The following is a 135981-nucleotide window of genomic DNA, read 5'->3' on the forward strand; positions in this document are numbered from 1 at the left end:
AGCAATGTCTCTCCAGTCTGCTGCCAGCGCCAGGCCCCGGAGGAAATTGCTCGTACCCTGGCCTCTCTCCAGTTCAATTTCTGAGGCCAATTTCTCCCTTTTGGCTGTTTTCCCTGTACGGACACCAGAGCCTTATCACCCCAGCGTCTACAGAGTATCCCCCTTAATCTGCTGGCCCCTTCAGGATCAACAGCATTCAAAAATGATAGTTAGAGGTTAGGAGAGCTCCCTTTCCTCCGCTCTAAGCACGATGACGTCACCACAGGAAGTCCTGCGTGCCATAATTTCTTATTCTGCCATTACCAAAGAGGTTCTAGTTCAAATGCTAAAGAAAATCTCTAATTGGAAAAGCTACCTAACATAAGTGAACAGCCATCCTTATTAAAGATCAGACAATTCATGACCCCTTGATTCATCCTTTCAGAGGTATTTCCTTACCTGATTCATCAATGCCTTCAGCAATTACAGCGCTTCCATAGTACTGCCTTCACTGAAAAAGTCAGGATATATTCAGAGATGCACTTGACTTGGAAATAGCTCAGGTTTAACTGTATTGCACAAATGTAAGCATAGAAAATGTCATAAACAATTTTCTGTTTATCTTTGATCCATGCTGAGCTTTATGAGTGAGTCAAATACCAGCACAGGAAATGTTTCACGACATTTTTATTATGTTATAAACTGCTTTATAATGTTTATGTCACATTTTATAAATTTTGCCAAATTTGCTTTCTATGGGAATTATGTATCCTGGATTTTGGACTCATTTGGTAAGTTAGCCCATCTGAGGTACCTTAGTTCAAAAAGGTATAGCCCTATGGTACACAGTATCACCCAGTTAAAGGAATCAATGTTCATAGAATATAAAGATTGTCAAGACAGATATTATAACTGGTATTAGAGCAGGAGTGTCAAACTCATGATGTATCAGGACTTTCCCCCCCTTTGCTAACCTGGATGTGGTCGTGGCCACTGCATGACCCATCCAGCCCACAGCCTTGTATTAGAGGATGGAAAGAAGATAGTAAGCAGAGTTCTGATCTGTCTGCATGATTGTATGTATGTATAATAATGGTTACCTATGATCATGAATCAATAACTTCTCATTGTATTTCGTATTATGTAATGTTTTCAAAGGCAGAATCGATATTATAGTAATGAAGGCTAGACATTTAAGGATTTTGAAGGCATAGGTATAGTTTCTTCTTTCTTTTCCATCATTCACAAGCGTTATAAGTTTCAGAAAGTTTCAATAAATAAACATGGATTTAAAACTCCACAGCTTTTTATAACTCAAGCCTCTATACATGTGATGGTGAAACTATAGCATGAGTGCCACAGGTGGCACACAGAGTCCTCTCTGCGAGCACGCCATTCATCACACCAGCCCACCTTCACCGCACATGCGTGTATGCCTCCACTAGCCACCTGGTCTTCAGGTCTTTACCGCATATGCACAAGGGGCAAGGCACATGTGGGGGGGCGTTCGCATTGCATTTTGGGGACTCATGCAGCACCCGATTTTGGCTTTTAGGTTGGTGCAGGAGGCCTTCCATGCCCAAAATGTGGTGCAGGTGTGCTGCACAAGGCCCCCTCCCCGCACCCTATTTTGGGCCTGAAAAGCTTCCTGTACCAATCTGAAAGCCAAAAATGGGTGATAGGGGGTGGGCCACATGCATGGGGGAGCGGGGGTGTGTGTCGCTTTCAGCACGTGATGACAAAAAGGTTAGCCATCACTGCTCTATACGCTACTTGATTTTATAAATACACACATATGCAATTAAAATTGCTAAAAATTGGCACATCACCAATGAACACCAACTAGACTAAACATGTCAGTGATTCAGATATTTAAAGAAATGTTTCCTATTGTGACACCTTTTCTAAATTAATAATTAGAAGATATTTAAGATCACAAAATTGCTGTTAAAATATGATCAAAATATAGCCAGCAAGGATAAAGTTTGCAGTCTTCGTGTGTGTGTGTGTGTGTGTGTGTGTGTGTGTGTGTGTGTGTGTAACAAGATACTTTACATAAATAAGCAAAACCATTGAAAAATTGAGCAAAAATTGTCAAAGGTAGAAACATACCGGTAATTATCCACCATTTTCAGGCAGGAAACGAACAAAAACTTTACTCTAAGTGACATAAACGTACAAATGTGATTTAACAAAGGAACAAATTCAACTCGATTCCCCACATTTGGAAAACAAAAAGAATCTTGGCTTTACTTCATACATGACTTCTATTTATCATGAATCAGTTAACCCTCTACAAAAACAATGTATCATTTCAGCTATCAAAGAGTACCCATTTCTATTCTATATTTCTAGTCGTTTGACACTCAAATACAAATAATTATTCTCCATTCTCACAATATAAAATACCGTAGTCACATTTATTCTGGTATTAAAGGAATTTACAACTGATTCAACATAGTCCTTCATCTTTTTCCCAAATGAGTAATAAGAGTAGGATAGCCTTGTTTATTCAAATGACCTTTATTCTAACTCTCTCATTTGTGGCTGAGCAATTCCGCCCATATCTACATTCCCAAAATTACATCAGAACATCCTGGCAGAAATTCTAAATTCTTGGTGGATGTCAATTATACATCAAGGACCCAAGAACAGAAGTAACTCAGCTGACAAAATGACAGTGTAAATTATAAATGAGATACCACAGTTGATCCTTATTTTTATAGTCTTCATTAGCAGCATTCAATAAAGTCATATAAACATACCTTTCTATGAGTTCCTCTTTCTACCACAAATTTCTTTAAAAATTATACTTGACAAAGTTCAGTTACTTTGAGTTTAGCTCAGATAAAAAACTGTTGTAATATCCCCTGCTGATGTAACCTTTTCAAATTTTTGTTGTAATCTCTCTGAAAGTCAAACTTGATTTAAACATAGCTGAGTTCCATTTAAGTGGATTGACAGAAAGCATACTTTTCCCCCAATACATACACTGGAAGAAACAAACTATTTCCATAATCCAAATAGATGTGTTATGTTTATATCAGTTATAAGGGGGAACAGTTTACCCCCAAACACTAACTATCTTCTTTAAAACCTCAGATAAGATTTGTCAATACTGTAGAATATTGCATTATTTGTTCAAAATATTATATAGATTCTAGTAAGCGTGTTTCAAAGTATAGTACAGTTGTGGTTTGTTCTGAAAAAAACACAATGTAATGATTAGTTTTTGGTAGGACTTGTCATTGGAAATATAAGCAGTGATTAGAATGTTAATAAGGATTGGGGAGATTAAGATTTAAATTTGCACAACAGATCTGAAAATCAGTTGCTGTCTTTGAATCCAATTTACAATGCAGAGTTTTTGTGAGGATAATATGGGGACACACGCTTTTGCTCCTGGAAAAAAGTAGGATATAAATATAATAAATATATGTTATTACACAGCTGCAATCTTTAATTCCTTTAAACTCTGTCTTCAGCATTATTTTTTTCAGTCAAATTCTGAGATAATTTCCTTGGAAATAAATGATTCCCTTTCCAAAAATGAAATATTTCTCAGAATCCCATCCTTAACTGTAGGCTCTAGTGTTATATATTTCTTAGGGAACATACTGAATTCTTAATAATGAACCAATAACTACAAACAATCTACAGCATCACAGATGAACATGTTATTTTATTATCTCCAACAAAATTTAAATAAAAGAAAAAGGGAAAATAGAGTCATTACAGTAAAGGGAATAGTGAATTTAATTCAGGTGACCATCAGGTATACTATTGCAGGCAAGAATCCCTCAGAAGAAATGGAGTAGCCTTCATAGTCAATAAAGTAGGAAAAGCAATATTGGGATACAATCCCCAAAATGACAGAATGTTCTCGATTGAAATCCAAGGTAAACCATTAAACATAATAGCAATCCACGTCTATGCCCCAACCACGGGTGCTGAAGAGGATGAAATTGACCGGTTCTATGAAGCCCTATAGTACTTTATAAAATTAATTCAAAAAAAGATGTCCTTATCATCATGGGGGGTTGGAATGCTAAAGTAGGACGCCAAAAGATAACCAGAATAACAGGCAAATTTGGTCTTGGAGTACAAAATGAAATAGGAAACAGGCTGATAGAATTTTGTCAAGAGAATACGATGATCAAAGCAAACACTCTTTTCCAATAACCCAAGAGACGACTCTACATATGGACATCACCAGACGGTCAACACAGAAATCAGATTGACTATGTGATCTGCAGCCAAAGATGGAGAAGCTCTATACAGTCAGTAAAAACAAGACCAGGAGCTGACTGTGGCTCAGATCATGAGCTTCTCGCTGCAAAATTTAGTCTTTAGTCTTGCAAAATTGAAGAAAGTAGGGGAAAGCACGAGGCCACTCAGGTACGAACTAAATCATATTCCTGGTGAATATATGGTAGAGATGACAAATATATTTAAGGAATTAGATCTGGTGGATTGCCTGAAGAACTATGGACAGAGGTTTGTAACATAGTACAACAGGTAGCAACTAAAACCATCCCAAAGAAAAAGAAATGTAAGAAAGCAAAATGGTTGTCTGAGGATGCTTTGCAAATAGCTGAGGAAAGAAAGGAAGCGAAAGACAAGGGAGAAAAAGAAAGATACACCCAACTGAACGCAGAATTCCAGAGAATAGCTAGAAGAGATAAGAATGCCTTCTTAAATGAACAGTGCAAAGAAATAGAAGAAAACAATAGAATAGGGAGGACCAGAGATCTCTTCAAGAAAATTGGAGATATGAAGGGACTGTTTCATGCAAAGATGGGCATGATAGAGGACAAAAATGGCAGGGATCTAACAGAGGGAGAAGAAATTAAGAAGAGGTGGCAAAATTACACAGAAGAACTATACAAGAAAAAGTTTGATGTCCCTGATAACCACGATGGGGTGATCAGTACCTTGAGTCAGACATTCTAGAATGTGAAGTCAAATGGGCCTTAGGAAATCTGAGCAACAACAAAGCTAGAGGAGGTGACAGTATTCCAGCTGAGCTATTCAAAATCTTAAAAGACAATGCAGGAAAAATACTCCACTCAATTTGCCAGCAAATTTGGGGAACTCAACAGTGGCCAACAGTGGCCTGCCATTCAAATAGATGTGTGATGTCTCTCTGCTAGATTTCAGTTTTTCATTTTTCTCATGTTTTTCAATACAGGAAGGCCTGGTTAAAGTAGGCTGGATGGACTGTGCCACCCAGGGTGAGCTTTGTGATAGTTTGGATATCTCATCTAGCACAACAGCGTATTTTCCACCTGGAGCCACCTTAACTAATAAAGAGAAAGGAGGTGTTTTGGTATGAGTTTTACCATTGGTTTGCCTTTGTCTACGCTGAGTAGTTGGTGGTGGTGGAGGTGATAAAGGAATAAATACCTTAGTATTTTTTTCTTCCTAGAAAAAAGTTTTACATTCCAATCCCAAAGAAAGGCAATGCCAAAGAATATTCAAACTATCGCATCACTGCACTCATTTCACATGCTAGTAAAGTTATGCTCAAAATCCTACAAATTAGGCTCCAGCAGTATGTGGATCGAGAACTACCAGAAGTACAGGCAAGATTTCAGAGGCAGAGGAACTAGAGATCAAATTGCCAACATACGCTGGATCATGGAGAAAGCTAGGGAGTTCCAGAAAAACATCTACTTCTGCTTCATTGACTATGCTAAGGCCTTTTGATTGTGTGGATCACAACAAATTATGGCAAGTTCTTAAAAATATGGGACTACCAGACCATCTTATTTGTCTCTTGAGGAACCTATATGCGAGTCAAGAAGCAACAGTGAGAACTGAGCACGGAATCACTGATTGGTTCAAAATTGGGAAAGGAGTCCGGCAAGGCTGTATACTTTCATCCTGCCTATTTAACTTATATGCAGAGCACATCATGAAAAAGGCAGTGCTAGATGAATCAAAAGTTGGAATTAAGATTGCCATGAGAAATATCAACAACCTCAGATATGCAGATGATACAACTCTAATGGCAGAAAGTGAAGAGGAACTAAAGAGCCTCTTGATGCGGGTGAAGAAGGAGAGTGCAAAAGTTGGCTTGAAACTGAACATTAAGAAAACTAAGAAAATGGCATCCAGTCCTCTCAATTCCTGCCAAATAGATGTGGAAGAAATGGAGGTAGTAACAGATTTTATTTTCCTGGGCTCCAAGATCACTGCAGATGGGAACTGCAGCCAAGAAATTAAGATGCCTGCTCCTGGGAAGGAAAGCTATGGCAAATCTAGACAGCATACTAAAAAGCAGAGACATCACCCTGCTAACAAAAGTGTGTGTAATCAAGGCTATGGTTTTTCCAATTGCAATGTATGACTGTGAAGCTTGGACTATAAGAAAGGCTGAGCATCAAAGAATTGAAGCCTTTGAACTATGGTGCTGGAGAAGACTCCTGCGAGTCCCTTGGACTGCAAGACGGATCAAACCGGTCAGTCCTAGAAGAGATCAACCCTGACTGCTCTTTAGAAGGCCAGATACTGAAGCGGAAACTCAAGTACTTTGGCCACCTTATGAGAAGGAAAGACTCACTGGAGAAGAGCCTAATGCTGGGAAAGATTGAGGGCAAAAGAAGGGGAGGATAGAGAATGAGGTGGCTGGATGGAGTCACTGAAGCAATAGGCGTGAGCTTAAATGGACTCCAGAGGATGGTAGAGGACAGGAAGGCCTGGAGGAACCTTGTCCATGGAGGTCGCGATCGGAGAGACTTCGCAACTAACAACACAGTAAAGGATAGGTCGAATCCTTACGAGCACTACAATTTGTGCAAGCAGAGTCGAGGAGTGCCCGTCTTCCAGCCAAGTTAAAAAGTGGGTAACGGGACATTTTAAAAATGTCTTCATTTACATGAAGGCTGTTAAGAAAACGCAAGAAGAGAGGACTAATTATACTCTGAAGAATCCCCAACCACGTTTTGTGCCACCATCCTTTAAGGGAGGTGGCAATTATTCCCGATCAGGTTACTGACGTTGAGGGGAAGCGACCACGGAGAAGAATGTGACCTCATGCGCAGAATACTGCATTTTGAGATGAATGAGCTATGACGCGCCTTTAGTAAAGGCAGCAGAGGACAGCGGTCGTATCTGAAGAGTATTTCGCTCAAGAGTACGTGACAGAACCTTCACGTATCCAGAATCCTCCACCAGCAAAACTACCCTCATCATTCCGCCCGCCCCCGTGAAAAGAGCCCGCAGCTCTGAGTCAGTTACTTTACTACCTGAGATATAAACTGATTGACTGGGTCAGTCCCGCCCTTGGGAATGACGCAGACAACTTCTGTTTGATAGGCAGGTACGCTCGGACGCGGCCATGTTGGGAGCGGAAGTGAAGTGAGTAATAGCCCCAGCCGCGGGAGAAGCGTTGAGATTAGATTTACCGAGCGGCGAAAGCTTCCAGTTGAACATCTGCTCCTACGCCGGCGTGGGTACACTTGCCTCATCCGGAGGGGTAGGAGCTGTATCTCCGGTAGTCTCCTCCCTTGCCGGGGAGGAAAATAACGAAGAGGGATCCTATGTCTTGGTGTTCCTGAGGGGTGGCAGGAGACAACGGCGGGAGCTTGAAGTTAAAGAAGAAAGATGCCGTTGGCACAGTTGGCGGACCCCTGGCAGAAAATGGCTGTGGAGAGTACGGCCGAGAGCGGCAGCAACGTCGAGGTAAGTGCGTGGGGCATTCCCGGATTTGCGGGGTTAGGCTGGGCAACCGCGTGGAATCCCGCCTACAGGACCAGGAGAAGGGCGGGAGAACCAGGAGGAAAAGCTCGGTCACCTCAGCAAAGGAGCGTCACTGCCCCGTTGCTGCCTCTTCGTCCGTCTTTCCCTGACAATGCTGGAGAGAGTCAGGCGCGCTCTTATTTCCTTGTTTTATTTCCTTTAGAGGCGCTGGGCGGAAACCAGGAAGTAAAACGCTTCCTGCTTGCCTTAAACTCCGGCTGCCTTAAGCCTGTGTCCTCGAAGTAAATTGTGCTGCAAATCTTATTACTCCCAACCAGGGTGGTGGAGTATAATGGAAGCTATTTATCTAGCAAAGCTGTTTGACATCAAGATTGTCTCATATCACTACCTCAAATCGATTTTTCAGTCTTTGTGACAATCTTTGTCTATCTTTACTTCCTCCATTTCACTGAGGAAATTAGTTGTTGAATCCCCCTTCCTATAACCCTAGAGTTTTGTATAGCAGACTTTTGGAATAAAACTTTATAATACACATCATTACTTTTCTTCCCTGCAGCAAACTAACATGATTTTGAAAGTGTTTACCTTATTATCTCTTTTCACTAATTTCCTTTGCAAACAAGTAAAACAGGGAGGGTTTTCCAAATAACCTTTTGTGTGTAGGTTATAGAATGCTATTCCTTCTAAATAAGAGAATATTGGGGGGACCCCAAAAACTTAACACTTTCGAATTACAAAAGTATGATTTGGATTGTAGGCCTTTTGTTTCCATTTCCCTTCACACAGAGACATTCTCATGTTCATTTATTAAGATACTTTCTGATTATTTAAAATGTTCCTGTTTTTCACAACAGTATCTTCTGTGATAAAGAGGCCTTTTGAAATGGGTATTTGTATTGTGTCTCTTTTATACAGATAGTGTTAAAACCTCTCTTTGTGGTTGTTACGGTTTATGGAGAGAAATATTACACCCACTGTTAAAACTACAGAAAGATACCTTTTCTTGTGAATTTTTCAATGATTGTTATATATGAATTTTCTAATGCAGAACAAGGGAGAGTATAAACATATCTTCCTTGTTTTTCCCTCTTGAAGGTAATATTGGGGTGGGGCTGCCAGATTGTCAGCCTTGGTAATACACAGTTGAAGGACTCCTGCTGCTTTTGTTCCCTTTGGTGGTGTCTGGTTACTTCACATTATTCTTCCCTTCACTTCCTCTCATTTTGCCCAGATGCTTAACTTCCTCCTAGTCTTAAGAAGAAAGAAAGAAGTTTGCAGGGCTACATTTTTTAAAATTCTTTTTTAAAAAGGAAACTGCATATCCTGCTTCTGCTATAAGGAAGACACCGGCAGAGTAACTGATGATCTGTTTACACATTTTTCTCACAGTTCATATGTTTTAAGAAGCAGTTTGCTAGTAATTCAAAATAGTTTATCCAAAACATTTTGGCTAAATTTAGATTGCCTGGCTTAATAAATCAACAAGTAAACCTGAAGAGAAGTTTTAGATTTTTAGATGCTTATAAGGTTCACTTTCTTATTTTGGGGGATAATGGTAATTATTGTGAGCATCTGCCTTATTTAAATGTATATAATTAGGTTTTAATTTGTTTCCCACTCAATCCATTTTATATCGTTTTATGTTTTACCTTTGAATGATTTTTTTAAAAAAATATATAGATGACAGCACGATTACCATTTTATGTTTGTGGGTGTTTGTCACTGGAGAGTACAATTCCATATTTTATATTTTTTTCACAAAAGTACTAAATGTACCAGTAATTAAATAAATAAAATGAGAAAGAGAACCTAGTGGGTAAAATATAACTCAAAATAATAAAATCAGATGAACTATTGCTAGATGTTAAATTGATAATTACATTTTAATGCAACATTTACACATATTTCTCAGTTGAAATTATAAGCATATATATATATCTTAATCAATTTTTAAAAACGGTGTCTGGGGATTAAATCTTTTGAAATTAAATTTGATCACTCATTTCTAACTCAGATGATAAGTTATTATGGATAAAGGATAACCACTGCTTTTATTCCAGCTGTCTTATTGATTACATGCCATCAGGTCAATGTCAAATTTTAGTGACTGCATCGATTTTTTCCCAGTGCACAGAAATCCCAAAGAACTATTTTGACATTAGACTGGAAAAATGGAAATGCCAACCAATTGCAGGCACATAGATTAGAAGCTGAAGTATATGATTTAGAAATATGCTTAAATAAGTTTAAGGTGAACTCAAACCTGTGGTCAAAAGTCTGCAAAGTAGAGCAGACCCATATCTTATATGCCAGATAATTTGTGTATGGTCATCTTGAAATATTTAAGGAAATACAACATCTTTTTTTTCTTAGACTCAGGCTGGAACCCAAACAGATAAGTTTCATGCAAGAATTAAGTACCACTGTAGAAGGGAATACACATTTTTACTGCTATCTGTTTGCCAAATTTATGATAATTTTAAAACAGTTGCTCCTGAATAAAGTATTCATTTCCCCCCCCAGGTGTTTGTGTGTGTGTGTGTGTGTGTGTGTATGTATGTATGTATGTGTGTGTGTATGTGTGTGTGTTTTATTTGTGCTGATAAATAAATAAAGGGAGACTAGTATAGATCTATTTCAAGTTATTTAGCTCTCATCAGCTAGCCATACCCTTACTGGGATTCGAACCTGTGCTGTATTGCATCTTAGGCAAACGTCTTAGCCATCAAGCCACAGGTCTCCTCCTTATCAGCTGAAGCCAGGGAAGAAGGTATATATTAGTGTCACAACCCCTGGTAAGCCCCAATTATGGGAGGAAGCTAACTGCTTCCAACATCTGTCAATCGGCTCGTCACAAGAGTCCATCAGGACAGAAACACTATATATATATATATATATATATATATATATATATATATATATATATATATATATATATATATATATATATATATATATATATATTTACTGTTGCCTTTTGTTATATTTGTGTTTTTTTATTTGTGCTGATAAATAAATAAAGGGAGACTAGTATAGATCTATTTCAAGCTATTTAGCTCTCATCAGCTAGCCATATCCTTACTGGGATTCGAACCTGTGCTGTATTGCATCTTAGGCAAACGTCTTAGCCATCAAGCCACAGGTCTCCTCCTTATCAGCTGAAGCCAGGGAAGAAGGTATATATTAGTGTCACAACCCCTGGTAGTTTCTTTGACTTGTTCCTCCTGAAGTTTCACCTTTAATAAGTAGCCATAGAGTTTTTTAATTACCTTTTCATTGGTACCTGTTAAGATTTTATCTAATTCAGTCATTTTATCGTAAAAACTCCTTTTTTTTTATCTTCATTGTATCTAGAATGTATTTGCACATATGAATACCAATTAACTTCAATACCTTCCTGTTTCAATCTTGTTTAGCTTCTCTAAAAGTAGCTTTGCTATTTTTTTATAATTATGTTTTACAAGACAATTGTTACTATGTTTTATCTTTTTTTTAATTAAAAAAGGGAAATTGTTTTTGATTAAACCTTGGAAAGATTAATGTAATCATTTATATGAATCAGGGACATGCAGGCAGGGGAAACCTCACCACTGTCATCGTGAAAAGAAAAAAAAATGTAAAAGGAAAAAGGCTGAGGTAGTTGCTGCCAGAGTCACAGTGGATGACTCTGCTTAGTGCTTAACAGTGTAAAAAAGCCTCTAAAAAGTGCCCTCTACAGGGGGCGGCAGGAGAACCAGGTGCCTCATTTAGTCTGACTTTATGATCACTCGAGCAGAACTAAGCAAGGGTTAAAAGCCGAAAAATTTCTTATGTAGATGAGGCACGTGGTTCTCTTGCCTCCTGTAGAGGGGGTTTTTAGAGGCTCTGGGAGCAACTAGCTCAGTCTGACCTCCGAGCTAATGCCTTTTTTTTAAACATTTTTTTCATGATGGCAGGCAAGAGCAGAATTGAAATCCTCTCTGAAACAGCTGGAAAAGGTGCATGTGTGGGGAGGGGGAAGGAATTGAAAAAGTTTGATTGCATGCAGAGCAACATTGCCTTTTCAGACACACACACACACACACCTGGATAAAAGTATATAAGCCCAGCTTCACTGATTACAAGTTTGAAAAGGCAACGTGGCTCCCTGCAATCAAAGGCTTGGATCGGAAGGCAGCAGGGGAATGGTGGGGGTATGGCAGAGGAGCTGCTTTCAAGCCATTGGAAAATATATCCAATCCAACTTCTGTGTTTGTGTTTGTTTGAGAGTGGGTGAGTGAGTGAGTGAAAGAGGGATCCAACTTTTCTGTGTGCGTGTGTCTGTTTGAGAGAGGGGGGGAGGGAGGGAGGAAGGAGGGGGAGGGAGAAGAAAAAGAATGAAGGAAAACTTATTTCGCAAAGGAGAAAAATGCTGTCGCTTTAAATCGGAACTGAGCATGCCTGGCTGTGGAATTCTGGGAGTTGAAGTCCACAAATCTAAAAAAAATTGAAACCCTTGTGTCAGTGCCTCACCAGCCATAAACCTCACCGCACGTCACTGATATGGATAGTCCTCGTTTATTGACTGCTTTGGACAGCGCCTGTTCATTTACAGCAGTAAAGTAAAAGTAACTTTGTGACCAATGCCCATATTTTTATCCTCGGCATCTCTCTTTCAATTATGTGTTTCCTATTACAGTCAGTTGGTACATGTTGCAGTGCCTGACCCATTTTTACATACACACACCCCAGAGTGGAGAGATTGCCTAAGCAACTTATCTCTTTTTCCAAAATGGTAGTATGTTCCTAAAAAGTGCTAACCATGTTAACAAGTTCACCTCAGTGACCTTAATTAGTTGATTAGAACCCTTTATGTGTCTGTGCTCCTGTCTGATACTAACAAGACATGAATGAATTTAACATTAAAGGTTTTTGTTTCCCTCCTTAAGGGCTTGCTGGTACACTTCCTTTTGAAGTGTACACCCAAAATGTACACCCCATTGTGTGCTTGCTTACTCTCTTGTAATTCCTTCCTCTGCAATGAATGTAAATAGAAACATCAATTATCTTCTTGCTAATTATCCCAGCACTGGGTAAGCATTCCAAAGGGTGGGAGAGTGAGGTTAAATGGCCATAAGAGTTGCCCTTTTACCTGACTTTCTCATGAATTAAGTTCTGGAAACCTTTCCCATTGTTTAGGCCAAAGGTATCAAACTCAAGGCCCGCAGGCTGGATCTGGCCCATGGGTTGCTTAAATATGGCCCATGGGGCTGCCCGGGAAACAGCAAAGGACTCTCCCCTCATGAGCTCCATTTTTGGCTGTGACGGCTTCCTGCAATCCTCTGCCAGCGAACCCAACCTCTATTTTCACCCTGGCAGAGTGCTTGGGCCACCACAAGCATCCCCGACACGAGTGGAGTTGAGCTGGCCAACACCCCCGAGGTCAAGCACAACCTGATGCAACCCTCAATTAAATCGAGTTTGACATCATATCCTTCTGACAAAGCAAAGGAAAGCTGAAGTGAAATTGAAAACACTTGTCATAATGTGATTTTCATTTAGCGACTGCTTTCTTTAATGATCAAGTCACTAGAACTATCTGCACTTCATTTGCTCTAATAAAGTTCCTCTAATAACTCTTCTTTAAATTATGATTTTTGTAGAATGGTCAACAAATTATGGATGAGCCTATGGGAGAAGAAGAATTAAATCCACAAACAGTAAGTAGAATATGAAGATTCACACCTTATTTGAGTTGTTTCAATCCATGACTGAGGACTTCTAAGATTTAAAAATAAAGACTTTTATATCAACTATTTACCATGTTTTTCAAGAGTATAAGATGCACCTAACTATAAGATGCACCTAAAAATAATTTGGGGGGGGGGCGGGGAATATTCTGAAACAAATTGTGTAGTAATACATTTAATAAAATATAGCAGAATATTTTTTACAACCATGTATAATTTTTACAACTATGTAAAGTCAACAGCTGTATTAAGAACCATCATCACTGCCATTACCAAATGAGGAGAGACTTTAAGGTTCAAGCACTCTTCTAATTTTCTGGAAACCCCAAGAACTCATCATTGTCGCTGGTGTCAGAATTTAGGAAGCTCATATTACAATCACTCATTATCACTTTCTTCACTACCTTCATAAATGGTATCATCTTCAATTCCATCTAAGGCACTGCCTCATTTTTTGAATGACCGTGTAACAGTTTCGTCCTTCACTGAGTGCCATGATGTTTTCTCCCATTCACAAACTTGAATGATAGTGTACGATCATGATTACCAGCAGCCATCCACTTTTCCCCCTCTTCTCACATGCACACTTTGAATGGTTTGTTGAAACGTCAAGAGATTGCAACTGACTGGTAAGACCCCCAGGAATTACAGCTAGATGAGTCTTCACTTCTTTGAATCTTTTCTTTGTAATTTCACTAATATGTGCTCTAAGCTTAGATTCATACTCTTGGCATTTTTTGCACAATTCTAGTTTTGGTGCACACGGCAAGGCCATATCTCCTCATAAATCTGAAACGATGGTGATCCAATAAAATCCTGAATGCCTTTCTGGGCAGCAATGCTTTTGGCTTCATATATCATCATTTGTGTGGAAACTGCAAAGCCACTGTTCCGGTGACGTGTGATCCAGTCTTTCATGTCCTCCTCTAACTGGCCACTTTGCAGGAAGCCCATGAAAGTTGTGCTTGCTTTTATCTTTTACTTTTTGTAGCTGATCCACCTGTTTCCTCCACTTTCTTATCATTTTTTCAGTTGCAAGTGGTCCAAAATGTTTCCTCACTGCTCTGTTTCCATGTTCCTCAGCATATTTCACAACTTCCAGCTTAAAAGAGATTTTATATGCTTCCTTTTTTGCTTTGACATTTTTCTGCAAGAAAGAACAATGTATCCTTTATAACAATGCAAAGCACTGTACCTGAAACAATGTACATACATTCATGCTTACACACTAGCTCATTACGTCCCCACCCTAAACTATGGTAACAATAGCAAGCTGAGAATTTTAGGATATTGGTGATACTTTTCCACACTAGCCGTAACCCTTTACAAAGACAAACAGGCACTAAGCCTAAGCCTTGCCTACCCTCTTTGGCACTGAAAGCCAAGCCATACTCCCTGTGTCTCTGAGCTCACAGTCCACTCAGTCAGGAGGTGCGGTAGGTCCGGTGGCAGGTCAGGCAGTGATTGGGTGGCAGATCCAGCACCAGGTCGGGCAGCGATGGGGCGGCAGGTCTGGTGGCAATGGTGCAGTGTGACAGGGCGTCCTCAGCTAACGGCTCGACTGGGTGGAATCAGCCGATTCTCTTAACAAACGATTCATCCAAACAATTTGAATCCCACCTCTCTGATTGGCAGTTGAATCAGCCTCCCAGAATACTGCCAATCAGCTGGCTGTTGTTGCTGCCGCACCAACTTCCTCCCCCCTCCCCCAGGTATGGCTGATGCAACATTTGGAGTATAAGATGCACCCATATTTTCACCCTCTTTGGGGAGGGATGTGTCTTATACTCTGAAAAAATACAGTAGTACCACTTGTGCAGAATTTTAGTAAAAAAAAAAATCAATTGTTAATAAGACAAATGCACTGATATACTAAGCCTGATGGTAAAATTTTCTATAATTGTTCCACATTTTTTATAGCAAGTGTGACAATAGTAGGACACTGATTGAAAGGCTTGTCAATATGATAAAGTAGAAAATAATAGGTTTAGGTTTACTGTTAAAAGATTTAATCTAAATATATTTTAATATACTGCTTTAACCAGAGAAGTAGTGGTAGATAAAATTAACAAGCATATAATCTCTAGTATATCAACCTTCAAAATATTCAAAATAATAATGGGATTAATATAACTAAAATATGATCACTGGGTTTGCATCTTATGATTTTTTTTTATGCAAATGTTTTATTTTCATTTTTTCATTTTCATTTCTTACAGTCACATATATACTGTGCATGATTGGGGCCACATAACATTAGGCAATAAACACAGCCATCCTTGTACTCCCCAAAATACAAAACCAATATACCACTTCAACCCTCCATACACCCTTTCTTACTCCCCCCTCCAACTTTCCTTTCTCCCCTCCAACATTCCCCTCTCCTACTTCCCCTCCCCCTCTGTCACTCCTTTCTCCCCCTCCCTTCCATCTCACCCTCCTTCCGATCCTCTCTCCCACCCTCTCTACCCCTCCCTCTTCTTTCCCTCTGCTCCTCGCTTCGGTGTATTTCTACTATCTATCGATATATTCAGCTTCTTATTTTTATACTAAAATTAAAAAAAGCAACAGTATACAAGTGCAATCATGTTACTTTAAAATCTGGCACATACTATATTTCCCCCCTCCCCCCTATGACCCCACCTCCCTTCCCCCCTCCCGACTTCCCAGAGCCCGTACACAGTATAGCTTTTTATCAAACACAGTCTAAAAAAAAGGGGGGGGGGAAGAAAAGAAAAAAGAAAGAGAAGAAAAAAAGTCAGTACAATCTCTGCGTTGAACTCAGCTTCTTACCATTACACAAACTTTAAGCAGTTTACATTGTTCCTAATCTTAATTGTTTGATTACCTGCAGGATTTCCCCAGAAATTATTTGTTGATTCAGCTTTTGCCTGTACTCTTCTCTAGCTAGGGGTCTTATCTCTTTATCTAAGTATCTATCTGTTTCTAAACCCTTAATTTTGTCCCCTTTATGCCACCTTCCTCTATAACACAATTTAGATACATTTCAAATTTTTCTTTTGGTATCCTCTTCCAACTCTTTTCGTTTTTACCCTTGTTTCTGTCTATATATATATTTTTGTATTCATCAGTACTCCTCTCATATATGCTTTACTTACATCTCCTACAAATTCCTTGAATATACCCTTATTCATATTCAGAACAAAGTAATCAGATAGCAATTTTTAACAATCATTAATATACTTTCCATATCAAAATAAACTCCCATTCGACCTCCAAGACCTTCTTGCCTGCACTACCCTTCCCAATTCCGTCCAGACTGAGTTATGATCCAAGAGAACCCTCGCCGCAATCTTTGTCTTCTTCACCCTAGAAGATAAATCATTAGTGATTTGTATAAAATTCAAAGTTGTCCATCAAGTCTTTTTCCCTTCTAGAATTAGGTCTAATGCGATATATCTTCCAAAGGGATCTGCTTCAGTTCACTCAGCCTTAATGTCTTTTCTTAAATATACAACTATACCATTTTTCTTTTGCGTAGCAGAGGTCACAAAATATTGACCAAGTTCGAGGTTGAACAGATATTTTGGATCAGTTAATTTAATATGAATTTCTTGCAGACAAGTTATATCGTTCTTGAACTGTTTGAAATAGTAAAATATTTTCTTTCTCTTCTGTAAAGAGTTCAGACATAACTCCTTGATCAATGGCCGATGATTATTGAGGTTGTTGCAATCTGCCTTGTTTTCCCATTCATCTGGTAGTCGAACGGCTAGGTCCTTGTTCTCTGGTCCCTTGCCCTTCCGGAAGGAAGAAATGGTGCTTTCTGTCTGGTAGTTGTATGATTTGCTGTTTATCTTGTCCTTCTCGTAATCTTTCTCCAGATCCAGATGATTCAGGGTGTCCCACCTTCAGGGTCTTGTGATAGAAATCTCGGGCTTCCCATACAGAGTTGAGACGATATATTTGCTTATCAAATGTAATTATAATACCAAATGGCACATCCCATCTATACTGTATCTGACGGTTTCTGAGTTCTTCCACTAGAAAAGCATAATCTCTCCTGGCTCTTAGCATTTGGGGTGGTATTTCTTTGAAGACAATCAAGTCCTGTCCGCCAATTTGTAGCCTGGTATTATAAGACTCTTGTAGTATCACGTTTCTAGACTCTCTTGTAGTAAAATATATAATTACATCTCGAGGAAGTTGTCGCTGTTTCGCCGCCCAAGAGTTAATGCGATAAATTTTTTCAATCTGCCAGTCAAAGTTGATCCCTGGTCTTCCCACCAGACGATTAAAGGCCTCTGAGAAAATCTGCTTCAAGTTCTCCTGTTCGTTTTCACGCAGCCCCCTGACTCTTAATGCAAGCTCCATCTGTTTGTAGTGTATCATAACAATTTGTTTTTCTGCACTTTCGACTTTTTGTTGCATCACTTCAATTTTGGATGTCAAGTTAGTGTTGGCTTCCTCAAGAACCTCTAGCTTATCTTCCATTCCAGCAACATATTCTGTCAATACAGTTACAAGTCCCACCATATCGTCCTTTGTTTTGGCAATCCTAGTATCAAGCTTATCACATAAGTCTGCATTGAGTTTCTTTATCTCCTCTCTAAATTCTCTAAGAGTCTCAAAAAAAAATTCTTGCGTTAGTAAATCTCCAGTAGGGGGCGTAGAGGGTGAAAGCTGCAACTTTGTGGCAAGTGCGTGAGGTGTATACCTAAAAGGACGTCTCCCCGACTTTGATTTTGGTGCCATTATTTCTTTTCTTCAAACACTTATTCAACAATTATTCAAACTCTGCTGGCCCATTGTGTAGCTTGCAAGGGAAGAAAGTATTAGGTCCCCCCTTTATTTGTTCTTAGAAGTTTTTCAAAAGATTTCAGAAAAGAGCATTGTAACAAAGCAAGTTTCAAAAGATTAGCATTGTTATGAAACAATTCATATTCATCTCTGTTTAGAATGTCTCTATATTAACAAGGAGGCTTTTACAGCTTTTAAAAGTTGATAAGAAAAAAAATCTTGGTAGATCTTCAAAGAAACAAAACTAATTAGTCAGAGAATGCCATCTGGATAAGAAGTGGAACTAATTAATTAGTGGGAGGCTATTCCTTTGATTCTTTGCCAAGGAAATAGGAATGTACCATTATTGCAAATGCAGAAGCTACAGAATCGCCATCTTGGGAGCAGTTGCACAAAGGAAGCTTTATAAAACTGAAGCTAGGATTTTTTCTAGAAAAAGCAAATAAAGTTCTCAGGTACGGGCTCTGCTTGTATTAGTTTCAAATAAATGTCTCAAAAGTTGTCCTAAGAGGGGTTTCTTTGCCTTGTGCTGTTGAAACAGCCGAGATTTCTGGCCGGAGATATGATTGGTTGTCAGCTTTGGTTGTCTCCCCCCTTCTGTTCGCAGCAAAAAAAAAAAAAGCTGCAAACTTCAAAGAAAGCTCTTACCAGCTGGGACTCTCTCTTCAACCTTCTTGCCTGAAGAATGAGATATCTGCTAGGTGTTTAAGCAGATAACGAACCAGAAATCTGGGGGCAGCTCAATTAAGCCGCTGCCAACAGCAAAGTCCCGCCCCGGAAGCCGCATCTTATGATTTTTGATGTTGCACTTCATGAATATGATCATGATTTATCACTTGTTGATTGTATGAGAGCTTATGCACCAGAGACAAATTCCTTGTATGTCCAATCACACTTGGGCAATACAACAGTATTCTATTCTAAACATATTGATATTTTTGGATGCATCAGGGAATATTTAGTAAGGATTGACTGTGGTCATCTTGCTCTTGGAGATGCAATTAAGAAATTTCAACCTCTCATTCAAGACAATGACAAATCTGCATACAGATGGGAGGTTGAACAACTAGCCTTGTGCAACTGGAACAATCTTGAATTGAACACACTCAAAACCATAGAATGATGGTAGACTTTAGGAGAAACCCTACCATACTACCATATCTTACAATACTAGACAACACAGTAGCAACAGTAGAGACTTTCAAGTTTCTAGGTTCTATCATATATCAAGATTTAAAATGGACACCTAATATCAAAAATGTCATCAAAAAAGCACAGCAAAGAATGTTCTTTCTGCACCAACTCAGAAAGCTCAAACTGCCCAAGGAGCTGCTGATTCAATTCTACAGAGGAATTATTGGGTCTATCATCTGCACCTCTATAACTGTCTGGTTTGGCTCTGTAACCAAACAAGACAGACACAGACTTCAAAGGATAACTGCAGAAAAAAACAATTGCTACCAACCTGCCTTCCATTGAGGACCTGTATACTGCATGAGTCAAAAAGAGGGATGTGAAAATATCTACAGACTCCTCACATCCTGGACATAAATTGTTTCAACTTCTAGCCTCAAAACGATGCTATGGGGCACTGCACACCAGAACAACTAGACACAAGGACAGTTTTCCCCCCATGCCATCACTATTAAACAACTAATTCCCACAACACTGTCAAACTATTTACTAAGACTGTATTACTATTATTCTTCTCATCCTTCCTATTATCTATCTCCTCCTACTTATGACTATATGATTTATATTGCGTTATTTGGTTTCCTAGTATGATTTGATTGCTTATTTAGTATCCTATGGCTATCATTAAGTGTTGTATCTTATGATTCTTGATGAATGTATTTTGTATGTACACTAAGAGCTTATGCACTGAAGACAAATTCCTTGTGTGTCCAATCACACTTGGCCAATAAAGAATTCTATTCCTACTCTACTCTACTCTACTCTACTCTACTCTACTCTACTCTACTCTATTCTACTCTACTCTATTCTACTCTCATATAACCTGGAGTTATCTTCTATTATCATGTTTTGGGCTGAAATCAACAGCATTGGTAGTATAATTTTGGATCAATTGTTGTGAATTTAACATACAAATGTTCTTGGCAGTATTCTTGGTGTTTAGAATTGTGGGCTTTTGAAGCAGTGGGACAATTTTCCAATAAATTATTACAATACTGAAAACTGTGTTGTTGATACATGTTATCTGTGAACATTCATTATTTTTGACCAAGGAACAAGAAGACCATGCTGCAACAGTCATAAGTGTGAAAAATGGACATAAGTTACTTTTTTCAGTGCTGTTGTAACTTTGAATGGTCACTAAATGAATGGTTGTAAGTTGAGGATTACCTATACTGAGCTTAGTATTTCTGATCTTCCTAGTACTTCTAATAAGACCCACTATGCTTCCACTTCTCCAGTATATAACATATCAATATAAACTTATCAATTCTCTGTTGAGTTGTTCCCAATTTTTGGTTAGTATAGTGTCTTTTCCTCAGTGATCAGCAAGTCATTTCTAGTCAGCTTACAAATTATATCAACCATTCTCTGAACATGAAAACTTCATTTATTAAATTTGTGTGCCAGTTCATTTGCATTTAATTGTAATAGAATTGATAGAATTAAAGCAATCTAAAATAGTGACTATTTTTTTAAAGTATAAGAACAATGATTTCTCTCGTTTTTCTTTCAAAAATGTATGTGCAGTCTCTTATATGAAAGATGTAGTCAAGACTGACTTGAATTCATGGTTAAAAAAGGTATTTTGCTCAGCACTTCATTGATAACAACAATAATTTTCTGCTCTTATATATGGATAAATTTGTAAGGGGTAGTTAGTATGGAAGATGTAAATTCAGTTTGATTTACTCATTATGGTAAATAGGCTTGAAGTGCGGTGTTTCCCCGAAACTAAGACATGAGTATATTTTGTTTTTGGACCTAAAGATTCATTAGGTCTTATCTTCAAGGGATGTCTTATTTTATGGTCAGCTGCCTGCTCCCTCACACCATCTGTTGGCTGTGGCTGCAGCGGCTTATAGGGATTTCCCAGGGCAGATACACTTTTCATTCGGACAGAAATGACGGAGACTGGAATCTTAGTCTATTAATTGCTCCGTTTCAAAGTGTCCATTTGCAAGCAGACAAAGTTTCACCTCCCTCTAGGCGAAAAGTGTTTGGGCCCCTATGGGGCAAATTGCTCTGTTCCCAAGCACCCCATATGCGCCCAAACACATTTCGCCTGGACGAAGAAAAGATAGAGACTGCAAGCAGATGAAGCTTTATCTCCCTGTGGGTAAAAAGTGCACAGCAGAGTTAGGCGGAGGCATGGGGGGGGGAGGTGATCCCAATGCGCCACCCACTCTGTCCCACTGTTTCTCAGCTTGCCCACAGCCGCACAAGGGCAGACACCTGCATAGGGCATCGGGATCGCCTTCTTCCCCCCTGTGCCTCTGCCTCCACCTGCTGCCGGAGTCTCCTGGAGCCAGGCAGCTGTGCAGTACACCCACATTGCCTGTCTCCCTCTGCATCCACGCTCTGATTTATCTGCATTGCGCCAAAGGAACGGTGGGCTGTGGCTGCTTCTGGATACCATCACCCCACCCCTGCTCTCTCCGCCTCTTGTGCTGGCCAGCCCCCTCAAGCTTATTTTTGGGATACTGCTGATAGGCCCGCCACAAAAAAATCAGGCTAGGGCTTATTTTCAGGGTGGATCTTATTTTCAGGGAAACACAGTATCTGACTATTACAGGTAGTCCTTGACTTACAACTACAACTGAGCCCAAAATATATGTTGCTAAGTGAGATATTTGTTAAGTGAGTTTTGCCCATTGGTTGTCAGAAGTTTTGCCCATTTTATGACTTTTCTTGCCACAGTTGTTTAGTGAATCATTGCAGTTGTTAAATTGGTAACATGGTTGTTAAGTGAATCTGGCTTTCCAATTGATTTTGGTTATCAGAAGTTTGCAAAGTTAATTACATGACCCAGGACATTGCAAGTGTCATAAATATGAGTCATTTGCTAAATGGCCAAATTTTGATCATATGACCACAGGAATGCTGCAATGGTCGTAAGTGCATAATGGTCATAAGTCACTTTTTTCAATGCCTTTGTAATTCTGAACAGTCACTAAACAAACTGTTGTAAGTCGAGAACTACCGGTATCTATATATGTTCCTTATATTTGTAATAAGTGTAATGGCTCCTCTCCTAACCTAAGAAAGTAAAGACTCTTGAAATAGATTATTTCAAAATGAAATCATTAGAGGCAAAGCAGCATCTGAAACCTTTTAGGCAATGCAAGCGGGATAAAACTGATAATAACCCCTCCCCTGTCCAAATGCAGATTTCTTGAACCAGTTTCTACCCTGAGAGTCGAATAAAACACATATTCCCATGGCTATCTCTAGTTAGACATTAAAGTAAGATATCCCACATGGCCATCATAAACATCCCTCCAGAGGTGCTGGGACCTCCAGTCTTCTGGTGACAGGAAACCAGTTGTAAAAGTTGCAAAACTCAGTTGTTACAGGTACAACTAGAGATTTAACTCCGAGGCCCCCCTCCTCCCAATTGAATGGCAGTATCACTTTTAGGGATCTGACATGCTGCTGTTCTTTAGAAAAAGAAGAGATCCACCTGTGAAAAAATAGGAAATTGCATCATAGTATTTTAACAAGGTTTGTCAGGGTGTTGGGAGTGAATTTTTTTCAATAGGGCAGGGGCCCTAATGTGTTTCACTACCCATTCATTTTGGGATGAAGGTAAATGCTTCCAAGCAACTAAGTATTGGGCTTTCCCCCTGTGGGTCCTAGAGTCCAGGATTTCCTTAATTTCAAAATGTTGTTTGCCTTCCATCTTGATAGGAATAGGAAGTGTAGGTCCATGTGTTCTGAGTTGTGAGATTACTTCTCGTGTGAGTAAACTAATGTGAAACACTGGATGGACTTGCCTGCGTGTCTTTGGAAGGAGTAATTCTACTGTTACTGGGTTGATAACTCTGGTGATTGGGAAAGGTCCGATGAAATTTGGCCCTAATTTCTTTGATGGCTGCAATGACTTCAGGAATTTTGTAGATAAGTATACTCTATCTCCAACATGAAAAGTTTTGGGGTCTACTCTTTTTTTGTCGGCTTGAGATTTAAAGCCTCTCTAGCTTCCTGTAACACTAATCTAACCACTGGCCATGTGTTTCGTAGGTTGTCTATCCATTCTTTTAGTGAGGGGATAGTGGGTTCTTCTGTGGGTAGTTCAGGCATGGGGTTGAAATCCTGGCCTGTTGCTACTCTAAAAGGGGTGAAACCAATGCTTGAGTGCACAGCGTTATTGAAGGCCACTTCTGCAAAAGGTAAAAGATCAACCCAGTTATCCTGTTGAAAATTAATAAAACATCTTATGTATTGTTCTAGAACCATGTTCCGATTTTCAGTTTGACCATTGGTGCATGGATGGTGACTGGAACTCAGTCCTTGGGTGGTGGCAAGTAGGTTTTAAAATGCCCCCCAAAATTTTGAGGTGAATTGGACCCATCTGTCAGAGATGATTCTCTGTGGGGCTCCATGAAGGCGATAAATGTGTATCAGGAATAACTTGGCTAGACTTTTGGCAGTTGGGATCATTTAGCACGGTATAAAATGTGTCTGTTTTGAAAACAAGTCTGTTACGACCCAAATGACAGTATTCCCTGTGCTTTCTGGTAGTTCGACAATAAAATCCATAGCAATCCTTCCTCCTACCTTCTGTAACAGTCCTGGCATTTTGCCTTGGCGTCTTTTAGCTGCCGCACAAATTGGACAGTTGGCTACATAGCTCTCTGTGTCCTTTTTTAGTGATGGCCACCAAAATTGCCTTTTAATTAGATGTAAAGTTTTTACAAAACCAAAGTGTCCTGCTAGTTTGGAGTCATGGCACCTTTTCATTAAGTGCAGTCTTTGGCTAGCTGGAAGATACAACTTCCCTCCCACCCAAGCTAGGTTATCTTTCATCAGGCAGCTGTCTTTGTGGCTCAAAAAACATTCATCGGTGGTTAAAGCTTGTTTAAAAGTTTGGGTGGTGTCATTGTCCTTCAAAGTGCCTCGTTTTCCCTGGGATCTGATGGTTACTCTAGTAGCTAGTTGATTGTCTTGTATCATGGGTTTGATTACGTTTGGCTTTATACTATTGTATTGCGATTTCCTGGATAGTGCACCTGCCAGAAATCCCCCCCCCCCCGGGAGGTATCTGAGCATAAATTCAAACTGTTTAAAGTACTGAGCCCATCATACTTGTTTTGGAGAGTTTCCTTGGGGTCTTTAGGGCGTCTACATTTTTATGATACGTCCAGACATCAAAAGAGATCTTACTCCCCTCTAGGAAATGTCTCCAGGTTAAAAGAGCTCATCGAACTGGATAACGCTCTTTCTCCCAAATGGCCCACCTTTGCTCGGATTCATTCAATTTTTTGGATGTGTAAGCGCATGGTTGTAATTGGCCTTTCTCATTTTTCTGAAGCAAGACCGCTCCTATTGCCACATCGCTAGCATCTGCTTGTATGACGAATGGTTTCTCTGTGTCCAGATGCTTTAGGATTGGTTCTGCCGAAAACAGCCATTTAAGTTTTTCAAATGCTGCTTGGCATTCCATTGTCCAGTTCAAAGACTGCTTCGGTTTCGGGTTACCCTCCCCCTTCGTTTTTAAGAGCTTGGTGATGGGGGGTGCAATTTGGGTGAAAGCGGGGATAAATTGGTGGTAAAAGTTGTTGAATCCCAGGAAGCATTGCAACTGTTTGCGTGTTCTGGGTGGTTCCCAGTCAAGTACTGATTGCACCTTCGAAGGATTCATTTCTATGCCCTGGTGTGAAATGCGGTATCCTAAGTAATCAATTTTTTCTTGGTGGAATTCGCATTTGGAGAGTTTAGCATAAAGTTTTACAGAGCGAAGTTTGTTCAGAACCACCCAGACTAGTTTTACATGTTCTGCCTTGGTCTCAGAATATAACAAAATGTCATCAATGTAGACTGTGCAGCCCTTATATAAATGCTCCTGCAACACTTTGTTTATTAATTGCATAAATACTGCAGGGGCTCCTTGTAGCCCAAATGGTAGCACTTTGAATGGATAGAATCCAAGAGGGGTGTTAAATGCCATTTTCCACTCATCTCCCTCCTTAATTCTGATAAGGTAGAAAGCCTCCCTTAAATCTAGCTTTGAAAAAATTCTCCCTTTAGCGAGGTATGCTAGTATATCCTTCATGAGTGGGTGGGGGGGGGATATATATTTTCCATACTGATAGAATTCAAATTTCGAAAATCGACACATAGATGTTTAGAGCCGTCTTTTCTCTCTCTAAACAACACTGGGGCTACAACTTTTGGCCAGGCTGGTTCAATGAAACCCCTTGCTAGGTTTTTCTCAATGAATGCCCTCAGTTCTTCCAGCTCCCTTGGAGACATGCTATACATATTGGGTTTAGAGAGTTTGGCTATGGGTAGAATTTCTATTGCACAGTCACTGGAGCGGTGGGGGGGGGGGAAGCTCATCAGACACTTTTTCACTAAAAACCTCAGCCAAGTCCTTATATTCTTTGGGTATGCCCTGGGTTGGCATAGTGTAAGCAGGCATTGCTGTTTCTAGGTGCTCTGCCCCCTCAGTTTCTTTGTCTGGATTCTCAGCAAAAGTCATGTGCATCTGCACTCTTATGGTACCTTGCTTCCAATTAATTTTGGGGTTCCATTTTTTCAGCCATGCAAGACCCAGAACTAGTGGCCATTTCATGCCAGGCACCACTATAAATGTAAGCATTTCCTCGTGGCTTCCGATGCCTATCTGTAAAGGCTCAGTGGCAAATGAAGCTGGCTCCCCCCTGCTATTGACTCATCTAGTTGGCAAAAAGCTTTGGGGCTTTTCAGCTTCCTTACATTAATCCTCAACTTCTTTACCAGGGTTGGGTTGATCAAACAGTGGGTGTACCCTGAGTCCACTAAAGCTGAGATTTTCATCCCCCTCTCCCAGTTGGGGATAAACAGTCTTAGGGGAAGGGGAAGCGGTTTAATTGGTTTGCTTACCAGTGGTTCAACCTCTGGATCGTTTCCGGATGAGTATGGTTACTCCTGCTGCCAAGCCGGGGTTTCCTCCTCAAAGAGGGGAGGGGGTAGAGATTCTACGATCTCCCTACTCCTCAGGGCCGTCTCCTTTCCGCGCTGGCCAGATTTCATAGGCTTTCCCCCCAATGGGCGGTCTGGTTTTTTAGGCAGTGCCTGAGAACGGCATCCTGCAGCTCACTGCACCTCTTTTCCACACTTGAAACAGGCTAAGGATTTCGGAGAAGGTGTCCTTTGCGGTTTAAAAGGTTCTTGTTTCCATTGGGGTGGGGATTTCTTCCACATTCGTCCTGCTTGGTACTGATTTCTGGCCATGTCAATCTCTGCCTCTTTAGTAATGAGATACCATTCATGTAGGTGGTTTGGGGCACCTTGGGCCACACGGGCATTGTAGAGATCATCACTCAGCCCATCCTTACACCAGCTTACCAGGATATCGTCGGGCCAGTTCACATGACATGCCAGATCTCGGAATTCTTCAGTATACTCTGCCACTGGCTGGCGTCCCTACTTCACAACTTTAATGCGGTCGTGTGCTTTGCGGTCTGCGAGCGGGTCCTTGAACAGTCATCGCAGGGCCATCATGAAACGGTCAAAGTCCCGCAGTTCTGGTGCATCGCCATCTTGTAAAGTCACCATCCATCTGGCAGCGGCTCCTTCCAGGGCTAGGGTAACCACTTGCACTCGGGATCCTTGGGTTCGAAAATCACACCGATATTCTTGCATGTAGGTGAGCATGTGTGCCACAAAGAATCCCAATTTTTTCGGGTTCCCATCAAATTTTACCCCCAGGGAAGGAGTTTTCCTTTCTAACTGCAGGTTTCGGGGTTGGTTAGGAGTGGGGCCCAACCCGTGCACCAATTGGGGGGAGGGTTTTCTGGGTTCCTAGCTGTTGCTGCTGTGCCGTCAGCTTGATTAGCAGAGATCAGAGGGGGATTAATTCCCCTGGCATCATCCCCGTTTGCCGCCCTTCCAATGCTTCTCAGTTGCCGGTCTGGCTCCCCCCAGATGTTGAGATTTTCCAAAATTTCCATCACCAACTGGGTTACATGCCTCTTCAGAGGATCCTCTCTCAGTGAGGCTTCATTTAGCTCCTCCTGGTTAGAGGGGGCTTCTAACTCCAATTTCCACTCTGGTTTTCGGCTACCTCGAGTAAGAGTGACTCCCCTGGTTCTCCCTTCCCAGCCGTCTTTCGTCCCGTTTCCGATTGACCAACGGGGCTGTTTGGGGTCCTCTAGGCTCACCTCGTTCTCTCCGCCAGGGTACAAGGAGCAGGTCTCTGGTTGTGGGGGGGGGGTGTTCCATCTCCCTCCAGTAGTCAGTTTCCCCTTGTTCACTGTTATGCTCAAACATGGTTTTCAGGGTCCCCTCGGTAGAGTAAAATGTTGTCTCTCCTGATTGATCACTTTGCAGAGAGATGCTTTGCAGAGAGATGCTGCTTTATGTAATGGCTTCTCTCCTAACTTAAGAAAGTAAAGACTCTTGAAACGGATTATTTCAAAAGGAACCTTTAATCAAGCAGGATGGAAACCATTAGAGGCAAAGCAGCATCTGAAACCCTTTAGGCAATGCAAGTGGGATTAAACTGATAATGACCACTCCCCTGTCCGAATGCAGATTCAGACTAATACACAAGTGTGAAGATGTTTCCTTAACTCTTCTGCCCTGAGAGTCGAATAAAACACATGTTCCCATGGCTATCTCTAGTTAGACATTAAAGTAAGATATCCCACATGGCCATCATAAACATCCCTCCAGAGGTGCTGGGACCTCCAGTCTTCCGGTGACAGGAAACCAGTTGTAAAAATTGTAAAACTCAGTTGTTACAGCTACAGCTAGTGATTTAACTCCGAGGCCCCCCTCCTCCCAGTTGAATGGCAGTATCGCTTTTAGTGATCTGACAATAAGATATTATTTGTTTTTTAGTAGTAGCGGATTTATATTAAATATAAACTCATATTTGGAAAATTTATGAACACAATCTAATTTAACTTCAGCAATGTATTTGATCAAATACTCCCCTATATTATGTTTAGCAGTGTAGTTAAGTCTTATCTGAATTATTTGACCATTATACAGACCCACAATTGGTTTGAGAACTAAACTCAAAAAGTATCTCATCAAAATGAGAGCTATCAGTGATATGTTGCATAATTTTGTCCAAGTGCTCTTCAACATTTTTAATAATGACTTGGTAGGAAAATGCTTTACAAATTTGCCAATGACACAAAGTTGGTCAGGATAAAAAATACTCTAAAAATCAGAACATTTGAAAGTATACTGTCAGGTTGAAGTAAAGTGGGAAAAATAGAATTAAATGTAATAGATACAAATATACCCTTCTTTGCTGAGGGAAATAAAACTATTGCCTAGATGTAGGATGGACAATGTCTGTGAAAAAGATCTTTTAAAAATTTGTGTAAAAATTCATATTATCAATTGTGTGTGTGTGTGTGTGTATGCATTATTATCATTATTAATCATTTATTTAACTATGACTATTATTACCTTTTTATACATAATACTCTAAATTTAACTAAGTTTAACTTAATTTTTATTATAACATTTCATTTCATCATCCTGTGTCCTTCCAGTAGTAGTGCAATCCTATATCTCTTGCCATTTGTAGTATTTGTATTCTAATTGTTTTCTTAATAAATCTTATTTGGACTTCTCTTGGCACTTTGTTGTTCATTGTATATCTTGAAAAGACTCAAAACCCTCCATCTGTTCCTTCCATCAGCTTGCCTTTAGTTATCACTGATGCTTCTGCCAGAATTTCTCTCATTGTTTCTGCCAGATTTTTTCCATTTTCTTCTTCCATGTTTTGAAGTTTGAGATAGAGTTCCAGTTCGTTAATTTCTCCTTTCAACACTCCACTCCTGTCATTTCCAACCATGCTCAATTTGCTGTCAATATCAACAATTTTCTTATCATTTTGTTCATATTTTTCTTCAATTTTTTGAACTCTGTCTTCAAATTTGATCACAGTTTTGCAAATATTCTCAACTCTTCCCTCTTTCTTCTTTTTTTGTTCTATATTCTCCATTCTCTTGAATATTCTTTGTACTAATTCGTACTTTTTGAATTTCTAGCATAATCATTTCTAATGTAAGTTCTTTTTCTTCTTCATGTTGCGCCATTTTTCCAGGTAATAAATACTGCCACTAAAACATCCAAGGCTTTTTTGTTAAGTTTCAAACAAGTTCACAATAATTGTTCAAGTCAAGGCTTTCTCTTCACTCCAGTCCAGCTATTGATAGTACTCCAGAAGAGCACCTGCATGAGCAATCCGTACTCTTCCCACTATCCCTTTCAATATACAAAATCAGGAGCCTTGAAGTATAAGATATAAGTCGGATGTTCAAAGGGAATAAGAAAAAAAACAATGTTTCCAAGCCTCTAGGTGGCAGTATTGCTTCTTTTTCCTCTGCTTTACCCCTCTCTTTAGGTTCCAATCTTAAGAGAAAAAAAATCTTTAAAAAAAAGACAATCCAACCGAGCGTTGAAAAAAGAAAGGAAAGAAATTCATAATCCAGCAATATGAAAAAAGAGGAAAAATAGAAGAAGGAAAAAAGAAAAAAGTCCAATTTAAAAAGTAAGAGGCATTTGTAAAAATTCTATCCATAAAAAAAAAGTTAAAAAAGGATAACACCCTAAGTTTAATACAGGCTTAATTCGCTGCTTGCTCTCTTCTGTCTTCAATTTTAATTTTACTCTAAGTCTTTTTTGGTGTTCTCTAATAGTAAAAATTTATCTCACCATTTCGATACACTCTCTCTCCTGCTTTTCTTCCGTTCAGGGGCTGTCCCAACCTTCTGCAGCTTAATGGCTGCTTCTCTGTTGCCGGAAAAAAGAGCTTCTCCTGGATCAATCAGGGACTTTGCGATGTCCCTGAGATCAGCAGGACCTGCCCTTCTCTGTCACCATCTCTACGGGACGGTTTAGGTCCAAAAGGACTGTCCAGCAGCAGAAATATCAACAGCAATCTTGGAGCTCCAAGATTGCATGTCGTGTTGTTGCCACATGAGCCCTGCCCTCCCCGCAAAATTAGAAAATTTCTGTAGTCAGATTGAGATGCATAATTTTTATTAATATAACCAAAGTCTCTTTAAGGTTTTGAGTGAGTTTATGTGCTAAAACAAAACCCAACTTGAATTTTCGAGAATGTTAGGATCGAAAGTAGCGAATCAGCAGTGAGCTTTAGCTAACCAATCATAATGCACAAAGTCTACATCTATGAGCCAATCAGTGTTGTCATGCTCTCTGACTATAAATAGGCATGAAAAGCATCGAGAAATTTAATTTAGCTCTGGCTGCAGGCAAGGATGAAGGCCTTTGCTTTCACCACGCATCATTGTGCTGGGTTAGCACAACCACAAGAGGGTTACTCCTGTACAGAAATAGCCAAGAGAGTGAAATGCCATCACACCACAGTGAGCAGAGTGGTTTAAAAATACCAAATAACTGGTTCAGTTGATGACAGGCTCTGCTCTGGAAGACCAAGAAAGTCGACAAAACGGCAAGATCAGGCTCTGCAACGCATTTCGATGGCTGACAGGAACCTCACCTCAGATTACAAGAATTTGGGGTGAAACGTGATATGAAAGTGTGCAGAAGCACAGTGCATCACAGACTGCTTGCCAGAGGGCTGAAAGGCTGCAGGACTCGAAGTTTGCTCACAGACGCTCACCACTCGTCGATGTGTGTGGGCCAAGAAGTATGCCAAGTGGACCAACAAACAGTGGACCAAGGTCATCTTCAGTGACGAGAGCAGTTTCTACTTGACTGGAAATCATAACAATAAGTATGTCAGAAGATTTCCAGCTGAAGAATTTAGGCCGTACTGCCTGAATCTATCTGAAGCATCCACTGTAGATGATGATCTGGGGCTGTATCGCTGCTTCTGGTATTGGTCAGATACAAATCATGCAGGGAATCATGAATTCCAAGCAGTGTGTTGAAGTCCTGGAAAAGATCATGCTTCAGCTCAACAACTTGTAGGGAAGGACTTTTACTTCCAGGATGACAACGTTCCTTGTCATTGAGCCAAGTCCGTCCAGCAGTGGATGAAGAAGCATGGTGTTCGACTCCTGGATTGGCCAGCTCAGAGCCTGGATTTGAACTTAACTTGTGGGCCAAGATTGGTTACAAAATAAGCAAGAAGCATCTGAAGACCAAGCAGGAGCTGATTGAATCCATTATTGCAGCCTGGCACCACATTGTCACCAAAGATCACATGCAAAGGCTTATACAGTCTATGCCGAAGCAATGCCGCCTGGTGATAAGCAATAGGGGCTGGCCAGTTTCATATTAGTAACCATGTTTGGTTACCTAAATGGTCCTTTTCAGGTCCACAAACAATAAAAATGTTAACAAAACACTAGCATCAGCCTTAGTAATTGCAACACGTATGCCACTGAGTATGCATCAGTTAATCTGTTTTCATAGTCATTGTAAATAGGCATTGTAAGCATGCAAGAAAATTCACAGTGCCTATCCAAACAGCACCAAATTGCAAATAGCTTATGCTTTTCACTTAAAAACCACCAGTATTTATTTAAATGTAACAATATTTGCATAGCAGTTAGTATAAAATATCATAAAATCAATGGCCTATCCAAAAAATGTCATTAACCGTAAAGCGTGCAGGGCTTTTTTACACAGCTGTAGATATGTCATATTGCCATCAGCATTATTAGAAAGAAAATACAATCAAACTACTTTTGTAGGAAACTTGGTATATCTATTCATTAAAGAAAATCTAATCAATTGATCATATTCTTAATTGTCTTTTTATGTTCATTATGTTGTAAGGACAAAGGCTTTGTAATTCTTCCTTTAATGGACAACCTAGTGATGATATCTGGGTTTGTTGAAAATTTAGTGCAATTGCTACTACTGTATGGTACAGGTTTGTGTTAATTGCATTGTATATTGCTGTTTATGAAAGATGTACTAAAATGAATTTTAAATTTTTATTTTTATATAATATTTATAGGATAATGTATGTCGTGATCATTGAGCATAAATTAATTTTACTTCCTTACCTGCTTAGCATCCGAGTGGAGAACACAAAATAATTACGTTATAGGAATTTAGATTCTATTTAAAGCTTAGAATCAATTACAACCCCTTTATTAGTGAAAACAAATGTTGGAGAGGCTATTAATTTGGATTCCTGCAGAGAATTGAATGCAAAAGATTATATAATGATGTCTATCTCCAGTGCTATTTCAACAAAAATATACAGTAATTTTATATATGTACAAATAAAAATAATAAAAAGCTAATTTCACTGGTGTAGCTTGATCATCATGTAATAATGTTAAATAGTTGATAACATTCATCAAAGATAAATGTCAGTTGTTTAAAACTAGGAATATAAAATTATTCAGTTGGTATTTCACAATGACTAAGGATGATCTACAAATGACTAAGAATAAGCTATAAATCAGGAAAATTCTGATTGGAATTTCACCCTGGATGTGAATACTTTATGTAATTTAAGGCAAGCCATTTATTCCATCCTATCGTCCCCAATGAGTAGCATAGGAAAAATCGTATTCCTTATAGAGCTGCTGTAAAGTTATGACAAAATAATGTGTTATATGGGAAATTGTACATTCTGCTATGTTATGCGTTGAAGGAAGACTCAATGAAATGTTTATTTTTATTTATTAGAGTTTAGCCTTTATTCCTAGGTAATTCAAGGCAGCAAACATACGTAATGTTCCTTCCTTCTCTTGTTTTTCCTCCAACAATAACTTCGTGAAATGGTTGGGCTGAGAAAGAGAGAAGCTGGCTCAAAGTTATGTATCGGGCTTTCATGGCTATGGTGGGACTAGAATCCAGTCTCCTGGTTTCTATGCCAGCACCTTAACCCCTACACCAAACTATTAAATCATTGAAATATTTAATTATTAAAGATGATTACATGAAACAGGTGAAAATATTAATTAAAAGTTAATGCTCTGTAACTATTTGAGGCAATTCATTGTTAATTTTTTTTTCTCTTTCCTCTTCATTAATAGCAATTGGTTACATCAAGTGCTCATATATTAGTTTTAAAAAATCCATTAGTGTGACAAATTTCATATTAGTTTCTTATACACCTTCTAAATAATCTCTCACTAATTTGTTTCCATTACATTGAATGCACACAAGCTCTTTCCCTTTTTATTTGTTGTTGGTTTGAACAAAAATAGATGATCTTTTAATAGGAAATGTTTAACTACTGGAACATCGTAGTACCAAGTACTTAATAGGTCATGTCATTTAATGGGGCGAAAATTAATTTTTGCATTTTTTTTCAGTGAGTGGTTCTAGAAATATATGGCTTTACACCAAGAATTCAAATCTGCTTTTATTTTTGCAATTGTACAATCTTTAGCTTAGTACCCATATCTGATCATATACCCCACAAATACTGTTGGAATTTATCTTCTCAAAATTACATCTCGTGCTACAAAAAAATAAAGGTTTTTTTGCATGAATCTTATCTAGCTAAGCAAAAAATAATCCATGCAATCATAAACTAACACCAGAAAGCAATTATCTAAGTTACAAAAATGTTTAAGTGAGTTTCATCGTCTTTTTTTAAATTAGTTATTCATAAGTCTTACTTACTTGGCCTCTGATTTTTCATGTGAAATCACATTTCTCATGTGTATACACTTTGCTTGCTGCCTCTGTGACCCGTTTTATAAATCTCTCTATTAATTGGGTATGATAGGGCCATTGTGGTACTTGTATTGGTTTGTCAATGAACTTCTTTATTTCCACTGTAGTCAGTTTGCACATCAAAGGTGGCTCATATACACCTTTAGACCAGTCAATCAACTCCAGCAGAGTGGATGCTCTGACTTGACCTCTACCGAATGCATGGCACCACTTTCACAGCCAGTATTAACATTTGTAGACTCTCCTCCAGTGGCTTCAAGCTTTTGTGGCCTTTCTTCTTTAAGAAATACATCAGATTATCTACAATCACTTGAACAGGTTTTCCTGTTATTGAGCCTTTCTCTGAAGTGAAATGATAATGGGTTTTTTTTTTGAGAAATTTTTTTATTGTTTTAGTTAAACAACAAAAAAAAAATCATCTTTCGTTACATCTTGTTGAAAGCGTATCGATTGGTTACAAATATATTCCGTGCATTTCTTCCACAATTGTTACATATACTTCATTCAAATCAGGTTGTACATTTTCATCATAATAACATTTCATTGTTATTATTGTAGTTAACTAAAGGAGATTTACTATTTATCTCACCTCTCCTCTCCAGGCCCACACAATATTATAATTTTATAGCCGTCTTTAAACAATGATTTATTAATAAGATTTATAGGACTTTCCCCTCAATCCCAAATTAGTTAAGTACGTGCTAAGAAAATAAACATTAGACATCTAAGACAATCTAAGAGATATTAACATTTCTACTTGACAATTACCCAAAATATACATTAGCATTTCTATGGCCTGGTTATTTATCCTAACTAGGGTTATTATTTCTCTATTAGTATCATAGTAAATTTATGTTAATGGATAAATATTCAACGGTAATCTAAAACAGTCTATAAGGTACTAAAATCTCTACTTAATAATCATCGATAATTAACTAGCTTTTTTCCATCAATTAGCATTATTAACCAGTATCTTTCCAGTAACAAAATGGGCTTTCCTCTCTCGCCAGCTGTTGTGTCAATTCTCTGTCCAAGACCTTTCCAGGGTTTAAGACTTCTCTCCGCACTTTGAAGCTTAAATGATCTCTCATGTGGTTTTGTTGCCCTTGAGTTGTTATTAGTGTAAGCTTAACTTTGGTTGTCAGGTTTATTTCTGAATAAATTTGTCTTATTAACTCCATCTTTTCCGCTCTTTCTTTTTCTCCTACATCTTGGAGTTTGGGGTGGAGCACCAAATTATCAAAGTCACTTTTCCAGCTTCCCTTCTCTCGACCTTCACTCACATTTACTCCATTTATAAGTTCATCTGAGTTCTTTGTTTTCTGTATTTTCATTCGCTTCTTTAATTTCTGGGGCTTTTTGTGATACCCTATAACCTATCCCATTTCTTGTCAAATCTCTCAAGTCCTTCTGAGAAGTTCTGAAGTCCAGCCAAAATGTTTTGAATTACCAAGTTTTCTTCATCTGAGTATTACTCCATTTTTTAGAGTAAGGAAAAATATATAGAAAAAGCAAGAAGAAGAATTTGGTACTATCTGCCACTCTAGCCTGTCACTGATTTTGAAGAATATGACTATTTTTATTTTAAATCTTAAATAAATGTTCTTTTATGGTTTTCAAAAAAGAAGGGTTCTAAAGTTTTTCTTTCCTTTTCCAATTCTTGCCAAAATATTTTCCACACACACCACTATTTGTGACCTTGGGTCTTTATCAGGTTTTAAAGAGAAGTTCCAAACCCTTCTGTTGCACAGTCAGTGTAGTCAGATAAGAGCGAACAAAGAATACATTGTTAACAACAGCAAAGGAAAAAAAGCTTCAAACTTGGGCTTCCAAGTGGCAGATTCGACTATTTTAAAACCTTTTTCCTTAAGTATCTTTAATATGATATTGTATCAAGTAGAAGAAGAAATTTATTAAAGTAAAAAGAGTTTTAATTTAAGCCAAAAAAGTTAAAGTAGTAAAGGGAAATAGAGAAAAATAGATCCCTTCACCTCAAGCGGGAAAAACGGAAACATTGCAATCACTCAATCCACAAAAGATCGTTACAGGCAAGAGCAAAAAACTTTCTAAGGCAGTCCAATAGGGATTAAATACGCCGCTTTGTTCTTGCTTAAGGGACTAAATTAGCTTAACAAAAGAGTTTCTTAGGGCAATCTTCTAAAAGAAAAGAAAAAAAACCTCACCAGATGGAAACACTTTGATTTCTCTCTTTCTGGAGCCGTCTCCACCTATGTCAGCCGGGGGGGGGGCTACCTGTTGTCGCCGGTTGGAAGCGCTTCCCTTGGGTCGATCAGGGACTTTGCGATGTCCCTGCGACCAGCAAGGTCTTGTCTTCCCAGTCACCATCTCTTCGGGACGGTTTAGGTCCTGCCGGACCATCCAGGGGCAAAAGTGTCATTGGCGGATTCGGACAGTTGAATCTGCACAATGTAACATTGCGACCTTGGCTCCTCCTTGATAATGGCTTTTTTTCTAGCGGACTTAAATAGGCAGTTATTATCAATAAGCAGTCTAGAGAAAAGAAAAGAAAAGAAAAGAGAAAAGAAATGTTATTAGCATGAACTTTATTTGAATGTCTGCTATTTCTGATAGACCGAACAGTGCCCTGGCCATCCTCTTGCAACTCCTGGGCAAGATGGTGTCCTGTATCTCCATCGTCCCCTGTGCACGCCTGCCTGCCAAAACCTTACAGTGGTTCCTCTTTCCTTACCAAAGATCCAGCAGGAGCAACTCAACTACCAAGGTACGGGTTGCACCAGAAGTACTCCAATCTTTCCAGTGGTGGATATCCCAGGCCACTGCCAGGAGATGCGCCTTCAAGGAGCCAAACCATCTGAATCGTCTGACCATCACCATGGATACCGGTCTCTTCGGCTGGGGTGCCCACTTACACTCCCAGATGACACAGGGACAGTGGTCTCATGAAGATCTGAGGAACAACATCAACTGGCTAGAGCTCAGGGTAGCTCACTTAGCCCTCAGATGGTTTCAGGACACAATCTCTGGTCATAATGTGCTCATATTGACGGACAAAGTAGCCACCAAGGGACATATCAATCGCCAAGAGGGCACCCATTCCAGGTCCCTCATGCAAGAGGCTGAGCACTTGGGACTCCGGGCAGAACAACATCTCCTATCCCTGAGAGCAGAGGATATCTCAGGAACAGCCAATGTACAGGTGGACTGGCTCAACAGAACCACAGTTGACCACTCAGAGTGGCATCTGCATCCCGACCTGTTCAAGGCACTGTCCGAATGGTTCTGGACTTGTTTGCCACCGCATCAAACAGCCAGCTACCTAGATTTTATAATAGGTTTGCAACACCGGGGAGGAGGGCTCAATGTACTCTGCATTCCGTGGCCCTGAGGGCTACTATACGCCTTTCCTCTGCTTCCCCTCATCCCAAGGATAATAAGAAAGGTACTGGCGGAGAGAGCAGGAATCCCGCTCCTGGCTCCCCACTGGCCCAGAAGGCCATGGTTTGCTGATCTGAGCAATCTGTCAGTGTCCAGGCCCTGGAGGATTCCTCCAGACAGAATTCCCTCAGTCAGGGAGCTCTAATTCACCCAGAACCACAATGGCTCAACTGACCATTTGGCATTTGAGCAGAAAGCTCTGAGGCTGGACAGCTTCTCCAGCAAAGTAATACAGACCATCCAGGCTTCTAGGAGGCCATCTACTAACCGGATTTATGACTCCACATGGAAAGCCTTCTGTAGTTGGTGCTCCAAGGGTGCTATTGACCCCTTCTATGTATCGGGGCCCAGATCCTGAAATTCCTGCAGGAAGGACTGGACAAGGGCCTGTCACCCAATATGATACATAGGCAGGTGGCAGCTCTGTCCTCTGTATTATCATGCGGGGATCTGGAGTCTCTTGCTCAATACCCTATTGTGTGCAGCTTCATCAGAGGCGCAACTAATTTAAAATCTCCAGTGGCACACGGGTATCCCACCTGGAACCTACCCAAGGTCCTATAGGGTCTATCCTCTGCACCTTTTGAACTGTTCCAATCTGCCAACCAGATGAATTTCTGAACTGGCAGTCCTCTCTATAAGAGATGACCTGTGCATATTACATTCTAACAGAGTGAATCTGCAATTGGACCCTTCTTTCCTTCCCAAGGTTAATTCCTTGTTTCACAAGGCAAAGGAAATAATTTTGCCAGACTTCTGCCCCGGCTTGGTCCATGCCCTGGAGAAAAAAATGGCACACTTTAGATGTCAGGAGGGCCCTCCGGATCTATATTAAGAAAAAAGACAGAATCCCTGTTTGCATTCTTTCAACCCTCTACATTGGGTAATAAGGTTACAGCATCGACAGTAGGCTCGGATACGGGCATGCATCACCAAAGCGTATGAGCTTCATGTTCTTCCATTACCTCGGCAAGTGACAGCTCACTTTACTAGAAGTGTGGCCATGACAGCATTCACAATGGGCCACTCAAGCTTACATTGATGAAATATAAAGAGCAGCAACATTGTCCTCTCCATCCCCATTTATAAGACATTATAAGCTGGATGCATTCGCTTCCACTAAAGTGGCCTTCACCAGACGTGTTCTCCAGAAGGTGTACGCAGACTCAGGGACTCAGGACCAGACCACTGTCTTCCTTTAGGACAAGTAGGCTTTGGTATGTCCCATTCTTTGGATTCTCTTCAGCACACTTGAGAAGATTTTACCTGACACACTCCTTCTCAATGTGCTGAGAGAGAATCCAACCAAACCCAGGCGACCGTCTGGTCCAGAGGAGTGGCCAAATCAGAACAAAACACGTCAAGTCAATCACTACACCTTCATCAAAACTGGGGATGCAGACAGGAGAGGTGTGTCCAGAAGATTGACAGACTCAGTCTAATGAGCAGCAGGCAGAATTAACCCTTTCCTTGGATTTTCTCTCAGCACACTGAGAAGGAGCATGTCAGGTAAGACCAACGCCCCCTTTGTATGTTATAAAATAAAATGAAAGCTTATTACAAAAATAAATAAATAAATATAACGAAACTGGTCTGATATGCCCTCCGGGACCACAGATTACCTGAACCACTCATTTATTGGGTCAAAATGCTACACAAGAACACCAGCAGCCAAGTGCAATGCCTAGCTGGTCTCTCCAACAGATTCCCAGTGACTGTTGGGATACACCATGGCTCTGCACTGTCACCACTTTTGTTTATACTAGTCAGGGATACCATCACACATGACCTACAGCAGAATGCACCCTGGACTATATACCAGGGGTATCAAATTCAAGGCCTAAGGGCCTGATTCGGCCTGCGGGGGTGCTTAGATCTGGCCTGCGGGGCTGGCCTATAAATATCTAAAAGACTGGCTCGTGGTGCATCTGCTGGTTAAAATGGGCTGTATGCGCCCCCCGCCCATAACTCATTTTTGGCTTCCCCAGCCTCCAGCAGCACTCAGCTGGCAAAAACAGGCCGCATTGAAAATGGGCTGCGCAGCAGAGTGCTGCAAGAGATCGTGGAGGGCAAAAATGAGGTGTGCTTGGGCCCCCCCTGTATGCTGTTTGGCCCAGTTAAGTGCTGCAGGAGGCCATTCAGGCTGAAAATGGAGCAGAAGTGCATGCCCCCCTGGACCCTGTTTTGGCCGGCAGGATGCTGTAGGAAGTGTCTGTCCTGTTTCTCCCCCCACCCCCCGCCAGCCCATGGAGGAGAACTACAGTGCTGATCTGGCCATCAAAGAAATCCAGTTTGACACCTCTACTCTATGCTGATGATGTTATGCTTGCTTCCACCACCAGAGGCAAACTACAGCAGCAAGTTCAAACATGGAGACATTGTCTCAACCATTTCGGACTCAGCCTCAACATCAAGAAAGCTGAGTACTTACAGACTGGAATGCTTCAAATAAGTGGAGAAAGCCTAAAGAAGGTGGACATTTTTCAGTATCTGAGATCCCACCTCCGAGGCAATGACAACATCAGTGGCGAGGTGTAAGCAAAGGTGAATACAGCTGGATGCATTGGCAAGAACTCACTGGTGTGTTATGACAGATGAATGCCAATCCATCTTAAATTTAAGATTTACAAGACAACCATCTGTCCTGTTGCACTGTATGGCACTGAATGCTGGGTAGCAACAACAGAGACCGAAAGCTATGTCCATGCCATGGAAATGCAAATGCTCCATTGGATATCAGGCATCTCCCTTCTTGACCACATCACAAATGACACCATTTGACAACATTTTGGTGTGGCACCATTTTTAGAGAAGATGAGAGAAGGCCTCCTGGGCTGGCTTGGTGCGTAGGGAAGATGGGGTTTTGGGGTGCAAAGGAGGAAGGGGTGATCCCTCCTCCATCTGTCTATGCCACTACAAGGCCGCCATGGAGCCTCTGCCTGTCGAAGCAATAGCTTACCCAACCCACTTTCCAACGGCCTGTAGATACTGGTATGCGGTTAAATTGAATGGGTTTGCTTTGTTCTCACATTAATCATCCCCAAGGAAAGTAGGATCAGCAGGAAAATCCTCCTCACCCGCAGATCACTTTCTGAAAGTGTTTTCCTCACCCTGCCCGCCCATTGTGTAGGCACGTCTGATCTTTCTCCCTCTCCTGCATTTCAAGCAAAATCAAACCGTGATGAATGAGGCAGTTTCAGTGGGCAGAAGCTCTGTGGTGGCCTTGCAGTGGTTACAGACAGGTAGAGGAGAGAGAGAAGATGAAAAAAAAAGCCATCCAAAAAGTCTTGAGCCCAAAAGAAAATAAGATCGGGTCTTAGTTTCAGGGAAGTGGGGGAGCTATGATTTGACTGAGCCAAATCTTATTTTCAAAAGTTTATAAAAGAAATATTTTGTATATGTTGCCCTGTTTGACTTTGGAGGAGTGACTAGATACAAACATGACTGCTTTTAGTGAATAAATGTTTAAATAGTGATATAAACACATTTATTTGATTAGTGGAAACTAGAGTAATCTAGAAACTCTTTTTTAGTAAGTCTATTTACTTTATGCTAAATGTAGACATGGGAAGGAGCTGTCCAAATCAGTGCTAATCATTTCTCATATGCTTCATAATGGGAACTTCTGGATTTTTTTGCTATGACATCCAGAGTGTACAGTTCAGTGCAGCATTACTCATGACTACTTGTTTGTTTTTCCTGTTGCATCAAAATTATATTCAATGAAATCTGTTTTTGTCTTGCTTATGATTTTTTCATTAAATGTGTCTTTTTAAAAAATCTTCTGAAATAAACTCCACTCTATGCAAAATTGACTTGTTTAATTAGGGAGAAGGCAACAAGTATTTTTATTAGTGACTAGAAATCATTTATCGACTTTTTGCTGGCAATAGAAAAAATGATCTGTTGATTTATGGATTCGATGTTTAGAAAAGTGAAATATGGGAAGAATGGGATTATGACATAATCTTAAAAAGGGAGGGTTGACATTGAATTTATTTATCTGCTTTAAAGAAAATCAAGCTGATCTTTTATATAAATTCTTTATTATTTTTCTTTTCTTTCCTCCATTTACTTTTTTAACATCCACTTGCACTTTTTCTTTTCTTTAAATTTATATTGTGTGTTTCATTTTATTATTGTATAATATGTCCTAATAAACATATTTTTAAAAATGACAACTCCATTGAACCTATTTTATTTTATTTTCTAGGAAGAAGGCAATATTAAAGAGATTGCAATAACATATCATGTCAAAGAAGGGCATGAAAAAGCAGATGCTTCACACTTTGAACTCCTGAAAGTACTAGGCCAGGGATCTTTTGGAAAGGTAAGACAGCCTTTGGATATGTAAAAGCTATCATAGTATTTGCGGCAGCCTGTACTAATCAGAATTCCCTAAATGAATATCTAGTTTTTAAATTCCACCTATCAAATCTTTCTACAGGTTCTTTAATTGTTTCTTAGTTTTCTGTCCAAGCTCAGATTTGAATAACTAAGAATGATTGTTCACAAATTATGAATGGAGAAAAATATAAGTACTTCCTCACAATTTTCCATGGTTGAATTAATATAAAAACTTGTTTCATTAATAAAACTCTGCAATACTTTGGATTCTGGTTCAGAGTGCTGTAGCACATACAGGACCATGAATATAACATCCGTCTGCAACTCCTCAGTACAATCACATCTTTTCCCAAGATCCAGCTGCCATAAGATCATAGAAACAGATACTGCTGCTTTAAGAATCACAGACAAAATTACTTTCCTTTTCCTACAACCTTCAAAGGACCTTTTTCAGGATCTAATCAAAGTACTAAATAGCCTAACTTTGAGGTAGGCAGGACTTTTTTTTTACCAGAAAAATATAAAACATTTGGAGAATTTTATAGTTGAATAATACTTGGTATGTGCTGATCAGCCATACTTCTCTAACTGAAGTCAGGCTTTTTCATATTTTATTCCCCTGAAAGCTGCAGAATTGAAACCATTATTAATAAATTTTGCATGTGTATACCAAATTGTTAAAAAGGCTGCTTTGTGCAGGTTGATGCAACTGCTTTGGAATCTGTTCCCATCTATTTCTGCAAGAGATATACACGTGTACAACTACATCATTTTTCTACTGAAGTTAAGTAGGTATAGATGCATATGTACATACTTTATAGACAGCTAGGAGCAGCTTCTGCTGGAAATTCTTACATTTACAGTAAGAATTCAAAAGAGGGCAGTTTGTAAATGCTCTGTTCACTTTCACATTTTTAAAGCTTTGTAGAGTCTTATTTTTTATATTGTTGGCCAGTTCAACTGATTATTACAATAACATTGTTGTGTTTGACATTAAAAAGGCTTTACTTATGCTTGCTACAGGTATTTCTTGTGAAAAAAATCTCAGGATCGGATGCCAAACAGCTGTATGCAATGAAAGTGCTTAAAAAGGCAACATTGAAAGGTAAATTATGCAACCTATAGATGTTTTAAAGGAAAAGTTACTTTTTCATCATAGTTATCACTATGAATGGTCACTGAGTATATGAGGGAGTTGCTAAGTGAGGACTACCTGCATTCAGGAAGAAGTTAATGAAGGTTGTCAAGGTGCTGTTATGCCAAATATCCAATTGTTTAATAATTTATTTTATATACAAGTTGCTAGATTGCATGGGGTAGAAATATAATAAAATTAGTAGCTCCCTGATCACCTATTTGTATTTGTAATTCAGTGCTTTTGTGGAGAGATTAGACTTGTGATGGCCAATATTTTTGAAGAACAATCCTGAAATTATTAAAGTGATGATGATAATAGCATTTAACAATAGCACTTATTATACCTTTTCACAGAGCTTTGCAGCCCTCTCTAAAGCCCTCTCAGTCAGTATATTGCCCCCAACAATCTGGGTCCTCATTTTACTGAGCTCGGAAAGATGGAAGACCAAGTCAACCTTGAGTTGGAGAGAATTGAACTGCCAAACTGCAGTCAGCAGAAGTAGCTTGCAATACTGCATTTTAACAACTGTGCCACCACGGTTCATAATAATACTTCTGCCTATGTCACAACTTGTCTGCTAGCTATCTGAAGTACAGGTTGGCATCAGCAGATGTGTCTGTTTTAGCTATCAAGTAGCATTTGATTGAGAGTGGTTAAAACATTAGGCTAGAAACGGGAAGATTGTGACCTAGTCGCAGCTTAGGCACAAACTCAGCTGGGCGATCTTGAGCTTATAACTTTTTCTCAGTCCTAAGAAAGAAGCAGGGACAAACCATTTCTGAAAAACCTTGCCAAGAAAACTATAGGGACTTGTCCAGGCAGTTTCTAGGAATCATACATGATTGCATGGAAGGGGAAAAAAGTATTTGATTGGCTGCCTAATTACATTTACTACATTTTATATTACATTGGTTCTGGAAAGCATTTGGGCTGAGATTACTAGATATTCCAAAACAAAAAGTCCAAATTGACTTAGTAGCTATTAATTTGAACTAAATGTTTTATAGTTCGTGATCGTGTTCGGACAAAAATGGAACGTGACATCTTAGTAGAAGTTAACCATCCCTTTATTGTCAAGTTACATTATGGTAAGTTTAATACATTTTGTAATTCAATGAAATTTGATTAGAATATCTCTGTGGAGGGCCAGGGGAAAAAAAATCCAGATATCGCTGAGATTCCAAGACTGCTAGCTTATTGTTGAAGGGTATAACAACAGGATTTTGAAGCCCAAAATCAAGGTGGGATTACTTTTAAGTTTATTCCTCATGCTTCCTTCAATTTATGGACTGTGCAATATGTTGCCAAGTCTATCCTTAATGGTTCTTTCATACTTCCCCCAAGGTCAGGTCTATATAACCGCTATATATAATCCTTCAAAAATATGTGTTGTCAGTAAAAATATTGACCCTGCCTAACAACAAATTAATTGACATTGGATGGTCTAGCATTAGAAGGAATTAGAAAATGCTTTTTTTTCCTGACAGGAGAATTTCATGTGTGGAATTCTACCAATAAATAGCCTGGACTGAGCTTTTAGAAATATTACTTAAAAGCCACTCAATTATGAATTGTTTTTATTATGACTTTGATGAGATTGCTTTCTGTGTTTACTGTTGCCAGCTTTATGGCTTGTATTTCTGCTTATCTTTTTTGTCTCTAAGATGATTAAGCAAATCTTTCAGAAAGTTTGTTTCTTTTACTACGCCTCATTTTCCTTAAAACTCAAGTTTACCTAATATTGGAATTTAGGAGGCAGCTGAGCTAAATAAACTGTCATTGCTCCATAGACAGATTATGGAAATATTTTTTCTAGGGGGCGTTGTCCTTCACTATACAAGTTAAATTGGACCCAACAATTTTCAGAGCAGGGGCATATAGTTAAGTCAAAAGATTGCTTTAGACAGCAAGATGGGCGACATTTAAATTTATTCAACAAAACAACTGAGCACCAAAGCCTTAAAATTACAGGGCAAAAAGTCCATTATAACAGAGGAGCAGTGGGAAGACAAAGTTTTAAAAGATTGGGGATACAAAAGGGAGCTGTATTGTCACGCACTGACAGGGCCATCCTCTTTTTTTTTTGGCATTTCATACTAATTTCAGTGAAGATTCTTATTTAATAATGCTGTGCTGTGTATCTGAATGGTTTTAGCCAAATCTGAACCTACCAGCCAAATTTAAGCTGAGATGAGATGTATAGATTTACTGCCAAGTCCTGGTTCAAGAAATCCAGCACCCTCCTTTCTGACAGGCAAAGCATTGATTTCCTACAATGAGCTTCTGCGTTTATAAATGTTTATGAAACTGACAATATATTACAGTGTGTAGCTTAATTTAGAGCCAATATCTGATTAAGGCCTCAGGCTAGAAATCCAGAGACCAATTCTAGCCCCAATTTAGGCATGAAGCAGCTGAGTAATCTTGAGCCAGTCACTCACTCTTGGTCTGTCCTTTCAGAAGCATGACAAATCATTTCTGGCAATCTTGCCACAAAAACTGCAAGGACTTTTCCAGGCAGTCAGCAGGAGTCAAAAACTGACTCAAAACAAATATATCTTAGTTTAGATATATTCTGAAAGATATTGTATCGAGTTTCACTGAAAAATATTATCTTGTTTTTTAAGCATGGTAAAATATTGCATTATTGCATTATTACAAAATAATCAAGCAAACAATATGGCAATAAAAATGTAGCATTGATACTGCCTGGTATATAGTGATAATCAAATTCTTTCATCAACATTTTCCATTTACATGAAGGTTAGTATATAATATTTTGCTATTTCCAAGTTCTTTGTATGCCATCTCAGTTCTGCCAATTGTATCAATGCATAAAACTATGAAACAGAATAGACTCATAATATAGAGCAATCTTATTGTTTTTCTTGCCAAAAATTAAATAATCAAATGCTGTATGTATTTTCCACCATATATCATTTGTTTCATAGAAGCATTTCTCTTTTATAAACTTCCTTGCTGAGAGTCAGCAACTTAGCTTGGAGACATTTTAATCAGGAAGAGCTCTCATAGCGTCTCTTACAGATACTCTAAATTCTACAATAATGTTTTAGCATTAACAGGCAAAGATTGTACATTTTTACTGAATTTGAGTGATAAGGCATTGTTTTTATTGATTATTTGAAAATCATAGCCCATGGTAAATGCTGGAGTTTAGCCACTGTATTTTAATACTTCCAAATAAATTTAATGACCAAGCATGTTGAAACTATGACTTTATAATATGAATACTTCCTATGACAAATGATTCCTCCAAGCTAGCTCTAATGGCCATTATGCTTTTTACAGCCCTGCACTGCGGGACTGTGAGGCAGTCTCTCACTGTAGGTCTTATCTAGTTCCTAGTTCAGCCTTCTCTAGTGGGGCAATCTTCAGGAAGGATTGACAGGATGGCAGCAGCATCACAGGGGTGGGTTTCAGCCAGTTCGCACTGCTATGCTAGAACCCGTTTGTGAAATTTAGCATACCTTTTGGAACCCGTTCGTCCGATGGCACAGTACCTGAATGCTCCCTCCTGCCTACCTCCCTCACTCGCTCCACCCACCCATCTGGTTGCCGCTCGCTTGCCCTGCCCATCCATACCATGCTTCTCCCCCCCCCCCCGCTCACTGATTGGCTGGCTCATCAATCACCCCGCCTCTGAGAGGCAGGGGGGCTTTCTTACACACTTTCTTTCTCTGAAGGCGTGCGAGAAAGTCCCCCCCCCCATTGTCCGAACGTGTGAAGCAAGGAAGCTGCAGGCTCATTTGCCCTTGGCTACGCAACCTCCTTTCATTCTCTGTCTCCCTAATTCACTTGTTCGGGCAGCAGAGAACGAAAGGAGGTCGCTTAGCCGAGGACAAATGAGCCTGCAGCTTCCTTCTTTCACACATTCGGGCAGTGCGGAGGGGTGGCTTTCTTGCACACCTTTGGAGAAAGAAAGAAGGCATGCAAGAAAGCCCTCCCCCCCCCCCGCCGCCCGAACGTGTGAAGGAAGGAAGCTGCAGATTCTTTTGCCTCGGCTACGCAATCTCCTTTTGTTCTCTGTATCCCTACTTCACTCATTCGGGCAGCAGAGAACGAAAGGAGGTCACACTGTTCAGGCAGTGGGGGGGGGGCTTTCTCGCACGCCTTCTTTCTCCAAAGGCATGCGAGAAAGCCCCCCCCCCACTGCCCGAACGTGTGAAGGAAGGAAGCTGCAGGTTCCTTTGCTTTGGCTACGCGACCACCTTTCGTTCTCTGTCTCCCTACTTCACTCGTTCAAGCAGCAGAGAACAAAAGGAGGTTGTGTAGCTGAGGCAAAGAAGCCTGCAGCTTCCTTCATTTCTTCCTTCCCTCAGCGCCCACCAAAGTGCTGCCCCTGCTCAGCTGCTGTCGCTGCCGCCACAACCACTCTGCGTGCCTGGTCTCCAGTCTGAGTGGTAGCGAACGATGGTGCGGGGTAGCTCGTGGTGACAGCGGCTACTGCTCCTGGGCTAGCTGTGGGTCGTGCTGCTCAGCGGGCAGCGCTCCAACTCCACCACCGCGATGCCACACAGCAGCAGCACCTCTCGCCTGCAGAACCGAGGCGGGGAAGAAAATTGAGAAACGTGGAGCCACAGACTCCCCTCCTTCCCCCGCCCCACAGCTCGCCTCCTTGGGTGGGACCACGGTGTGCGCAGGGTGAGTGGAGTTTGTGACCAACTTTAAAGTGAATGGGGCTGTTTGTGACTAAATGGGACAGAGAACATAGAGGGGTGCAAGGGAACAGGGAGATAATCTAGTCCAACCCCTTCCCAAGGCAGGAGTCCTTCCGTCTCTTTGAGAACTGTCAGTGGCAGACTTGAGGGAAAGGGTGTGTGTGTGCATGAGAGAGAGAGAGAGAATGAGAAAGAGAAAGAAAGAAAGTTGGAGAGAGAGATAAGAAAGAAGAAAGAGAAAGAAAAAAAATAAGTGGGGGAGAGAGACACAAGAAGGAAGGAAGGACGGAAGGGAAGGAAGGAAGGAAGGAAAAAAGAAAGAGAATTTATAATCATAATTGAGCCCAAAATTTTGGTTGCTGAGCAAGAGCATTGTTAAATGAGTTTCACCACATTTTCCAACTTGGCCACGCTCACCCGGTCACACAACCACCAAGCTACTCCTACCCGGTTACATGATCACTGAGCCACTTCCACAAAACAGGCCACACCTACAAAATAGGTTCTAAAATTTTTTGAAACCCACCACTGTAGCCGCAATAGATGCAGTTAGTTACTTACTGGAGTACAGTAGCAACTTTAACAAACAGAAGCAGTAGGCACTAAAGGTGATAGGTACTAATGTTGGCATTGTTTTCTAGACATATCCTATAGAGTTTAACATAAATAATTTAAATAGTTCCTTTCTGAGGCTAGTGATACTGTATGACTTTACTGAAATCAGTTGTTTGCTTTTCCCTCAGCTTTTCAAACAGAAGGGAAGTTATATCTTATTTTAGACTTTCTCAGAGGAGGCGATTTGTTTACACGCTTATCCAAAGAGGTAAGCAAGATTTATATTGTAATTATGACAGGAGCTTTATAGTAGCACTTTAAATACACAGCTTAACTATGTAGGAATATTTTCCAAATTTCTTAATTTTTGTATGTATCATATAGCATTTCTTCTGTATTCTCTATACTTTGAAATAATTCTTCTAGCTAATTATGATTATATGTTAGTATGAATTATATATGCTTGGTGTTAATGCTTATTTAATAATTACAATCGCTTTTATAAATTCAGTTATCTATCTGAATATTGTATGTTACTTTTAATTATATTTGTTACATTTTAAGTTGAGAAATAAACATTCTTACTGTCTGTCAGATCTGCCCCAATCTGGTTCCTTAGGAAAGAAAGATCTTGGACTCCATTAGATTGAAGCAAAACATTTTTTTACTAAGGAAATTGGTTGCAATATAGTCAGGCTGGCTCTAAGGTTTCCCCGCACAAAAAAGATACAGAAAATGTTCTCTTCTCCTTTCCCCCTATGACCAGTCTGTCACAGGGACTTCGCCAATCGGAGCTCGCCAAGATAATATGAGAATATTGAGATGTTCTGGGCAATTCACATTCCTTTATCAAGGTGCATTGCCTTGGTGCCTCTGGTACAAACTGTTCCGGGCTTCTCTGGTCTTTATCACCTGTCATTCCCCCCTCCCTATTTCCCATCACATACACAAAATCATATTGCACATTTGTCCACCCTTCCTCCCCCACTTCCAACTTTTAATGGCAGGACATGACAGTATCTTATGGAAATGCATGTTTTCTTTGTAGGTCATGTTCACAGAAGATGATGTCAAATTTTATTTGGCTGAATTAGCACTCGCTTTAGACCATCTGCATAGTCTTGGGATAATATACAGAGATCTAAAACCAGAAAAGTAAGTTATTTCAAATTGGATTCAAGTAGCTGTGTCCATGAAATTATGGTCAAGTAGAAGGGCATGGCAAAAGTTTTTTTATATCATAAATATCTGTCCTTTTCTATGTACATATAAATACCAGAGGGGAATAACATATAGCACAACACTACTTTCACCTCTCTAATAAAAGAAGCAAACATTTGCAGATGCCCACAGTTACATTTATACATTTGATAAATTTATGTATTTATTGTACAGACTTATAGGCCATTCCTATCTATACAGATGTGATGGCTCAGCGGTTAAAGACACTGAGCTTGTCAGCTTCTCAGCTGACAGCCTGGGTTCAATACCTGAGCATCACACAATGGGGTGAGCTCCCATTACTTGCCCCAGTTCCTGCCAATCTAGCAGCTTGAAAACATGCAAATGCAAGTGCCATATTTTTTGGAGTATAAGACACACCAGAGTATAAGACGCACCAAGGTTTTTAAGAGGCATTTTTTTTTAAAAAAAGTAGGTAGATAGGGAGAGAAAGAGAGAGAAATACAGGAGGGAGAGAGGGAGTAGGTAAGTAGATAAACAGAAATAGAGAGAGATAGAAAGAGGGTAGGTAGGTAGGTAGAGGGATAGAGAGAGAAATAAAAAAGAGATAGAGAAATACAGTAGATAGGTAGGAGAAAGAGAGAGAGACAGAGAGTAGTTAGGTTGTTAGGTAGAGGGATAGAGAGAGAAATAGAGAGATAAATACAGTAGGTAGAGAGAGAGAGTAGTTAGGTAGGTAGGGAAAGAAAGGGATAGAAAGAGAGAGAGAGAAATCGAGAGAAATACAGTAGGTAGGGAGAGCGAGAGAGGGTAGGTAGGTAGGTAGGTAGAGGAGTAGAGAGACTAATTGGCCAAGTTTTCCATCTCTCAGGCTGGGGGGTCAAACAGTACGCCCCTCAGACAGGGTTCGCAATTTGGGAGTCCTCCTGGACCGACAGCTGACTTTCAAACACCACTTGTCGGCTGTGACCAGGGGGGCATTTGCCCAGGTTCGCCTGGTGCACCAGTTGCGTCCCTACCTGAACCGGGAGGCCCTCACAACAGTCACTCGTGCCCTTGTGACCTCTAGACTGGACTACTGCAACGTGCTCTACATGGGGCAGCCCTTGAAGAATATTCAGAGACTTCAGCTTGTCCAGAATGCAGCCGCGCGAGCGATCGTGGGTGTACCTCGGTTCACCCACGTAACAGCTATCCTCCACGAGCTGCACTGGCTGCCTGTTGGTCTCCGGATACGCTTCAAGGCGCTAGTCGTCACTTATAAAGCCCTTCATGGTATTGGACCTGGGTACTTGAGAGACCGCCTGCTGCCAATTACCTCCACTAGACCGATTAGATCCCACAGATTAGGCATCCTCCGAATTCCATCCGCCGGCCAGTGTCGACTGGCAACTACCCGGAGGAGAGCCTTCTCTGTGGCTGCTCCGACCCTCTGGAACGAACTCCCCGTGGAGATTCGAACCCTCACCACCCTCCAGGCCTTCCGCAAAGCCCTCAAAACCTGGCTGTTCCGACAGGCCTGGGGTTAAAGAGCTGTTGCCCCCATCTCAAATGGTATGACTGTTGTGAGTTTTAAATTGTATATTGTTATGTTTGTTTTTTAAATTTTTTGTCTGTATCCCCCCTTCCCCGGTTTGAGTTGTGAGCCGCCCTGAGTCCCCCTTCAGGGGAAAAGGGTGCCATACAAATACAATAAACTGAACTGAAATGAACTGAACTGAGAGAGAGAAATAGAGAGAGAAATAGAGAGAGAGAGAAATACAGTAGATAGGTAGGGAGAGAGAGAGAGACTAGTTAGGTAGGTAGATAAAGGGAGAGAGAGAGAAATATGGTAGGTAGGTAGGGAGAGAGTGTGTGTGTAGGTAGGTAGGTAAGTAAAGGGATAGAGAGAGAGAAATAGAAAGAGAAATACAGTAGATAGGTAGGTGATTCTGCTGGCACAGCACTTGATCAATGTATTTCTCATCAATCAGTTAAAGAGCTTTCCAAAAGGAAAAAAAAAAGTTTTTGCACTCTGCTAGCCTCCCAAAAACAGCCCGTTTTTCATGAAAATGGGCCCGTTTTTCCCCCCAAAAAGGCATGAATAGCCTTGGGGCTTGCAGAGTGCTCCTGGGGGGTGGGCCCCCCCAAAACGAGCAAAAAACGGTCTGTTCTTCACGAAAATAGGCCCGTTTTTTGACAAAAAATTTGCATGCATAGCCTTATGGAAGCTTGTAGAGTGCTGCTGGGGGTTGTGGGCAAAAAATGCCTCGTTTTTTGCTCATTTCTGCCTTCCCCAGCCCCCATGAGCTCTTTGAAAGCCTCCATAAGGGTATACACGGCCATTTTGGTGAAGGGGCGGGGCATCAGGAGGTAAAAAATGCTGTATTCGATGTATAAGACGCACCCAGATTTTCAGCTTCTTTTTTGAGGCAAAAAGGTGCATCTTATACTCCGAAAAATACGTTAGATAAATAGGTACCACTTTGGTGGGAAGGTAACAACACTCCATGCCTCTCGGCTTATGGTCATGCTGGCTTGCTGACCACTAAAGTTCTTCAGACAACATTAGTTTCCTCAGTTAAGAAACGGAGATGAGCACCACTCCCTAGAGTCGAACACAACTGGACTGGGAAAACCTTTATCAATAGAGGAGTAACCCTGAAATAACATTTTATACTATTTATAGCTTTCTTTAATTGTTACCAATAAAATTCATACAACCAATTAAAAACTTTATTTTATTTATAGCATACTTCTTGATGAAGAAGGTCATATTAAATTAACAGGTATGTAAGACAAAATTTACTTTCTATGAATGATTTGTAGACACCTTCCCTTTTGCGTGATAAAACAGAATGTTTGTAAATTACATGCACTTAAAAATAGCCTATTAAAAACTAAATACTTTTCTGATTAGTATACGTATAAAAGTGTATTTTTTTTCCTTCCAGATTTTGGCTTAAGCAAAGAATCTATTGATCATGAGAAAAAGGCGTACTCCTTTTGTGGAACAGTGGAATATATGGCCCCAGAAGTAGTTAATCGGCGAGGTCATACACAGAGTGCAGACTGGTGGTCATTTGGTGTGTTAATGGTAAGTTTGTATGGGATGATAAAGTCTATTGATCTTTGATACTCCACATCATGCTTTTGTGCACTTATCTTAGTAAGCTCTGTAATAATAAAATAAGATAAGGAACTTCATTTTAACCATATGTGAATGTCAAATACAAACCCACCTAGTTAATTTATTTTGAACATATGCATATATGTCAGGGATATAAATTGGCAGTGTAAACAATTGAGTTCTTTATTTCACTTGTTAGCAGTTTGCAAGTCACTATAAATTTGGCACTTTTTATTATTTCGTAAGTACATCTAAGATGAATTAAATCCTGTCAATATACATCTCCAGGGTTGAATTAGGACAAATGGAATTTATTTAAATTAAACAGAATTATAGTAATAGTATTATAAAAACAGTATTTTTCAAATTTATGTCCATAAATCAAATCTAAGCAAATGTACTTTTGTATTTTACTTGATCATTAAAAATTGCAACTAAAAAACTTTTGAGATTTTCAAAATTTACTAATGCAATATTTTTCAATATAAATTGACTTAAATAACATATACGTAGATTTTGAACTTCTGTGTTTAAAGTACAAACTGTTAACATGAACATTACTTGTATATTACAAAAATAATAAAGTAGTGTTAGCTTTTACAAGAAACATGATTATGCAGTTTTTGAAAGAAAGGGGATTTTAACATGTTTTTAATCTGACTACCATATTTCCCTGTAAATAAGACAGGGTTTTATTTTGACCCACGAAATAAGCACTTCGCCTTATTTTCAGGGAGGTGTTATTATTTTTGAGGTGCAGGAGGCGGCAAGCGTGGTCACCTCATGGCTGCTGCTGTGTTTCAGTATTTTCAGGCAGCACATTAAATATGGAGTTAAGCTTTTGGGAATTTAAGCTGTTATTAGAGAAAATTGCATATAAAGCTACTAATTTATAGGGGGGGAAATCTGTTCTGCTAAATAATCTTGTCAAAGGGTTTTCTCCATATCTTTTAGTATAATTGATGAAAAATTTATTCTTTCAGTTTGAAATGCTCACTGGTACTCTACCTTTTCAAGGGAAAGACAGAAAAGAAACCATGACTATGATTCTCAAGTGAGTACACTCTTATTTATGTGTCTCAGTTATTCTACGGCAGTGATGGCGAACCTTTTCAGCACCGAGTGGCCAAACCGGAACGTGCATGTGCGTGCATGTGCGCGTGCCGGAAAATCAAAGATCAGCTGACTGTCGCACGCATGCCTGTTTTTTGGCTGTTTTCAGGCTGTTTTGGGGGGCATTTTCAGGCTGTTTTGGGGGGCATTTTCAGGCTGCTTTTCGGACCATTTCGGGCCGTTTTTGGAGAGTGTTTTTTGGATCAAAAATGGCTTGAAAAATGGCCCCAAAACAGCCTGAAAAACAGCCTGAAATGGCCCAGAAATGGGCTGTTTTTTGGGTGTTTTTCCAGTGCTCTGGCGACGGCGAGCACCAGCTGGCGAAAGCACATATACCCACAGAGAGGGCTCTACGTGCCACAGGTTCACCATCACGATTCTACGGGGTTTGCTCTTTGGATTGTAATATCTAATGACTATTCTTCCCCTTATTTTTTGAAAGGTATTAATATATTATAAACGCATATTCCAGATGTCCTGCTTTCTCCATGAGAAGTGTAAAGACATGCAACCCAATGCTTTACATTTTGACATACAGTAACTATTAGTCCTTTTAACTCACCAAATGTCTTATGTCTCATATTTCTTGTTCATGTTATCTTCAAAACTGTTGCTGTAATCCAACCTTGAACAGTTTTCTCAGATATTCAGTTTGTTAACACTAAATAAGTGGGGAATACATTTTTTCAGTGCTTATGCCTACAATTTCTTCTCATTCTTGCATACCAACTTGATTCTAACATATAACTTTGTCATTTGAAAAATCTGTATTTGACTTACATTTGTTGCTTGATTTATGGTAAGTTATGTATGTATGTATGTATGTATGTATGTGTGTATATATATATATATATACACACACACACAAATACATACATACATACATACACACACACACCATCTTGTCAGACTTTGACTCTTGGTGAATGTCTGAACAAATCATACAGTATTCTTGGCATTTTTTTTTCCAAAGTACTTTGTTTCCTCGAAAATATGACCTACCCTGAAAGTAAGTCCTAGCTTGATTTTTTAACACGTGTGCCCAATGTAAGTCCTACCTCCAAAATAAGCCCAAATTAAGACCCTGCCCACTCCAGGGTGCACAGGTAAAAATTAAGCTAGGGTGAGGATCAGGGGTGGGATCCAAATTTTTTTACAACCGGTTCTGTGGGCATGGCTTGGTGGGCATGCCAGGGGAAGGATACTGTAAAATCTCCATTCCCACCTCACTCCAGGGGACGGTTACTACAAAATTCCCCTTCCTCCTGATCAGCTGGGACTTGGGAGGCAGAGAATAGATGGGGACGGGGCCAGTCAGAGATGGTATCTACCGGATCTCTGAACTACTCAAAATTTCTGCTACCGGTTCTCCAGAACTGGTCAGAACCTGCTGAATACCACCTCTGGTGCAGATGGGGGTGTGTGGAGCTGCCCTATTTATTTACCTTCAGACAGTTGCAGCCAGACCTTATGCACCCCAACACCTGCCTTTCTGGTCCGTTTATTCTGTAGTCAACAAGGTCTGCAAGGCTTTCTTAAAGGCCTCTGTAGCCTATAACAGAACTCCAGATCCAGAGCTCTGTTATCGGCTGCAGAGGCTTCAGGAAAGCCTTATCAGCCTCAGAAGAAGTTCCTGAAGGCCTCTGACAGTGAAAAGGAGACCAGGGGTGCCAACTTCTCGCAAGGTTTTTTACAGTAGTCCCACAGACTTCTTGCCCTGCACACGCAGCAGAAAACAAAGCTAGAAAGCAGGTTAGTGAAGGGATGTGGCTGCCTTTGAGTTGGTGGGGGGTTGTGAGGGACGTGTGTGTGTGTGTGAGAGAGAGAGAGAGAGAGAGGGAGAGAGAGAACATCACCAGCCCTCCCAAGTTGGATTGGATCTAGCTCTCTCTCTCTCTCTTCCCACCCTGCCTGCTGTCCTTGCTGCTACTGGGACACTTCTCGGCTGCGGTAAGCCCCATGCTGTTGGCATCACAGGTGGAGCCATGCTGTCTGTGCCACCTCACCCACTGCTGTCTTTGGACTACTGAGTGCCAGCCTGCACTTGATGCTGCAGGCACTGGGCTACAGTCACATAGAGCCCGGTGCTCTTTGGGGCTTAGCAGGCGCTGCAACTCTCATTCCAGCTGTGAAGGTTTGAAGGTTCGAAGGTTTATTACAATTTATAGGCCGCCCTTTTCCCTGAGGGGACTCAGGGCGGCTTACATAGGATCAGGGGAGGGAAATACAAACAATGACGTAGACAAACATAGAGTAAAATAATGTACAGCATTCATTCATCATTCGGGAGGGGCGATTATCTTTGTCCCCAGGCCTGACGGGCTAGCCAGGTCTTAAGGGCTATGCGGAAGGCCTGGACGGTGGTGCATGGGACAGCAGTGGGCGAGGTGGCATGGCTCTACCAGTGGCCGCTCATGAAGGAGCCCTGGGAGGCTAGTGGCACTCAGGAGGTTTTCAGAGGTTTTAAATCTGGGATTATTCAACCTGGCCAGGCAGGAGTAGTCCCGCAGTGCTGCCAAGAGCAGCACTGCCAGGAGGGCAGAGGCCAGCAGAAGCATGGGCATTTAAAGACTTGTGGATTTCAATTCCCAGAAATTCCCATAGGCCCCCACATCAGGTGTTCCCACATCAGGTGGGATAGCTCGTGCCCACCAGGTCTGTTGGGGTTGGAATTCAATCACACCCCCTGAGGTATCATCCACCCTGGCAGATGGTTGTCTGTGAAAGCTGAAATGGACAGCTGGAGGTGGGGCGGGGGAAGAAGAGAACAAGAAAGCACAGACCTTTTTCAGCACAAAGATTCACAGAAAGTAAATCAAACCGTGATGAGGGGGGATTTTCCTGTGAGTACAGTGTTAAAAGTTAACATTTCAGAAATGTTACCTGCAGAGGTCTCCTTGTGCAATTCTCTGTTGCAGCTTTAGAGAATACTTCCACCTTCCCTGAAGAGGATACAAGGCTGGAGGCTTCACCTTGCTCCAATCAGTAGAAAAATATCCCCCCCCCCCATTTCCCTGTTCTATCCTTGGGGAGCTCTGCACAGACACACATCCCAAAAATGCTCCCTCCAAAGCCTTCAGCCTCTTAATCCTCCACAGGGAAGGTGGAGGTTTGCTCTGAAGCTGCGGCAGAGCATTGCACTGGGAGACCTTCGCAGAGAGACAGAATGAAAGGCAGCTCCCAGGCCTTGCTGGCTCAGCTGATCCATGGGCCGTGAATAAGGGGCCAAGCCTCCATGAGGTGACCGGGGAAGGGCTGCCTCCTGTGCTGGCCATATCCCCCCTCACAAGGGCTTATATTACGCCGATCCCCAAAAATCAGGCTAGGGCTTATTTTGGGGGTAAGTTGTATATTTGGGGAAACACGGTATATGTAAGAGTGTTTCTGATTCACCTTATGAGTTAGATCAGGAGAAACATAAAGTAAATCAAATGCAATAAAAACATTGATGAATTTGAGAAAGAGAGCCAAGGTGGCGCAGTGGTTAAATGCAGCACTGCAGGCTACTGCTAGATCAGCAGGTCAGCGGTTCAAATCTCACCGGCTCAGGGTTGACTCAGCCTTCCATCCTTCCAAGGTGGGTAAAATGAGGACCCAGATTGTTGGGGGCAATATGCTGACTCTCTGTAAACCGCTTAGAGAGGCCTGAAAGGCCTATGAAGCGGTATATAAGTCTACTGCTATTGCTATTGCTAAATAAGAGTCTGGATCAAGAATGAACAGGTGCTGAATGAATACAAAACTTAGTAATAATAAATAATAAGTTTTTATTTTTAAAAAAGTTGCTAAAAGAAATGTATGAAATTGTTTATGAATGTAGAAACAAACATAAAGCATGAAGTAGCCATTGATGTACTGCAAACTTGATGTAACTGTATTTCTCATTTTCTTTTCTTGTTCCTTTAATTTCTTTAGCTTACTATTTCTTACTCCCTTTCTGTGCTCTATATAATGTTGCTTAGTCATGTTTACAAGATTGGCAGCCAAATAAATTGATTAAAATAAAAAATGATTAATGCTGCCATTTTATGACATACTATGAGGCTTTTAACGGTTTATTTCCAAACAAGAGACAGCATCCAATATCATAAGAACAGGGTTTTTTTCGGCATGTTCTACTTTTCATTCTTCAGCCTCTCTTTCTCCTGTATCAGTCTGCATGGAAGCTGTTTGAGCCATCGTATGACCTGAAGCTCATACGATGACAGGCAGCATAATAGTGAAAAATCATTCCAGTCGGTGGTAGAAACAGTGGCTATTAATACCAATTATTTAATCTATAGTATCCTACAGTAATAAACTAAAATCCATGAACGTAGATTAATATCATTTATGTGTGTAAACTATTAATTTATTTTCTTTTACAGAGCCAAACTTGGAATGCCCCAGTTTTTAAGTCCAGAAGCTCAAAGTCTTCTTCGAATGCTTTTCAAAAGAAATCCTGCAAATAGATTAGGTAGAATATTAAAGTCATCTAATTAAGATTTCAACAATAAATCAAATAACTATCTAAGGAGTTTTTGGTATTGTTTTTGTTAATAACCTCTAATAGGAGCAGGTCCCGATGGAGTTGAGGAAATTAAGAGGCATCCATTTTTCAGCACAATAGACTGGAATGTAAGTACACAAATCAATAAAAGCATTAATTAATATAAGAAATATATCATGCTTACTGAGTGTTCCACGTTACGATGGACAGGCCCCCCCCCCCACAAAAGCTAATTATCATTCAGTTCTGAAGTTCTCAGCCCCCCCACAAATACACACACAGTCGTATGATATATTTTGAACGTTTGGAAACCAGCCCACATTTACAGTTGTTTGCACCATTTGTGGTCACATAAGTGCAATTCGAGCTATTTTTGTCAGAAACCATTGTTTATTTCCAGCAAAATCCACTCCATAAAGAATAATTGGTTTGCTTAGCAATGATTTACAACTGTAATATGCAGCCTCAATTGCAATCGTAACTCAAGGACTATTTATATATATTTGTAATATATTAAAATTTTGTTTGCCTTAGAAATTGTACAGAAGAGAAATTAATCCACCATTTAAACCTGCAACTGGTAGACCTGAGGACACTTTTTATTTTGATTCTGAATTTACAGCAAAAACACCAAAAGGTAAAATATATACTATAGCAATAGCACTTTCTTACCATATTTTCAGAGTATAAGACGCACCTCCCCCAAAAAGAGGGTAAAAATTCGTGTGCATCTTATACACCGAATGTAGTCCCGCCCACCCGCCGGCCCCCACCCTTTGACCTCTGCCTCTGAGCAATTTGCCTCCTTGCAGCAAACAGCCTGTTTCACCTTCAGCACAGCTTGATTAGCACAGCTTGATTAGCACAGCTTGATTAGCACAAGCAGCTGATTGTCGGTTGGATCGGCCTCCCGACCATCAGCTGTTTCAAGCTGCAGGGATTGCCATAGGCTATTGCTGCCTCTGCGCAACTCGTTTTCGGCCTCTGTGCCACATTTTCAGCCCTTTCCGGCTGACGGCGATCAGAATTGGCGGAAAATGAGGCACTTGGAGACCAATAATGGGACGCGCAGAGGCGGTAATAGGCAATGGCAATTCCTGCAGCCTGAAATAGGTCGAGAGGCGGAGCCAACCGACAATCAGCTGCTTGTGCTGAAATTGAAACTGAAACACACTATTTGCTTCAAGGAGGCAAATTGCTGGGAGACAGGGAGATTTTTTTTTCTTGTGCTTATCAGGGTAAACTGAAACTGAAACAGGCTGTTTGCTGCAAGGAGACAAATTGCTGGGAGGCAGATTTTTTCTTCTTCTTTTCCTCCCCAAAAGCTAGATGCGCTCCAATACTTCAGAGCATCTTATACTCGGAAAAATATTGTATATATTCCACTTTACAGTGCTTTACAGCCCTCTCTAAGCGGTTTTACAGAGTCAGCATATTGCCCCCAACAATTTGGATCCTCATTTTACCCACCTCGGAAGGATGGAAGGCTGAGTAAACCTATATCAAGGAAGTTTTAGTATATATATTATTCAAATTTTTCTCTGGCACATATATATTAAATTTTATTTAACCTTTGCCATAGTGTTCATGCTATCATATGCAGTCCTTGTATATTGAAAGAAATCCCTTCCATGATTTTGCATTAAATGCAAAATAATTCTCCTTGTAGTTTAACTTAAATGTATCATGAGTCATCAAGCTGTCCTTTGTACACTACAATTTGCCCAAATTTTGGAATTTATTTTCTTGGAAATCTCATATCTCTCGCTATTAGCCTTTCAGAAAAACATATTCTGTCAGATATCTGACCTATCAGCCAACTAAAATTTTAATGTTTGAAATGTATTGCAATTTAGTTATTTTTTTTTACATATTGCTGTTATATCTTATTTTTATTATGAACGTTCTTAAATATTTACAACCTTATTAAACATACTTATCAATGTATCATTTTCAGATTCACCTGGTATTCCACCAAGTGCTAATGCTCATCAGCTTTTCCGGGGTTTCAGTTTTGTAGCTATTGCATCAGATGATGAAAATCAAGCTATGCAGACATCTGGTGGGCATTCAATAGTTCAGGTGAATGTTCTTAATGAAGAATTTTTAGATTGACTGTTATCTAAGCCAACATTCATAGAACAAACATCATTTGCATAATTTTGAATGCAAATAGCTACATGTAAAATGCTTATAGAAAGATGTTTTACATATGTAAAATTTGCTTTGGAAGAGTTACTTCTACAGCTGACTTGAACAGTATAAACTATGTAGGAATCTAATATGATACAGTACTTGTAGATACAGTTTTTTTTTTAGTGATTACAGTTTACAAAATCGGAAGTGTTAAAGAACATAAAAGTCCTAAATATTGCTACATACTTAATGACTTTTAGCATCTTTTGGAGTTATCTAACCATTCTTATGCCTAAATAATAGCAGTGAGGTGATGCTTTGCATCATTTCCACAATTGGTAAGGGATGCTATGAAGTTGCTCCTAAGTCACTACCATGTTTCCCTGAAACTAAGGCCATACCACATTTTTCGGGTGGGCAAAAATATAACACACACACACCCCCCCCGGAAAATAACCCCCCTGGAGAATTCCCCCCCTTCGTCCAGGCAGAGCTGACCTAGCGGTATCCCGAAGGCGCCAAGCCACGGGAATGAGGTGGGGGGCAAAGACTCACGTTGCTTGGTGCCTTCGGGATACCAAGGTCGGTCAGCGGCGTTGTGCCCAGCTGGAGAGGGGGGTTGCCAGGCGGCTGCTCTCTTGCAAGCGAGCTTCCGAAGAGGCAGGCACAGCCTCAGGGTCAAACAGCTGTTGTTCGGCAGTTGCCGCTCTGGGAGTACGCAACTGCCAGAAGACTCGACATCCTACCTCCGTGCTTTGGAAGCTGCAGAAAAAGCCATGTGGTGGGCGGCGGCAGCAGCAGAGATGCCCTGGCTCTGCAGGGAGAGTTAGGCAAGGGCATCGTGAGCCTGGGAGTCGCACGAGCGGGGAGCGGAAAAGCCGCTTGCGCAACCCTCCTCTCCAGCCATGCAGAGCCCCATTCACTGACCTAGGGGCATTCTGAAGGTGCCAAGCCAGAGGGCAGCGAACAGGCGCTCCCACGGCTTGGGAATACCCCTAAGTCAGTGAATGGCGCTGTGCCCAACTGGAAAGGGGTGGTGGTTGCTGGGCGGCTGCTCATGAGTGTGGTCACCTCATGGCTGCTGTGTTGCTGTTGCAACAGCGCAACACAGCCGTTCCACCCTGAGGCTGTGCCCGGCTCTCAGGGAGCCCGCTCGCAAGAGAGCAGCTCCCGAGCGATCCAAAGCAAAAAGCCCTCCTCTGATAATAAGGCCCAAGCTATATTTTGTGGGTCAAAAGAAAATAAGACCCTGTCTTATTTTCGGGGATACACGGTAGTGGGGAATTGTTTTTAGCATTTAAGTTATTCTCTTGCAAAATGAACAAAGAATCACCTACTTGTAACCTTCTTACTCTCTGCATACATTTTATTTAAATTCATTTAAACAATTTATAAATGTTCATCATAGACATATGTTTTGCCCTGCTGTTTTTTATTAAAATATATAGCCACTTTTTTGTTATGGTTAAGATCAGATACTTTAACTTTTAACTGTTCATTATAAAATTATCATTTATCTTCCTCAGTGTATTTAAACACTATTTAATATGTGAACATGAGCGTTCTGGCAACAAAATAAAAAGTAGATTCATTTTATTTTAAATTTAGTACAAATTTACTTGTGAATATACTGTACATTTAAGATATTTTAATACAAAGAGCTAAGAGAACTCATTAATTAATTATGTTATTTTGGTAGCAGTTGCACAGGAACAGCATTCAGTTTACTGACGGATATGAAGTCAAACAAGATATAGGAGTTGGATCCTATTCCATTTGCAAGAGATGTATACATAAAACCACAAATATGGAATATGCTGTAAAGGTAATCACTGCTCAATTGTATCAGAAATATAGCTATTAGTTGTGTTGCTGTTTGGATAGCTACAGGTTGGATTATGGAGGCTGAAAGTGTATTTGAAGTTCTGACTCTAGCTGCGTCACAACAGCCCTGCCTGCGCTCCTGGAGTCAGTAGCCGGGCTGGCGATTGAGTTCCCCAGACTGTTAGTACTGGGGGACTTTAATCTACCATCCTTAGGCGAACGCTCTGATGGGGCCCAGGAATTCATGGCTTCCATGACAGCCATGGACTTGACCCAAGTAATCCAGGGTCCAACTCATAGAGCGGGACACACACTTGACCTAGTGTTTCTCTTGGGGCAGTGGAGACGTGATCTCGAGTTAAGGGCAATAGCTATCTCGCCCTTGTCATGATCGGATCACTACCTGTTGAGGCTTGATTTTTGGAAGCTACTTCCCCACCGCAAGGAGGTGGAACTGATTAGGTGGTTCCACCCCAGACACCTGGAGCTTGGGGACATACCTGACTCTCTTGCCCACAATCCGGCAGAGTCCCTGGTTGCTGCCTGGAACACAGTGGCGACTGGGGCCCTGGATCGGATTGCGCCTATGCGGCCTCTCCGCAGCAGTGGATCCAGGAGGGCTCCTTGGTTTACTGAGGAACTCCGGGAGATGAAGCGCCAAAAGAGACGCCTAGAGCGACGCTGGAGGGCTAGTAACTCCGAATCCGACCGAACACTGCTAAAAGCCTTTATTAGGACTTATCTCATGGCGATACGAGCAGCAAAATGTGCGCATTTTTCCGCTCTTATTGCGTCGCAGAATCGCGCCTGGCCGCCCTGTTTAGGATAACCCGTTCCCTCCTGAATGGGGGGGAAATGGGTGATGCCTTGCAGGGTCGAGCTGAGGAGTTTGCTCAGTTTCTGTCGGACAAAATCGCTCAGATTCGGACAGACCTGGACTCCATTTGAACAGAACCAGCCGAGTTGCCGAGGGAGGGTCTTGCTCAGACTTTCTGGAATGAGTTCCAGCTTGTCACCCCTGATGAAGTGGACAAGGCCATGGGAGCGATGAGTGCCCCCACCTGTTTACTGGATCCGTGTCCCTCCTGGCTAGTCTCATCCAGCAGGGAGGTGACACGAGGCTGGCTCCAGAGAATTACGAATGCCTCCTTGATGGAGGGATCCTTTCCACGTTCTCTTAAGGAGGCGGTGGTGAGACCCCTCCTCAAGAAGCCTTCTCTGGACCCAGCTATTTTTAAAAACTATCGTCCAGTCTCCAACCTCCCTTTTTTAGAGAAGGTTGTTGAGAAGGTGGTGGCCCTCCAACTCCGACGGAGCTTGGATGAAGCAGATTATCTAGACCCTTTTCAGTCTGGTTCCAGGCCTGGTTACTCCACCAAAACCGCTTTGGTCGCACTGACCGATGATCTCTGGCGGGCCAGTGACAAAGGCTATTCCTCTGTCCTTGTGCTCCTTGACCTCTCAGCGGCCTTCGATACCATCGACCATGGTATCCTTCTGCGACGGCTGGAAGAGGTGGGAGTGGGAGGCACAGTTTTGCGGTGGTTCTCCTCTTACCTCTCCGGAGGACAGAGGTCGACTCCTAGGCCCCTCAATTATGGGGTGCCGCAGGGGTCGGTCCTGTCCCCCTTCCTATTTAACATCTACATGAAGCCACTGGGCAAGATCATCCGCCGGCATGGGATTAAATACCATTAGTTTGCGGACGATACTCAGCTGTATCTGTCTGCCCCGTGCCAACTCAGTGAAGCGGTGGAAGTGATGTGCCAGTGCCTGGAAGCTGTTAGGGTCTGGATGGGAGTGAACAAACTCGCACTCAATCCTGACAAGACCGAATGGCTGTGGATGTTGCCCCCTAAGGATAGTCCAGATATGGATAGTCCAGACGATGCGTGTGCCAGCAGAGGGAGCTCTGTATGCCACCACAAAAAGCCACATAACTAACTCTCTTTCCCCACTCTGGGCCACCCACAATTCATAGTTTACCAACTGAATTCAATTCTGTTACTTTGGGAAAAGCTGTCTGCTTTGGTCAAAACATTCTTCATCACTTGGCCTTGTGGATAACATCTCCCTGGCAACAGATGGTTCACTTGCATTCCACAGTCTCCCTCCACCCTTAGGAATTCACCGCCCCCTTCCCAACACTGGCAAAACTGCGAAAGAAAGTAGGCACAGGCAACTATGAAGTGAAGTCAGGTTTGATAGTCCCCTGATTTTTAGTTCAGTGCTTTAACTAGTATAGCAGCCTAACTTTCTCTTTAAACAAGGTGAAAATACTGTTTTGAGCTGGTTTTTGTTATAAAATAATAATTTAATTAAATGTTAATATTATATAAAATTATTCATTTATATATATATTTGTTCCTCTAGATTATAGACAAGAGTAAGAGAGATCCTTCAGAGGAAATAGAAATATTGCTACGATATGGACAGCACCCAAATATTATTACTCTGAAAGATGTAAGTAGATAATATAAGCATCTTCATGGTAATTAAGTCATTAATATCAGTGTGTTATTTGCCTTCTATTAGCTATTAGGTTAGAAAACTTATTTAATTTTGTCCAGTATTTGTAATGCATATATCCTGGGTTTTCTCTGGAGCTGTGAACTGTAAATCTTTTTTAACCCCAAATATTTGGCAGGCTGTTTATTTACCGTATATACTCAAGTATAAGCCGAGTTTTTCAGCCCACTTTTTGGGCTGAAAAAAGCCGCCTCGGCTTATACTCGAGTCAGTGAAAATTTGCCCGAAATGGAGGAGAAAAAGGGGTGGGGCCATGCCGCTGGGTGACGCTCGTGAATGGCCCAGCGCCCCTGTGAGTTTCCCCTCCCTCTGTGTCAGCGCCGCCGCCCACCCGAAGCCTCCTGATTCCCACCGCCGGAGTTACTCACTCATGTGAAGCTGCCCGCCCTTCCCTTTTTCTTTAAACGAGCTTCAGTTTCTGAGGGGGGAAAAAAGCTTTATGTGCCAGGATTATTGAGTTCCTCGTCAATTGAGATCCGCCCACGATCAAGGGCAACTGAGGCACCTGCAAAGGCGTCACATCACCACCACCCATGTTCACGAGGCGCCAGGCATCGCAGGGCACAGAGGAACCCAGCAGACAGATGGGAGACCGGGGGGGGGGGGAGGAAGAGATCCCGTCTAGGGTAAAAAGAGGGAAAAGTGGAGAGCCTACCCTGGACGGGATCTCTTCTTTCCCAGTGCTTTCCCCGGGCTCGGCCATCTCTGTTTCCTCCCCGCCAAGCCTACCTGCCGGCGGACCCTTGCTACGAACCTCCCTTATCTACCGCAAGGAGAACCGATACACGTGGCTGCCTCTTTTCCCTTCCGCAGCCACTTCCAGCCTGCCTTCTCACATACTGGCCAAGCGCTTCCCGCCCGTCCTTCGCTTTGGGGATGCTTCGCTTGCTCTCTTCGGCGCGCTTTGCATTTAGCCCTCACTTCTCATCTCTGCCTCCCCGGCTCAGCTGCGCCCTCGCTTCCCCCACCCGCCAACGATCATCCCAGAGGCTCCAAGCAGAGACTGAAGGAAGACCGCATTTCAGTTAGCGCACCTCGGAGTCACCGAAAACTCGATGCCGGCTTCCCCGTGTTTTGTTTGTAGTGAAGAATAAACTGACAGTTGGTCAGAGGGAAGGTGGTGGTGGGGGTGGAGGCTGAGTGTCCAAGGAAGCCAACCCAGATGGGCATCGCAGGGCGCAGAGGAACCCAGCAGACAGACGGGAGACCGGGGGGTGGGGGAGGAAGAGATCCCGTCCAAGGTAGGCTCTCCGCTTTTCCCTCTTTTTACCCTGGATGGGATCTCTTCCTTCCCCCCTCCCCCGGTCTTCCGTCTGTCTGCTGGGTTCCTCTGCGCCCCCCAACTGGCAACGGTCAATTTCAGACCCTCTAACTGGTAAATAGACCTGAGGCCATAAGTGGAATTCCTCCAGCAGGGAGGATTTGAACTTTGGGGTCCAGCGGAGGAGAAAGTAGGCAGAAAGTGAGCAGAATTCCAGAGGGCTGATCCAGACACGGCTGCGGCGCGGAGGGTGGTTCTTGCGCTCCGAGCTAGCCTGCCCGCTTCCTCTTGCCCATCCGCCGCCGAGAACTCAGAGGCGGGCAGCTGCTGAGAAGTCTTGGGCTTGGAGGCGGAGCGCGCTTCCCTCCGGTCTTTTCTTTCTTGGCTCTCGGGCTTCGGCAGTCTCCGGCGCTAGAAGCTGGGTGGAGCCCTAGCGTGCAGAACTTCAGGGGGAAATGCGCGGTGGCGGCCAGCTGAAGAGCGAGGCGCGCTTCAGGGCGCTGCAGGCCTGGGGAGCGGGAGGAGCACTGGTGGTTTGTTTTTGGGGTGGGGGGTGCGACGGGGAAGGGGGTGACTGTGCGGAGAGGCTCAGAGGCGGATACGCCTGGCAGTCGGTGGGGACGTTGCCAAGAGGGGTTGCGCTGGGAAAGGGTGGCGTGCGGCAGACCGTGCAAGCTCTCTCCCTCCGTTTTGGTGGAAGGACAGCGGTGGCGGGGAGGCGTTTTGTTCCGAGAACAGGCTGCTCGGCGAGAGGAAAGGGGGCTCCCTGAGAAGCGAGAGCAGCGAAGAGGTGGTGCAGTCACAGAATTCCCCGACACTCGCTTTTTTTTAACCCAGCCTACCTCGTAGGGTTGTTGTTACGGGGCTAGACTAGGAAAGGCAGCCTTTCTCCCATTTTCGAGAAAAAGTAAGGATGTCCATCTGGTAGAACAACCACCTGTGCAATTTGGTGGCAATCCGCGAACGTTCAAGCCATGTAATGCGTGGGAAGGCATAGAATAAAGTTAGCATACTTGAAGTGAAATAGGCTTTGGTTATGTTTAGGTTGCATTAGCTAAAATGTGCCAATACCATCCTTGTTGGTAAGAATTGTTGTCATGTTAGAAGAATGACTAAGCCTGACAGCCTAATCTACTCTGTATTAAATAAATAAAATGGGTTCGTGATGCATGGGAAGAGATTCTGGAGGACATGGTGCAACGCGCCTTCAAGAAATGTGGCATTAGTAATGCTATGGATGGCAGTGAAGACAGCGCTTTGTATGAGTTTTGAAGGATTTTAACTCTTGTGTTTTAGCTTGGTTGCTGAATGAGCTAAGGTTTTTGTACTTTTAAAGTTATTGTTGATACCATATTGTTTTTATTGACCCTCTTTTCCACTTACAGAGCTAGTTTACTGTTTTTCTTTGAAATAAATATTCAAAAACATTATTGGTATCTATTTTTATTTTTGAAATTTACCGGTAGCTGCTGCATTTCCCACCCTAGGCTTATACTCGAGTCAATAACTTTTCCAGTTTTTTGTGGTAAAATTAGGTGCCTCGGCTTATATTCGGATCGACCTATACTCGAGTATATACGGTAGGTTGAAAGAGGCGGACTTCTTCCTTGGTTGACAGAAGCACAGATCAGAGAAATGATAGATCTTAATAAATAGGCTCCCAGCCTTCGGTATTGAAACATGATCTTAGAATATTGATAGATTTATAATAAAATCATTGAGGATGGCTTTCTAAAGACTTGAGGTAGTGAGTAGTGGCATTGCTAGACTGATAGGTTTGGCAAGCATATTCTTGCTTCTTATAAAAGTTCCCCAGGAATAGGATGTATAATCTTGTATAAGACATAAACAAAAGTTTATGGAGCTGCAACAACAAGAAAAGAAAAACACACCTAAAAATACAGGTAGTAAAGAATAGTTACCTGTTCTTTATATTCCAACCAATTTTTCAGTACTTGCTCTCATAGGCTTTAGAAACTAAATGTTTATATTTACCTTGCTGCATTATATGTATATACAAAGAGATAGTACATGGATTGAAAACTTTCTTGGCAGAAATGATACTAAAGATACAGAATTTTAATTCCTGACAAATTAAAACAATACATGGTTTTAAAATAAATTAATGAATTAATGAACATTTATTTCAAAGCTTTTTTACTTTTCATTCATTAGATAGTGGGAGATTCTTTTTCCACTCAGCTATCATTTTGGAAGACATCAATTAAAATAACTTTTCACATTGCCAATTAAAACGTTAAACTCTGTTATTTATTTTTCTCTTCCTTTCTATGATTGTCATGCAATTTTAGGGTTTTTTAAAATCTTATTTAAGTTACAATGATTTTTTAACTGAGCTATCCTTTATCTTGTGATATTTTCTGGGTTCTTCAGATATCACACATTATTTCAGGTGATAACCAGTATTTTAAAGTAGATCTAGTAGGTCCATTTCTTTTGTGAAATCATTTTGTATGTCACTTTTAGGTACATGATATGATTGGATATTTTATGTTATTTTCAGGTATATGATGATGGAAAATGCGTATTTCTGGTAACAGAACTCATGAAAGGAGGAGAACTGCTGGACAAAATCCTTAGGCAAAAATTTTTTTCTGAAAGAGAAGCTAGTGCTGTGTTATTCACAATTACAAAAACTGTTGAATACCTTCATGCACAAGGGGTAAGTTATCTATTTTTGAAATCATTATCAGGTTTTTCTGAAAAGAAACCTCACAATCTCTTTAACAAGTTTTATTGAGAAGAAAGAGATGGGTTTACAAGAGCTCCTGCAACTGAACTGTTTCCCATGTAAAATCAATGTGTACCAAGGAACAGCAGAGACTTCTTTATTTTTCTTGTTGCTTTTCTGCAAAGCTGCAGAAAAACTGGCGGGTCTTTTCAGAATCATGAAGGAACTTGCAGATGATTTTGCATAAAAATCCCAGTAATTTTTTCTTTTTTTTTTCTTAAGGTTGTACATAGAGATTTGAAGCCTAGTAATATCTTATATGTTGATGAATCAGGCAATCCAGAATCTATTCGAATTTGTGATTTTGGCTTTGCAAAGCAGCTGAGAGCAGAAAATGGCCTCTTAATGACACCCTGTTACACAGCAAATTTTGTTGCTCCCGAGGTAACTAACTATATGCAAATATATTTTTTAAAATCCTTATATTTATATAATATACAAAATCAGAAAAAGAAAAGTGGTAAAGCCAAACTAAAAACATCAAAGTTTTAAATATGACTATTTATTATATAATTGCACGGAGGGGATAAAAGAATCATACTGTGAATTTGAAAACAAAATGTTATTCAAAGTCAAGGCCCGGGGGCTGGATCCGGCCTGCGTGCCACTTCCTACATGCTTGCCATAGGTTCACCATCACGGGCTTAGTATAATCCTTAGTGTAAAACAATGCTGGCAGTTTAACATCCTGAAAAAGATGTATTACTTACATCCAAAAGATTTATGATGACTCAGTAAAAGCCTTGCATCAGTCCTCTTAAAAGCCATCCAGACCAGGAATATTACATTTTGCAACAGCTGTTTAGAATCCATTAGTACCTGGAGCAATAGGATTATTATCTGATTATTAAAAACTGAATATCCACCAGACTCAAGTTGATTGCTTCATATTGATCCACCTTATTATTCAAAGTATATATTGGCTTATATAAAAAAGGGGGGAAATGATTATTAATAGCTTCAGAAGCAAAATACAATCTGACCATCCTTAGTGACAATTTCAGAATCTTACAACCTGTTTAACCAACATTTCTAACTTTGTGCAGAACATTTTTTTTCACTTCCTTATAAAAACGTAAGTTGTATATTGTAGATAGTTCTCACTTAGTGATTACTTGAATCCTCAAAGTTCCAGCCATTACACCACCCCTGCAGTAACATGATGTCGATCTGGTAACTTGGAAACTGGCTTGTACTTATGATGGTGGCAGTGGTCCACAATCACATGATTGCAGCTTTCACTGACAGCTTCCTACAAACAAAGTCAATGGGGAAGCCAGCAGGAAAGTTGCAATTACTCTGGCAAGTCTCTCAGGAGCAGCCACCTCTGTGCCTTCAATCATTCACATGCAACTGCAGCCACCTGCACACCCTCCCACACCTGATAGCAGTCACCCCTTGTGCTTAAAATTGCTTGTGGGTTCTGTTGCAGCCATCTGTGCCCCACCTGCCATCGGCCACCACTCTACCCTGGGCTTGAAATAACTTTCATGCACCGCTGCAGCTACCTGCATATCCCCACCCACCTAGCATCAGCCACCTCTGAGCCTGAAATTGTTCACATATGCCACAACAGTCACCTTCACACTCTTCCTCACCTAACAGCAATTTAACTGACCTCCAAGCCCCTTGGTACCTCAACTTTCCTCAATGACTTTGATTGTTCTTCATCCTACATATGGGATTATATATGCATTGGCCAAGCCTCAAGATTTATGGAACATTCCTATCTTTTCCATATTTTAAAAGAATTTGAGGCTGATGATCATACATAAAGGAAACCAAGAAATTGAATATGTGGCTTTCTCTTTGAATTATATGAGATGTATTTATTTGAACTATATGCATTCCATGAGGTGGAGAAGCAACTGTGCAAATGAAATTATCTAAACTATTTATTGTTTTATTTTAATAGTGCTATATTGATTACCCATAATTTATGTGAATGATTTGTTTCAGTTTTGGTTTTCTTTCTTTTATAGTGCAGTGATTTAAACTGTCATTTTTATTGCAATGATAGAGTTTAAATTAATTTAATAATTCAAATATTGTTTATTAAATTAAATTAAATTATGCAATTTGTATTGGATAATTTATAATGGATACAGCAACTTCTTTCTCAGTGATTCTATAATAAAAGTAATATTTACAAAAGTAATTTTTACAATTAAGAATAATTGCTTTTTCTTTATGATTTAATTAATAACATGATTCCTATAGGTATTAAAAAGGCAAGGGTATGATGTAGCATGCGACATATGGAGCCTTGGTGTCCTTCTATATACAATGTTGACTGGGTACGTTTGTATCAATTTACTTTGTCCTGTAGCTATATAATGCTAAAACTTTCATGTCTGCAACCTTTAACTGAGCTAATCCGTGTATCACAAGGCAAATCTTTTTGAGCCCAGATACCTCAAAACAGTTAACATATAGAAGACATGGATCCAAAATCCACATTCCATAGCTTCAGTGGAATGGAAATTTGGCAAATTTCATAAAAAACATTTTATAATATAAAATTATCATAAAGAATTTTATGATATAATACAAAATATCATGAAACATTTGTTGTCATTTCCTGATGTTCAACATGGGTTACTTTCAAGGCGGATATAGCTCTGAATAACTTGGAATTCTTAAAAACTTTTCAAGTTCATGAGAAGCTTGGTGAAAATATATACCTATTAATCATTTTCAAATAGTTCATAGTTCAAATTGTACTATTTCTAAATCTGTTCCAGTACTGAACAATTTTAGTACTGCTATATGTAATACATTACTTTTGTTTCCTAATTCTTTTTGGAAAGCTTTTTGTTCACATTAGTAATTGGTAAGCAGTTACATAGTCTCATGAATAATTATTTTTGCAATTTATATTAATTACAGGTAGTCCTTTACTTACAACAATTCATTTAGTAACTGTTCAAAGTTACAAAAGCATTGAAAAAAGTGACATGACCATTTTTCACACTTACGACTATTGCAACATAGTCACATGATCAAAATTCAGCCATTTGGCAAAAGACTCACATTTATGACAGTTGCAGTGTCCCATGGTCATGTGATCACCTTCTGAGACCTTCTGACAAGCAAAATCAATGTGGAAACCAGATACACTTAATAACCATGCTATTAACATAACAACGGCAGTGATTCACGTAAAAACTGTGACAAGAAAGATCATAAAATGGGGCAAAACTCACTTAACAAATATTTGAACAACAGAAATTTTGGGCTCAATTATGGTTGTAAATTGAGGATTACCTATGATAATTTAGTATGTCAATTCTCATAATGGAATTGCGAAGAGCATTTTTTTAAAAAAATGTTAAAACTATTATCTTCATTTAGTTATACTCCCTTTGCAAATGGTCCTGATGATACTCCAGAAGAAATTTTGGCACGAATAGGTAGTGGGAAGTTTTCTCTCAATGGTGGATACTGGAATTCTGTCTCAGAAACAGCAAAGGTATGTCAATCATTGTTCTTGAGAGTTCATTAGGTACGACAGAATATAAATCAGTAAGTATTAATAATAGCAAGTTGCATTATGTTTGCTATTGTTTTCTTCCTAGAGCTGAGAGTCAATAACTGGCCTAAGGTCAGCTGCTGTTTTTGTCTGCAAGGCAGAACTAGAACTCATAGTCTCCTAGTTTCTATATAGAATTCTTCATTGGCCAACTGTGATTGGACACACAAGGAATTTGTCTCCAGTGCCCAAGTTCTCAGTGTAATACAATACAATAGCAGAGTTGGAAGGGACCTTGGAGGTCTTCTAGGCCAACCCCCTGCCTAGGCAACCCTATGCAAATGGCTATCCAACATCTTCCAGTGTTGGTGCATTCACAACTTTTGGAGACAAGCTGTTCCACTGATTAATTGTTCTAACTGTCAGGAAATTTCTCCTCAGTTCTAAGTTGCTTCTCTCCTTGATTAGTTTCCATCCATTGCTTCTTGTGTTACCCTCAGGTGCCTTGTAGAATAGTTTGACTTCCTCTTCTTTGTAGCAGCCCCTGAGATAGTGGTATACTGCTATCATATCTCCCCTAGTCCTTCTTTTCATTAAACTAGACATACCCAGTTCCTGCAACCGTTCTTCATATGTTTTAGTCTCCATTCCCCTAATCATCTTTGTTGCTCTTCTCTGCACTCATTCTAGAGTCTCCACTTCTTTTCTACATTGTGGCGACCAAAACTGAATGCAGTATTCCAAGTGTGGCCTTACCAAGGCATTATAAAGTGGTATTAACACTTCGCGTGATCTTGATTCTATCCCTCTGTTTATGTAGCCTAGAACTGTGTTGGCTTTTTTGGCAGCTGCTGCACACTGCTGGCTCATATTTAAATGGTTGGACTCCACTAGGACTGCAAGATCCCTTTCACAGTTACTACTGTTGAGCAAGGTACTACCTATACTGTACCTATGCATTTCATTGTTGTTGCCTAAATGTAGAAGCATACTCTTTTCACCATTGAATTTCATTTTATTAGATAGTGCCCAATGTTCAAGTTTGTCAAGATCCTTCTGTATCTTAAGCCTATCTTCTGGAGTGTTGGCTATTTCTGCCAGCCTGGTGTCATCTGCAAATTTGATGAGTTCCCCATTTAATCCCTCATCCAAATCATTGATGAAGATATTGAAGAGTACTGGGCCCAAAACAGAGCCTTGGGGTACTCCACTGCATACTTCCCTCCATGTAGATGCAGTTCCATTGAGGACTACACATTGAGTGCGGTTGGTCAGCCAGTTACGAATGCATCTGGTGGTGATGCTGTCTAACCCACATTCTTCTACTTTATCTAGTAGTAGATTATGGTCTACCTTATCAAATGCCTTACTGAAGTCCAAGTAAACTATATCGACGACATTCCTCTGGTCCACTAACTTTGTCACTTTGTCAAAGAATGCAATAAGATGAGTCTGGCATGATCTGTTTTTGACCCATGTTGGCTTTTGGCTATTACTTCGTTTACTTCTAGGTGTTTGCTAATTCATTATTTGATTATCTTTTCCAGAATCTTTCCTAGTATTGAGGTCAGGCTGATAGGTCTATAGTTTCCTGGATCTATTTTTTTTTTCCTTTTTTGAAGATGGGAACCACATCAGTTCTTTTCCAGTCCTCTGGCAATTCCCCGGTGCTCCAGGATCTCTGAAAGATATAGTTCAGTGGTTCTGAGATCTCATCTGCCAGTTCCTTCAGAACCCTGGGGTGTAATTCGTCCGGTCCTGGTGATTTGAACTACTCTAGGGTAGACAGGTGCTCACTTACCATTTTATTCCCTATTTCAATTTGTGTTCCTAATCTGATTTTTCAGGTGCTGTTTTTGATAGGTTGGACTGTTTTATCCCTTTGTGTAAAGACAGATGCAAAAAATGAGTTAAATAGTTCTGCTTTCTCCCTGTTGCTTGTCACCTTCTTGCCACTTTCTCCCACCAATGGACCAATTGTTTCCTTAACCTTTTTCTTATTTTTAACATGTTGAAAGAAGCTTTTTTTGTTATTTTTTACTTTTGTGGCAAGCCTTTCTTCATTGTGAGCCTTAGCTTTCCTTATTTCATCTTTACAGGCTCAGGCTGTTTGCTGATATTCTGCCTTAGTTATGTCCCCCTTTCCACTTTTTATAATTAACCTTTTTGTCTTTCAATTTGTCAGAGAGTTCTTTATGCAGCCATGCTGGTTTCTTTTGGGAGCTGTTATTTTTGTTCTTCATTGGTATTATGCTAGACTGAGCTTTTGTAATCTCATTTTTCAAAATTTCCCAGGCTTCTTGAGTTGTTTTTTCCTTGGGGATTCCCATCCATGGAATTCTTCCCAAGCTCTCTCTAAGTTTATTGAAATTAGCTCTCTTAAAATCCAAGACTCTAGTTTGACTTTGTTCTACTACTTGTGTTTGCATAATGTTGAATTCCAATATTGCATGGTCACTTGCCCCCAGGGTTCCTGTGGCTTCAACACCTTCTATCATTTCCTCTCTCTTAGTGAGAATTAAGTCCAATATGGCTGATCCCCTTGTTCCCTTCTCTACTTTTTGGGAAACAAAATTGTCTGCTAGGTTCATCAGGAACCTGTTGGATCTTCCACTTGGTGCAGAGTTTGTTTCGCAGTTGATGTCAGAGTAATTAAAATCCCCCATTACTATTGTGGTGTGCTTCCTACATACCTTAGTTAGCTGACTAGCAAAAAGTTCATCTATTGCCTCTGCTTGGTTGGGTGGCCTGTAGTATAGACCTATGGCAATGTCATTCCCCCCCCCCCAATCTTTAATATTGACCCAAATGCATTCAAGATATTTCTCATCATTGTTGTGCTCTATTTCTGTAGAGATGTAGTTATTTCTTATATATAGTGCCACTCCACCTCCTCTTTTATTTGATCTATTTCTTTTAAATAATTTAATCCTTCTAGCTGTATGTTCCATTTGTCGGTTTCATCCCACCAAGTTTCTGTAATGGCAACAATATCATGTCTTCCCTCATTTACTTGAATTTCTAATTCGCCCTGTTTATTTCTCATACTCTGTGCATTAGTGTATAGACATTTGAGTCCATTTTGATTGACCTTGTGTTTACTGTCTACATAACCTGTGTTATGCCTGGCTGCCCCTATTTTCTTGCCACTTGTATGATTCATGCACATGGTATGGCACTCACTATTAAATGCTTGGTTTTGCTTGACAGCAGGAGTGATAATCTTACCCGCACAAACGTCTATGTTACATGCACTGATAACCCTATGAGTTTTAGATGGCTGGGGTCAGAAATGTTCTGTATCAATTAATTCCCTGTCCCTGCTGTTCAGTTTAAATGTTTATCCAGAAAATCTGTGAATTTAATGCCAAATAACTCAGTCCCTTTCTTGAATGGGTGCAAACCATCTCTTTTGTACAGTTTTTCATTGGACCAGCTGCAGGTATCATGACTAATAAAACCAAAGCCTTCCCTTTTACACCACTCTTTTAGCCACACATTAAACTCTGCTACACGCTGGCCCTTCCCTTTTTGTTCCTTATATACTGGTAAAACCTCTGAAAAGATAAGCCTACAACCTACACTACTAAGTTCATACCCCAAGCTCTGGAAATCATTCTTCACAGAAAGTACATCTTTTTGGGACAGATCATTTGTGCCAAGATGTATAATAGCATCAACGTCACATTCCTTACTTGCATTCTTGACTATCTTAAGAATACGCCTCTTATCAGCAGTAGCACCTGGCAGACACCTGACCTCTTTTAAAACCTCCATATCCTTTCCTAAATTTACATTCCTTACGATTGAATCACCAACCAGAAGGTGACTTCTCTTTTTACATACCTTGATCTTCTTGTATATATAAACAACAAAGTGATAGGCCATAGATAAAAAAATCATAGTTACAATCATTAATCCTAAAATACAAACAATAAGTGATAAATCGTAAGATACCAATAGGAGAAGGTAGTAGTAAAGATGAGAAATGAGAAGATGAGAAAATGAGACGGATAATAGCAATTACAGACTACTACATGAATACATATTGTTAGGCCTAAGACAGTACTGTGGAAATTAGGTGTTCAGCAAAGTGATTGCATGGGGGTGGCGGGACTATATTTGTATCTAGTTTTTGCTTGTAGTGTCCTATAGAGGCATCCTGAAGGGAGAAGTTGAAACATTTTATGTCCATGATGTGAGGGATCAGTAGATATTTTAGATATCTACATCTTGGTAGATATGTGGTGGGTCTGTAGATAAATATACCATGCCTTAGTCATTACAGCAAACTGGCTTTACAGTACAATGAAATAATTAGGCTATTATTAGGAATAAAGCTTAATAGTTTACATAGCCTTCTCCTGATATTAGTGATTGAAGTACTTTGCTTTTCAGTTTTTGTGTGTGTAGGGGAAGGAATGCCACAAAAATGGCCATTTTTAATTCCCATGCTCAATATTTGGTTCTTTTATTTCCTGTTTCCTTTTTATATCCCTTGTCTTCATTTATGCAATTAAGTGCAATACCTTACCAGGGCATTTTTTAAAATAAACTTTATTAAAGCTTTGTAAAGCACATAAAATCACAAACTAATAAAGCTTAAGCTGTAAAGAAAGAAAAAAAGAAAAAGCACAGAAAGAAATAATTGGAAAGGAAAAAATAGAAGGTTCTGGTTTCTTTTGCAGCAAATATAAGTACGTTACAAAATTCTCTCCTACTCTGATTACAAAAAATCTCTTCATCAAAGACTGAGGTATCCTTTCTAATCTGAAATGTTGTTTTTAATACATCTGAATCAAATCCATCATTTTATTATTTTATAAAACTTGTGCAATTTAACTAATTGTTTACAGGACTTAGTTTCGAAAATGCTTCATGTTGACCCTCATCAGAGACTGACTGCTGCTCAAGTTCTAAGGCACCCATGGATAGTTCACTGCGATCAGTTGCCTCAGTACCAACTCAACAGGCAAGATGCTCCACATCTTGTGAAGGTAAAAAAAAATCCTAAGCATACTATTCCTTAGAGTAGGCCTTTATGGTACACAGATGGCATATATCGGACAACATTTTATTAGAACTGATATGCTCTTCTGGTCATCTAGAGAATACCTGCTAAGAATGTACATGGACGTGGATAAGATGGCAGGCTTCTCTGCAGTAACCCCCATTCTATGGGACTTTTCTCCAGAGGAAGATAGACCCTGTTGTGTTAGTTTTCTGGAAACAAAACTGCTTTATTTCAGTATGTTTTTAGTCTCAGTGAATGACTACATGGTAGCACCAATTAGGGAATTCATTTGCAATTTTTAAACATTTCTTTTATATAATCCTTTGTGATTTTTATAGCTCCTTTGAGCTATAAAAATAGTTAAAATGAATAAACATTCTGTTTGCTATATTTTAATCTGCAGTTTGTCCCCTTATTTTTTTCCATTACAGGAGGTCTCATTTAACAGCCATTTGTTCAGTGACTATTTGAACTAGCAACAGTATTGAATGAGTTGCACTTACAATTGGTCCTTGAAATTCTGACCTTTGCAGCACCCCTTGACCATGTGATTGTGATCTCAGAACCAGCCTGTATCTCCCGAACATCATGGTGTCCCATGGTTACTTGATTGCAAGTGACCTGCAGTGCTCGTTCCCCACAAGGCAAAGTCAATAGGGAAGCTGACAGGAAGCAGGAAGTTATGATCATGTTAAGTTCTCACTTAAAAACTTGTGCTGCCCTCACTTAACAGTAACTGGGAATTGTTAGAATTGCCATCAGTAAGCATGTGACATCATGTCTTATGATGGCATTGCTTAGCCACCGAAATTCCAGTCCCAATTACCATTGTTAAACAAGGACTACCTGTATTGCTACCATTTCCATTTCTAGCAATGCTTTGAAATTTTTTACATTTAAGATTTTCTTAGTCAATGATCCATTGAAGGCATTTTCCCTATAATAAATCTTGCATTATTAAGGAACAAAATCAGTAATTGTTTACTTCTGTTAAGGAAGTCAATCCTACGCTATTGGCTTAAAAGGAAGGCCATTAAAACTTGGCTACACCAGCAGGCCATGGAGGTTTGGACATTTTAATATAGTTTGTTTTGACTTTGGAGTATTTGTCTAATATAATTAAAGTTCCCAGAGTTATGTATAGAGTGATGTACTTTAATTTGATCTTATGATTTTTTTTTTAACATTTATGAATGTCACATAGATATGCCATTCAGAGATATCAACAAGAGGAACAGCATAGAAATAAGCCCAGTAAATAATAAGTTCTTTCAGTGTTTTTCTTTTTTTAATAGGTTTTTTTATTTTTTTATTTAAACATTTCATTTTCCATTAAACAGTGTGTCATCCAGGTACAAATTGCTCTTACAGTCAAAATTTACAGTATTCATTACTTTGCTAATAATTATCTAATCTTACAATAATAACAATCAGCATTATAGCTCTATTCATTTCTCCCTCTTAACATACTGTATATACTAATGAAAATATAATTATTTTCAATATAATAATCTTAATAATATTCCCATGTTAATAACATTTGGGTGGATAAGTACTTCTATTGTTAAAAGCCAAATTGGTATCCTCAAATAATATTGTTCTCTAATTTTCTCCCATACTAACAGTAGCATGTTCCTTATGTAATATCTTTGAAAGTAACCATGTATCTTGCTTTTCCCATACCATAAGAAAGCATGCCAACCCAGTTATAGATCATTCTTTCATCCATGTTAATATACTGCTGCCTAGTAACACAATTCTCAATTTGGTAATCCAAAGCCTCCTCTGTTTCTTGAATCTTGCAACATTTTAAAGCTAATTCCTGCTTCTTTCCCCTTCCAAAAGTATTTTAGTATTATTTTATTAAGTTCCTCATTTCCCCCCCCCCCAATTTTATTGGAATTGTTTGAAATAAGTACAGTACTCTCGGCAGTATATTCATTTTAATTATAGCTATTCTTCCTATCAATGATAGTTGAAAATTTTTCCATTTTTCCAAAACTGTTTTAATTTGTTGCATCAATTTATAATAGTTATCTTCCTTAATTATTAAACATCTTGCTGTCAACTGGATTCCTAAGTATTTTTCTTACTTAGTAATCTGAATATCTATTCTCTTTATTAACTCTTTTTTCTGCTTATCTGCAAGATTTTTCACTTAAATTTTAGTTTAATTTTTATTATTTTCAGTCCTGCTACTTCCCCATATTCTTCTATTTTTTAAAATTAATTTGGCCCTGTTTCTAATGGATCTTCTAAAATAAATACTAAGTCCGGGATGGCGAAACTGTGGCACACGGAGCCATTTATCAGGGCAGGCAAGGCGTTGCCCTGTCAGCTAGCCAGCATGCTAGCTAGCGCCCCCCCCCCCCCCGAGAGACCCTCCGGAGGCTTCAGAGGCTTCCCTGAAGCCTCTTGAGCACAAAAAAATGGCCCTATGGGCAAACCGGAAGTCACTTCTGGTTTGCTTGTAGGGTCATTTTACTCCTTCGGAGGCTTCAGGGAAACTTCCTGAAGGTCCCTGAAGCCTCCAGAGGGCCTCTGAGGGGGCGGGGGGGCTGTTTTCGCCCTCCCCAGGGTCCTATAAAGCCTCTGGAGCCTGTAGAGGGTGAAAAAAGCATGCAAAAAATGGGGGGTTGTGCCTCTCATGCGTGCATGCTCATTGGGGGGGGTCACATATTACATTATGGGTGTGGCATGCCCGTGCACAACCCCCCCCCTGCGCTCCCCCCTTATGGCACACGAGCCAAAAAAGGTTCACCATCGCTGTACTAAGTCATCTGCAAACTCTTTTTGTTATACTTTTTCTTTTTTATTTCCATACCGTTTATCTCTGTATCCTATCTAATATTTCTAGGCAATACTTCCAATGTCATTATAAATAACAGGGGGGACAGGAGACATCGTTGTCTTGTACCTTAATATTAATCTTCTTAGTAACATCTCCATTTACTATTATCTTTACATTTTATTTATAATATATCACCTTGATCATGTTAATCTCCCCCCAAAGTCCATGTCTTTGAATTGTGTTAGCATAAATTGCCAGTTCACATTATCAAATGCTTTCTGTGCATCTAGGAAGACCAATTCCATTTGCTTCTCTGGGTGTGCTTCCTAATATTCCAATGTATTTAAGATTATTCTCATATTATCTTTAATTTGTATCTTAGGTAAAAATACCATTTTGATCTGAATGAATAAACTGGTTTAGGAATCTTCTTTTCTGCAATTATTGAAGCAAATATTTTATAATCGGTATTCAGTAAAGAAATCAGACTATAATCTCTTATATTCTTTTTCTAGTATTTTTTTGCTTTTGTTTCTTCTTTTTATTTTTCTTTCCCATATATGTTATGACTAGTCCTCTAATATATTGTATTTTTCATATAAGACATACCTATAAGATGCACCAAAGTTTTGAAGAGGCAATTTTTTTAAAAAAAGTAATTAGGTAGATAGAGGGATAGAGAGGGAGAGAAAGAGAGAGAAATACAGTAGGTAGGGAGGGAGGGAGAGAGAGAGAGTAGTTAGGTAGGTAGGTAGATAAAAGGATAGAAAGAGAAAGGGAAATAGAGGTAGAGAAATATAGTAGGTAGGTAGGAAGAGAGAGAGTGTGTAGATAGGTAGGCAGAGGGATAGAGAGAAAAAAAGATAGAGAGAGAAATACAGTAGATAGGTAGGGGGAGAGAGAGAGTAGGTAGGTTGATAGGTAGAGGGAGAGAGAGAAATATATAGAGAAATACAGTAGATAGGTAGGGAGAGAGAGGGTTAGGTAGATAGGTAGATAAAGGGAGAGAGAGAAATAGAGAGAGAGAGAAATACAGTAGATAGGTAGTTGTTTCTGCTGGCACAGCACTTGATCAATGTAATTCTCATCAATCAGTTAAAGAGCTTTCCAAAAGGGAAAAAAAGTTTTTGCACTCTGCAAATCTCCCAATAACGGCCCTTTTTCATGAAAATGGGCCCATCCCCCCCCCCCAAAAAAATGAATAGTCCGGGGGGCGGGCTTGCAGAGTGCTCGGGGGAGGGGGGAAACGAGCAAAAAAGGCCCATTTTTTGCTCATTTCTTTCCTCCCCAGCCCCCAGGAGCTCTTTGAAAGATAGTGTATGCAAGGCCATTTTGGTTATTCTCTTTTTTTAAAAAAAAGTCCAATTCTCTTTCCATAAATCGAATAAATTCCTTTTCTTTTAGCATTGATTGGTTCAAGGTCCATCTTAGTTTCCTTTTTTGTGCCTTCCATATAACTTTTATCAAATTGTGATCCACCCAATTGCTTATTTCTGTACATTAGACTTTAGTTCTTCTGAAATCCATATCATGTCTATTCTGCACCAAGACATATATCTATTTGAATAAAATGAGCATTGGTTTTCATTAGGATGAAATACATCCTATACATCGCCATACATCTTGAATGCCTACTTCTTCCGCCATTTTAAAAAAGGCTTTTGGTAGTGTTTCTCTGGCTTTTTAATTTACTTTTCTAGTTTTATAGTCTTGATTCGCATCTACAATTGCATTGAAGTCTCCTACTATACATATATTTTCATAGTCCAATTCTATTATTTTCTTATGGAGTTGAGCATAAAAGTCCTCTTGATTGTTATTTGGTGCATATATTGCTACTAGAAGTATCTATTTGTTATCTCCACCATCAAAATCCTCTCTTTCTCATCTGTAAATATTTGCTTAACATTTATTGTCTCTTTTACATAAAGAGCTATTCCCCTCTTTTGTTGTGGTAAAGAGGTATAAAACTTCCCAATTTTAAGATATAGTATTGTTTTTTAATATGAATTTCTTGCAAGAAGATTATATCTAATTTTAATTTTTCTGGTTTACTAAAAGTCATTTTCCTTTTTATTGCCGAATTCAATCCAATTATGTTAATTGACATTAATTTTACTTCTTCCATGGTTTTACTTTTAGATGGGTTTTGTTGTCCAATCACACTTGTCTCTCTCAGTTCTTTAGGCTTCTCTCCTTCTCTCTTTGCTATTTCCTCCAGATCTCTTCCATCTTCTCTTTTTTGTACCCTTCTCTCATCTGTAACTTCTTGTCATCTGTCCTATCTTATCTCTCTTTCCTCTCTTATTCTCGGTTCCTCTTGTGATCAAAGTAGTGTTCGTAGAATCGTTCTGCTTTTTCTATGGTGTGTAATCTATATCTTTGCTCCATCCAGGACACCAATATTCCCTCTGGTATCAGTCATCTGAATTTCACTCTGTTTTTAATCAGTTGCTTTGTTAGGGATTTATATTCCCTCCTTGCTTCTCTAACTGTTCTCAGGATCTGTTTTAGAACTACTACCTTTTTCCCTTTGTATTTTAAAGGATTATCTCTCATTCGTTCTAGGAACTCTGTTTTCATTGTTTTTTTAGTGAGTCTTACATGTACTTCTCTAGGAAGCCTGTTTCTTGTCGCATATCTAGTCTGTATTCTAAACATTTCATCAATTTCAGCAAGTGCTTTTTCTTTGGTCACCTCTAAAGCCTCCAATAATAACTTTTCTAGTATCTCTGGTAGGTTCTCTCCCTTCTCTTCCTCCAAATTCTGGAACCGCAAATAATAATCAGCTCTGTCCATCTCGATTGTTATAATCATTCTTTCTTTGTTTTTGTCTGCCAATGTAAGTCTATAGTCAACTTCCTCTACTCTTTTTTCTGTTTGTTCAGCTTTCTCTTCTACTTTCTGTATCCATTGTTCATTATTCACCATCATTTGTTGAAAATTCTCTATTTTATCCTCTACTTTCCCCATTCTTTCTTTAAAGTCCTCATGGAGCACTTGTATCATAACTTTCAGTTCTGCCTGCATACTATTCATTTTCTTTGTTGCAATATGGCATCCAGTGACCTCTGACCTGATGGACTGGATGTTGCTGATGATGATGCTGAAGATTGCAGATAGTGTTTCCTCATTTTAAAGTCTTTTATTATTTGTAATCCACAAAAAGTAAGGGATGATACTGTTAATTGTAATCCAAGAATAAGGTAAAAATATAAATTATAATCCAAAGGTTATCAGTCTTTAAACCCTGCCAGTCTTGCTGCTGTTTTTCAGGTTCTTTAAACCCTAATTCTTTCTTATCAATGACAAACTGATAATTTGTAATCCACTAGGCTCACCAAGTCCTAGAATTTAACCACCAGCTATTTTATACCCACCAGTGGAGAGTTCACAGAGCAAAAGTAATAGCAAAGGAAATATACTGCTATTCCCAGTTTCTGTTTTGTTTTATCTTTTTCATTTCCATTTAAGTTCCAAGAGCTGCACTTTTTAAGAAAAAAAATGTCAGTGTTTCACTCTCTGCCTCAGTTTTTCAATTTGAACAATTGTAGTTCAAAAGTAGTTTATCTAACTGTCAGTTGTTATCATCCGCTTTTTTCAGCCAGTCAAGGTTATACTATTTATGTATTTTTCCTTGCACTTTTACCAGTAGATGGCACTGCTGCTCTATTTCTCTTTGCTCTTCCTCTTTTTACTTAATACACTCCATTTCAAACTTTATAAAAATGTTTTTAATAAAAATTGTGTTTCCAAGCTTTATAATATCTATACATATTCTAAATTAGTCAGTTTTGTACTTGAGATATCCAGTCCTGCTTTCCAACTGGAAAGTTTTTCCACCCTTTTTTAGATAGATCTTTGACTTTACTTCTTATTCTAAAAATGGCTCCTAGGCTTCTCTCGCCGCTTTTCTGGGAGCTGGAGGAAAAAAAAACAAGTCCACCTCCTCCTTTTAAGTCCCACTTTCACCCAGATGCTTTCCAGAGGGTTTTTTCTTCTATGAAAGTTAAAAGTTATAAATCTCTTAGCCAGATCATTCACACTATTATTCAATCGTCCATGCTTCCGGTCATTGTCACAGCTTCAGTCCAGCACGCAGTGGCTGGCTTTCCTCCTACTGAGTTTGAGAGCCTTCTCCGGGTCAGTCAGAGAGATTGCAAGCTCCCTGAGACCAGTGGATGTGCTCTCTTTATTCATCGCCCATCTGAGGTGATTTAGATCCGTCCAGACATCCCAACAGTCCAGATTTTGATGCATCCTCACAGAGCCCTGTGAGACACATCGTAACACCGTGATTTCAGCCCCGCCCCTCTTCAGTGTTTTTCAAAGGGCAATTTATTATTATTACATGGGTTTAATAAAACTACAAAATTTGTCTAACATACTTTAAATTTTTCTTTGTTTCCAAATCTAATGTGATAGGATAAGAATGTAAAATACTTAATAGAAATCAGAATACTTAGTAACCAATTATACTAAAGGCACATACGGTATCATCTAATCAGTATAGCTTCTGAGAGATAATGGTTGTTATTTGCACGAATTCTTCCTATTTGAGAACTGCAGTTAGCATTATTAAGAGCAAATCTAAATCACATTTGTGAGATTTGAGAAGTATACAGTGCTGGAATGTTGGACATTCCCTATAAACTAATGTTTTAAATGATTGGGTGATGTTATTAACACATATTCCTTGCCTGCATGGATATGAGGTGCAAAATAGAAAGGCAGAGATATGTTGCACTGTAGATTAAGATAATGTTTGTGTCTTTTAAATATTAAAATTCAACATTATTAAATTCTGTTTGTTTAAACTCCGTAATGTGGTCATTGAACCTATGATTCACAATTTAAAAAATCTTTTTATTCCTAGGGTGCCATGGCAGCTACATACTCAGCACTGAATCGCAATCAGTCCCCGGTTTTGGAGCCAGTGGGTCGCTCTACGCTTGCTCAAAGAAGAGGAGTAAAAAAAATTACCTCAACTGCTCTATGAAATGACCTCATGTAAAAAAAATGGTACCACAATGAGTTGATAGCACAAATTATGGCAACAGATAGCACCCCAATTACCTGAAAGCACACTCTTCCAGCTGGTACTGTTATGCTGCTGCTGCTGCTGCTCTTGCTTTCATCTTTTGAAAACTGTTAAAGCAAAACATTTTCCTTCAAGTGGAGAAAAAAGCGGAATCAGTGGTGAAAAAAACTATCAATGGAAATAATTACGAACACCTCTTGTTACAATAGATACACTGAAAAAAGCACTCTGCACCATATAGCATTATTTTTATAGGGAATCTTTTTCCTCCCTTTAAAATAATTATTTGATACATGTAAGGATGGACAGTTTATGTTAAGCACTTACCTTAAAATATGTTTATATTAGCACTGTAATTTGTGCCATCCAGTGTTTTATATGTTTTGTATATTTTTCCTAACAATACACTTCAATACATTGTTTCCTTCTCTTTAGATTAATTGATTTGACAATTAAATCTGATTAAAATATTAATCAGTATGATTGGACATCTCTAAAACAGCTTGACTGTTAAACAGCTATTGAATGTAATTCTGTGAATATGTATTTCCCTTCTTGGATTTTTCCATGGACACATTATTAGAAATCTTGAGAATTGTTAAAGCATTTAATGGTATAACTGGCATATTTTAATCACATATGTAGTTTGCTATGTATGGAAGCAAAAAGGATATGCATATCGTCATGATGTGTGTCTTTTGGTGAACCTCAGAAACTATGGCTAAATAGTTTAACTTTGGTTCAGCTGATGTTAATTGTAACTGGTTTTTCTTTGTTGCTTAAGCAGCAATAGCATTTATTGCACAGTGCTGATCAGAAAATGGAGAGGGCAGAAATGTAATGTTTAAGCTGAAATAGTGCTTTCTCCAATAATAATGTTAGATCATTTTGTGGCTAAAAATTAACAGCAGGTCTGTTATATTTGGGCCACTATAGACAAAAGGAGCATTGAGTACAAATTGAATGGAATGTGTCCCAGTGTCTTCAACTTTTCTAGTGGCTCTGCCTTCATAGTTTGGCATGTTCCTAGATTACAAACTTGAAGAATGCTGTATAATCAGATGCTAAGATTGCAATCCTAAACACACATACTAAACATAGAACTACTTCTGAGGTTGTTTTTATCATTTTCATGGGGACTTGGGAAAACTTTCACCACTTTAAAATTGTTTTGGGATCAGATATGTGAGATGTTAAACTTTTATGTATTGCAATATATTGTATGCTGAAGAAATGAAGAATTTTGGGTGGCTCATAAGAAATCTGCCAAAGAAATTACTCTTTATACAGTAGTAATATTTCTTTATTGTCTTGCATTTTGCCAATAAGTTAGTCTCAGATCATTGTGGTAGATAAGCAAAGTAGGAAATGAAAATATATCTTTTTTTAATATCAAATGTTTGTGATCTCTTTAATCACTGGGTACTATCGTTTGTCTGTCTTTCTTTTAGTTAATATTAATTTGTAGTTCTTTCCAGGGCTTCATCTCATGTTTCTGCCTTACAGACTCATGCAACTATTTCAGGTTAACACAGTTTTATTTGTACTGTAATTTAAAATCCTTTTCACACACAAGTTCTTAAATGAGTCTTTGCTTGTATAGATGCTGCTAATTAGCCACCAAGGGGCCTTTATTTCTTACTGTTCGTTAAATGTTGATGTTGATACTTTCTTCTGTCATGCTTGAAAATATTTTTTAATTTTGCTAAATGTTGCTTCAAGATTTAATTGCAATTGCAGATCCTAAATAGGTGATATTTTATAAGTTAAAGACAGCTTTTCATGACAGGGCCTAGTAATATGGGGAGCATTCATAGCATCCACACAAAATACATGGGCAAGGGCTGTTTCCTAAATTTGGATGGATGGAAATGCAGGTAGTCCTCAACCTATGACCATAACTGAGCCCAAAATTTCTGTTGTTAAGTGAGACATTTGTTAAGTAAGTTTTGCCTCATTTTACAACTTTTCATGCCCCAGTTGTTAAGTGAATCACTGCAGTTGATAAGTTAGTAACTTGGTTAAGTGAATCTGTCTTTCTCATTGACTTTGCTTATCAAAGGGTTGCAAAAGATTATCACATGACCATGTGATTGCTGCAGCAGTCGTGTGAAAAAGTCACTTTTTCAGAGTTGTAATGTTGAACGGTGAGTAAATGAACAGTTGTAAGTTAAGGACTACCTGTATATGGTTGTATCTGCTGAAATTTTCTAATATGTCTTTTTTTAACATGATTTTCAACCCTAATGTGTTTATTGCATTTACTTTGACATGATTTCCCTAAAGCATCTATGGTGCAATTCATAACTACATAAAAATAAGTTCTGGGGTACTTTTGGAATTGGAAAGGAAATACAATGTTGTGCTTTTTCAAATGGATCCCTTATTTTTATGTATATAAACATACGCACTAGTTGTCATGGGTTAAATCTAACAAAGATGCTGAGATGCTAAATGTTGCTGAAGCTCTAGAAATTTCACAAAATGCTTATTCCATTTTGAGAGAAGATACAAATCTTTGTTTCTTTCTTAATAAGCAAAGAACAGACATGTTTATATCTTTGGAACCTTGGAACATGAATCCATTATTTGTATTAGTCTGCTGCTCCTGATATTTTATTTCACTTTGCTACTATATTTTATTGTCTTGCAGAAAAAAATATTTTATTTCTGTGTGCATGAACATTTTTAATAACCACCTTCCAAATGGAGGGATTTTATTAGATGTTTTAAAGACGCTATTCACATTGGACTCATGCAGTTAGATTTATATTTAACAATATATGCTTCTTAGAAGATTCTTATCTTATTTAATATTCTGCAGGAAATAAGTGTGTGTGTGAGTGTGTGAATACACATACATACATGCACACACACTTATAAATATGTCTTCTCTACAAAATAATTTTAAGCATTTGGATTCAATCATATATAATCATGTTCATTATGTTATCCGTTTATAGTCCTAGGTTATTTTATTATTTTAAATGTAATGGTTAGAAAACATGAAGGTGAGCACATTGGAATTTACCTATAAATAAATAAGCAGATTTTTTTCCCAATTGGATTGCACTGGAAATTTTAGATTTTATCTTAATAAAATTTCATCTACCCCTAAGAAAAATTAAATGATTTACTTTTCCTAGACAGAAAACATTTTTACTTTATATAAAGCAATCATCTATGCATATTATATTTAAGAAAAAGAACAGTTCACTTAAACATTGATATATTTACATCTCAGTTGTATTTTCCAAGTTACTTTAAAAAAGTATTTTAAAACTGGTAAAAAATATTCCATTACTCATTATTTCTCATAAATAATTTATTTAAGCCTTTCTATAAATTTTAAATCCACATAACACATCAGAAAATATATAATTTATAAATTTGAAGTTCAAAGAAAGCTATTATTTCAATGTCTTCTGTGACTTTTGTCATCCTTGGCTGGGAATATTAGTATCAACCAAATTGGAGGTGACTTCCAATTAGTTAATCCTAAATAATATGTTGAATGTTTAAGCCTGTTCTGATTCATATTTTCTAAAACATTATTTAATAGCTGAGTAGAAAAATAGTGTTTCTTCGTGTAATTCTTGCCTTTAGATAATATATACTTCCTGTGTTTTTATAACAAAAAAGAGGGGAAGATATTATTAACCCCAACATTTGTTGACAGCTACTTTTAATTTTTAGATTATTTTGGGATTTTATATAAAAACATTAAAATTTCCTTATTACTCACTACAAATATGGTTTAGAACTTAAATGGCCATTTAATATATGTGCAGTAAGAATTTCATCAGGAACATATCTCCACCCATAAGAAGCAGTCTAAATGAGCAATCCATGATAAAAGATTCACCAACCATTAATGAATTGGCACAAATAGTATGCTAATGACTAATAAAGGTATCTTGAAATGATTTTCAAAATTGGTGTATTAAATGTCATGAAGTTAGTGTCAAGTCTTAGCAACTATGTAGACAGACTTTCTCCCTTGAATTGTTCTCAACCTGGCCTTTTTGGTGTCTTGGTCGTACATTCATTGTTCTTGCAACTGAGTCCATTCATCTTGCAATGGTACTAATCTGTTCTTTTTTCTTTCACTTTTCCCAACATTATGGTCTCTAAAAGAAACTGGGTCTTCAGTTATATAATATATCCAAAACATTAGTTTAAGCCTGATCATTTGTGCCTTGAGTGAGAACTCTAAATTTATTTGTTCTATGATCCATTTTGTTTGTTTTCATGGCAATCCATATTATTCTGAAGAGTCTTTTGAGCATCAATATTTTTTCTATTCTAATTTTTTTATCCATAGAACTTAACAGGAAATGCCATTGCTTGTCTAATTCTAATCTTCATGGGTACAGATACTTCACAGCACCTGAATATATTTACCAAGACCTTGAATTGCTATACTGTATTTCGTGATTGCTGATTTATTATTCATAGTCAAGCCTAAGGACATTTCATAGCTTGACATGAGAACATTATCAAAGACCTTTCTATAACCACTGAAGCATAAATTGATGTTTTGGCTTTCTCAATTATCCAGTATGAATACCTCTTGCTCCATGTCTTTTTAAAAGATGAGCTTGAACATTTTCTTTTCTGTGTAAATGTCTAAGCTACATTGGATGATTCTAAACCATGAGTGTCAAACTCGTAGGGTCACGTTGCTATCACTTGACATTTCACAATGTTTTTCCCCTTTGTGGAACTGGAGTGGGCATGGCCTGCGTGTGACGCATCCGGCTTCGGGCCGCCAGTTTGACACCCCTGTTCTAAACATTATTTTACTAGCATGTAAAATCAAGGATATTGTGCAATAGTTTGCACACTCTAAATTTTCTTAATATTGGTAAGTGTGCAGTTTGCCATATTTCTGTAGCTACTCTACCTGTAAGCTTCTAACTTGCTAATGATGTAACTAACTTCTAGAATTGGAAGTTCTTTTAAACAGTGTATCTCTTCTAAGATATTTTAGATGTTGAAAACCCTTATTTATACACCCCACTTCTGTTTGATCTTCATTTAATCAATTACTGTCTGTTGATTGGTATCCTTTAGTATAGGAAATGGATGCAATATTGGAGATGGGAGATCGTTTTGGAAAAATGTTCTTCATTTTCTCTGTTTCCATCGTGTATGTCTTATGAAATACTGAGCCTCTCTTTTAACAGTTCTATGAAATTATTGTAACGTTCCTCCCAGATATTTATCTTTCTTGGTTTTGCTGTCTCTTCTCTTCTTGGGAATACCCACCACCTGCAATGACATCATTCCAGTTTGATTTCTTATGTGCAGGTCTTTTGACAGTCCCTTTCCACATTCCTTCAAACATCAGCTTCTTTTACATCATTCCATAGTTGCTCTGGTTCTCTATTAAGGTGCAGGCTTTCAGAGCAATTCCTGAAAATTTCAATTTCCCCTTGAAAACAATGAGTATATACTCAATCATATCAGGGTAACTGGTTAACTTTGTTCTTCCACTTTAGCTTGATTTGAAATTTACATAAAGTTTATGATCTGTTCCACAATCAGATCTTGGCCACATTTTTGCATTCTATAACCGATCTCTTCCACTTCCTTAGACCAATATACTCAATTTGTTTTCACTGTGCTCATATATATGTATATTAGTCCTTATTGTGATTGTTTGAAGAATGTGTCAGCAATGAAAAAATTATTAGATTGGCAGAAATGTGTAAGTAATTTGCCTGCTTCGTTTCTGTTTCCTAGGCCATGTAGTCAAACTACATTTTCTTCCTTATTGTTTCCAGCTTTGGCATTCCAGTCGGCAACCATAAGCAACACATCTTGTTTGAAAATTATGTCAGTTTTGGATTGAACATGGGTATAGAACTCATCAACTTCCACCTCTTCTGCATCAATGGAACTTGAATAACCATCGTATATTGTCTGCAGAATCTAATTGATATTCAGTCATCAAGTACTATCTTTGCTACATCTTCCTGACTATGAAAGCAACTTTCCACTTAGGATTTCATGTCCAGAATAATAAACAATATGGTTTTCTTACTGAAAACGCCCAATGTCCAGTCCATTTCAATTTCCTGATGCCCAAGATTCTAATGCAGTTTATTCTATGTATCTTTTATTGTGTTTAAATTTTCTATAATCATATTTTTAAGTTCCATGTTCCCTCCCTAATTTTGACTTTGCAACCTTTGAATTTTTTTCTTGCATGGCAAATGTCAGCACTAAATTTTCAGAAAACTTTAATCTAATTGCATCATAAATATTAGTGCTCCAAAAGATCCTCAGCTTTTCTTCAGTGGCATGTTGTGTGGCATCCAACTTGATGGGATCATCTGGCATATCAACAATCACTTTATCCAGATGTTTTTCTTGGTAAATATAGCAGTCTACTACTGTCTTCTCCCACACAGTTTGAAATGTTACTGAAGTAATCATTTCCAGCAGGCAGAAGAAAATGAGAATTTTTAGCCAGGGCAGGGCCAGGCCATAAAGAGAATAAACACTAAGACATTTTATTTAGGTACCTTATAAATGTAGATATAGATCAACTAAATCACTGTTTTATGATAATAAAAGGAAGGTTTTACAGCATATAAATTATTGATTAGTAATGAGTAGCTTTTAATCTTGATGCTGATGTATATGTATCTTGATACTTCTGACCTAAACAAAGGGAAAGTCCACTTACAAGGGATATACTTATTTTACCATTTTAATGACAATGGGGCTAGTAACTATTTAAGAAATTTTAAGATACATATATAAAATATTTTTATATGGTTCTGTACAATAATTCTTCATATTGATTTCATAAGTATAGCATGCAAATATAAGATATAGTAACATATTTAACTACTGTATCTCTCAGACAACATTAAAGTTGCATCAGATGCTTTCATTAGCATTGCAACTAAAATGCTGATAACTAGGCAAAAATAAATTTTGATTATTTTATTGAGAGCTCTCTCTGTTTTTAGAAAATATATATGTATAATCCTTTTTCCAAATATTACCACATGAGTCTGGAAGGATACTATTGCTTGTATTCTTGTCAAGAAAGGTTTTGTAATCTTCACAAGAAACTAAAGTGATAATGCAAATAAAATTTGAAAATACTGCATTTATGAAGCATTTTATTTCTTCTAGGTGTCTGTTGCAAAGCAGTTGTATTTCTTTTGTATATGTCATAGTTACAAGAATTTAATAAACATGTTTGTTACTATAAGGATATCTTAAGTTTGAGTTTTATATAGTTGCAGTATCAAGCAATATTGAGGGATTTTTATGACAAGTCATGAAATATGCATAGAAATTAAGCAGAGGAAGAAAAAATTGAATGTGTAAGAAGACATGCCTAAGATTCTGCTGCTGTTTCTTCTCTAACATTTGAGGAAGATAAAAGCAGTGTTCTGTGTTACAAGAGAAAGGATCAAAAGAAAGACCCTCATAAAACAAGGGAGATCTGTCTTTAATGAGCAGAATTAAGGAAAGTAAGTTACATATAGAATATTATTTTCTCAGTTAATGTCTCTCCTCTTACAAAAAACAACTACATAATCTCTCGGAACAAATTGGGTCTAGAAATTAAAATTACTGCTAGAACTGAAATGAAATAACCTTTCTCTTTAAACACAGCACAACCTGATGCCTAAAATACTTGTGAGGAATATTTAAAATAAACAGAGCCTTAAATACAATCAATTACTCAATTTATAAATTTGAGAAAGGATATACACCCATTTTATATACAAAGTCATTGCAGTCTAGCCCAAACCTTAATTTCGGTAGCTTACAATATACTTGTGTGGAAACAAACATCTTTAAAGACCAGCATTTCTCTACTAGAACTTAATTCCTTAATTAATTAAATGGAATAGGTTTCTAAATCGCGTAGCCACGTGACGTGTCGCGCCGGTTTCCGCGGATCTGAGGTGGGCGTGACCTGCGCGTGACGCATCCGGCCCACGGGCCGCCCTTTTGACAGCCCACTGTATTGAAAACGTCACGCCTCACACTCCATCTACCAGCTCATAGGACCGCCTTCCTCGGCAGTGATTCCTCCCATCGGAGGAGGGCGCTAGAAAGGTCCGCGAGCTCCCGGAAGAAGTCGTGAGTGCGCGAAGTGCATTCTGGGCCCGACAGTTTCTTCCGCCTTTCCTCTCGGAGGGCTTTAGCGGAGGCCGCATCGAGTTTTTTCTACTGTTGCGCGAACGTCACGCTATCAGTGTCTCCTTCTTTTGCTGTGAGCCAGCAGTGTAAAAAAGAGTTCTTTCCTTTTCCTTCGGGCTTGTCAAGGCTGTGTTCGCTGACTGGTAGCTGCCACCATGCCGAAGAACAAAGGTGAGGCTTTCTGACCCTCCCCCCCAACCCAATTTGGCTTCCAAGCGACTTCCTCTCCCTCCCCCCGCCCGTTGTCTGTAGATGAATCTGCCCGAGGGGAAGGCGCCGGTCGCACCGTCGACCTGGCTCTTTTTGTGCTTTCTTAGATCCAAAGGCTTTAGTTTTGTGCGAGGACTTCGGTTCACCACGTGTTTCCTCCCGCGCCTTCTCGCTTTTTTCTGGCTGAAATCTAAGATAGTTGACCGAGAAATAAGCCTACTTATTTCTGGGCCTCCTTCCAATTACGTGCTGCTACATAATTCTCAGATAAAGTAGTCTCTATTTAATAAAGTGGAGCTGACTGCTAAGTGTATGGTTACAGGTTGATTCTTTCTGGTTTTGACTGGATATTACACATTTACTACGAATGAAGCTGTTGGTTTAATTTTATGAATCATAGGTTGGCCTTTATTTTTAGACATTTAATATTTTTGTTTTCATGCTTAATAATTGATATCTGGATTTCTTTTTTGACCATGTACATCTCATTTTTGTCACTAGAGGGGTACAAGAATACCTTTCAGAACTGCTTAAATTATAGAATGTTCCTACTGTTTATTATCAGGATACTTCCATAATCTCCAGATATTCTCGTCCTATGAGTTTAGGTATGTGATGTTTAAAAAGATCCCACATTGATGGAAGATTGAATAACTGAGGTTTTTAATCATTTTTTATCGTTTTAATATTGAAAATGGTATTTCACTACTGTGAAAACTAAATTATTTTCAACACATTCAGAATTGAAGCTGTTCTTAATTGCATATGTGTACATCTGTACACCATGTGTGTGCATACACAGGCATGCACACAAACATATGCATGCAAAATGTTAAGAAAGCACCCAGCTCGCTTTCTTTCATCTCCATAGCAAAATAGAAAAATATACCAGGATTTGCAAATATTTGTGAACCAAAAATTATTTATGTCCTGCTTTTAGAACATAGGCACCTTTTATATTCCCCCCAACAATCATGTGAGGAGAATTGGGCTGAAAATAGTTGGTCCAAGGTTATCCAGCTGGCTTTCATGACTAAGGCGGGACTAGATGAAATATTGTTTATTAAATTCAAGGTTGTATATAGCTTGCCTAGTAATTAATTAAGGTAGTTTTTATCGATCTAAAATGTCTGAGAAGTTGTATTTCCATAATCTCCAGATATTCTCGTCCTATGAGTTTAGGTATTCCTGTTTCCAGTATCACTCGGTTAGGCAATCTGACCTAGAGTTTATTATTATTTATAGAGTGTGGTTCCACATTTGCATGTAAGTATAATTTATTTCTCGTAGTAGTTGCTATTAATTGCAAATGTAAGCATCTTTGGTATTTTTATTGCTATTACTTTAATGCAGTTATATAGAATGAATATAGAAAGTCTACATACCCCTGTTAAAATGCCAAGTTTTTGTGATGTAAAAAAAATCAGACTAGGTTAATCACTTTAGAATTCTTTCTACCTTTAACATATAAGCTGTACAATTCAATTGAAAAACAAGCAGAATTTTTTTAGAGGAAGAAAATAACTTAATGATGTGGTTGCATAAAAATGCACACACTAAAATTAATATTTCGTTGAAGCACCTTTTAGGACAACATTCAATCTTCTGGGAAGCCTATCAGCATGGCACATTCTGCTTGGGAATCTTTGTTTACTAAAAGCGCTTCAAATCTGAGATTTTGAGGGTACCTCCTGTGCATATCCCTCTTCAGGTCATCCCACAGATTTTTAATTGGATTCAGGACTGGGCTCTGACTGGGATATTCCAAAACTTTGATCTTTTTCTGGTGAAGCAATTTTTTTGTTAACTTGGAGGTAAGAGTTGGGTCATTGTATTGAAAAGTGAAATTTCTCTTCATCTTCAATATTTTAGCAGAAGGGTTTGTGCCAAAATAGACTAATATTTGGAACTGTTCATAACTGTTTAAAGCTCCATGCTGAAGGAAAGCAACCCTAAAGCATAATACCATAACCATGCCTCACTCTGGGTATGATGTGCTTTTGTGATGCACAGTGTTGTTTTTGTGCCAAACATTTTTTGGAATCATGGTGAAAAATTTCAACCTAGTCTCATCAAACCATACATATTTTCCCACATGCTTTTGTCACACTTTATGTAGCTTTTTGCAAAATGTAACCAGGCTTGGGTGTTTTCTTTGTAAGAAAAGGCTTCCATCTTGCCGACTTACTCCACAGTCCAGACATATGAAGAATACAGGAGACTAGTCATATGTATTACACAGCCAATATAGTAAGAAATTCCTGCAGCTCCTTTAATGTTGCTGTAGGCCTCTTGGCAGCCTCTTGGATCAGTTTTCTTGTTTTTTTAATCAGTTTTGGAGGGACATCCAGTTTTCAGTAACATCACTCTTGTTCCATATTTTCTCCATTTGTTGATGATGATTTTCACTGTGTTCCAGTGATATTGGGAATTTTCTCCAGTTGAGATTGCAGGAGGGGCCAGGATTGGGTTGTTTCACCTTTATCTGCTCAGAGTCTGATTCATAATTGAAGCCACGCATCCAGTCCTCTCTTGCTTGGCTCCAATTCCAACTCAGTCTTTGCCCGATAGAGATGGGAAAAAATTGACTCGTTAATCTAATTGTTTTTTCCAAATTTTACTAAATTTCAACCTTCCAGACTCTCTTGCATTTAATCAAATTGAGGGCCACTGGGAGCGCTGAGTATCAGGGCCCCAGCAGTGGCATCAGTGTGGCTCGCGTCAGAGGTCGGAACGGGCCGATGGCACAGTGAGGACTAGAGTGGCAGTTACATCCTGAGCTGTTCGAGGAGATTCGATTGTATGGAGGTGGACCTATTTACAACCCCAGCGAATACCCAGCTCCCCAGATTTTTCTCTCGGTTTCCAACTCCAGGAGCAGAGGAGAGCAGCGCCCTATGCAGCCAGTGTCCAAAGGGATTGCTTTATGTGTCCCCCCCCCTTCCTCTAACACCAGGGGTATTGAGGAAGATAGTGTCAGAGGGGGTGGATGTGATACTGGTAGTTCCACACTGGCCTCGACAGACTTGGTTTGTCTGTCTGTAACCAACCCCTGGAGCATTCCCCAGAAGAGGATATCTCTGTGCCAGGGTTCCTGATCTATCCGGAGCCACAATGGCTCCAGTTGACTGGTGCTTGAGAGGGACCTTCTGAGGAAAGCTAACTTCTCCTCCAGAGTGATAAGGATTATTGAGGCATCTAGACACCCATTCACTACCAGAATTTACAATGCTACATGGACTACATGCTATAGATGGCATCAGGAATCATGCATAGATCCCACAGGACCCTTGATTCCACAAATTCTGGAGTTTGTCCAGGATGGCCTGGACAAGCAGCTCTCCCACAACACTATCTGTAGGCAGGTGGCGGTGCTGTCCACCGTATTGACAGGTGATGGGAGGGAGAGTCTAGCTTGGCACCCTGTCATTAAACGGTTTATCAGGGGTGTGGCCAATCTAAGACCCCCAGTGATCCATTGATTCCCAACTTGGAATTTAGCCATGGTGCTGCTGGCTCTCATAAAAGAGCCATTTGAACGGTTGAGAATGGTCACCTTGCAATTCTTGATATTCAAAGTGGCCTTTTTAGTGCACTTCAATATCAAATAACATCAACGAGGCACATATCAGAACTGGGTGAGGGAAGATCTATGTATATTCTGCCCAAGTACTGTGGTTCTTTGTCTACATCCGACCTTCATTCCAAAGGTCAATTCATGCTTTCACAGGGCTCAGGAGATCATCCTTCCTGGCTTCTGTCCCAATCTTTCCCATAATAGGGGTAGAAACTGGCATAGATTAGACGTTAGGAAGTCTCAAAAGGATAACTCCCACTAGAAGAATTGAGGCTCTATTCTAATCATTTCAGCATTCCTCTGTAGGCTCTATGGTTTCCTTTCCACCATTGAGTGTTGGCTGAGGGCATGCATAGCACGCGCCGATGAGACTCCAGGTGTTCCTGTACCTCAGGGAATTACAGTTCACTTGACCAGGAGCGCTGTGACTAGGGTGGCATGGTTGACTCAAGCCCCTATTGGGGATAAAAGCAGGGCAGCTACGTGAGCCTCACCATTGCCCTTGATAAGGCACTATAGGCTGAATACATTTGCATCCGCCGAGACATCCTTCGGCTGAAGGATGTTTCAAAGAGTGCATGCTCTATCAGGAACTCCAGACCAGTCAGTTTCCCATCCTTAGGACAGCCGCTTTGGTATGTCCCAATCAGTGGTGGGTTCCGGATCCCAGCGTGTATACATCCTTACCTCTTGCGACACCTCCGTGAGCCTCCGCGATGCTCCAGCTGCTTGGCAGAGCATTGTGCAGGCGCCAAAGAGCTCAAATACAGGTAAGGAGCTCAGGCGGGTGGGTGGGCTCTCCGGAGCATCGTACCAGAACGGTACCCAGTGCTATGGGCAGGTACCTGTATGCCCGTACTGGGGCGTACTGCCTGCAACCCACCACTGGTCCCGATCCTGGATCCTCCTGCAATCTCAACTGGAGAAGTAACATTGATCCTACCTGACACGTTTCTTCTCAGTAGATTGTGGGAGGGTCCAGCCTCCCCCCCCCTCCCCCATTAGGTTAGGTCTGTAGTTCACTCTGGGCCGATCAGCTGCGGGGTAGGGGCTGCTCTTCTATTTCATCTCCAGATATGGCTATGCCTTCGTCAGAACTGGAGCCAAGCAAAAGAGGACTGGAGGCGTGGCTTCAATTATGACTCAGACTCTGGACAGATAAAGACAAAATAATCCAATCCTGGATCCTCCTGCAATCCATTGAAAAGCAACATATCAGGTAGGACCAACATTACTTTTGTACCTTTCTTCTGACTGATACATTCCAACAATGAGATCATCTTAATGCTTTGTAGACTATGGTTTTGCTGTAAGAGGTAACTGAGTAAATGTCAAAAAAAATCCTGCATAGCTGAACTTTATATTAGTAGTGATCAGAGTCACTTTGTGGGCAGGTGTGTACTATTATTTACTGTAAGTTTGAATGTGATTGGTTAATTCTGAACACAGCCACATCCCTTCTTAAAAGAGGCTGTGAACAGTTCTGCAGCCATGTTTTTCTAGTTTTTCATTTTTTTTCTCCACAAATTGTTTTTCAATTGAATTCTACAGTTTATATGTTATACTAAAGGTGGAAAGAGTTCTGAAGTGATTTATTTTGGTCTGATTTTTTTTTTACATTTCAGAAACCTGACATTTTAGCAGGAATGTATAGACTTTCTATATCCACTGTATTTGGTATGGAAATCTAATATATCATAATAATTTCACACTTTATGGAAAGGATCTACCATAGTCCTGATTTATCAACAATAGTGTTATTGGAAGGCTTCAGATTACACCTTAAACCAGTAATCCCCAATCTTTCTGGCTCCATGGACCAGTGGTGATGGGCGGCAGGGGGTATGGTTTCGTGCATGCAATCTAATCCCAGGCATGCACAAATAGATCTTCACACGCTCACCTGCCACTTGCATGGCCTGGTTCCCAGTGGACCAGGGGTTTGGGAAACTTACCTTAAACTATTACTTTTTCATTTTTTTGCAATTTAGGAAAGGGAGGTAAAAACAGACGAAGAGGTAAGAATGAGAATGAATCTGAAAAAAGAGAATTGGTTTTTAAAGAGGATGGACAAGGTAAGATGTATTATCTTTTTTCATTTCCTAACATTAAGCAGTTCTGTAGGAGGAAGGCTTATTTGTGGTGCTCTTGCAGAAGAGTGTATTGATAGATGAAAAATTAGGCCTCAGCCAAGTGATGTACTCTAACAAAAAGAACATTTTTAATTGAAAAATTGGTAAAAAATGCAGACAGTAGATCAGAATGTATATAATGAGAAATATAGTAGAAAGAAAGTTTTTGGGAAAGTACTGTACAGCATTTAGTACATATCTGAGTGTCTATAGTAAAAAAAAAATCTTAGTTTCTTTGTACACTTTCATTACTGGTGTCATTTGGTTATTTGGTATTGACTTATTCTTTTAAAACACTAAGCTGAAATAAGGTACATTTCAGTTTAGCTTAAAATATTATTTTGTGTAAAATAGTATTACATATAAAAAATTAATACAACTCCTGTATTACATTGGACGCCATAATATTAATTTAAATTTTGTACTGGACTTGCAGGAAGCCATAGAATGAAAAAGCAAAATCTAAAAATATATGAATTAATGTGCTCATATCACATGATGCAGAGGTCATATAGCCTGTTACATGCTTTTTTTTTTTTCAAAAAAGCATATTGATACGTAAAATGTAGAACAGATTTAATCCTAGCGTAAGATATATTAGTTTAGCATAATAAATCTTATTTTTAATTGAAGGGATGAGAATTTGCAGTCTTGTTGTCATTGGGCTGTTGTGTGTGTGTACGAGAGAGAGACATTGGGGGGAATATTCCTATGTGAGTTGGAGAGGAGTTGTTTTTTGTTTTTACAATGGCAATAGCAAAATTACAATATTTGCTGCTGAACTGTTGCCAAGGCTTTTGATACATTGAAGCATTCCCACTCAGCAAGGCTCATCTGGACTTTTTTTTAAAATGAGCAAGCTGAGAAACCTGTCAATTACAAAACCAAACTACTGCGGCCCACTTCCAGAAGAGAAAGAACATGTCCTTGCTGTTCTGTTCATGTACTCCTGTTCCTGACTCCACTACAGAAGTTTCTCACCTGGAATTAGAGATAAGAATCCCAGAATTTAGAATTACAATGGGACTACATGAAAACAAAATGATAACAAGGCAAAAGAGTAGCAGCTTGTTTGGGAAGGAAAGTGATGGGAACTGAAGCTTTACAAAATATTGACTGGTGAATCAGGACTGGAAAATTAAGGATCCCCAGAGAGTTAATCTGCTGGAATACTTCTCTGATAACCTTCTTGAAGTTGTAAGTCACAGGGACTGCATTAATTCCTGATCTTTAGATTGGACATGTAACTTTTGAGACACAAAATAAGTCATGGGTCAGATTGAGAATATTGGAATAATTAACTATTAATTCTTTATTGTTAGGATTTAAACAAAAAAAACCCATTACTCCAACCTCTCATGCAAAACATGTTGATGCAGGGCTTAGTGATTTTTGCATTTCTTTTTGAAAGGACAAATGGGTACCCAATCAGTTCCTATGTAGAACAGTGCCAAAATCTTTAGCAGGAGAAAGAGAGAGCTGAGAGCTTCTTGCATTTAACAGAGGAAGAAAGGGCACCCCACAGAAGAGAAAGTCTTTGTCTATTGTGGTGGCCTAGAATAGTTAGAAGCAAGCAAACATAAGACAAGTGAGGAAATGGAAGGCCACAAACCAGTGGAGCACTTGACCTGAGGAATAACCAAAACTTCTCCAGTGTTTTTTTAGTACATTTTCCTTTTCCTTTTTCATCTCAGTAACTCAGTAGTCAGTTCTGCCTTATGATTACTGTTTCAGTTTTGATGGGTTCAAGTAATTTCACAGGGTGTACTTTTACTTACCCAGAATGCCATGTTCGTCATATGAAATTCCAAATGGTAGTGAGCTATGTTACAGTGTAATATGAAGGAATCGTAAGCTACTTTCCAAATATTCTGAACTTTCATATGTGATCAGTAGAAAGAAAGAAAGCTAATTACCTTCCCACAGACTATACAACTGTATCAGTGGTGGGTTTCAAAAATTTTTGGAACCTACTCTGTGGGTGTGGCCTCTGTGGGAGTGGCCTGCCACCCATGTGACTGGGTGGGAGTGGCCTGCCACCCATGTGACTGGGTAAGAGTGGCTTGCTGACCAGGTGGGAAAGGCCAAGATGATGTCACTGAATTCATTGCCCCAATGGATGAACTACAATAAGATTAAAATAAATACAAAAACAATAAAAGAGCTACTTACAGATGGAAGATGACTGTTCTTGCCAGTCTTCAGTATCACGGACTCCAATGAATGGGCTGCACAAAGAAGAGAAACAGAAATGAACTTTTTCATTGCATGCACTGCATTGGGATGAAAAGGAAAATTAAAAATACAGCCAAATTCAACCAATGCTTCCTCTGCGCCACCCCATGGAACGGCTACATCTTTCATGTTCCAGTAACCTGGCTCCAAATATGTGATAAAGTGTAACTTTTTTGCTGTTGGCAATAGGCTACCTGTTCTTAGATGGTCACAATCCATCAGCCTTTTCTTTAAATTGGTGATGATGCTTTGCAAAAGTTTTTCACAGGGAAGGGCAACAAATCGTTGATTTGGAGCTAAATTGATGTTTTGGAAGGCTTGTGTTTTTAGCAATTCCACAAGTTCTTTCTCATATTTGCCCTTTTTCTATAGTAGCACTTCAAAAGCACCAATTGTTCGCAACACTAACTTTTTGGCCACGATGATATTTGTCGCTCTCCCCTGTAGGGCATTTGACAGAACAGAAATCTCACTTAGGATGTCGATCATCAGGGCCAAATCCTGCAAAAAATGTAAATTTTCAAAATGGGAAGCCATGCCTGGGAACCTTTCATTGCCTTGAAAAACCTGATGTAGCGCTGGATAAGCACGCCACACAGCCATGGTTGCCCTTAAACTACAGGCAGCCCATCTTGGTCCCAAAACTCTGCCAATCTTCACAATTTCTATGCCCAATTGCTCGAAGATTTGGAAGAGGTTATTCTGGCTCTTGCAGGATTTGTGGAAGGTGGTGTGCACTTTATCCAGGAAGATCTTGAAGTGGTTGATCTGCTTCACTTCTCTTATTGCATCATCCAGCACAAGTTACAGGCGGTGGTTCAAGCAGTGCCAGATGATGATGTTTGGGAATTCTTGAGCTATTCTGGCGCTGACTCCAGATTTTCTCCCAAGCATAATGTTGGCACCATCGGAGCAGAAAGCGATTAAATTCTGCCATAGATATTCGGTGGTAAATCCAACTTTGTGCAAGCTTTCCATTGATGCGGAATATATGGTCTCTGCATCTTGTCTCTAATTCCAGAAGCTCAACAAAGATGGTTGCTGGGCATTCTGGATCCTCAATTCTAACAAAAACTATCAGCACTGCTCTCATTGAAAGTGTTGAGGCTTCATCAATTATTAGGCACACCTTTCGATTATTTGCAATAATCCTTGAAAACACGGTGGTCTTGATTTGGTTTGCAATGAATTCAACGATTTTCACTGCAGATCTTCGTGAATGCAAGCCAACTCCCATATCCACTCCAACCATATTTAGCAAATTTACTTGCGCTTCGATGTCTGAGAATGGATTACATCTTTGCGCCAGATCGTAAACGGTAGAAAATATTGTGCAAGTACTGGATAAATGTTTCTCAGTTGGTGAAAGCTTCCTGCTCCTGTTGCTTACTGATCTCCATGCAAATAAGGTGTGCCTTTGATTGAAAATGTTCCCTTAATTTTTCTTCTGAGCGATGCTTGTTGTATATCCTTGCTTTTCCCTGCTGGTGCCACCTGGAAATGTTTCCACTCTTTGGAAACATGAATACCTTTATCCAGCGAGAACATGAGTTTTGCACAGTACTCACAACCCACCTTCTTGTTGGGTACTTCCAGTCCCTCATACTTGTCCTTGAAGTGTCTGTATTGCTGCAAATTCCAGCAGTCAGGAAGTTGTGGAACTGCAGTGGAGTCGATGGACTTGCTGCTTTCTCCGACCTCAACTGGTGGTAGTGGTGGTGCTGGCGGTGCTGATGCGGCTGGCAGTGCTGGTGCGGCTGGCGGTGCTGGTGACTGCTTTGGATCAGCTGATTCCTCAATTCTTGGTTTTTTGGAGAAGAAAGCAGTCATACTCTGTTGCCTCTTCTTCATTGTGCTAAGTAATACTAACTGCTGCCAAAGAAATAAAACAACATTGGACTCAATTGTGGTTGAAAGCTGAGGACTCTGTAGTCACTACAGGTAACAGAAGGGACCTCTGCTTTCAACCAACAATGTACAGTCTTTTCAGGAAAGATGAGAAACAGGAAAGATATAAACAAACAGGATAATTTAAAGAAAGATATTCTATAAATAAAAAAAATCCTTAAAAACCATTGTTAAGTATTCCACCAGCAATAATTTATAGTATAACTATTTTAAGGTATTGTACCAGCCATAATATACTGTAACCATTATTCCACCAGCAATAATTTATACTGTAACTATTTTAAGGTATTATACCAGCCATAGTATACTGTAACCATTATTCCAATCCACCAGAAATAATTTATACTGTAACCATTTCAAACTATCCCACACACAATAATTTAAAATGAAACCATTAAAAATATTCCATAGACAATAAATTACAATAAAACTATTTTAAAAAATTCTATGCACAATGCATTTCAAAGTATTGAGTATAGAATTTTTAAAAATGGTTTAATTTATTTTGGAAAGAATCTTTTTTTAAATAGTCTAAGACAATTTAAAAAAAGAATCCACACACAAATTGAAGTAAACCATTTTAAAATATTCTACACTCAATACCTTTAAGTAAAACTATTTTTAAAAATTCTGTGCATTAAATAAAATATTATTTTAAAATACATTAAAAAAATGAAAGAAAAAAAAATCAGGTCACTTACCAGCAGGCAGAATCAGCAGCACTCCGATGCGATGGATCCGACTCCGATGCAATGGATGGATGCAACAGGGAGCAGGCAGGCAGAGAGGCAGCAGGAACAGGTAAGTCACGAAAGCTAGGCCCCCTTCGCCGCCAGCCCATGGCTTTCGCTAGGGAAGGCCTTCAGGCCTTCCCTTGCAAAAGCTAGGCCGCCGCTGCTACCGCCAGCCCACGGCTTTCACTAGGGACGGCCTGAAGGCCTTCCCTCACGAAAGCTTAGGCCGCCATTGCCGCTGCACCACTACTGCCCCCCACCCGCCTTCGGCTGCATGGCGTACACCAGCCCACTGCTTTCGCGAGGGAAGGTCTGAAGGCCTTCCCTCGCGAAACCTAGGCCGCTACCGCCCCCCCCCCAACCTGGCTTCGGCTGCGTGGCATACGTCAGCCCGCAGCTTTCACGAGGGAAGGCCTGAAGGCCTTCTCTCACGAAAGCTGGGCCGCCACTGCCCACCCGCCTTCGGTAAGCTAGCCTCCCAAGTCCCGCCGCCCCCCTCACACTTAGTTGCGTACCTGAGGGAAGCAGCAAGCTCCTGGAAGGCAAAGGGAGTTTTGAAATGGAGGACCCAGTCAGCAAGCACGATGCGAGTCATCTCAGGAACAAAAGACCCATTTGAAAAGAGAAGTCTCCAAAAGAGAAAGACTCTTTTCAAAAGAGGAATGTTAGTTGTTGGCGCCACGCTTTTAAATACTTCGCCTCCAGCCCACTCACTGATTGGACTCCAGCCAATCAATGAGCGGCAGGCTGGACTGGCCTAGTTTAGTGCGGACGGGCGGGGGAGCGAGCAAGGGCAATATTGAGCGACAGGGCCATGCCAGCGTTCCCGGAAGTTACTTACTTCCAGGTGCACCGACCAACCAGTTCGCGAGGACGGGCGCGGACTGGTAGAAACCCACCTCTGAACTGTATTATAAATATGTCATGTTCTCAAACACTGTGTCAGCCTCTGTTTTGCTGCTTGCTTTTCAGCTGCCATTGAAATGGGGAGGGAGGGCATGGTATTTGGGTGTGGAAAATATTCTGTACAGGAGGACTGTTAATTGGGAGTTGTTCTCACCATCTACTGCACATGTGGAAAGAAGAAGAGTTTCCCGCCAAGGCCAACTGTCCGGCATACCAACCTGATGATGATTTTTGAAGATGTCTCCCACATGACAGCTGTGGAGATATTGGATTGGACTATGGGCTTGGGTTACCAAGGGGAGAGGAATGGGTCATGTATTGATATCTAATGCTTGCGCGCGCTTTTGCTCAGATCCAGCTTTGCTTAGCTTCTATTTACTTATAATCAGTAAAAGTACTCTTAATTCTGCAAAATGGAGTTGAGTGGTTTCTTTCTTGGTTATTAAGTGAAGCTGCCCTGACATTAAGCTGGATCTCATCTCGCACCCATCCCGGAGCTGACACCTTCTGAGGGGGGTGCACCCAAAACCTGAAGGATGTCCCACCAAGGTAGCGATCAAGAAGAAGATATGGGAGCAGCTGCATTCTCCTGCCCTTTGGAGATGGAGCGAATGGCTGGCCTGCACTTGGAAGAACGATCCATTCAACCCAGATGGACTTGGGGAGTGGGATGGAAAGATGCATTTTGTTTTAAGACCCTCATACCCCAAATCTGAAATACCTACATACAAACTTTGCTTTTTCAGTATGTGAACCATGAGTCAATTGATGGATAAAGAAATTCAAATAGCTATAGCTACTTTATGATACAAGGTTTTAAAATCAATTGTCATGTGTTAAAATCTTGAGTCTATTTCTCTCTGGTACAACAGCTATAAGTGTGTTACATTAATATAAAATTATCAAATTCCTAAATCATGTATTCCAGAATATGCCCAAGTTATCAAGATGTTGGGAAATGGCAGACTGGAGGCATTATGTTTCGATGGTGTAAAAAGGCTGTGTCATATCAGAGGAAAGTTAAGAAAAAAGGTATGTTAATGCATTTGATATATGGGCAACCTCAAATATGTTGGTATATTAAACAACTAATGTTACAGCATCTTATGTATATCTCCTACTGGTTCTAAGATGTTGATTTGAGTGACTTGTGCCCTTCATAGCACAATACTTCCTTTACACTAACTAGTGACTCAAGAAAATATTTTATTATCCTGTGTTTTGACTGCTGAATTTACTGATATTTTTTATTACTTTTTTATTTTCTTTTTTATACATCTTTTAATCTTCCTATATCTTTTTTCCTGCTCCAATTTCTGGTGCTTATGGAGGTTCTACACTACAAACATGTAATATGTCTTGTAATTTTCTATGCACAGAACCCTGATTTTGGATCTTCCATGCCTGAACTAAAATGTCTTTTTCAAGATTTTTTTAATCAATGTACAGAACAACATAGGACTGTTTTCATCTGGGTGGAAGTGGTTAAGTGGGAGGTAGAAGAAAGCCAAGGAACTGAATCTACAGCTGAAGGGAAAAGGCTGAATAGACTAGAGGAATGTGCTTTGCTTGAATCTAAAGGGGGGGGGGGTTGAAGAGAAAGATGTGCATCATTCCTGCCTTAACTGCCTGCTTGGATTTGTTTTGTTTAAAACCTGAAACAATAAAAGCACTTTGGTTCTGCCACACCATGGATGACTCTAAATGATTTGATAGAACCATGCAGCATTTTGGATCTATTCTGTATTAGCATTGTAGATATCTTTATAACTCAAAGCCTCAATGGTCCAAGATTAATGAAATAGGTGCTGTTGTACATTATCCAAACTTTTAAAAGTTTAAAAATTTCTACAATCAGAATTTTGAAAGTTGAAAGTGGCATCTTGTTACTTTTATTTCCATATGGTGTTTCTCCTCCAGAGTGCATAAATAAATGCAGGTAGACTGAATTGTGATTTAACTTCTGTATTAGTGTGCAAGATTATGCACACATCATATGATATTCAGCAGCTGATCAAGTACTTGAATTATATAGCATTCACCAAGATTTATGGCTTATCTCAGCTAATTGCAGGTCTTTTAAAGATTACATTTCATTAAGTGTTTCAGGTGAGAATGCATATAATTTTTTAAATGTTGGTCTGAAAAAAAGGATAAAATTTCTTTTGATTTTTAGGTTTGGATAAATACATCAGATATCATATTGGTGGGTTTAAGAGACTACCAGGTAAGCATATTATGTTACTATTATTACATAATGTAATATGATGACAGTTTGATTTAATTTTTGTCAAAAGAAATTTGAACTCATAAACACTGAGTCAATCACATTTATCTTTATTTTGTACCGTGTTTCCCTGTGTTTTGGGCTCAAAAATAGACTTATTGTCAGGATATGCCTCCATCCGCCCTGCCTGCTGGCCCTGCTGCTGTTGGCATACTGGAACTTGGGTCTTGCTCATGCTTTTGCTATGACAAGGCAGAAGGGCATGCAGACCGTTGGTGTTGCCTGCTCCTTCTGCCCCCACCCCGTGCCGCTGGCCAGCTGCTGGAGCTACTCACCTGTTGTACCTGCTGCTGCTGGCCTCACAGGGGCTCTTTGCCTCCTGGCCACATTGCTCTCAGCTTTGGCAGGCGGGAACTCTGTGGCTGCCCTACAGCACAATGGAGGAAGGAGGGGGAGATTGCCACTTCCTCCTTTGTACCCCAAAACCCTATCTTCCCTGGCTGCTGAGCCCCTGGCCTGCTCCCCTGCTCTGGAAAGGCGAGCAAGATCCACAACTCAATGCTACCGATATGCTGTGCATTGCAAGCCATGCAAAGCAACCCGTTCTGACCCTCTTGGATCCCAGACTGGGGGGGGGGGGGCGGGATCCCCAGGGCAGAGGCCTTCCAATGCAACGCTCTGCCGCAGCTCCGAAGCAAACCTCCTCCTTCTCTGCATAGGATTGCAAGGTTGGAGGCCTCCGCAGCATCCGCCGACCAACCCCCATCCCATAACTGCTGCTCCTAGCCTGTTGCTGCTCTCGGCTGAGCTGCTCCTGCCAGCCTGCCAGGTGCCCCATTGCCAGCAGTCGCCGGTGCAGCCATACCACCTTGCCCACCATCGCCTTTGGGCTGCACCCTTCGCCTGCCCTGCGCGGCTTCAATGGGCAGGAACTCCATGGCTGCCCTACAGCAGGACAGATGAAGGCCTCGGAAATTCTTGCCAGGCAGGAGCAGCCCATCTGAGAGCAGCGCGAGGCCAGCAGCAGCAGGAACAAGACGGGGGTTTGTTAGTGGAGGCTTCCAGCCTTGCAATCCTGCTCAGGGAAGATAGAGGTTTGCTCCAGAGCTACGGCAGAGCATTGCACCAGGAGGCCTCCACCCTGGTGATACTGTGCACTTCCCCAGACCGGGATCATCCACAGAGACAAGAGGGTCAAAGTACATTGCTTTGCATGGCTTGCATTGCATGGCATACCAGTATTATAGAGTTGGGCATCTCCCTTACCTTTCCGGCGCAGGGGTGCAGGCCTAGATCTTGGTGGCCAGGGTAGACAGGGTTTTGGGGTGCATAGGAGGGGCGATCTCCCCCTCCCTCCATCCCGCTGCAGGGCTGCCATGTAATTCCTGCCTGCTGAAGCAGCAGGGTGGCCGAGTACACGTCCAAGAGCGTGAAGAACCACCGAGAGGCCAGCTGCAGCAGGCTCACGCACACATTTGGCTGCTGGAGTCACACTGGTGGAGCGGGAAGTGGCCGAGCCTCCAGGAGGTAACTGGGGAAGGGAAGGAGCTGCTATACTAAGCGCTGCCTCAGGGATCGCTGCCCATGTTTGTGAGGGGACATGCCCATCCCCTTCACTAGGGGTTATTTTTGTGGTGGGGCTTATATTAGGCCCACGCTTAAAAATGAAGCTAGGTGTCATTTTTGGGGAAACATGGTATGAATGTAAAAAATGTAAGGATACTTTTCTTCCTTTAGATTATTTTTTTTATAAATCTTGAACAGTGCTTTAGGAAAAAGGTAAAAAAGTAATTAACATTTATGAAATTTATGTTTAAGCATAATTTATTTAAGCCTAAATTTCTCAAAGATGTAACGTTATCTTTTAAAATAGACAATATACAGGTTACAGGATAAGAAGTCATCTTTCTTTGACCATTGATAGTTTTGCAGGGAGGTTGAGTCATGTCCTAAACAGATAGTATTGAATAAGGATATGATTAGGAGACAGTAACACAAGTACTGAATGTTACAAACTCTGCTTGAGTGATTAGTCTTCAGACTAAACATAAGTATGTAAATATATGATTCTAACCTAGACTATAGTAGTAAAACCAGGAGTTAATTAGCATAGTATTGTAATCTCAATACAAATAGTATGGAGACTAAGTGGGTAAACTAGTTTTTGCATTACCTAGTAATGTAGGTATAACTTGGTATATAGCTATAAGGATATAGCTTTAATAATGCATGTTTGAAAAATACGTGGATCTAGTGAGCTATTTACACAATGTTTTATCATTAATAGATGATACAGAAAAAATCAAAATTAATATTTTAAATGTCAGAGATTCTCTCATTAAGGTATAGCTTAGTAAAAGAAAGTGTTTAAAATGTCCTAATAAAGTTTTCATATAATTAATCATCTGAAATCATTTTTATCAATAATAATATTATTTAGGATAACAAGGCTGATGTCATTCTAAAATACAATGCAGATGAAGCCAGAAGCCTGAAGGCATATGGAGAACTTCCAGAGCACGGTAAGAAATTCTAATCATTGCCCATGTCACTGTGAATAAAGGACATACATTAACCCTCTTACTCAAAAACATTTTCAAAAATATATTCATGGTTTGTTTTCATTTTTACATAGCCAAAATTAATGAAACTGATACATTTGGGCCTGGTGATGATGATGAAATCCAATTTGATGATATTGGAGATGATGATGAAGATATTGATGATGTAAGTAGTCAGAAAGTTTTCATCTTAAAATTAACATGTCTGTTTCAAAGGGAATGTGTATTCTTAATTTTCATCTTCAGCTTTGTTATATCTTACCTTGGTGGACAGGAATTACCTAGCAGGGATATAGTGAAAGCTTCTGAGCTTTCAAAGGTCTTTCCACTGAAAAAAGTCTGCCTTATGTAATCTGCTAACAAGATTAAAGAACATATTCTATTCCTACTTCACAGTACAACTACATATACATCTTAAATCTAGAAATGGAGTACTATAGGTTTGTAGTAATATTCTACTATTTTTGATCCTATAGTATAGGGTGACAGTGTTTGAAAAATTGGGATTCAGTTTCACCTCCTGGAGGACCATAGAAGGTTGAAGGTGATGCTATTATGTCATCAGAAGGAATGCTGCTGAGATTTTTTTCAACCTATCTTCATGTTTTGGCAGGGGATTAGAGTTGGCAGTCTCTGAATGGCAAACACTTCATCCCACCCATAGCACTTCCCTAAAAAGTTCTGTAGTTGCAAGTCTCAAATTTGGCCATTTTGCATCAGAACTTGCACTACGTGAAACCTATAGGCTGTTATCCTTGCTTATGATAGTAATAAATTTGGATTTTTTTCTTTTACTTAACATTAAATAGCCCTGAAAGGCAGATAGTGGTAACTTCTGCTCAGAATTAGGGCTACCCTTTATTCCTTGAAGTTTAATTTGATTTCATGTGCCTTGCCAGAAACCTCTAAGGACTTCCCATGGTGAGGAGATGAGATTGTCAAGTTCCACACATTTAATGCATTAAAAAGCAGTTTTCTTCCTACTATGTAAATGGATTTCTGAAAGATTGAGCAAAATTGCTTACATGAAAGTACTATAATGATTTATTATACTTCAGTGGTACAAAACTTGAGACTTTGTTTATAAATCCCAAACTGTCCTAATTATACAGAGGTTAATGCTTTTTTCAGACATTGAGGTAGAATTAATATGTGCACATTTTAAAAAATAATTAAACTATGTTGGTGTTGCACACAATTGAGCTACATGGTACCTGAATAGTGATGTATTATAACTATTTTCATTTTGTGTCTTGTTGAAGTACTAGAGGTTTTTAATTTGCTTTGTTATTAGCCATCTGTTACCCAAATTTCATATAAGATGGACAACCATATACATTTTCTAAATAAAAATAATAAATGAGAACAATTTCAATTTGAGTAGAATAGTACTGAATACAACAGTTTATGTTTATTGTGGCTGTTACTAGATAGTATTGCCTGTCTGTTCTGATCTGAGCAATTGTACTTTAATTGCAACATTTTAACATTTTTTTCATACTTGCAGATCTAAATGGAACTGAGAGGAATACATCCCAACTTTCCACCTCAATTGTTTTGTTTTCAAATCCTTATGCCTAAGAAGACTGAAACTGCACATTTGTAGTTACAGTACATCAATATGTACCCAATGTTTATTTATATTTCTTTAAAAACAGAAGTTCGACTAAAAAATTTAATCAAATAATACTGCAATTTTTATCTCTACAATAGACTCTTACATCTGTATGTAAATACACATACTATAAACTCTCACACTGGTTTATCTGTTTTCATCAATAAATATCACTAAGACATATTTTTGAAATAAAAAATATTGCCCTATAATTATCAAGAATTTTGATTAAATACCAATTCAGGTTAGTATTCAGTTGGCAGGTATACTGTAGTTTCCTGGTGTCCCTTGACAACAAAGAATTCATTAACAAATGTTAATAACTGAATCTTTTCTATAACTTTAGTTGCATGTGTTTTTTTTACAGGATTTAATCATTGTTTCCTTTTCACAGATAATATTTCCAGAATAGAGGAAAAATAAATTTCCAAAAATTGTATATGTTTGAATAGCTATTACTTTACTTCATTACTTTAACAGACATACACTTGCCAGATAACCCTTTAAAATATTTTGCCCTTATAAAATTAAATATTTCTGTATGTATGTATATGTCTGTACATATATATGTATGTATACATATATACATATGCGTACAGAGAGAGAGAGTGTGTGTGTATGTTTCCATGGATTGCTTAGGGAGAATTTGGCTTGGCTTAGATTCATCCTTTCTTTCCTGAAAATTGCTGTAGCGATTTGGAAGTGATGTGCTCAAATGGCAGGAGGGAAAAAAGGCCGGTATCTACTATAATAACAGGAATTGATGCCATTTGTGGAAGGGCAAGCTTAGATTCAATTCAGTTAAGTATTTTTGCATCACAATAAGTTGATTAGAAAGATTTCATTTTAGTTTTAGATTGAGCCTATTATGAGATACAATTTGATAAGCAATTTTGTATGCTCTCTTATCAGAATATGTAAATATATCATTCTGAAAATCTGAATACAATCAAAGAAACAAATGAATAGTTTCAAGTTTGAGTAGAAGTAAAGACCTAAACTTTCAGCAAAAATTAATAGTCATGATATATTTATACACATTGAATTGAGTTTGGTTGTCCTTAGTATTATATTCTGTATTTTCTGAGTAATATATAGACTATAACAGTTCACCTATGAAAAATGTTCAAAAGCTTAGTGTTTTTTTAACAGAGATGATAGTTATTCAAAAATCTGAATTCTGAATATCACGTGCATTTTGTTGCATTTGATTATAACTGCGTTATATACATTGTTCACAAATTATGCTGAGCTGTACAATTTAACATTGCTTATCTTGTGGTATGAACATGGACAAATATCGGTCAAAAAGTAATGGCTTTTTGTGCTAGACAAATACAATCTTGCATTACTATTTAGTTAGCCATGAAACATTGAATTCTCAAGTTGAGAGCTCTCAAGTACTGAAGTTCCTACACTGCTTGCTACATTTGCTATTAATCATACCAAATTTGCTATCATGATAACAAATACTTTATGTGGATAAGGATTTTATCATGTTGCAAATGTGGGAGGAAAAGGTTTTTTTAAACTTACAAAGCCTGTCTGTTGAACCCTGTATATGCATTGTGTCAATTAGCTTTTTGATCTTTAAATAATAATAGATGAGAATTTATTTGGAACTGATGACTGATAAAAATGCAAAATTACATTACATACACTCTTCAGAAACAAAACCAGAAATGCCTGGATGGAAGAAAGTTGTAGATATGGAAATACTGAAAGCCTTACCACTGGTAATGTTTTTATTAATGCCAAAATTAAAGTTGCATCGAATGGTTTGACTTACAGTATATATAAATTTATTTTTTAACAGCATCATTTATATGTGGGTCAATTCTCTTTGCTCTGACTGCAGGTCTAAATACTTAAAAACTAAGAAATGGGAATTTAGCTTTGGAATAGCAGTAAAAAGGTGGACACTTTACAGTTGTGTATCTTAAATATATACTTGTCCAACTATTCTAAGTACCTTGGGTCATGTGGGATATTTATCTTCACAGCAACATACCATAAGTGATACATGAGAGAATATGGTTTGTTAAGATCTCACAGTGAACTGTGCAATCCACTTGGAATATTAGATTACCAGTGTTTCTCAGAATATATTTTAAGACATAAATTGCATAATGTTAATCAGTTTGTTAATTTAAAGATTTTCTAGAGCTGGTGCTGCTAAATCTTTCACAAATGAATATTAAACTTTCTCAGCATGTAAGATAAATTTTGTTCATGTATTAATAGTATTATTGCCCTTAGATATAAATTGTTTTCTTAAAAACTGATACCATGTAATAATATAGTGTGTTGATCAATTGTATTTGAAAAATATGTTCGTAAAGGTTGTTTATGATGGCTTAATTAAACAGGCATGTAACTCAGTTACATTCAGCAGAATTGACTGAAATTAGGTAATCATTTAGTATATATTGTTCTTTTGTGACATTTCAACTCCCAATCTCATTGAAAAATAGTCCTAACAGTAGTAATGTTTTCTGTTATATTCAGTTACCTTTTTTCCATGGTCTTATCAATGAAATAAGGATACACCAGTTGCTTCAGTCTCTAATTCTAGTCACAACTGATTTTTGTTTATGAATTATCATTATATAAATAATTGAAAAGCAGTCTCGATTTAAATTGGTATACTACAGTAGGTTTAAATGTATTCGATCTAATTGCTTGGGGATGAGAAGATCAAACAATATTTATAGTAAAGAACTCTTATACATTTGGGAATTTAAATTTTTGCTGCCTTAGTTTTTTCAGAAAATAAACAGTTTTTCCAGAGAAGCTTGCAGGAGGGTACAGGATTGGGTATTGTCACCGCCAGTTGGTCCAGAGACTGAGTTAGAATTGAAGCCACGCCTCTGCTCTCTTTGCCTGGCTCCAGTTTCAACTCAGTCTAAGGTCTGATAGAGACATAACTAAATTAGCTTCTGAAATATTTTCTGTAACTTCCTGCAATCCTCCCTTCTCTTCTGGGGCCCTGCTGGTAAGAGGCGGCTACTGCGGTTTAAAATTGCCACCCGTTTTGGCTCTCCACTTCTCTGGAGAGCGGCTGATAAGCTCCTGGTGCTGGGTCGGCTGTCTATTGAGCTTCAGCAGAGCCACATGGGCTGAGAGCTGCCGCAGGGAGGGCAGCTAGAGAGGCGATCGGCAGGTTTGTTTAGCCACATGAGGCTTGTTTTCCTCCGGTTTCGGGGAAAGTCTCAGGCACTCGGTTCGGCAGAGTGGGAGAGCTGGATCGAGGCTTTGTGGGCATGCACGGTAGTGAGCATGGAGAGTGACCCGTTTAGCAGCAATAGTCCCCGTCACGTGGCAGCCTCAGGTGAGGGCGATTTGATCATGAAGAGCCGCTTTCCACGTGGCAGAGAGAAGGAGCCAAGAAGCACGGAGCGGCTTCTTGCGACGTTCTCTGTGTGCTGAAGGGAGCGAAGCAGGAGAGAAGAGACTAGGAGACCATGAGTAAGGCGCCCGTGGGAGGAGGCAAGATGGCAGATGACCTCATGGCAGAGTCGATCAGCCCCCACTTGTCCCCTGGTGAAGGGGTTTCAGGAGTGAGGCCATCTAGGCCCAAGGCCTCTGAAAGAAAGAAGAAGGTCTCGGCCTCGGAACACCTCTCCAGGGCAGTGCAAAGGGATGAGCCAAAGAGGCTCAAGGCCCTGGATAAACATGTCACCATGGCTACAAAAACCAGGGAGCAGGAGGCCAGCATGAGTCCATCACCAACTAGGTCTCGGTCTCATAGGAGTTCTAGAGCAGCTCCATCCCATAAATCTCTGGTGGCTACCAGCAGATATATGAGGGAAATCCCCCCCCCCTTGTCCTCTGGGGACCCAGAGGTTTTTCAGGATGATCCCTTTGCTTGTGTAGTACTTCCTCTGGGGAGGATCAGGCAAGGCCTGCTCTAGCTCCACAGACGGAGGTGACTCTTGGGAATCTCCCAGAGAGCTTCCAGTTACTTATCTCTCAGTCCATTGCTCATAGCATTGCAACGAGGCTTCCATTTTCATCTTCCATTGGGGCCACTGGGCCTCCTAGAGGTCATCTAGTTCAGCCCCCAGTTCTATTACCACAAAGAAGTAGGGCAGTATTGCACTCACTGTCTAGCGAGGGGTCTGTTATGGGGGACAAGCCTCAAAAGGACCTGGACCTTTCAGAGGATGAGGATACTCCAGGTCCAGAACCTCCAGCCTTCACGGGACTTTTTCAGCCCAATTTATTTAAATTCCTCCTGAAGAAGGCTAAGTCCACATCTAAACTGGGAACCACAGCAACCTCTACAGAGGGGGCTTCTGCCCAGGCAATAGAAGGAGTTCTTTTCTTGGAGCCTTTGGCTGAAAAAGAGGAAATCCCTGCACCATAATTGTTCTTGGATGTGGTTAAGAACCAGTGGGCGAAACCAGGTACCTTCCCCAATCCAGGCAGCACTGACCGTAAATTCTATAATCTGGAAGTTGCATTTACTCAGGCCCTTCAGATGCCTTCAGTAGACCCACATGTTGCGGCCTTGGCCTCCTCTGCATCCTTGATGTCAGGAGATACTGCTGATAATTTAAAAGGCTGAGGATAAAAAAGCAAAACTCACCCTCCGTAAGACATTTCAAACAGCAGCCTGGGCCATTAAGGCGGCAGCCTCAGCTTCATTCTTTAATTGTACTACCTTGCTTTGGCTAAGACAACTCCAGGCACACATTCCCATTCAGGATGCAAGGTTTCTTCAGGATGTTAACAAAGTGATGACTGCGATGCAGTTTTAGGCTGATGCAACTTTGTCTGCAATTAAGTTTGCTTCTAGGGCCTTGGTGTCTTCGATAATGTCCGGGCAACTACTCTGGCTCCGGGGTTGGCAGGCAGATGCTAAGTCAAAGTGGAGGCTAGCAGCAGCACCTTACTCTGGTGGGAGTCTGTTCGGGGCTCCGCTGGAGCCAATCCTAGTGGAGGACAAGAATAAGAAGAAGGTCCTGCCTACAGTGGCCAGTCGCTCCCAACAACAAGTAACCCCATATTTTTGCAGGTCAACTTACCGACCCCCTGAGCAGTATTCTCAGCAGCAAAGGTACTTTCCCCCACGATCAGACAAGCACACAGAGAGGCAATATTCCAGGGAACGGCCTAGGCTCCAGTCCCACAACAAGAGACTTTTTCGAGGAGGGGGTGGCCGTGCCTTCCACAGGGGTAAGTGAGTCGGGATCGACTTCTCCCATCAGTGGTCTCTTCTCGCTCTTTGCTGATAAAATGGGATTCTATAACCTCATACCTTGGTCCTCAACACTGTGACATTTGGTCTGAGGTTGGAATTTCTCTCCCTTCCCCGCAGCTGTTTCAGGTGTTTTCCACTTTCTCGTAATCTGGTTAAATGAAAGCTCATGAAACAAGCCATTCAACATCTTTTGACATCAGGGTCATTGAGCTTGTGCCAGAGGAACAAAAAGGAGTTGGATTTTATTCTAATTTGTTGGTAGTTCCGAAGAGTTCGGGGGGATGGAGAGCGATTTTAGACCTCAAACTTTTAAATTCCTACCTGGTATAGAGGAAGTTTAAAATGTTCTCTATTAAGTCAATTCGGGGGGGGGGGTGTCCATCTGGCGTCCATTGATTTGACAGAAGCCTATCTGCATACCATGGTCCCTCCCTGATCATAGGAGGTTTTTACGATTCTCCTACTTGGGGATCCATTATCAATATAGGGCACTGCCTTTTGGTCTAGCTTCGGTCCCCAGGACTTTTACTAAGATATTGACGGTGATCGCTGCCCACCTTTGTTCAGTTCCCTTTAGGATCCAGTCTATCTGGATGACATTTTGTTGCAGACAGTTTCACCCCGACAGCTAGAGTCAAACTTACAGCTCACAATTTCCACCCTTTAGACTCATAGGTTCTCTGTGAATTTTGACAAGAATAGTCTTACACCCACAAATAGGCTCCTTCACTTGGGGGGGGGGTTATAGATGCAGGGGTGGGGAAGGTGTTTCTCTCCCAGGATCGCAAAGTTAGTTTGGTTCAGTTGATACAACAGATCTGTAGGGAACGTTATGTCCCTGTAGCACTACTCTCCAGATTGCTGGGGAAGCTCATTTCCTGCATTGATGTCGTTCTCTGGGCCAGGCTTCATGCCAGGACACTGCAATGGCTGCTGCTTCTTTACCAAAGAACCTGCACAAGTGACTCAGATTTCAAGATCAGGGTACCACCACAGGTCCTCCTGTCTCTCAAATAGTGGCCGTGTCCAGCACTGGATAGAGGGTGCAAGTTCAAGGAGCCAGCACGATTGACGCTGACAACAGATGCCAGTCTGTTTGGATGGAGAGTGCTGTTGGAGACGCAGCTGGCACAAGGACAGTGGACACCATTAGATCTGGCCCACATCATCAACTGGTTGGACCTGCAGGCAGTCCATCCGGTTCTGCATCACTTCAAAGACAAGGTCAGGAGTCAGCATATCCTGGTGCTGACCGACAACGTAGCAGCAAAAGCATACATCAACAGACAGGGCAGCACCCATTTGAGAGCCTTGTGGAACGAAGCGATGCAGCTCGGCACCTGGGCGGAACAGCATCTACTGTCGATTCGGGTGGAACACATCACAGGTATTGACAACCATCAGGCAGATTGGCTCAGTCGAGCCATGGTGGACCACGGGGAGTGAAAGCTGCATCTGGATCTTTTTTGGAGGATTTGCCGGAGATTTGGGAGTCCGGTTGTGGATCTTTTTGCCACACTGTCAAACAACCAGGTGGCCAGGTTCTTCTCTCGATTCCTGAGTTGGGGGACAGAGGGTGTTGACGCTCTTTGCACAAGGTGGGTGACCGGTCTCTATGCCTTTCCACCATTCCCCTGATTCCTGGGGTCATCAGAAAGGTAGTAGCAGTCTACAACAACAACCCCTGCCTCCTCACCAGCGGGAGGTCAGAGGTCAATACAGTCAATGCTTCAGCAAGAAAAAGAGAAAGGAGCAAACTTTGAGACAATCATGCAAGCGATGCAGAAAATGCAAGTAGGAACTTGACAGTAGGGATGATAAGTTATATAATATTGTAAAGAAGTCTGAGAGTATGGAAAAAAGAATGGAGATAATAGAACAACAAAATCAAAGCATAGTACAAAAAAGTTGATAAAATGGAAGGAAAAATGGAAAGTATGCACAACTGAATGATGGAATATGAAGACAGGATTCAAAAAAATTGAAGGTAAAATCCAAGAAGGAGAGAAGAAAACTGAGAAGTTAGATAGTAGACTGAGCGACGTGGAAAGGGAGAGCAGTGGAATACTAAGATGGGAGGTGGATAGGTCTGAATTTTTCTTAAGATTTCAAAACAGAAGAAGAAAAAGGAGAGAACTTAGTACAGATAATATCCAAGATCCTGATAAACGTATTAGATATATCCCAAGAGAAGGTGATAGATGCCATAGACGAAGCCTTCCGAGTACATACAAGATATGCAATGAGAAATGTTCTTCCAAGGGAAGTGCATGTAAGATTTACTAAGAAAACAACCAAATTACAAATTTTACAGAAAATGAGGGATAGAAAATTAGAATACAAAGGCAAGGAGATCGTAGTTCTCAAACAAATTCCGAGAGAGGTGAGAGAGAGAAGAGAATACCAATTTTTGACTAAAGTTCTTATTTTAAAAGGTGTTAATTACAGATGGCTCATACTGGAAGGTCTACTATGTATATGGCAAGGACAAAGGCACAGGATAGATACAATTGATAAGGCAGAAGTTTTCTATGCAGAATATTTTAGAGAAATGGTTGAGCAAACTGGGAAAGATGACTCTGTGGCACAACTAGTGGAGTCACCTACAACTGAGACTGAAAAAGTAGAAGGAGCTGTAGGTGGAATTGAGAAAGAAGAAGGTGCGGTGGGGGGTGTAAGCTACAGAGAAAAACAAGAACCCAGATCTACTAGAGCTATAAATCCTGTATATAAAGTATAAACATGGAGGAAAGAAAAATGATTACAATTAATATCAATGGACTTAATTCAGCAACTAAAAGAAAGAAAACATTTCATAAATTAGAGAAGTTAAAACTTGACATAATTTGCCTACAAGAAGTACATATCCAAAAGGGATATGAACATCTACTAACTCAACCAAAACTTGGGAAAATGTTTTCAACATTGGCAAACTGCAAGAAAAGAGGAGCGATCTTCTATATTAAAGACAATATTCCAGCAAAACTAATTTATGTAGATGAAGAGGGAAGAATTTTGATGGTGGAAATTAGGGATATCAAAAAAACACTTCTAATTGGAATCTATGCCCCCAATGAAAAACAAGATGAATTTTATAAAAAGTTACATAAAAGAATTTTAGACTTAGACTATGCTGATATTTGTATGATGGGAGATTTTAATGGCAATGTGAACCAGAATATGGACTATAAAACACACAAAACAAAAAAGCTAAATAGAAAATTGCTGCCGAAATCTTTCTTTAGGATGATAGATGAAATAAATTTAAAAGATATATGGAGAGAAAGAAATGCCAAAAAAGAACAATACACTTTTTATTCAAATAGACATTCATCATTTTCTAGAATAGATATGATATGGGCTTCAGCAGAATTGATCTGCAATGTACAAGAAATTGAGATTGGAGCAAGCACTTGGGCGGATCACAACCCAATCTCAATTAAATGGAAAAGCCAAACGGCAAGATCTAGATGGACATTAAATAATACCATATTGAAAGAAAAAGACTTTGTACAAAAAATGGAAAAAGAGTTAGTCCTTTTCTTTAAAGAAAATAGGAAAGAAGATACATCAATGCAGAATCTTTGGGATACAATGAAGGCTGTTACTAGAGGTCTGCTAATAGACTATACAAGGAAGAGAAACTTAAAGAAAAGACAAATGCATGAAGCTTTCGATAATTATTACAAAATACTTGAAAGAGAATTACAGAGATTGCCACAAAAAAGAGATGTCAAGATAAAAATGGATAAAATTAAACATGAAATGGACCTACTGGAAAAAGAAGAACTGGCACAAAAAATTAGAGGTGCTAAACAGAATTATTTTGAAAATGCAAATAAACCAGGCAGATGGTTGGCATATAAGCTGAAAAAAAGAGAGAGGAACAAAGAAAATATTTCAATTAAGAGATGAACAAGGACAACATCGACCATGGTATCCTTCTGCGACGACTGCGGGAGGTGGGAGTGGGAGGCACTGTTTTGCGGTGGTTCTCCTCCTACCTCTCGGACAGGTCGCAGTCGGTGTTGGTCGGGGGGCAGAGATCGTCCCTGAGGCCCCTAACGTGTGGGGTGCCACAGGGTTCGGTCTTATCCCCCCTACTATTTAACATATACATGAAACCGCTGGGCGAGATCATTCGGAGGCACGGGATAAAATACCACCAATATGCGGACGATACGCAATTGTATCTGTCCGCCCCGTGCCAACTCAATGAAGCGGTGGACGTGATGAACCGGGGTCTGGAGGCCGTTAAGAACTGGATGAGTGCTAACAAACTGGTACTCAACCCGGACAAGACCGAGTGGCTGTTGTGCTTCCCCCCCAATAATTTGGCTAATATACCAACGCTTAGGCTGGGAGGTCAAATTTTATACCCCTCAGATAGGGTCCGCAACTTAGGAGTCCTCCTGGACCCACAGCTGACTTTTGATCACCAGCTGTCAGCTGTGACCAGGGGGGCAGTTGCGGCCCTACCTAGACCGGGGGGCTCTCACAACAGTCACTCGAGCCCTTGTGATCTCTAGACTGGAATACTGCAATGGGCTCTACATGGGGTTGCCCTTGAAGTGCATCCGGCGACTGCAGCTAGTCCAGAATGCAGCCGCGCGAGTGATAGTGGGCGCACCGCGGTTCGCCCACGTTACACCTGTCCTCCGCGAGCTGCACTGGCTACCTGTTGGTCTCCGGGTGCGCTTCAGGGTACTGATGACCACCTTTAAAGCACTCCATGGTAGTGGATCTGAGTACTTGAGAGACCGCCTTCTGCCGATTACTTCCCTAAATCGACCAATTAGATCGCACAGACTGGGCCTCCTCCGAATCCCATCTGCCAGTCAATGCCGACTGGCGACCACACGGAGGAGAGCCTTTTCTGTTGCTGCTCCGACCCTGTGGAACGAGCTCCCCATGGAGATCCGTACCCTCACCACTATCCAGACCTTCCGCGCAGCCCTCAAGATCTGGTTCTCCCAGCAGGCCTGGGGATAGGCTTCCAATTCACCCGCCCGAGTGTTTGATTGTTGAATGAAAGTTGTGTTTTACTATCTTTTCTTTGTTCACATATTGTTTTGTTTTTGACCTTGCACCCCCCCCCCCGTGGTTGTAAGCCGCCCTGAGTCCCCTCAGGGAAAAGGGCGGCATATAAATCCCAATAAACCTATAAACCTATAACAAATTCAGTATGGAAATATGAGAAAAAAAATTATACAAGATTATTATGCTAAGCTCTACGAACAAGAGAAGGTGGAGGAGGGAGGAGTCAAAAAGTACTTACAGGATGCCAATCTCCCCCAGATATCAGATGAAACTAGAACAATGCTAGAAAGTAAAATAACAATGATGGAGCTAACGGATGCACTTAAAAAACAAAATAACGGAAAAGCCCCAGGCCCGGATGGACTACCCATGGAATTCTACAGAATATTTGAAGAAATCTTGATTCTCCCACTCTTACAAGTCATGAATGAAGTGATGTCTGAGAGTAGAATACCGAAGTCATGGTCAGAAGCATACATTGCATTGCTACCCAAGGAGGAGACCGATTTAACACAAACTAAGAATTATAGACCAATTTCTTTATTAAATTCAGATTATAAGCTATTTGCATGTATAGTAGCAGAGAGACTTAAAAAATATTTAAATAGCTTCATCCACTCAGATCAAAATGGCTTTTTACCTAAGAGACAAATTAAAGATAATATGAGAATGATTTTGAATACTTTGGAATACTATGAGGCCCACCCCGAAAAACAAATGGCGTTGATGTTTCTTGATGCACAGAAGGCCTTTGACAATGTGAATTGGCAATTTATGTTTTTACAACTGGAGCAGATGAACTTTGGTAAGAAATTTATTTAAACCATACGAATGATATATCCGAAACAAACAGCAAAGATGGAGAATTAACAGATGCTATTTAAATAGAGGTACGAGACAAGGTTACCCATTATCACCGTTACTCTTTGTCTTAACATTAGAAGTTTTAAATAGATCAGAGAAGAAGAAGAAATAAGAGGAATGAAAATTAAGAAAGAAGAATATAAGCTACAAGCATTTGCAGATGATTTAGTTTTTATTCTTGAAGATCCACTCAAAACAGCACACAAACTGCTAGAAAGAATAGAGGAATATGGAAAAGTAGCAGGCTTGAAAATAAACAAAGACAAAACAAAGATTATGACAAAGAATATGCCAGCAACACAAAAGGAAGAGTTGTCAGAAACTTTGCAGATTCAAATTACAAGTAAGGTTAAATATTTGGGGATATACCTATCACCTAGATGCAGTACTCTCAAGGAGGACAATTATACTAGACTAAAACAACAAATTGCGACTGATGTGATGAAATGGGAAAATTTACAACTATCAATGATGGGAAGAATTTCTACAATTAAAATGAACATTCTACCTAGAATTTTATACCTGTTCCAGACAATCCCACTCAGATTGGGTAAGGATTTTTTTCAAGACCTAAATAAAATAGTTTTGAAGTTTATTTGGCAAGGGAAAAAAGCTAGAATAAAACTTAAATTGTTACAAGATGCTAGAATTAGAGGAGGATTGGGCTTACCTGATTGGGAGTTCTACTACCAAGCAACAAACTTGATGTGGATTAAGGAGTAGATAACACTAAGAAATTCTAGACTATTGAATGTAGAAGGTCATGACTTACTGTTGGGATGGCATGCTTTTTTATGGTATAAGGGAACTAAAGCACATGGCTATTTTACAAGACATTATATAAGGGAGGCTTTGTTATTAAACTGGGAAAAGGTTAAAAGATTACATTACTTAAAAATTTCAGTCTGGATATCAATGATTGAAGCATTTTCATATCCAATAATATTTAAAAAGGAACAAACAGATATGTTTAAATATTGAATGCAGAGGGTGAACTCAAGTCTACCCAAGAGTTGAAACAAGAAGGGATAGAAATGAATTGGTATTCATATGTACAGATACAATCTAGATATAATGAAGATAGAAAATCCAAAGGTTTTTACAATAAAATGACTGAGAAAATTTTAACATGTACTGATGAAAAAGTAATTTTAAAACTATGCGGATATTTATTGGAGATTAAATTACAAGAAGAGCAAGTGAAAGAAACTATGATTGCTTGGGGGAAAAACTTTAGGTATGGGATTGATTTAGAGAAATAGCAGAAACTGTGGTCTCAAAACTATAAAATGACAATGTCTACTGCATATAGAGAAAATTTGTATAAGATGTTTTACAGGTGGCATCTACCCCCAACGAGAATTGTAAGAATGCCCAAGAATAAATCAGAAAAGTGTTGGAAATGTCATCAGATACCGAGCTCATATTACCACATGTGGTGGACTTGCATTGAAGCTAAAAGATACTGGACTAAAATCCACATGTGGTTGGAGAAAATGACACACAAACAAATAGACTTTAAACCAGAGGTCTTTTTATTGGGAACCATACCAGAAATCTATAACAAAGACTTAAAATATCTAATTGTAAATGTGTTAACAGCAGTCAGAATCATATTTGCAAAAAACTGGAAAAATGAAACAATACCAAAACAGGAAGAAGTTATTTGAAAAATAATGGACTGTGCTGAAATGAGTAAACTGACACTTGAAATCAGAGAACAAGAGGACGAGCAATTTTATAAGATATGGGACTTGTTTTATCAGTGACTGGGGGAAAAAACTTGGAAATGAAAAATGTTTTACTCATGTTTTAACTGAAGGAGTTAAATGATAACACAATCATGCTGTGAAAAAGATTAACAAAGATACAATGAAAAACTGATACATCTATGAATTGAATACTTTAGAAATTTTTGCTTTAAAAAGGATAAGGATAACAACGATTTTATGTATACTTGATAGAGGATTGGTGATATAATGTATAATCTTAAGAACATATTACAATATATCTTGTTGATAAATAATTTTAATAAGGGAATAATTAAAAATTGGTATATATATGTAGCGACTATTTGGAATATTTTGTTGAAAAATGAAGGAATAAGATTTCTGTTTGAAGGTATGAGGTACAAGGATAACAATAAACATAAGCATACCTGATAGTTGATTGGTGGAATTATGTATAATGGAAAATAGTGATATATAAATATAAATGGTTGGTAGAAAAAATCTTTTCTTTCACATGGGGATTATATAAAGGTATACTGTTATCAAATAGATAATCAAGAATATAAGGGAACTATGATTTATTGGAAAAAAATAATACTAATCGTAATTGAACATATACTGTACAATGAAAGTGAGGTATTTAGTTATACTAGATGAAAAATCTGTGATGGTAAATGTTATTCGAGAATATGGATGTTAAAACACCTGTAACCAAATGACATGCTGTATGTGATTATGCTTTTTTTGTTTTGTTTTTTGTTTTGTTTTGAGTGTTTGTGTAATAAAAATAAAAATTTCTAAAAGAAAAAAAAGGTGGTAGTAGGGAGGGCGGAAGTCATTCTGATAGCCCCACACTGGCCAGGAGGGTGTCATTCGTGGATCTGGTGCACCTATCCTCAGCTCTGCCTTGGCAAATCCTGGGGGAGGAAATCTCATTGAGACAGGGGACCCTGGTTCATCCAGAGCCCCAGTGGCTCCAGTTGACCACCTGGCAATTGAGCAGTGGCAACTAGTGGCAGCAAGCCTTTCAGCCAGGGTGATAGGGACCATTGAAGTCTCTAGGAGGCTGTCGACCACGAGGATTTATAATTCCACGTGGTCCATGTTCGTTTCTTGGTGCCAGGCCTCCCACACTGATCCAGTGACAGCATAGGTTCCCCAGGTCCTTGAGTTCTTGCAGGATGGATTGGAAAAGGCCCTTTCCCACAACATAATCCGCAGGCAGGTGGCAGTTTTGTCCACAGTGCTAGAAGGGGAAGGGCTACAACTTCTGGCTCAGCATCCGGTAGTCCGTAGATTCCTCAGAGGGGCTGCAAACTTGTAGCTGCCAGTAATGCATAGATTCCCTACATGGGATTTCCCTACCGTTCTGCAAGCAATCACACTAGAACCATTTGAGCAATTAAAGTCAGTCAATTTAAAGTTCCTTACCCTGAAGGTGGTCTTTCTGGTGGCAATCACTTCAGCTTGAGTATTTCCAAACTCGGGGCATTTCCTCCAGAGCGGATCTTTGCATCTTCCATGATAATTGAGTAGTATTGCAGCTTGATCCCGCATTCCTGCCTAAGGTAAATTCACCTTTTCACTGGGCTCAGGAGGTGATTTTGCCCGGAACCAACTAGAGATAGGGGATGCCTTTGGCATCACCTGGATGTCGGGTGCACCTTGTGTATTTATTTGAAGGGGACTTCTAGCCTTAGAAGGACAGAAGAGTTATTTGTTTCCTTTCAACCATCGACTTTGGGGATGGATAGGATGATGGATTAGGTTAGCAATTGCAAAGGCACATGAGGCCAAGCACATTCCAGTGCCAGCGGGCATCACAGTCCACTCTACAAGAGTGCGATAACTTCAGCAGCCTGGGCTACCCAGGTGCTGATTGAGGATATTTGTAAGGCAGTGCCATTGCCCTTCATTAAACATTACAGGTTGGATGCCTTTGCGTCCACAGAAGCATCATTCAGCCAAAGGGTGCTGCAGCAAGTTCTCACCACAGAGAGGACTCCAGACCAGTGAGGTTCCCCCCCCCCCATGGGACTGCAGCTTTGGTATGTCCCAATCCTGTATCCTCCTGCAAGCTTCTCTGGAAAAGAACAGTTGGTCTTACCTGAACTGTAGTTTTTGGAGACTTGCAGGAGGGTACAGGTCCCACCCTGAGCATTAGGTCCGTAGTTAGTAGTGATCAAGTGGGGGATAGAGTTTTTTGTTTTTCTCCCCCTCTGACTTGTTTTCGGGTGCTTCTTGGAGCTAATTCTTTGCTGAAACTGGAGCCAGACAGAGAGAGCAGAGGCATGACTTTAATTCTAACTCACTCTCTGAGCCAATTGGCTGTGATAATACGCAAACCTGTACCCTCCTGCAAGTCTCCGAAAACTACAGATAAGACCAACTGTTCTTTTATGTTTCCAGATGCCCATCTATTTTAGTTTCTGGCCCTCTTCACACCTTGTAATTTCAATGAGGGTAGTTTAAGATGGAATTTTATGCAGTCTTTTTACAATTATGAATGAATTGTCACCACAGGAGGCATCAAAGAGCTGATGCTTGGACAAGATTAATATTGAATAAATAATTGAGCTCAGGGTTATAGGCTAAGCTAGAAGATGGAAATGGGATCTTGGATGAAGGCAATGGCAAGGCAACATAGGCAAAAAATACAGGTTTAGGCAACACCTATATTGTTGCCAAAAAAACCAAAACACCCTATTTGGAACTATCCACGTGATCGTTATGTCAGCTCCAAGGCCTGGAGCTGCCATTCAGGAGAGAAGACTGGGCCAGTTGCCAAGACTCACCGTCCCACCTACACAAACTGAAGAAATTCATGCTAACAATCCATGAATAATTGCCAGGTGGTTTTGCTCTGGGTCACAAGATGATGGGTGTGCACACGCGCGGGGTGCGGCTTATCTTAATTACCAATGTAGGTATAAAAGGTGGTGGGAAGCACAGGGTGACTGCTCTGACAATTTATTCATTGTCTTAGTGCTTTGTTGATCAGTTCGTGCCAAAGGAAGAATACAAACTGCATTTCAAACCTTCTGTGTTTGGCTGGTTTCATTATCCCTTCAGAACCTGACAGTTTGTCAGAGCTCTCACCATGGCTGAAGGTACAGTGCTTGGGTTGGAGGCTGTGGGCTTGGAGGAGTCTGCTGTGGCAACTGATACAACAGTGCTGGAGGCTATGTCAGGGCCAGCAGGAGAGGCACCATTGGATGTAAGGTCTAAGGACCACTTGAGGGCATGGAAACATACAGCAGAACCTCTAGAGGCCGGTGTGGGCCAATCCCATATAGGGGATTGGTGTCTGGGCTTGCCAGTGACTCAGGACCACAGAGGCTTACCACCCCATGCTCTCCAGCTCACCTCTTTTGGAACCCATTTTGCCCAGTGGCGTGAAAGGTGCAGCTCATATGACGATTGGAGTTACACCACTGTGGTGGACAGCCCAACTCTACAGATACTGCAGGAAAGATTTGGGGCAGTGGGCTTCCGAGATAATGGACATGGCAGTGGTTGGAGAGGGTCCCTGGAACATGGATCCCAACAGTCAGGGGAAGTCATTGGCCAGTCCAGCATAACCAATCCAGAACAATATGGCGCCCAAGGCACCACAAGAGTGGGAGATCTGCAGCCTGGGCTAGGTTTACACCATGAGGCACGGGACACCTGTGAGAGATGAGCGGTGTGAGAGAGCTATGCACCTCACTCCTTACCCAGAGGGGTCTCCAGCTGGTTATGGGCCTGGAGTGATTGGATGCTGGGACCCACCGGCAATACAGGCTACGTTTGATGATAGCCTGGGATGAGTGGCCCTCTTCTTAGGCCAGATGTTAAATCACATGGATCGTTACAGCCATATGTATACATCGCAGTGGGACAGGTGATGGACGTGGTGGCAGTGATGGATGGAGAGGCTGCTGACTGGGTGGCTGATCTGTATTGGGATCATGCTGTGGAACTCACGGACATTGGTCAGTTCCTGACGGCACTGCGGGAGAGGTTTGAAGATACCACCAGGATCCAGTGGGCGGAAGCAGAATTGCGGGCTACAAGACAACAAGGGAAGCCAGTAGCTGAATACCTCAGAGAGTTCCGGCGTCTGGCCAGCAAAGTGAGGATATGGCCAGAGAGGTTGGTGGTGCATTACTTTAAGACCGGTCTTGACCAAACACTATGCCGGATCTGCGTCTACAGAGAGTTGCCACCTAGACTGACTGCATGGTTCCAGGCCGCCACAGAATTTTCTATAGAATTCCACGAGGATAAGCCAGGATGGGAGAGGGGTAGGAGAGGACAAAGACTGCAACAGAAGCATCATATCAGAGTTGCCCCCAAATCCCCGCAACCCCCATAGGGCAGCCTCCATTCCCGATGGCAGCTGGACTGACAACACCCATCCAGCCACCCATAACATGTTTTCAATGCAGGAGGCCGGGGCATAGACCAGCAGTCTGCCATGAGACCAGTCCTACAGCATCTGTGAGCACACCAAGGAAAAAAGGGGTGGCCAGGAAGAGCATGAGGAGCAGCCAGGAGAAGTCACATGGGGCAAGTCAACCGGTTCCTATATCAGTTGACTCCAGCCCATCGGGTGATATGCTCAATACTGGTGGAAGTGACTGAGGGGAGGGTTCCAACCCAATGATAACCAAGCCTATCAAACCGTTTGTGATACAGGTAGTGGTGGAAGCGACCAGGCAACCACAATGTACAGCCCTGATCGATTCAGGGTGCACTCATTGCTTAATGAACGCCAATGTCGCTGATAGTCTGAGGGTGAGCCTCAGGAAGTTGGCTAGGCCGATCCGTTTCGAACAGATGGACGGGTCGTTATTGGGGGGCCAACCAGCTACACATGTAAGTGATGTGGCTGGGCAGTTACCAGTTCGGATTATGCCCTTTGGACTGCAAGGAGCCCCAGCGGTGTTCATGCAGCTAATTAACGAAGTGCTGCATGAGTATCTATATCAAGGGGTACTCGTCTATATATACCAAGACCATGGAGGACCATGTAACCCTTGTACGTCAAGTGCTTAAAAAGCTGCTGGACACACATTTATACATTAAATTGTCTAAATGTGAATTCCACAGGACGCAATTGGATTACCTTGGGTTCTGTATTTCACCTAAAGGGGTGGAGATGGACCCCCCGAAGGTAAAGGTGATGTTGGACTGGCAGGCTCCTAAAACCCGCAAGCAGTTACAGAGTTTTTTTAGAGTTTGCCAATTTCTATCGCCAGTTGATCCCGTCCTTTGCCCAAGTGGCCCTTCCACCAACCAACCTCTTATGCACAAAACATCTCACCGGGAAGCCCAGTTATAAGCATTTGAGCTTCTGAAGTCCTTGTTTGCACAAGAGCCGGTATTGAAACATCCAGAGCCCACTAAGCCATTTGTGGTTCAGGCAGAGGCCGGTGATGTGGTGGCGGCTGCAGTCCTCTTACAAAAGAACAATGAAGGAGTCCTACAGCCATGTGCCTACACCTCAAGGAAGTTCACAGGGACCGAACGCAACTGGCCTATTTGGGAGAAGAAGGTGGGCTCTGTGGATGTGGTGGTATTTACTAGAAGGGGGAGGGATACCCTTCGCGGTCTGGACAGACCGCAAGAACTTGGAGGCCCTACAGACCCCGTGAAGATTGTCGCCAAAACAAGTTAGATGGGCCTTGTATTTTTGGCGATTCAACTTCCAATTAAAATATATACCAGGGGGCAAGAACTTCTTGGCTGATGTCCTCTCCCACAAATCACGGTATCATAAGAAAAGGGAGGATCTAGTACAGGCTATCATCCTGACCTCATAGCCTAGGGTGTTAGCCACTCAACAGGCCCCATCAGCACCAAACCTGTATGCTCAGGGGAAGGACCTCTCCAGAGCAATCAAAGCAGCACTTCCAATGGACCAGTGGTATCAGGAAGATCAAACTTTATTAACACAGCGAGAGGGCTTTGCCTGGAAGGGGTCGAAGTTATATGTACCAAGTGTTGTACAGGTGGCCATGCTGCAGCGCTGCCATGACATTTGCTCGGCTGGACATTTTGGATTCCTCAAGACTCTGCATTTAATAAAATGCTAGTTCTGGTGGCCCCACATGAAGAGGGACATAGAGGAATATATAAGGAGTTGTGTTGTTTGCACTACCATGAAGGCCTGACCTGGACGGCCTCCTGCACTTTTACAGAAGGTGGCAGATCCAATCCGGCCATGGGAACAGATAGCCATGGACTTCATCGTGGCTTTACTGGACAGCCAAGGGAACAAGGTCATTTGGACAATAATATACCTTTCTCCAAGCAGGCTCATTTTGTAGCATGTACCGGCCTTCCATCTGCTAGGAAGCTGGCCAAACTGTTTATTACCTATGTTTATAGACCAGTGACGTGCAGTCAGAGGAGGCAGGGGAGGCAGGGCCTCACCACTGTCATCATGAAAAGAAAAAAAATTTAAAAGGAAAAAGGCTGAGGTAGTTGCTGCCAGAATCACAGTGGATGACTCTGCTTAGTGCTTAACTGTTTAAAAAAGCCTCTTAACAAAGTGCCCTCTGCAGGAGGAGGTGAGAGAACCACGTGCCTCATTTAGTCTATCTTTATGATCACTTGAGCAGAGTTAAGCAAGGGTTAAAAGGCAAAAAATTCCTTATGTAGATGAGGCACGTGGTTCTCTCGCCTCCTCCTGTAGAGGGCACTTTTTTAAGAGGCTTTTTTTAAACAGTTAAGCAGTCATCCATTGGAGGCTCGGAAAGCAGCTAATCCAGCCTTATTTCAGCAGCTCTTGCCTTTTTCTTTTTACCTTTTTTACATTTTCATCATGGCAGACGAGGAGAGTTGAAATCCTCTGTGAAACAGCTGGAAAAGGTATGTGGGTCGGGGGGAGGAATTCAAAATTATTGTAATTTGTAAGTAATTGTAATTTATATTATTATAAGTAATTTGTGTGTGTGTGTGTGTGTTTTACCTGCCTCTGCTGGTGCAAAGGCTGGCACTTTATTTTTTATTTTTTAAAGCCATGCCGCCACACCCACCATAAAGCAGGACACGTCCCGCTCTATGGCAGGTGCGGTGCCGGGACTTTAAAGCCCTGCCAGCGTATCCACCATAGAGCGGGATGCGTCCTGCTCTATGATGGAATGCCGCGCCGGGACTTTAAAGCCATGCCCGCCGCTACTTAAATAATAAATCTGTTATTTCAATGTTTAGAAAAAATCCAAAGATGTTATAATGGGTAGGATTATTAAAGAAATTGAACAAAAAAAATGTAGAAAAACATTTTGGCTGAAAAGATAAATGAGGTATAGGTGTGGACCCAGAATAAAATGTGATAAGAGAAAGCTTAATGGTGGGAAGCATATTGAAAACTTTGGATAATTAAAAGTGTAATTAAAAGGTAAAGAAAGAGTGGCATAGTAATTTTATCATGTCAAGGCAAGAAGTGCTTTTTATCTTCCTGTTTTCATAATTTTACTGTTTTTAAGCAGGTTTTTGCTAGAGCACCCCTTTTCTGCCTCTCAGTAAGTTACCACTGTACATCTGAGGAGTTTGCATGCGCATACATCATGGGAACAACAAAATGAAGTGAGTCAGATATGAGTGATCTTAATGTGACAAATATGACTCAGGAATGACTCAGCAACCACATAGACACTCTCCAGGATGATATGTCTCCAGTTGATCCCTTAAGGCTTCCAATCAGCCACCGTAGTCAAGTCTATCCACTTGGCTGATCATCATTCTTTTTTCTTCCACTTTTCCCAACATTGTAGACATCTCAAAACAGCTTTGGATTAAGAAACATTGCATATTGGAAAGCAATGGGAATATGTCAGCATACTATGACATACCCATCACTGCCCATGTTGCCATATTCTGGAACAGTTGTAGGTTCTGGGTGATCTTCAAAGACAGCTCTTTGTAGAGCATAGTAATCCAATCATTGGGTGACTGAAGAGCCTCCTGGCCAAGAATGATTGCAATTGGTGCACCCGGTCAATGTGTTAAAAGGCCTCTTGGGCATAGCTGCAACCTCTCTTTAAACATTAGCTATGAGTCTAACAAGAACCCCAGATTGTGCACAAATCTCATATAGGGAACTACAATTAATTGAAGACAGAAATGGGTGGACCAAACACACAGCCACTCAATTTCATCACAACTGAGCCAGTATCTATCACCTGCTCTGCACAGCATTCAGACATCAAATTTCAACAGCATCACTTAGTTGTCCTGTGAGCAACTTCAACAGAACCTTCAACAGCATTAGGTACTTAGCCCTGGGGTCAAGATGTATAATCAACGTATTGATTATACTTACCCCAAAACTGACAGATGGCTTCAACGGTTTCATCTGGATGTTAAACAAGACTATCTCTTTGCCAACCTGAAGTCATTCTGTTTCACTATGTTCCATATTTGCCATATTTCATTTAGACAGTGGCTTTCTATCCCGTGTCTGTCTATTTCTTATGAGGATTCTAATATTCAGTCTTTTCTAAGCACATTCCACAGCTTGATATGGATGATACAATCAAAGGCCTCTTTATAATCAATGAAGCATATTTTGATTTTTTGATATTTTTATCTTTTTCAATTATTCAGTAAGGGATATCAGGAATAATGTCTTCTATACCTTAGCTTTTTCTAAGGTCAGCTTAACAATCTTGCTTTTCTATTTACATATAAACTAATCTGCTGAATGATTCCAAGCATTATTTTGCTAATATATGAAATTAAGGATATTGATGGTTTGCATACTATTAAATTTCCTTTCTTTATATTTATATGTACATTGCCTACAATTACAGGTAGTTCTTGACTTACAACCACAACGGAGCCCAGAATTTATGTTGCTGAGTGAAAAATTTATTACGGGATTTTTGTCCCATTTAATGAATTTTCTTGCCACATGTTTTAAGCAAATCACTGCAATTGTTAAATTATTAACACAGTTGTTAAGTGAATCTGGCTTCCCCATTGACTTTACTTGTCAGAACATCATAAAAGAGGATCACATGACCCCAGAACACTTCAACTATCATAAATGCGAGGCAGTTGTCAAGCATCCGAATGTAAATCACATGACCTTAGAGATGCTGCCATGATCATGTGAAAAACAGTCATAAGTCACTTTTTTCACTGTTGAAAAAAGTTGTAACTTCAAACAGCCACTAAATGAACAGTTGTAAGTTGAGGACTACCTGTACAGGCTTAGTAGTGACTGAGTGCTAATTTAACATCCTCTTACAGAATAACAGGAGGTCATCTAGTCCAACTCCCTGCTCAAGCAGCAGACCCTATTCCATTGGACCCTGGTCCAATGAAAAACTCTACAAAAGAGTTGGTTTGCATTCATCCAAGAAAGGGGGTGGGTTACTTGGCATTAAATTCACAGATTTTTCTGAATAAACATTTAAACTGAACAGTGGGAACAGAGAATTAATTGATACAGAACATTTCTGTCCTCAGCAATTTAAAATTAATTGGGTTATCAGTGCATGTAACATAGATGTTTGTGCGGGTAAGATTATCAGCCCTGCTGTCAAGCAAAACCAAGCATTTAATAATGAGTGACATACCATGTGCATGAATCATACAAGTGGCAAGAAAATAGGGGCAGGCAGGCACAACATAGTGTGAAGTTCCCAGAAGATGACGTAATTAATTTATGAGCCTCGAGACAAAGTTCAAAAGAAATCAATTTATTTATTAGGATCAACATTCTGGCATGTCTTTCTGCAGAGCCGAAACTGATTTTCACTTAATGCCGTCTGAACTTTACCCCTGTGTCCCCTCCCCTATGCCTTGATCATAAATTACATTCACCAACAAGGTGCTATGGCAGGTTATGGACATGCACATGCCAACTGCAAAAATATGAGACCTAACTCTGGCCAAAAGTATGCATGGAATTCTCCTCCCTTCTCTATGCCACTTGATAGTAGTCATGGCAACACTTTACAAGTTCACATCCGGCTCCCCTCACTTCCCAAAAGTGACCTGTGTAAAACAAACAATTTGAGTACAGGTTTATAACTTAGGCAGGGACATGCAGTCACTAGAGGCAGGGGAGGCGGGGCCTCACCAGTCTCCTCAGGAAAAGGAAAGAATTTTAAAGAATTTTTTAAAAATAATTAAAGCCAAGGTATTTAGACTCCTTTCAGTCTGGTTTCAGGCCTGGGTACAGCATGGAAACCGCTTTGGTCGCCCTGACCGATGATCTCTGGCGGGCCAGGGATACAGGATATTCCTCTATCCTGGTGCTTCTTGACCTCTCAGCGGCCTTCGATACCATCGATCATGGTATCCTTCTGCGTCCCTGGTTTTATGCCCTCTCTGGCCTTTGATCTTGATCTTGTATTCTGATTGGTTGTCAGACTCCCATAGGGCCATGCAGGGGCAACTCTCTAGGCTGCATTTTGAATCCAGGTTTGGTTGAGTTCTCAGATGCCATGTGGGGAGTTGGGTAAAGGGCCAATATTATCATGCCTTAATCCAATCCCCTCTGGAGCTGAAGGGGAGAACTCTTTATTATGTAAAGGGACTGGCTTGGGTTTCTTAATGGCCTATTGACAAAGTGGGTGGGGGCAGGAAGCTGCAGGGAGGTATTCTGTCTTTATAAAACATGTTTCTTCCTTTTCACATCCAGAGAAATATTTTGTCTTTTCAATATTTCCTACGATATTTCATTTTTCTGGGAGAGGGCTGGGTGATAACTTCCTACAAGTCACTTTGTAAAAGAAGGCAATACGTTTTTAAAATAATCATTTTGGAGTTGTAGTGAGAAGGAAAGAGCTGGGATGACAGGCTACACTTGTTCTGGGTGTAAGATCCTTAGTTATAAAGGCAAAATATTTTCCCAGCATTATTCCTGTTTCTTTTTTTCTGGATAATCCCCAACAGATTACAGTATTCAACTGGAGTTTTAGGAGCAGTTTATCATAGCTCCTGAGACATCAGGATCCTAAGAAACTAGGGTTGAGATAGTTTACCTTATATAACCAATCTTTTATATATCACCAATCTTTTGGACTTCAGGGACCACTAAATTCATGATTTTAAATCCTGCGGACCACTAATATGAATCCAATGCGCCTCTCGCTGAACCACCTGGACTCCCAGTGATGGGATGAGATCCTTCAGACACTTAAGTTTGGCCTGTTTCTTCAATCTTAAACACTCAGAGTCATTTGGATCCATTTCCCACAGAAAACAAAACACAGGGATCTTTCATCTCTCATTCACCTCTCTCTTTCATCTCACAGGCCAGCCAGTGTCTTGGGGAGGAGAAATCACGTGTTTCCCAGTCACACAGCACCAACAAGGGCTGGAAGAAACGCGCAAAAGACTCAGCAAGAGATGAAACTTTGTTCCCGTTCTGGAATATGGAGCAAAAAATCCCTTGTCTTCCCTTCTCAGGCTAGGCGAGGAGTGAGTGGGAGGGGACGGCAAGGTCAGCCAGTGGTGGGTTCAACCGACACGAAGCCACAGTAGGGGGATGAAAGAGCCGTGGATTGTTGACACCCTTTGCTTCAGCCCGCCTGCCCCACCCCTTGCTGCAACAGCACCATTATCTCATTCTGGCCAGCAAGGGCTGCACTACTTGCACGTTGAACCTCCTGCAAATTTGCAAGTTGAACGTACCTCCAGAGATTTCAAGCCCCCCATCACGAGCTGCCTGACCAATCCCATATTTCAGAGCTCTAGTCACAGGAATGGCCCAGGAGCAGCTCCTGCACCCGGGTGCGCCGCGGACCACCAAAAAATTTTCACAGACCACCGGTTGGTGACAAACTGGAGGATTACCTCTGCTTCTCTGAGCATTTTTTCCGTGTTAACTTCCTTGGTGCTTTAACAATCTGAAAATCCTCCTCTTTTGCTGATCTCTTTTCCATTGTAACCCCCCCTGTATTCTTCCTGATATCTCAAAAGAAAGCCTATAAATAGGACTGGGAGAAATTGTCCAAATAAGCTTCACTACAATGATCCGAGGGAAAGCATATGATGCATTTGCACTTTGGTTTGGAAAAATACAAACATTTGGGAGAAAATGTTCTGCCCGAACTAGTTTCTCGACCGCGTGG

The 135981-nt window shown here is 40.1% G+C and overlaps 2 protein-coding genes across 4 annotated transcripts; both read left to right on the plus strand.

Moving 5' to 3' along the window:
• Positions 1–7050: 7050 nt before the first annotated feature.
• On the plus strand, positions 7051–86178 carry RPS6KA3 (ribosomal protein S6 kinase A3). Of its 3 annotated transcripts, none has more exons than XM_032226476.1 (22): positions 7051–7665; positions 13305–13361; positions 41563–41679; positions 42720–42801; positions 43842–43922; positions 48257–48336; positions 49117–49223; positions 51981–52018; positions 52184–52326; positions 53343–53413; positions 57840–57928; positions 58025–58089; positions 58496–58598; positions 59919–60043; positions 61800–61922; positions 64295–64384; positions 68236–68394; positions 68686–68847; positions 70684–70760; positions 71818–71935; positions 76792–76932; positions 84617–86178. In XM_032226476.1, exons 1-22 carry the CDS (start codon positions 7588–7590, stop codon positions 84737–84739), a joined length of 2229 nt encoding a protein of 742 aa, XP_032082367.1. In that variant the 5' UTR covers positions 7051–7587; the 3' UTR covers positions 84740–86178. The 3 variants fall into 3 exon arrangements, with proteins under 3 accessions (XP_032082367.1, XP_032082366.1, XP_032082368.1); XM_032226475.1 differs by having other exon boundaries at positions 7052–7665; positions 61797–61922; XM_032226477.1 differs by lacking the exons at positions 7051–7665; positions 13305–13361 and adding an exon at positions 38019–39893 and having other exon boundaries at positions 61797–61922.
• Positions 86179–92925: 6747 nt separating this feature from the next.
• EIF1AX (eukaryotic translation initiation factor 1A X-linked) lies at positions 92926–112854 on the plus strand. The gene is made up of 7 exons (XM_032226304.1): positions 92926–93130; positions 98738–98821; positions 105590–105693; positions 106838–106888; positions 109329–109410; positions 109524–109615; positions 110957–112854. The coding sequence occupies exons 1-7, from the start codon at positions 93115–93117 to the stop codon at positions 110960–110962; spliced, it is 435 nt and encodes a 144-aa protein (XP_032082195.1). The 5' UTR covers positions 92926–93114; the 3' UTR covers positions 110963–112854.
• Positions 112855–135981: the final 23127 nt, after the last annotated feature.

The sequence above is a fragment of the Thamnophis elegans genome, chromosome 11 (genome assembly GCF_009769535.1).
Source record: "Thamnophis elegans isolate rThaEle1 chromosome 11, rThaEle1.pri, whole genome shotgun sequence".
Classification (NCBI taxonomy): domain Eukaryota; kingdom Metazoa; phylum Chordata; class Lepidosauria; order Squamata; family Colubridae; genus Thamnophis; species Thamnophis elegans.

Coding starts and splice junctions, on each gene's coding strand:
- RPS6KA3 (XM_032226475.1), top strand. CDS start 7,588: ATGCCGTTGGCACAGTTGGCGGACCCCTGGCAGAAAATGGCTGTGGAG. Junction 64,385..68,235: donor ATATTATTACTCTGAAAGAT/GTAAGTAGATAA, acceptor TGTTATTTTCAG/GTATATGATGATGGAAAATG. Junction 70,761..71,817: donor CTATATACAATGTTGACTGG/GTACGTTTGTAT, acceptor ATCTTCATTTAG/TTATACTCCCTTTGCAAATG.
- EIF1AX (XM_032226304.1), top strand. Junction 106,889..109,328: donor TGGGTTTAAGAGACTACCAG/GTAAGCATATTA, acceptor AATATTATTTAG/GATAACAAGGCTGATGTCAT. Junction 109,411..109,523: donor TGGAGAACTTCCAGAGCACG/GTAAGAAATTCT, acceptor ATTTTTACATAG/CCAAAATTAATGAAACTGAT.